The 144,179-nt window shown below is 42.9% G+C and overlaps 1 protein-coding gene across 1 annotated transcript; it reads left to right on the top strand.

The window, feature by feature from the left end:
• Window positions 1–45,135: 45,135 nt before the first annotated feature.
• LOC126183577 (PAT complex subunit Asterix) lies at window positions 45,136–122,041 on the top strand. The gene is made up of 4 exons (XM_049925674.1): window positions 45,136–45,337; window positions 73,692–73,800; window positions 102,892–102,989; window positions 121,705–122,041. Exons 1-4 carry the CDS (start codon window positions 45,294–45,296, stop codon window positions 121,784–121,786), a joined length of 333 nt encoding a protein of 110 aa, XP_049781631.1. The 5' UTR covers window positions 45,136–45,293; the 3' UTR covers window positions 121,787–122,041.
• Window positions 122,042–144,179: the final 22,138 nt, after the last annotated feature.

Genomic DNA, 144,179 nt, shown 5'->3' with positions numbered 1-144,179 from the left:
GAAGGTATTGTCTAGTACGCAATATGGCAGCTCTGCTATTCTAGTGCGGTCCTAAAACAACGGTTTTACGTGGGAGCTATTGAGGATACTCAAAAGCTGTCTTCCCACTTCATTTTCAATTAACAGTCTAATATTATAATCGCTACAAAATAATAATTTAACTGTATTGCCGTAAAATTTGTTTAACGCACCATTATGATGGGAATTTTGCAAAATCTCATCACCACTTACCGAATGTTATTTCTGCCGTAAACGTCAAACTTATTCTCTGGGTAACCTCTATAACCCAGCCCCAAACGCTCGAATTTATACTCAAGTTGTCCCTCACGTAACTGCAAACTTGCATGATCATGAATAGTGTAATTTTGAGCAAGTTTCCGGACTGCTCACCTTGCCTGGGGCTTGATCGATTTTCAGATACGCAAGCATGTGAACGTACACATGCTCAAACCTCAGTTGTGAGACGATCATCGGAGCAGTACTGCGTCTAGCAATGTGAAACAGATCAATTTAAAATAGCCGAGAAAGTTTGTTTGAGCGTCTGAAAGTCATCCTTGCTTCACAAGCATTAAATCCATAGACTATCACGATAAGACAAAGTAGAATGTTGCGTACGTTATACTTCTAAAATAATCAAAGCAATTGACCCTGTTTGTACAGACATTTCATTAGTTATAAATTCTCAAAAATGGCTCTGAGCACTATGGGACTCAACTACTGTGGTCATAAGTCCCCTAGAACTTAGAACTACTTAAACCTAACTAACCTAAGGACATCACACACACCCATGCCCGAGGCAGGATTCGAACCTGCGACCGTAGCGGTCGTGCGGTTCCAGACTGTAGCGCCTTTAACCGCTCGGCCACTCCAGCCGGCCAATATAAATTCTCCAAGTACCAACTACAGGAGACAAAAAAATGAATGGTATTTATTAGTATGGATCAGGAAGAGGTGATGTATATGAGTCAATGGTATTTATTAGTATGGATCAGGAAGAGATAATGTACACTCCTGGAAATTGAAATAAGAACACCGTGAATTCATTGTCCCAGAAGGGGAAACTTTATTGACACATTCCTGGGGTCAGATACATCACATGATCACACTGACAGAACCACAGGCACATAGACACAGGCAACAGAGCATGCACAATGTCGGCACTAGTACAGTGTATATCCACCTTTCGCAGCAATGCAGGCTGCTATTCTCCCATGGTGACGATCGTAGAGATGCTGGATGTAGTCCTGTGGAACGGCTTGCCATGCCATTTCCACCTGGCGCCTCAGTTGGACCAGCGTTCGTGCTGGACGTGCAGACCGCGTGAGACGACGCTTCATCCAGTCCCAAACATGCTCAATGGGGGACAGATCCGGAGATCTTGCTGGCCAGGGTAGTTGACTTACACCTTCTAGAGCACGTTGGGTGGCACGGGATACATGCGGATGTGCATTGTCCTGTTGGAACAGCAAGTTCCCTTGCCGGTCTAGGAATGGTAGAACGATGGGTTCGATGACGGTTTGGATGTACCGTGCACTATTCAGTGTCCCCTCGACGATCACCAGTGGTGTACGGCCAGTGTAGGAGATCGCTCCCCACACCATGATGCCGGGTGTTGGCCCTGTGTGCCTCGGTCGTATGCAGTCCTGATTGTGGCGCTCACCTGCACGGCGCCAAACACGCATACGACCATCATTGGCACCAAGGCAGAAGCGACTCTCATCGCTGAAGACGACACGTCTCCATTCGTCCCTCCATTCACGCCTGTCGCGACACCACTGGAGGCGGGCTGCACGATGTTGGGGCGTGAGCGGAAGACGGCCTAACGGTGTGCGGGACCGTAGCCCAGCTTCATGGAGACGGTTGCGAATGGTCCTCGCCGATACCCCAGGAGCAACAGTGTCCCTAATTTGCTGGGAAGTGGCGGTGCGGTCCCCTACGGCACTGCGTAGGATCCTACGGTCTTGGCGTGCATCCGTGCGTCGCTGTGGTCCGGTCCCAGGTCGACGGGCACGTGCACCTTCCGCCGACCACTGGCGACAACATCGATGTACTGTGGAGACCTCACGCCCCACGTGTTGAGCAATTCGGCGGTACGTCCACCCGGCCTCCCGCATGCCCACTATACGCCCTCGCTCAAAGTCCGTCAACTGCACATACGGTTCACGTCCACGCTGTCGCGGCATGCTACCAGTGTTAAAGACTGCGATGGAGCTCCGTATGCCACGGCAAACCGGCTGACACTGACGGCGGCGGTGCACAAACGCTGCGCAGCTAGCGCCATTCGACGGCCAACACCGCGGTTCCTGGTGTGTCCGCTGTGCCGTGCGTGTGATCATTGCTTGTACAGCCCTCTCGCAGTGTCCGGAGCAAGTATGGTGGGTCTGACACACCGGTGTCAATGTGTTCTTTTTTCCATTTCCAGGAGTGTATATGAGTCAACACTTCCGTATTGTCTATGTGTACAGATGAATATTTAAGGTTTCATAACCCGTCAACTAGCGAGGATTCATAATATTACTTTTAGCATTTCCTGTCGTTTTATAGTGTCTTTCATAGTTGTACCCTGCTTTTCGATCAGTTAGGTTACAAGAGATAGAGGTTAATATGTTTCTCCATTCGCCTTGATATATTTATACCAACCATATGGATAAGTCTTCAACTCAGAAAACGAATTAATGTGAGATTAAATTTTTAGTTTCATTAACTAGTCTTTAAATCGCACATCAAGTTTCATCTTTTGCCTTTTATGCCACATCTTAATGTCAAAACCGATCAAACGAGCAAATACTCGTTGTACAACCATGCATGTACTTTGTAGTGGCGAAAGGGATTTGTGCCTACTTGCATATTCATGTTCCTCAAGTTTACAATTACGGCTGTAGCTGCATTTTAGGCATTATTCCGCGCTAGTACAAAACGGTTGCCGCTATATTTCGAAACCAAACGTTAACAAGCAATGCAACAATCGCTGTGGGGGGTAATAACCACCTACCTAAGGCATTTTTCGTAACGCGCATTACCAATGGGAAGGGGGGAGGGTACTTTAAGTCCACTCAAAAAAATTAATATATATATTAACAAAATACTTTTTAAAGAGGTACTGATGTGCAAGTAGGTTCCAGAACCTGAAGGTACCTTTTAGCATACTTTAGGAACATCAACACGCTTTCTATAACATGTACTATTGGCTTCGTCGCCACCACAAAAAAATTTAAAAACTCAGATTTCTTTCACTGTTGATGGCTTTTATCCTCAACATACATTTTAAAGAGATACTGATGTGTAAGTAAGGATTCGAACCTGGAAATACTGTGTACGAGATTCACTCTGAGGAGCAACATTGGCTACTGAGACTTAAGCTATTGGCTGAAGTTAAACTAAAAAATTTGAAACAGATATGGAATAGGGTATAATAATTCGTTAAAAACAATAAATATTATTTTCAAAATTTTAAAATATGAAGTAACTGAATAAATTACAATACTTTCAAAAGAAGAACAGAGTGCCCCCACCCCCTTGAATTGTGTGGGTTAAATGTATTACTTCTGTGTTACTAACTGTATTCGTAATAAATTTCGCACACAGTACCCATATATGTAGCAAAATGCACGTACAAAAGTATATCGTGGTACGACACACAGCTCAGGAGATATGACCTCATCAACACTTCAAATGCATGAAAAACTGCCGCATCACACTTGACATTTAAATTTATTACTCCTTTGCTACTAACTCTGTTCGAAACACACACTAATGGCATTAATTCTGGACACTTCGTTGAAATGTTCATTTTAGCATCACGAGATGAGAGTAAGTTTCGGTATACTGAATTAATAATATATCACGCTTTTATTTTTTGCTTGTGGTATGTCCTGCTGAATAGTTATCATTTTTAGAGAATGTGATGTTATGTTTTTTTTTTTTAATGAATAAGTAGACGTAACTGACAACGATTTAAAAGCTTCACTGTTTTATCTGCTTGTGCAGCTGTTTGTAATTTGTTCTGTTCTGACAAACAAATCAATGGAAGCGTATTATTATTGCTTTAACCAGTGAGAAAAAGCACTCTGGTAATTGTTGTGATTCCACTAGTAGCAATTCATTGTTGTTGATGAAGTATAAGGTTGCTTTAGTGTGAGCTGAGTTCAGACAGATGACAGATTGAAAACGATGTCTCCTGTAGCAAAATGTGCTGATTGGTCACCAAGTAACCAGAGTAAGGCAGTAACACGCCGTGGAGAAGGTTAAATGTGTGCAAAAATAGCAAAAAGTTTGAGTGGAGAGGCTACAAAGTCGGTTGTAAGGAGAGTTTCCAGCCAGTATGGAAAAACTGTTTCAATCAAAGCTGCTCCAAGAACCGGCAGAAAACCAATATTGAGTAATCAAGAATGTCGTAGAATCTGCCGTCTTTCTGTAAAAGATCGTCGGCGTAAGGCAAAATATATAAATGCCATCTTGAAGACTTCATGGGTTGAAATTTCTGATCGAATGGTCAGACAGAACCTTTGAGAGAAAAGTCTGCATGCGAGGACTCCGAGGAAGATCCCTCACCTGAACAAAATGCAGAGGCAGAAACATGTGCAGTGGACATTTGCACACAGGAAACGGACGCGAGCAGACTGGGCTAGAGTCGTTTGGAGTGACGAGACTAAGATCAGTAACTTTGTAAGTGATTATTGAGCTAAGTTCTTTCGTCACTGACCAGGAGAAGACTTATTGCCTCAGTGCACCACTGCAACTTCGAAGCATCCCATCAGTGGAGGAGGAGGAGGAGGAGATTAGTGTTTAACGTCCCGTCGACAACGAGGTCATTCGAGACGGAGCGCAAGCTCGGGTGAGGGAAGGATGGGGAAGGAAATCGGCCGTGCCCTTTTTTAAAGGAACCATCCCGGCATTTGCCTGAAGCGATTTAGGGAAATCACGGAAAACCTAAATCAGGATGGCCGGAGACGGGATTGAACCGTCGTCCTCCCGAATGCGAGTCCAGTGTGCTAACCACTGCGCCACCTCTCTCGGTGTCCCATCAGTGTCATGGTGTGGGGCTGCATGGCAAGTCAGAAAATTGAGGTCTGGCAGTGATACAAGGCAAAATTACCGCCACAAAAAAGCACCAAGACGAAGTCTTAGTGTTGAAATTACTGCCGTCTATCCGCAATTTGTTTCACTGTAATAACCATCAGTGCATCTTTCAGCTAGACAGTGCGTCATGTCATACTGCTACAATCAGTAAGGAATGGTTTGATGAACTTCAGTGTGCTGCCTTGGAACGGCAACAGTCACGACCTCAACCCAACTGAGAATTCGCGGTCAAAGTTTAAAATCATTGTTTCATGACAGAATCTCAGTAACAAGAGGGAGCTGCTACAGGCCATCGTCAGTTCATGGTTGAGAGTGATCAGACCAGAAAATCTCCGACATTTGGTTGACTACATGCTGTGCAGAGTCGAGGCAGTGATTAAATCAAAAGGACCTCTCACAAAATTCTAAGAAATATTGCATTAACTTTTGTGCCAAGTTATTTGTAACTTTCTGAAATTGGTGGGCTCTAAGTATTTTGTTAGATTTTATAAAAATCTTAATTAAAGTTTTATGTTTGTACCTTAATTTTCAAATAGTGGACAGCAAGGCATGTTTTCTGAAAATTTATAGTGGATTATTTCGAGTATTTGAACTAAAATAAACTCCTTAATGTAGTATTCAATGAATCTCTACAAACTGTCCAGAAGTAATGCCACGACAGTATTTCGCAGACAGCATCCACATATGCCACTGAATGTACCTACACAAATACATCATTGTAAGACACATATTTCAAGAGATATGATGTCATAAACACTGACATGCACACAAAAGTGCCACATCTTGCATAAAGTTTCAATAGCTTTATTCTTTACCTCTACGACACTCGTACCGTCGGGTCGAATAAATGACACTCCTTACATCTGGCAGGGCTTTTGACAGCTTTCAGCTGCGAAGCACACATGGTTGTAGGCGAAAACAGAAACTGTCTACAGAGCTATGAAGAGGTGTCTCCATAGCCGCTTACAAAATCGCACTGTAGACACAGAAAGCACACAAACCAGATGTGTCCAGCATACAGAAACTGACCGAGAACATGTTTCTTAATTTGGATGGTGTACTTATACATTATGAATATTTCTTTAAACGACTGTTTCATAATTTCGAAGGTATTTTCATAAATACATGGAAGTGATATGACACAGTTAATTTCTTTTCTTTTTTTTTGTTTCTAGTTGGCAAAATGAATATGCAGGTGATGCTGAGTTTGTCAGATAGTTATACATAAAAAGGAAGAATATATTCGAGGCAAACCATGTGTCTAAGAGTTTAAGTACACGACTATTGCAGACAAAACCGACTGTGAAAAAATTAATAACACCGGACATTTTTTGCAGCACAGCAACACACGTCACATTTTTCTTTCTCACAGTCAGTTTTAATAGAAAATCTGCAAACTGTTATTTTAAAAAATATATAGCATATGTCAATACTAAATTTTATTACAGCAGAACTGAAGTAAATCGATCAATGATTTTCAAAATTTTTGCTAAAAGCACTTCCACTTTATATATTACATATACCGGGTGATCAAAAAGTCAGTATAAATCTGAAAACTGAATAAATCACGAAATAATGTAGATAGAGAGGTACATATTGACACACATGCCTGGAATGACATGGGGTTGTATTAGAACCAACAAAATACAAACGTTCAAAAAATGTCCGACAGATGGCGCTTCATCTGATCAGAATAGCAATAATTAGCATAAAAAAGTAAGACAAAGCAAAGATGATATTCTTTACTGGAAATGCTCAATATGTCCACCATCATTCCTCAACAATAGCTGTAGTCGAGGAATAATGTTGTGAACAGCACTGTAAAGTATGTCCGGAGTTATGGTGAGGAATTGGTGCCGGATGTTATCTTTCAGCATCCCTAGAAATATCGGTCGATCACGATACACTTGCGACTTCAGGTAACCCCAAAGCCAATAATCGCACGGACTGAGATCTGGGGACCTGGGAGGCCAAGCATGACGAAAGTGGCGGTTGAGCACACGATCATCACCAAACGACGCGCGCAAGAGATCTTTCACGCGTCTAGCAATATCGGGTGGAGCTCCATACTGCATAAACATCGTACGTTCCAGCAGGAGTTTATCAGCCAGGCTGGGGATGATGCGATTCTGTAACATATCGGTGTACCTCTCACCCGTCACGGTAGCAGTTTTGCTGTCCAGCGCCATCTGTCGGACATTTTGTAAACTTTTTTTGTTCTAATAAAACCCCATGTCATTCCAAGCATGTGTGTCAGTTTTTACCTCTCTATCTACATAATTCCGTGGTTTATTAAGTTTTCAAATTTATACTGACTTTTTGATCACCCTGTATTTATACAGGGTGGTCTATTGATCGTGACCGGGACAAATATCTCACGAAATATGCGTCAAACGAAAAAACTACAAAGAACGAAACTTGTCCAGCTTGAAGGGGGAAACCAGATGGCGCTGTGGATGGCCCACTAGATGGCGCTGTCATAGGCCAAACGGATATCAACTGCTTTTTTTTAAATAGGAACCCCCATTTTTTATTACATATTTGTGTAGTACGTAAAGAAATATGAATGTTTTAGTTGGACCACTTTTTTCGCTTTGTGATAGATGGCGCTGTAATAGAGCTCACAGTTTTAGACGAACAGTTGGCAACAGGTAGGTTTCTTAAATTAAAATACAGAACGTAGGTACGTTTGAACATTTTATTTCGGTTGTTCCAGTGTGATACATGGACCTTTGTGAACCTATCATTTCTGAGAACGCATGCTGTTACAGCGTGATTACTTGTAAACACCACAATAATGCAATAAATGCTCAAAATGATGTCCGTCAACCTCAATGCATTTGGCAATACGTGTAACGACATTCCTCTTAACAGCGAGTAGTTCGCCTTCCGTAATGTTCGCACATGCATTGACAATGCGCTGACGCGTGTTGTCAGGCGTTGTCGGTGGATCACGATAGCAAATATCCTCCAATCTTCCCCACAGAAAGAAATCCCGGGACGTCAGATCCGGTGAAGGTGCGGGCCATGGTATGGTGCTTCGTCGACCAATCCACCTGTCATGAAATATGCTATTCAATACCGCTTCAACATCACGCAAGCTATGTGCCGGACATCCATCATGTTGGAAGTACATCGCCATTCTGTCATGCAGTGAAACATCTTGTAGTAACATCGGTAGAACATTACGTAGGATATCAGCATACATTGCATCATTTAGATTGCCATCGATAAAATGGGGGGGGGGGGCAATTATCCTTCCTCCCATAATGCCGCACCATACATTAACCCGCCAAGGTCGCTGATGTTCCACCTGTCGCAGCCATCGTGGATTTTACGTTGCCTAATATTGCATATTATGCCGGTTTACGTTACCGCTGTTGGTGAATGACGCGTGCAAGAACTCTGTCATCGTCCCGTAATTTCTCTTGTGCCCAGTGGCAGAACTGTACACGACATTCAAAGTCGTAGCCAGGCAGTTCCTGGTGCATAGAAATATGGTACGGGTGCAATCGATGTTGATGTAGCATTCTCAACACCGACGTTTTTGAGATTCCCGATTCCCGCACAATTTGTCTGCTACTGATGTGCGGATTAGTCGCGACAGCAGCTACGTGGGCATCATCATTTGTTGCAGGTCGCGGTTGACGTTTCACATGTGGCTGAACACTTCCTGTTTCCTTAAATAACACAACTATCCGGCGAACGGTCCGGACACTTGGATGATGTCGTCCAGGATACCGAGCAGCATACATAGCACACGCTCGTTGGGCATTTTGATCACAATAGCCATACATCAACACGATATCGACCTTTTCCGCAATTGGTAAACGGTCCATTTTAACAAGGGTAATGTATCACGAAGCAAATACCGTTCGCACTGGCGGAATGGTACGTGATACCACGTACTTATAAGTTTGTGACTATTACAGCACCATCTATCACAAAGCGAAAAAAGTGGTCCAACTAAAACATTCATATTTCTTTACGTGCTACACGAATATGTAATAAAAAATGGGATTCCTATTAAAAAAAAACGCAGTTGATATCCGTTTGACCTATGGCAGCACCATCTAGCGGGCCAGCCATAGCGTCATCTGGTTTCCCCCTTCAAGCTAGGCGATTTTCGTTCTTTGTAGTTTTTTCGTTTGATTCTTATTTCGTGAGATATTTGGCCCGGTCACTTTCGATGGACCACACTGTATAATATATGTCTGAAAAATAATAGCTTACGTCAAGCCAAATATTTATTAGAGTATCATGTAAAAACTTGAAGTAAATCAGTCAATAACAATTCGAGATTTGTGCTATGTTCACCCGTTATATATTTTATATATAATTTTATATAGGATATATATTAAAGTAATGTGTAGCTTTTGTCTGTCCAAGCTTTAATTAGAGTATCACGCAAATATTTTAAGTACATGGGTCTTCAATTTCTCAAAATTTTTACTAACAAAGCTTGTTTATATATTGTCACGTAGAAGAAGGTGTAATTAGATGAATGACAAACACTAGCTTCACTAACAAAGGTTCCAGCACTTGCACATCCAAGAGCGCGGAGCGAACTGCCTGCAGCCAGAACACATACGGTATATGCCGGTACAATGGTTCTTGACATTTGTACATACTTCTAGAATCTACTCGAACCGAATATAGAAATTAAAATCGTACATCCCAGGAGAATTTTGAACTCACAACCCTCCATGCAACAGTTTAGTATTATAACCACTACACTACAGAGCTACTCAGCTACTTCTGTAACCGCCTCTTTCCTTACGACGTCCTAGTCCGGGAACGAGACATCGGTCCTGCATACTCCGACTCCCGATAACTGATGCTCGTCATGGCGGTGATCTTCTTAGAACTTCTTTTGCCGCCACGCTCTTTGTCACCTTTCCTCTTATTGCCTGTCACTGTAGCTTCGAATTTGCCCTGGGTGGCAGGATCCTTGTAGGGCTTCATTCGAAGGACGTGGACCGTATCTTCGATCTTTCGTCGTCTTGTGTCGGGGTAGAAATCTTCAACTTCATAAGTAACATCAGACAACTGTGTTACAACCATATAAGGTCCAAAGTAGAGCCTGAGAAGCTTCTCAGAGAGACCATCCTTCCGATCAGGAGTGAAGTTCCAGACGAGGTCACCAGCCTGGTTGGCTCGCGTCATACCTTCGGCAATCGTTTTCTTGAGCCTGCAGAGTGCGGTGTCGAGCTAACTGCCGTACTTCCTCAGCTCTGGTTAACACCTGGCCGATGTAGTGGTCGTCTACGTCATCAGGATGTAACGGAAATACAGTCTCCATTGTCGTAGCCGCCTCACCCCCATGCACCAGGAAAAATTGCGTAAATCCTGTGGTGTCTTGTTTGGTGGTGTTGTAGGCAAACGTCACGAAAGGTAGCACCTCATCCCAGTTACTCTGCTCAACATTGACGAACATTGAAAGCATGTCGGTCAAGGTCTTATTAAAGGGTTCAGTAAGTCCGTTAGTTTGGAGATGGTAGGCAGTCGTTATGTGATAAGTAATGTTGCACCGACAGTTTATCTCTGTCACAAGATTCGACTGAAAAACTTCCCCCGATCCGTAATTAACGACCTTGGGGCACCGTGTTTTAATACGCTGTCTTCCACGATGAATTTGTCTACGTCAGATGCTTCGGCTGTTTTCACGGCTTTTGAAATGGCATAGCGTGTCAGACAATCAGTGCAAACAATAATCCATCTATTGCTACTAGCAGACGTTGGAAATCGTCCAAGGAAGCTGGTTGGTTGGTTGTTTCGGGGAAGGAGACCAGACAGCGAGGTCATCGGTCTAATCGGATTAGGGAAGGACGGGGAAGGAAGTCGGCCATGCCCTTTGAAAGGAACCATCCCGGCATTTGCCTGGAGCGATTTAGGGAAATCACAGAAAACCTAAATCAGGATGGCCGGACGCGGGATTGAAACGTCGTCCTCCCAAGGAAGTCAGTTCCAACACGCTGGAAAGGCGTTTCGGCTGGTGGAATTAGTATGAATAGACCAGGTGGTTTCTGAGGAACTGCCTTTCTCCTCTGGCACTCTCTACAGTGCGACACATAGTGACAGACATTCCTTAATAAACCTGGCCAGAAGAATCTCTTGCGGATTCTATCATATGTCTCAATAAATCCTAAACGTCCGGCCTCAGGTGTGTCATGGAATTTCTGTAGAACATCTAAGCGCATGTGTTTAGGAATCACTGGTAACCACCTCTTTCCAATAAAAGAGTTTTTCTTGCAAAGTAATCCATTAACTACCTTAAATTGTCCTTTCGCATCCTCTGACCGATTTAAGGCAAGCATAATTTGATATATCTTAGCGTCCTCCTTCTGCTCAGCAGAGAGATCCTGGAGTGCAGCGAGACAGTCACTACCTTCATCGAAGTCTTACGGTCTTGCACAGGGTATCTTTAGAGACAGTCGGCATCTTGGCGTTTTCTCCCACTTTTGTGCACTATGGTAATGTCGTACTCTTGAAGATGTAGTGCCCACCTGGCAAGTCGTCCTGTTGCATCCTTAAGACCTGTCAGCCAACGAATTGAATGATGATCTGAAACAACTGTGAATGGCCCTCCATAGAGATACTGTCGAAATTTGCACATGGCCCAGATCACATCAAGACATTCTCTTTCTGTAGTTGAGTAGTTTCTCTTGGCTTTTGTAAGTGTCCTAGAAGCATAGGCTATAAACTTTTCTTTTGCATCCGAAATTTGCACCAGAACAGCACCGATCCCACACCCACTTGCATGTGTTTGTAGTTCTGTAGGTGATCTCTCAACATACAGACCAAGTACAGGGTCAGTCGTCAGAGCTTTTCGCAGCACATCGAAAGAATCTTGTTCAGCACCACCCCAGATAAATTTAGCATCAGCTTTTAACATCTCTTGGAGTAGCCTGGCTTTGATACAAAAGTCTTTGATAAAAGGACGGTAATAAGAACATAATCCAAGGAAGCTTCTTACATCTCTAATAGTTTTAGGAATAGGAAATTCCGTTATAGATCTCACCTTTTCTGGGTCTGGCCGCACAGCTTCGTTTGACACAAGGTGTCGAAGTATTTTAATTTTTTTTGCTCCAAAGCAACACTTTCTTGGATTAAGTTTCAGTCCGCCTTGTTGGAGACACTTAAGAACGGCCTTCAGTCTTTTTATATGTTCATTAAATGTCTCTGAGAACACTATAATGTCATCTAATAACAAAGACACATAGTGCACTTCAGGTGCCTTAGAAGATTATCCATCATCTGTTCAAAAATTGCTGGTGCATTAAACAAACCAAACGGCATTACCTTAAACTCACACAGGCCTTCAGGGGTGATGAATGCAGTTTTCTCACGATCAGCCTCATCTACTTCGATTTACCAGTATCCCGAGTACATGTCCATGGTTGAGAAAAACTTAGCCCCGTTCAGACAATCAAGTGCATCGTCCATTCGTGGAAGAGGTTAAACGTTCTTTTTAGTTATCTTATTAAGCTTCCTGTAATCAACACAAAAGCGCCAAGTGCCATCCTTCTACCTGGTGACAACCATGGGCTATGCGAAGGCTGAATGATGTCATTCTTCATCACTTTCTCTACCTCGTTGCAAATTATTCGACGTTCCATTGCTGACACACGGTATGCTCTCTGGCTTATTGGTTGATGGTCTCCAATGCTAATCCAGTGCTTCACCGTCGATTTGTCTAATTTGCTCTTCACCTGTGAATTGAAGCATTCAGAGAACTCTTGAAGAATGACAAAGTAGTTTCTTCTGTTGTTCCCTGGTGAGATCTGGTGATAGTCGAGCTACAAGATCTTGTCTCGTAGTGGTAGCGCTAATTTCGCCAACAGACTCGGCGTGGGAGGTTTCTATGACGCTCACCTGTTCTTCAGTTAACGGCTCAGTGTTTGCTATGCACAAGCATCTTGGAAGGATCTGCGGTTCTTGGCGACAGTTAACTATCCACAATTCACCAAATCCGTACTCAAACGAGCGAAACAGGTTGGGATGACCGTTATTCTTTGGTGGTATGTTTCTCTTACATTCCACAACAAGATCCATCGGTTGACACATGGCATGACACACGACAGTTACCTTTCTAGCGTTGACTGCAGGAATGATACTTCATCCAGCACACATACTCTCCACACACTCGGATGCGGATCTTCCTGTCCACAGTATCTCATTTCGTCTAGCATAATCTTTGAGCGACCACAATCTATAATTGCCTAAGAAGCTTTCAAAAAGTCCCATCCGAGAATGACGTCATGAATGGACTCTTGTAAGACGGTGAATTCTAAGGGCTATGATTGGCCACTTCTACCCACATGAATGGTACATCTTTGACTGAATATGATGCTCCAGAGCCCACAAGAGCTTGGGCTGGTCGGCCATCCATGAGGATATCGACGTGGTTTCCTATCATTTTTGTAGTAATCGACGGCGGAGGATTTTTCTCTTCGGTGGCCTCACTTCCAAGGAAGGTTGCACTCTTTAGTTTTCCAGGTTGCGGAGGCTAGGTGATCGGCTGAAGCTTCAAAACGGCGATGGAGACCTTGATTGGCGTGCTGGGGCGCCTCCTCTCCAGCGGCTAGCTTGCGGCGATGGTGATCTACGTCGTCCTGCACCCACAACGTCTTGTTTATCTTCGTCGTTCCGGAGTTGGCGTCTACTAAGGTCGGTCTGCTGTCTTCTGACGTGGGCGTCATCAAATATCCGCCGCCTTTCTCGACAATTACACACAACATCTCCTGGTCGTCCGCAGTGGAAACATAGTGGTTGGTTATCTTGGGTCCTCCAGATGTCAGTCTTCCTTGGTGCCCAAACAGGTTCCTCATGCGGCGTTGTAGGAATGTAACTTCGCCTCGGTCTCGACTTTTTTTCCGTTTTGAAGGAAATGAAGGACGAGAGATTGGGTTCAATGTCTGTTCCACTTCCTCCCTTATGACCTCTTGAAGCGTCTCGGTTTTTTACTCGTCGTTCAATCCAAGTGCCTTCTGAACTTCCTCTCTCACTATCTGATGAAGAACACTTGTGAAATCAGTTTCTTCCTCCATCACAGACATCGATACGACATTTGGAAGCCGTTCAAACTTCTTGCCTGTAATTCTTTTTTGATGCATTGTCTCGATATACTGGCACCATTTTATGAAGTCGTCTGCTGTCGAAACCTCCTTCAGGAGGATGGCTTGATACATGTTCTCAGCAACAACCTTCATGAGACATGCAACCTTATCTTCCTCCTTAATTCTAGGATCCACTATTTTACACAGCTCCAAGACGTCTTGAATGTAGGATGCTGTAGTTTCTCCTGGACGCTGTGCCCTGCACTTTAATTTACCTTCAGCCTTGCACTTCTGTCGTTGTGTGTAGCCGAAATACTTGCGCAGTTCCGCCTGGAATACTTTCCAGCTTTTGAACTTCTCTTCGTTGTTCTCATATCATTGCTTGGCAGTACCCTCCAAGTAGAAAAATCCGTTAGCCAAACACAGCGTCATCCCATTTGTAAATTTGGCTATACGCTCATATACCTTCAGCCACTTGTTTGGATCTTGGCCATCATCACCAGAGAACGCGGAAGGATGTCTCACCTGGTGGCACACAGTTGCTGTCATCGTAACGTCCTCTTCTTCTTCTGTCCCCGATAGATTGCGATCTGATGAATATAGCTCGAACTCGGGTTTCTCGCCATGTAAACGGCGGCTCCGTTGTAGTCTGTTGGGAGCCACTGTGTCGTCGATAATGTGTGGTATCACAAGTTCCTATACCCAGCGTCTCGACCAGAATAATGTCACATAGAAGAGGGTGTAAGTAGATGAATGACAAACACTACCTTCACTTAACGAAGGTTTGTTCAGCACTTGCATATACAAGAGCGGGGAGCAAACTGCCTCTGGCCAGAACACATACGGTATATATACAGCTACAGGATATTCCAGTATAATGATTCTTGCCATTTGTGGATATTTCTGTACTCAACCAAGTATAGAAATTAAAATCTTACAGTTTAGGAAAGTTTTGAACTCACTATCCCCCACGCAACACTCTAGTATCATAACCACTACACTGCAGCGACTGTGCTGCTCAGCTTCTTCTTCGACATTATTTTTGGTTTTCTTACAGCATGCAATATTTATGCAATAGATTAGAGATGAACAGAAAGTTTCCCAGTGTTTAACCATGGATTTTGCTATAACATTATTACTGTTATCGTACATTCTGGCTTGTACAAAACTGGTAAATAAGAAGTGTGTAAAGAAGTGTATGCTGGAGCTAAATATAAGTACAGGCAGGAAATCAATCATGCAATGAAACTACATGATATATTAAACATTGAGAAATCCAAAAACAAATGGTAAGAAGCCTGGAGTGTAATGAACTTTATTGCCTAAACTAAACAAACAGGTGATATTGCCATAACTACACAAGGATGCAATAAATTTTGTATCTAATCCAGTGAAGAAATTAGTAGTTCAATAAACAAACTTCCTGAAACTGCACTTAGTATCAGGGACAACTGCTTTGAAAAGTCTTTTCCAAGCACTTTCATAGAAATGAGTCCGAATACTATCTTGAAAGTAATGAAAAATTTCAAACCTTCAGGTACTGGTGATTACTATGATTTGTCATGTAATTTGTTGCAAGATGTTATTGACTGTGTATTTTATCCTTCATATTTTGTGTAAATAAATATCTAGCTGAAAGTAAGTTCCCTGAGAAACTAAAAATTTCTAGAGTTGTGCCTATACATGAAAAAGGTGAAAAGAACCTTCCCACTAGCTGTAGGCCCCTGTTTTTTCTAAAAATTTTTGAACAATAATTTATAAAAAAGTTAGTGTTTATTCAAATATAATCAGTGAAAAACAATTTGGATTTACGAAAGGTAAATCCACAACTAATGCAATGGAGTCCATAGTAAAATTTGTCCTAGATGTGTTCGAGGCTAGGTGTTGTGTCCAGTCTGCGTTTTGTGACCTAAGCAAAACGTTTGATTGTGTGGAGCACAATATTTTCTTGAATAAGCTACTCTATTCTGGTTTTGATGGCAACAGTATAAAGATGTTTAAATCTTCCCTAGATCTTCGGTAGAGAGAAGTCAAATTTGGTTTATATTAGGCCTGGAGTTCCACAAGCGTCAGTGCTCGGACCTTTATTGTTTCTGTTAACGATTAATGGTTTACCCTTATTCACAAATTCTCACACAATATTGTATGCCAGTGATACAACTTTTCTAAATAAAAGCTCAGATCTAGCTACACTGAAAATATTGTCTGAAAATACCCTTGCTCAATCTTCATTATGGTTCAGAGTGAATGATTTCTTGCTAAACGAAAGTAAAACCCAAGAACTTTACATTAGCTTGAAGTACATCCCTGACCATCATGAACTATGAACTTAAAATTGTATGTGTTATTATTGACAACAAATTGACCTGGGAACCACACATCAAAAATATATCATGTAGACTTTCAAGAGTTATTTATTTAATTAGAAATTTAAAAAGATATGCTCCAGATAACTATGTAAGATCGGCATGTTTTGCTTTTTTCCAAAGCATATATTATCACATGAAATTTTATTGTGGGGTAGTAGTTGTCATATAAATAACATTTTACTTTTGCAGAAGAAAGTATTAAGAATTATTATTGATTCTAGTAAATCAGAACACTGTAAAACTCTGTTTGTGAAATTGCAATGTGTGACAGTAGTAAACCTATTGATTTAATTGTTCTGTTGTACATTAGAAAAATGTTTCAAAATTTGTATTCAGAAGTGATATTCACAGCCATAATACTAGAAATAGAACACGTGTAGACATACCACATCATAAACTATGTAAATCACAGAGCTACCGCCTAGTCCTTGGACTAAGCATCTTTAACAGACTAAGCAAAGATTTTAAAGAATGGCCTGTAAATATTTTAAAAGCTAAATTGTATAAGCTACTAGTAAACAATCCGTTTTACACTGCTGATGAATTTTTCTAAGATGAAAGTATTGCTTTGTAACATGTGGGTTCTACGTTTACCCATTTCATGGAAACTAAGGTGCATTGAGAAAGGTATGCTCTTGACTTTGTCTATTGCTGTAACGAACTGAACGACAATAAAGTTTTACTTTTATTATTACTGCTCCATTTTTCTGAGATAAATGTAACATCTTTAGTTTTTTAAATCTCTGTCACATCCATAAATGTAACTGCATTGTGTTTTAATTTGTAGATTATTTATATAAACAGCTTTCAATGGTCTGAAATTAATATTTAATACCTGAAATTTTCTGTATAGACTGATGACATGATTTATCAGTGTTGCTAATGGTGGAACAGCAGCATACTGTATAGCATTTTTTCCTAAATTTGGGTTGTGACTTCTGATTAGATCATATAAGTCCATTGAAAGAGAACTGCCTTCTAGTGTTTTTATATTATCACCTACTACTGTTATGTAAGTCAATTCTCTGGTATCCTTTTTTAGTAGTACACACAGTTACTTGAGAAAACGTCTTACCTGGCAACTTGTGGTACAGTCCTAGTATTAAGCTCCTCTTCCTTCCTCTGCTGCTTCAGGACAATTTCTCTATATTTCTGTCTGTCCACAAAGTGGTAACCTTTACCTTTTTGTTTAAATATATTGCAACTCTGCCTCCCTTATGTCCCTGTACACTGAAACATGCAAGTCCCTTGTATCCAAAATGTGGCAAGAATATTTACGCTGTTTTTGTGTATTATATAAGTTATGTCTTTGTTTGTCTCAATCTATGACATCAACACCATCTGGAGCCAAGTCCTCCAGTCTGTGATCTTCTGTTTGGCATACGAAGTCCCCAAATAATAACTTTTCTTTCAAATCTTGTCTAAAGGCAATTGCATGTGAGATGGTATGTTTTTCTTGTATTGGTCACTTATAATCGTCTTCCTAAGCATATTGTAAATACTTGTACCCAGTATGTATTTCTATTCCTGATGTTACCTCAACCTCATAATTATTGTGTGTTAGGTTTTCTAATTTGTCTTTGTGTAAATTTTGCCACAATGATCTGATGATGATGACTCGAAACCCATCATATGTAAAGTTTTTAGCAATCAAGACATTTCCATGAAATTAGTACATGCAAAGCCTGAATGGTCACATACCTTACAAATGGAAGACTTCATATTTCAAATGGTAATTTTGTTGTAAATCTTGATTACATTTTCTTCTACTCCATGTTCACACATTATGGTCTCTGGTGTATCAGAATCAATTAGTACTTCTGTTGTTCTCAATTTCCAAGCAGCATACTGTACATTTTGGTGTAAAATTCTTACATTTGAAGCATATCAGGTTGAAAAATACGTGTAGTTAAAAAAATGAACGAAGGAAGAAAGTGACCAGTGTACCAAAAGCAAAGTCAACTTTCACTCTGAAAAAAATGCTCTAAAACTCCAAAAACAGGAATGAGGTGCTCTCATCAGTGAAGTGTGATAAAAAAAACAGATGAAAAGCAACTTTACTGTGAGTACAGTTACCTCAGCTCAGCCACATATATAAACATGAGTGTGACACATTTATAAATATATAAACATCAGACACATTCTTTAAAAAATCACTGACAACTTGTAGTAAAGAATACCTAGTGAAAGCAAGTGCACAGTTAAGATCCAGTAAAATAGAAATACCTTTGTGCAGCAATGATGAAATTATTCTCCACATTAATGTCAAGTCTCCTAAAGGCCAACTTAATGAACTGCTGTACCAACTAGAAAGAATCAGTTGCAGCCTCTTCCGTATCAGTAAAATTTGGGTGAAAGACTCCAAAATAGTTTACTGTTCTCCTCTTTGCTACCTACTAGTTGGTAAATTCTAGCCAACCAAGCATTGCACAATATCAATCTACGTAAAAATTCCTATTCTGAAAGATGAACCTCAAAAAGTGCTGAAGACAAGGAATGGTATATAAATTTAGAAGTATAATAACTAGCTGCAAGGCACATGACACTGTAAACTCTAAAAATAATTCTAAAGCACGATAGAACGATACTAAAAAACTAATGATTAATTATAGTAAAGAAAACAGTGTCCCATTTTTCTTTACAATTCTCAATATTATGTAAATCGTACTAACTGCACCAGCCTGCTCAGTAATTACACCTTAGATGCAGAAACCTTGTTTCCTCAGATTAAAAAATGTGTGAAATTCATTACCACAATTATCCTTTGTCAATAATTACTATAGGAATTTTTTCAGGAAGTTGTAACATTCAGAGCCATTAAATAAATATAAGGGAGCAATAGATACTTAGCTTAAGTGCACTGAATTTTATTCTGTTGAACTCTTAGTGATGACTGAAATGTGTTTCAGAAATGAAAAAATCTTTTAATTGTTATGCAAGCATTTTTATTTTGCGTTTTGCAGTATATCATGACAACAGACTTTGGGCCATCATATGAAAAGCGTCTTCCAATTCATGCCAAACATACTCCTCTGCAGACACATCTAAATTTTCTCCACTAGTTACATAGCAATTCATTTTACTGTAATCAAGTATTTCAAAAAAATGGCTCTGAGCACTATGGGACTTAACTTCTGAGGTCATCAGTCCCCTAGAACTTAGAACTACTTAAACCTAACTAACCTAAGGACATCACACACATCCATGGCCGAGGCAGGATTCGAACCTGCGACCATAGCAGTTGTGCGGTTCTGGACTACAGTGCCTAGAACCGCATGGCCACCGCAGCCGGCCAAGTATTTCAAATAAGGGTTTTAATTACACATGTATATAAAATTATAAAATTTTCAATTGAAGGACAACATTCCAAAAAAAAATTTATTTTCTTTATTAATATGGCTTGGGTTTCTGCTTCACCAACTGGGGTACCAAGCACAATGCATTACTCTTTGTCTTACATGGCGGGTTTCTCCAGTAGGTCTACAAACCATGTACACAGAAGCACACACAACTAAAAGTTAGTGCCGACAGTAATTATGGTCATAGTCAATGTAAACATTTAATATTTCACTTTCAGGCTGCCTCAGTGCTGAAATAATATTTGCTTTTTCAGCAAGGGTTCATTTCTTCAAACTGCCCTTTGGCTGTTTGTTACATATACCAGGTCTTCGCTGCACTTTTACCCTCTCTTTGCTGGGGCATCATGCAGCTTCCCTGCAGTCTGACTAAAATAGTGACACTGATGAGCTGCATCTCTCTGTAGTGATTTCAGGATTTCTGTGGACACTAACTGAACTGACACGGTTAATCAAAACTTGGTACATGGATACTAGTTCTCAGACCAGAGATGTGTTCTCATGATGATCAGTATTTGTTTTAAGTGGACACAAAATGGCAGAAGCGTGTTGCTTCAGTTGGTGTAAATGTGGCACTGGAATGTAATTCATACATCATTGACACAGCATGAATTTATTTGCATTTGTTCAAATGAATTAAACTGTCTGCACAATAACAACTGAAAGCATGTATACATATATTACAAATGGAACATGTCAACTTACACGCCAATCTACATTCAATATTATTTAAAATCACAGTGTGTTTGTGATTTCACGCCAAACTTTGTGCCATCAGTATTGGCTGTTATGTCACTCTCCTTAACATTATATGAAGCTTTGTGATGAGCTTCAGTAACGTGGAGCCTATATGAATGGCCACCCTTACACAGTTTAACCTCTGGAGCACACAGTTTGTCACCCACTAATTTCATCAACACAACAAGTAGTTTGTCAAGTCTGCCAGCCGGTGTGGCCGTGTGGTTCTAGGCACCTCAGTCTGGAACCGCGTGACTGCTACGGTCGCAGGTTCGAATCTTGCCTCGGGCATGGATGTGTGTGATGTCCTTAGGTTATTTAGATTTAAGTAGTTGTATGTTCTAGGGGACTGATGACCACAGATGTTAAGTCCCATAGTGCTCAGAGCCATTTGAACCATTGGCCAAGTCTATTGTTAATGTTCCATCTAAATAACAATATGTTAAGACTCAATGCTTTGGTTCAAGGTGTATATTTGTGTTTATACCCGGATTGCGATGGTGACAGTATGCCCACTGGTGAGGCCGGAATAAATACTTTGATTGGAGATATACACTAAAGTTTCTTGTAACTTCATCTGCTTGAAGCTACCCGACAAACGACTCCAACAGCTCGTTAAAATTCTCTATGTCCGCTTCTTCAAGCAATGTATGAAGAGCATTATATACAAGTGCTTTCTTTCTCTTCATTGCCATGGACTTTCTTCAAATTATTCCACCAGCTGCAGTGTATGTGTCAAGCACACAGCAGGTTATTTTCTGTGGGTATCATGAATCAAGTCCACACACAGCAGAAAGTATTTGTGTCATCAGACACAAATACAGACACTTTTATGATGACATCTCTCTCTTTCACAGCACTAAAGAAATGAGTCATTATGGAAGTAGTCTCCTGATTTGAAACACAGAATGCTACAGGCATACCTGAACCACAATCGCATTCCACTAACAATGTGGTCACAAACTTGTAGACATTTGTACAATGTGTGGAGTCTACACATACGATATTTTGTCCAAATCTCAGTAATAACTGTTTCTGGAAGTCAGTCGACTTCGTCAATGCTATGCTGCTGATCATTACCAATGGTGGAAGGTCATGTCGAGTCAAGAGATGCAGCCTCTCCACTTCGCTGGAATGAATTGAGTCCCGCACATCATCCAGAATTCTCTGGAGAGTGACCTCCTTAGTAATTTAACCTGCAACATTTCAAAATTACTCCAACTACAAACAGGGCATTTCTGAGTATGTACATCCGCACAATATGCAGAAAGAACACTGCAGTTAATCACCCTCAATAAAATAAATTCATGAAATATAAAAGTTGCTGTAAGTATGTATAAGCTGGATAGTTTAAGAAATGGCTTAACAGTATATTCGGCTTAACAGTATATTCAGCATATCCTTCCAACATAGCTGAAGACGTCATTAATACACTGAGGACAGAAGAATAAACTGAGACCAGATTTCAGCACCAGTTGCAATGTATTATTTCCCTGTTTCAACTACCAAGGCCACTTTCAACTGGTTATGATGTCTGCAAGTACATGCCAGAGCATTGTAACTGGTGCTTTAATCTAACTCAAGTCCATTATTGCAGTTGCAGATGTCCTGATCCACCACGTTTAACGCACCGGACAAGAAAAAATAGTATATCCAGATGCAGTAATTATCTATTCTTGTAAAATAGATTACTATGATACATACAATAACACAAGGCAATATGTAAGTATTTCAGAACTTCCTTCCACACTTGCATTACTGTAATGCATTACACCTGCCCTCACCCACCCAAGTACATGGAATTACAATCACTACTATGGTGGTCAGTATGGATCACAACAGTCTGGTCTTTTACAACCGCACTCATGCTACCGTCACAAATTGCATTCATATGAACTGCCAATCAATGTATTTACATCTTTTGCTCCAGAACACATATCCATAACAATAGTCATTTCTCAACAGTAAAAAACAATGTTCCTGCACCGTAAAAAAAGTAAAAGTCAACTACATGTAACTAAAAGCATGCCTGATAACGGATTCTCAAACTTTCATGCTATATTTTAATCAGAAGTTTGACTCACATACTAGGAGATCTCTGAAAGAGCAGCAGCATTCTACAATTAAGGTAATACTCACCAGTGATGGCTTCTCTATCAGAACTACTGAGATGCAGGAAAGCAATGTTCTGTTCTGTGGTAAATGACAGTACAAATTCCACTTTCTTCTTCGTGAAGCTCTTATGGCAGCAACACAATGGTTCACCATCTTGCTAGTACCCTGGGACTTCACAACCTTTTTCTATCTGACTTGGATGAAAATGTGCCACTTCTGTGGCATACAAAGGTGGTTTTTGCAGTGCCATCCTTTAAATGCTTAGTGCCATAACGAGACACAAAACTACTTTTTGTTTTTCTCTCCTCCTCAGACTTCCACTTCAGATAGTCTAAAATAGAAACCATCGATGAAAAACAATTATATTCAGATTCAACAAGTACAATGTAAACAGAAGGAGTAAAACATAAATTGCACTGTTAGATATCCTCACGAATTACTGACACCATACTGTTACTGGTGTGATTTTAATCATTTAAATTTGTGTGTACAGGGCTTAGGTGCAACAATTTAACCTATACTGAATGTAGCCGGCTGGAGTAGCCGTGCGTTTCTGGGCGCTACAGTCTGGAGCCGAGCGACCGCAATGGTCGCAGGTTCGAATCCTGCCTCGAGCATGGATGTGTGTGATGTCCTTAGGTTAGTTAGGTTTAATTAGTTCTAAGTTCTAGGCGACTGATGACCTCAGAAGTTAAGTCGCATAGTGCTCAGAGCCATTTTACTGAATGTAGCATACAGTAAGGATACAATTTATGTGAAATGGGTCTTTTTTAGGCTTTCAAATAAGTACATATTCTATTGATAAAAAAGTGCTACTGGCCACAGGTCAGGCAACAATTAACAATGGACGATATTAATTTAAATAGGCAATGTACACTTAACTTACCATCCTTCTATTGGAATTCACTAATTTCTTTTACCATCTCAACTATGCGCTTCTGTTCCACATGTAGTCGCAACTTAACCAAAAAAAAAAATTTAAAGCTGCAGCCACTTTTTGAGCACTTTATCATATTCTATCCCTCTGACTGTATTTTATGCACATTTGTCAACTGAGCGTTCAAACGCTTTCTCGCTGAATACTCTCTATCACACACACTTAACACGCAACAGAACCAGCCATTTCGACGAAATAACTCACGGTCCACAACATGCAAAGATATTCGCTCTAATTGAGTGTGAATACGAGAGTGAGTGTAGCAGAGATGTTGCATTCGCTCCAATTTTAGCCACGCTTCTGGTTGGTTAATGTGTATGACGTCATGAATCTAACTCCCTGCCAATCAGCATCGCGAACAGCGTCTCGCGAGACGCAAGTATATTGTCTACATTTAGTGCAAGGGTGGCCAACCTTTCTGGCAGGCTGGCCAAATTATTGAGATGAAATATCCCCGTGGGCTGCATTATCAATTTTTGTTTTGCAAACCTAATCAAGCAAGAAATATTATTTCTTTTTTTAAATGAAATATAACAAATCTGAGGAAGGAATATTTCTTATGCAATTTAATGAAATACAATGTTAGTGGGATGTGTGGCTTTCTTTGACCAAAGTAAGTGAATCAATGTTGATGTCAACTGAACTTTTCCAGATGAACATCAGGAATTCGTGTTCTCATTTTTGATTTGGTGTAATTCATCTGACTAAAAAGCTGTTCACTCACATGTTTCCAAATAATGAAATAGTTTTTAAATCATATTGTAAAACGCTGGATGTTTCTTCTTGTTTAAATATGCTTTATAGAACTATTCCAAACCAACCTGATTAAATTTCTCTTTTAAGTGTGCATCACATTGCATTTCGCAGCATTCCATTTCTAAATGTCCTGGCAGTGAACTCATGCCTACGGAGAATGGCGTAGCAAATACAGAAAAAACAGGCAATGTTTATTTAAACCTTTAAATCGGTTTTCGTATTCATATTTCAAGTCAGATATCAAAGAAGCATATTTAATCGCTGCCGCTTGTGTAACGTCCGTTTGCTTTGACAGTGTAGGAAAATGGATGAAAATTTTTGTTTGTAACTGTTGGCTCCAAGGCCCAAGTTTTATTTGAAATGCGGAGATAAGATCAGCATGACATTAAATAGCTGTTCTTTTCCTTGCAGTCGATTGTTAACATAATTTACCTGGCTAATTATATCGACCAAGAACCCAAAATTGGAAAGACCTTCTTTATCTTCGAACTCTGGGAATATCTTTGATTTGCTTTCAAAGAATGATTGTATTTCTTGCTTCAAATCGAACACTCTTTTCAACATTTTCGCACGGATTAGCCATCTAACTTTTGTGTAATACGAGATTTTATAATGCTCGGAATCCAAAGACTTAAGAAATTCTTGGAGCAGATGGTGTTTCAATTCTTTCGAATGAATAACGTTCACTGTTTTGACAGTTATCTTCACATCATGCTCCATTCTGAGGGACTTAGCACATACATTCTCTTGATGGATTATGCAATGAAAGTTTTGCATCGACGTATTGCCAACATTGCAGGCCTCGTTTTCAACCAAGTGAACTAAATCTTCTTGTTTCCCAGCCATTGCTGGAGCACCATCCGTTTCCAGCCCCAACAGATTGATAACTTTTAACGAAAATTGTCTTAATGTCGATATAACTGTTTTCAATATATCTCGTGACTTCGTGGTATCCTTAACTGGATACAATGCCACTAATTCTTCTGTTTTGTTAAAGTGGTCATCAACACCTCTGACATAAATCGTTACTTGGGCGGTATCCGCTATATCTGTGCGTTTATCCAAAGCTAGAGAATAAAACATAAACTCAGATGCACGATTCTTAAATTATCTTCAGTTTGTCTTCCAATGTCGTCCACAAATCTAGTAATAGTCTGACGAGACAGGTATATTTTTGAAAAATCCTTTTTCTGTCCTGGTCACGCAATTTCAACGACTGTCTCTAAGCATTCCTTAATATGGCTTTGATTTTTTTGGCAGTATCAGATGTAGTGCATATCTCGCTTTCACATAGCATGTTGACTCCAAAGTCGTCCTTGTAAATATCTGCTGTTGAGCAGAAAGTTTCCTGTTTAAATCGTTTACCTGGTCTTGTAGAAATTTTCCTTTGTACTTATCAAATATAACTGCATATTTAGTCTCCTGTGTCATAGTTTTGTTTTATATTCCACAAAAAATATAGTTTACAGTCCACTAGGCTTGAAAAGATCACAACTCCCCTGTAACATTCCTCTTCTTAGATCCCGTTGGTTTACTAGTTGACGCTATGCATAATTTACGTCTTGGACTGAAACAGATTTATTTTTATTCTTTTGTCAGAAACTGACAAAGGTACCACATGGTAATCAGAGTTTCGTAATTTTTTTATATGTATGGTATTTCAAGCTTAGAATCAAATATCAGTTGCAGTATCTAAAGTAGTTCGATGCAACTTTCAAAAATTCCCTAGAAAATATACTTTGAAGTTCCCCGAAGTTGTTTAACACTGTAAAGCAAGTTGACTGTTTTGATGGGCTGTGTGTCTGTGTGGTAGGATGCCTAACTTCCACATAGGTGGGGAATGATTGTTGGCCTTGCAAAAATGTTTAATGATATACATAAACTATGCTGAAAAGTGGAATCGAATCCTGGCCCTCCACATGAAAGACTAGAATCGTACCACAGTGCTCGTCAAGTTACCAGTATTTCATTTGAGTATTATACTCACTTGGGAAAAATGGCTCTGAGCACTATGAGACTTAATATCTGTGGTCATCAGTCCCCTAGAACTTAGAACTACTTAAACCTAACTAACCAAAGGACATCACACACATCCATGCCCAAGGCAGGATTCTAACCTGCGACTGGAGCGGTCATGCGGTTCCAGACTGAAGCGCCTAGAACTGCACGGCCACACCGGCCGGCTCACTTGGGAAACTTTGTAGTCTGTTCTTTCGAGAATTTTTGAGAGTGGTATTCAACTGCTTTAGAAAATTAATATTTTAGTTCTGAGCATGAAGTATCATAAATATAAAATATTACAAATGCTGCACTTAACCTAGGAGCCTTACTTTAAAACTTTGACCCACATTACGACTTCTTTGTTATGATTGTTTCTTAAAACTATTCTACCTTTCAAGTCGATAACATTATAAGTTTCTGCAAATAAGAAAGAAAGAAAGAAAGGTGAATGAAGTTTCACTGGGAAGGTCTCTTTCCTACCTTTGTAATGCAGAATCCATAAACGTCAATAGTAAAAACACATTATTACAATTAAGTATTTATTCATTTTGTACCACTAAAATTAAAAGAAGGTACTGAGGCAGAAACAGTTGCTAATATCGAGTGGTGTACCTACTCGCCATAACTGAATACATCAAATAAATGTAAGCCTACTGAAATGAAAGGCAAGCATCACAGACTAATTGAAAAAGATAAAATCTGGCTTTACTTACCTGAAGTGATTATAGATATATGGCAATCGAGTGTGCACCACATACACATGTGAAGGACCGTACTTTATGCCTGAGGGTGTTTTTAGTTTGCAGTAAAATCAAATGAGGAACATGTTGGCAATGTCTGCCACTTGTGACACTCGCTCAGTGCAACAAACATATCCTGTTGTGCAATCCATACTACTGATGACTGGTTGCATATCACCAAGGCGAGCTACATTTTCTTCAAGATGGCGTGCGGCTTTTCAAAATAAATATATTGGAGGGACTTTTCTTTCAAACAGGAATACAGACAAAAATCTAATGGTAGTCGAATCAATGAACTGAGTTATTTCTATTGTAATTAGATATACGAAAGGCACTTGATGGAATGCTCTCTTGGGGGTTTTACATGAAATAAAAGTTAAATTTTTTATCATATGAAAGAGCTCTGTGGGCCAAAAATTAGTGCTATTGGCCAAAAAAATTCAACCTTTCGAACCAAGTTGTTACACGCCAGCCACTTGGAGCACTAGCAATGCTTCAGCTGCCAGAAGTTTTGAGAGGTGAAGTGATTCCAGTGCTCTAAGCGACTTGTGCTTAGTAACAGAAGTATGGAAAAGTATAAATGAAAACTTGCTTTACTTCCATATTTCTCAGTCACTAAACGTAGGAGTGACGTTTTGACACAATAAAGAAAATGTAATTAAAGTATTATCCCATCTTCTGTTAATGTCAACATGTAATAATGAAATCTCAGTGGAAAGTAATATATACAGTTCACACCAGCACAGTCATAATCACATAATCGAACATCGATTGAGACAAGAAATAAATTGTGACCTGATGTGTTTAAGTTCAAAAGAAAATTATTACAAATGTATGTGCATGCCTGGCATGTATTTTATGAAATCTGATGCTTTGCACCAAGTGTACTTAGTTTCACCAATTTCTTTGCGAATTTCAGACCAATTTGAATACATTCCAAACCAAGCAAGTTTTTTTTTTTAGAATCTTGGAGATATTTTTTATTGCTCCTACAATTTATGTGGCACAATTAACTTCATTTGTATTTTGAATGTGCTTCCACACTTGGTACTTGCAATATACAATTGTTTTGCAGGGGTGTTTTTACTTGTTAGCTGTATGGCAGCGCTGCAGTAGCAGTTTCAAGAAAACCGTGGAGATTTCCATAGACAAGATATTTCTGCTCTATGGGAGTTTCACAGCTGTTTTTCATAAACTGTGCTTAAACGTCCATGGTTTATACATACTTCTTCACAGAGATCTTTCATGTGATACCTTATGTCACAGATAATAATGGGAAGCACTGCTTTTCAATCAGACATTTTAGTTGCTGGGTCACCCAGAGTGGTCTGTAACAGCTCTGGCATTATTCTCCTATTGCTGCTACCTAGAAATAAGATATTTTTGTTTTTCTTCATAGATTCTAAGACAAAAGAAGAAAGTCATGTACTACAAAGGAATTATCCGAATGTGACGGAAATCGGTAGATAAGATGTACATGCACAGATAAACAAATGATAACAGTTTCAGAAAAACTGGATGATCTGTTCAAGAGAAACAGCTTCACTAACTGAGCAGATCAGTAACGTGTTGGGCCATCTCTGTCCCTTATGCAAGCAGTTATTCATCTTGCTATTGGCGGATAGAATTGTTGGAGGTCCTCCTGAGGTATATTGTGCCAAATTCTGTCCAGTTGGCACCTTAGATCGTCAAAATCCCGAGATGGATGGAGGGTCCTACTCACAAAGCTCCAGACATTCCCTATTGGGGAGAGAACCAGCAACCTTGCTGGCCGAGGTAGATTTTGGCAAGCACGTAGACAAGTAGTAGAAACTCTTTTTTTAGATTAGATTAGATTTACTTTCATTCCAATTGATCCGTAGTGAGGAGGTCCTCCAGGATGTGGAACATGTCAGAAAAACAACAATACATGACAAATATTTACAACTAAAACAAATAAGCTAATGTACCATTCCACAGGTCCCAAGTGGAATGATCGTCATATTTTAATGAACACTAAAAGTCATTTTACAAATACTAATGCACTGAATTTAAAATAAAAAAGTTTTTTATTTATTTATAAGGTAATAAACATGTAATACAACTACTGAAATACTTATTTACAATGAACACATTACTGCACTGAAATGGTGCAGAAGTTAGATTATGCTTACACACAACCACACACACACACACAGACACACAAATTTTCAGTGAACACATTACTGCACTGAAATTGTGCAGAAGTTATGTTGTACTTATATACAAATCAGTTGGTTTTACTAAGAAATTCATCAATGGAGTAGAAGGAGTTGGCCACCAATAAATCCTTTAGGCTTCTCTTAAACTGAATTTCATTGGTTGTTAAGCTTTTTATGGCTGCTGGCAAGTTATTGAAAATGTGTGTTCCTGAATAATGCACACCTTTTTGTACAAGACTAAGTGACTTTAAATCCTTGTGAAGATTATTCTTATTTCTAGTATTGATTCCATGAATTGAGCTGTTGGTTTGAAAAAGTGATATATTTTTAATGACAAATTTCATTAAGGAATAAATATATTGGGAAGCTGTAGTTAGTATCCCTAGTTCCTTAAACAGGCTTCTGCAGGATGTTCTTGAGTTCACACCACATATAATTCTTACTGCACGTTTTTGTGCCCGGAAAACTTTAGCTTGGCTTGATGAATTACCCCAAAAAATAATCCCATATGACATTATGGAATGAAAGTAAGCATAGTATGCCAGCTTTTTCATTTTTATATCCCCTATGTCTGACAAAATTCGCATTGCAAACAGAGATTTGTTAAGACGCTTCAGCAGTTCTGTGGTGTGCTCCTCCCAGTTGAATTTATTATCAAGCTGTAATCCCAAGAATTTAACACTGTCCACTTCTTCTATCTTCTTGTCATCATATGTTAGACATATACTCTTGGGACACCCCTTACAAGTTCTGAACTGCATGTAGTGTGTTTTTTCAAAGTTTAGTGACAAAGAATTGGCTAGGAACCAGTGATTAATGTCCACAAATATTTTATTGGCTGATCTTTCTAAGACTACACTTGATTTGCTATTTATTGCAATGTTTGTATCATCGGCAAACAAAACAAACTTGGCATCTGGTAATGTTACTGATGAAAGGTCATTGATATACACAAGGAAAAGTAAGGGCCCCAAAATGGAACCTTGTGGGACCCCACATGTAATTAACTCCCAGTTGGATGATGCCTGATAGCTTGATACATGTCTCTTTCCTAATAACACCCTTTGTTTCCTGCCAGAGATATAAGATTTGAACCATTTTGCAGTATTTCCTGTTACACTATAATATTCTAGTTTACTTAAAAGGATATTGTGATTTACACAGTCAAATGCCTTTGACAGATCACAAAATATACCAGTTGCCTGCAATTTTTTGTCTAATGAATTAAGTACATTTTCACTGTAAGTGTAGATAGCCTTCTCAATATCAGAACCTTTTAGAAATCCAAACTGTGACTTTGACAGTATGTTATTTGAGATAAGATGGTTATAAAGACGACTGTACATTACTTTTTCGAAAATTTTTGAGAATGCTGGCAACAGTGAAATTGGACCGAAATTTGATGCTATTTCTTTATCTCCCTTCTTAAACAGTGGCTTAACTTCAGCATATTTCAGCCATTCAGGAAATATTCCACTGATAAACGACTGGTTACACAGATAGCTTAATATGTTACTTAGCTCAGAATCACATTCTTTAATTAACTTTGTTGATATTTCATCATACCCACTAGATGTTTTTGCTTTTAAAGATTTTATGATGGACATTATTTCGGTTGGGGTAGTGAGGGTCAAATTCATATTATGGAAGTTACTTGAAATGTCTGGTCTAAGGTAATCCATAGCAGCATCTACCGAACCTGACAACCCCATCTTTTCAGTAACAGTTATAAAATGTTTGTTAAAAAGTTCTGCAACACTATACACATCTGTCACCAATGCATCATTTACTCTTAATGCTATTTGTTCCTCTTCATGTCTGGTTCTACCGGTCTCCTCCTTCACTATATCCCATATTGTCTTTATTTTGTTATCTGATATGACTATCTTTTCCTTGTAATATATTTGCTTTGACATCCGTATTACAGTCTTTAATATTTTGCAGTATTTCTTATAATGTGCTATAGCATCAACATTGGAAATGTTTCGGATTGACAGATACAGTTTTCTTTTTGTTTTACAAGATACCCCTATTCCTCGAGTAATCCATGGCTTCTTTGTAGACTTTGCTCTAACCTTGGTAAGTTTTGGGGGAAAGCAGTGTTCGAATAAGGTAAGACTTTATTAGCAAAAATGTTATATTTTTCATTCATGCCATGAGCACTGTAAACATCAGTCCAGTGAATGTCTCTGAGGAGTGTCCTAAAATAATCAATTTTTGGCTTACTGATCACCCTTTTGAGCTCAGATTTAACAGATTTTATATCCTGTTCAGTATTAACATTTAACAGAAGGAACTGCATGTCATGGTCTGAGAGGCCATTGACTATTGGTTTTGTAATATAATTTTGTTCATTTGACTTTTCTATAAAGATATTATCAATGGCTGTTTGTGAGCAAGTGGCTATCCTAGTGGGGAACTTTACTGTGGGAATTAAGTTGAATGATAGTGTTACTAACTCAAATAAGTTCTTATTGGGAGAGTCTTTAAGGAAATCTACATTGAAATCACCAGCAACCACTATTTCTTTGTTTTTGGTTGTTAAATGGGCCAGTACAGCTTCAAGGTGGTTTACAAACAGATTAAAGTTACCTGCAGGTGCTCGATATACACTTAATATTATGAAAGATTTTTTGTGAAAATCTAATTCTGTTGCACATGCTTCCATATGCTGTTCTAGGCAAAATTTATGAATGTCTATGTTCTTAAATTTATGACAGTTCCTGATGAATGTGGCAACTCCTCCTTTCTCCATTTCTGATCTACAAAAGTGAGATGCTAACCTAAACCCTGTAACACTTAAAAGTTCTATACCAGTGGTCACAAGATGTTCGGAGAGGCAGATTATGTCAGCTGGGTTTGAAGACTCTAATTCATCTATGCAGATAGTTAATTCATTAATTTTATTTCTCAGTGCTCGAATATTTTGATGCAATAAAGATAGCTGACATTTCACATTGACTGAGTTAAAATTGGGTGGAGTTAAAATATCTGCTGACAGTTGAAAATTCTTAACCAATGGCTGTTTATGTTGATGTAATAAGCTGGAATTATGTTTTTTGATTTCTTTCTCAAACTGACGGTTTGTCTCAGTTCTAACCTCTCTTAAAATTTGTTTTCTTTCTGTCCTCCCTACCCTAAAAAAGGATCTTTTGTGAATCCTATAACCACTGGTATTTTACCACTCATGACAGTGCCTCCCCCCTTTAACTTTCCTGCTATTTCCCCAGCCAATTTACCCTTCCCCTTCCTGTTGAGGTGAAGGCCATGCCTAGTATAATCCCACCTACTGATAGAATCAACATGAACCACACCAATGTGTGACCCCGCACCCGACATGAGCAGCCGTTCCAGCTCCAAATTAACTCTCTTGACAGAAGAGTTCAAATGAGGTCGGTCATGGCGCCCAAGAACAGATACAAACTCAACACTGGTATGCTTCGATGCTGATGCAATCTTCGCCAGGTCACACTCTATGCTGTACCCAGGATCTCTGTCAATACTGTTACCTGCCCCACCCACTATAACCATGGTGTCTTCCTTAGTGAAATCTTTGCAAAGTGATCCTAAATCCTCTGTCACCTGCTCCAGACCAGCACTAGGTTTAAAAAAATTGGTGACCTGGTATTCTGATCCTAGTTCATCCTGCAAGAGTTGGCCAACACCTCTTCCATGGGAACTACCTAACAACAACACTTTCTTTCTCTTTACTGATTTCCCTACATTCTTACTTTTCAATTTGCTGCTGAAAGTTTGTTGTGCCCTGTCTACACCTGTAACTGCTTGAGGCTCACCAGCTTCTAACTGAAGCAACAGGTCAAATCTATTTTCCACATTCACCATAAAGCTGTCAGACAAAGTTCTAGGCCTGTTCCTCCTGTTGCCTGTTGCCACTTCCCACCTCTCTTTACCCTTCTCCCTCCTTAACCTGTCAAGATCTCCCCTGGCCTTGTCTAACTCAGCCTGAAGGGCAGCAATTTTCCCCTCCTGTTCCAGTATCTTCCTATCTCTACTACAAATCCTACAAAACCACTGATGAGTCTCATTTACTTCCCCTATTCCCACGCCACTACAGTCACCCACATGGAAAAAACTACAGCACCCATCACACCAAAGCCCCGACCTAACTATTCTACGGCAAGTCAAGCACTTTTCACTCATGATAAACGTAATAATTTATTAAGAATAAGTCAGTTAAATTACAGATAAACACGAAAATATGGTTACACAAATTTGGCCTATACGCAACTGTGTGTAAACAAAAACAAAAGTGCAAAGTTTCTGAAACAACAAGTTAATGTTTACGCTACTTTCCGGAAATGCTAGTTAAATAATGAAGAGGTACGCTAAGTTAAATTTCTGGAGAGAGCAAGGAACAACTAAACGGAATTCTATAGATTTGCTGCAGCAGAACGTAAACAGAAAATACGACTGTACGGTCTTTTCGGGTTTTCTGCTATATTACGTAAAGAAAATTGAAACCTTTAATGGTACACTTAAACGGCACACCAATACACTTATTTACCACGTAATCAGTACTAATCTATATGTTTTATAATCTAAAATAACTTATCTTTACGAGAACACCAAACCTCGCGCTAGTCGCCTGGCTGCAGGGCTGCCAACCTCTGCAGGCAGGCAGGCATTATCTTACTGATGGTTTGCCATAAGGGCAAAAAAACGGGGTGTAGAATACCGTCGACGTAGCAATGTACTGTAAGGGTGCTGCAGACAACAGTTAAAGGGGTCTTGCAGTGAAAAGAAATGCCACCCCAGACTATCACTCAGGGCTGTCGTGGCATATGACGGGCGACAGTCAGGCTTGTATCTGGGGCGTCTCCAGACACGTCTTTGCGGGTCATAGGATCTCAATTCGAAGTAGGATTTGTCACTGAAGACAATTCTACTCCAGTTAATGGCTGAAGACTTGCATAAGGGCCAGAGGTGGACCTACAAATTATTCACTTGCTCAGTTTGAGAAGCATTCTCTTTTGAACGTGTTATCCAGTTTTTCTGAGATTGCAATTACTTGTTTGTCTATAGTTGTTCATTACATCTACTGATTTCCGTTCCATTTGGATAATCCTTTCATGGTGCGTGTCTTTTTGTCTTACAGTGTATTTTAATTAGCTTTTGTGAAATGCTGCAATTGTAGTGATCACTCCAAAGATATAAATTTAATGCCCCCTGTTCACTGTTAAATAGCCATGGTAATAATTACTGCATGATTAAAAACATATTTTTCAAGAAGGTTATGGGAACATAATATGGGAAAAAATGTTGTGTTCAATGAAAAGAACGATTATTTTGTATCAAAGCTGGTTATATGCCAACGTAGTTCGGGAATCAGTTATTTGACAACAACAGTGACTGCATTCCTCCATTATGGGATGAATAATGTGTTGTTTGCTAGTTTATGGATATGAGTGAGGCAATAGCTAATTTCTACCCATAAATGAATGCTATTTTCATATTGTTTAGGTAGCCTTTTGGTAGTGGTAGAGATTTGGCTGGCAGAAAATATCCCAGCTAGCGAGTGGTAAAATAATTCAGATGTATGAGCTACTAGAAACCATTATTTTTATTTATTTATTTATTTCTTGTTCTGGTGACCCATGTTGTGACAATATCACAGGCTATGCAACATATCAGAAATCTATGGTAGCACATAAAAACAAAACGAAATGATTTCAAATTACAGTAAACAGTAACTTAGGTTCTACTACAAAAAATCAGTTTTGAGAGATAAATAAATATTACAAAATAATAAGTGTTACAGAAAATAAATATTGCAAAATATGTGTTTGTAATAAATAATAGTCAGGATTACAAATGTAGATTTGGGAATATATTTGCAGTTAACAATACAAGAAATGCTAGACACTATAGTTCACGAACTCTTCTCTCATATGAAATGAACCTTGTAATAGGAACTGTCTTAAAGTTTTCTTTAAGCAAGAGTTCATCTTCTACCAAACAATTCTTAAGGGAAGGGCGTTAAAAATCTCACAGCCAGTGAAATGGACTCCTTTCTGTACCAGACTTAGATTGACCTGTTCATAGTGGATATTTTTATTTATTTTATTTTATTTATTTCGTATTCCATTAATCCGTATTGTGATAAATCACAAGGATGTGGAATGAGTCATGATTACATACAACAGATATAATACACATATATAAAATGACAAAAATGTACCATAAGATTATGAATAAGTTTGTAGGTTAAAATCAAATCAAAGGTATAGCTCAAGTAATATAAAACAATACCTAAAAAGGAAATATAGTACATTTTCCAAATTAAACAAATAATACACATATATAAAATGACAAAAATGTACCATAAGATTATGAATAAGTTTGTAGGCTAAAATCAAATCAAAGGTATAGCTCAAGTAATATAAAACAATACCTAAAAAGGAAATATAGTACATTTTCCAAATTAAACAGTTAATGTGATCTATAGCAAACAAATTTTTATCAGTATAAAAAATCATTGCTTTATCTGTAGATACTCATCAAGAGAATAGAAGGAATTTACCATTAGGTATTCTCTCAATTTACATTTAAAAGTAGGTAAGACATTAATGTGATCTTTAATACCTGATGGAAGGGAGTTGAAAATTTTTGTGGCTGAATAATGAACACCTTTCTGAACAAGACTTAAATGTTTCAGATCCCTGTGTAGATCATTTTTAGACCTAGTATTATGATCATGACATTCACTATTAGTTTTAAAAAGAGATAGGTTGTTAGAAACAAAAATCATCAAAGAAAATATGAATTGAGAGGTAAGTGTTAATATTTGTAACTTATGAAACAGACTTCTGCAAGAATATCTTGGATGAACACCACTCATGATTCTAACAGCTCTCTTCTGTGCAGTAAATATTTTTTTGGCTAAAGGCTTGTTGCCCCAAAATATTATGCCATACGACATGATAGAATGAAAATAACCAAAGTAGGCAGCTTTAGTAGCGTCCTCATCACCAATGGGGGTGATTACACGCAGAGCATAAGTTGCCACACTGAGCCTTCTATGTAGGTCTAAGATATGCTCAGACCAGTTCAGCTTGCCATCAATTAGAATGCCCAAGAACTTAGATGATTCACAGTGTAGTATATTTTGGTTACCACAGTTTAAGTGGCATACTTCATTTTCTTGTTGAGATGTGTGAAATTGCATATAATGAGTTTTCTGAGTGTTTAGAGTTAGTCCGTTGCACTTAAACCAGTGTAGGATGTCAACGAGTACAGCATTACATTTATTTTCTAGGTCACTGTTAGTTCGACTTTCAAGCAGAATAGTGGTGTCATCGGCAAAAAGAGTAAATTTACACTCGGTGTCTGTGCAAAGTGGGAGATCATTGATGAAGATAAGGAAAAGCAAAGGTCCTATGAGGCACACCACACTTTAATGTGCCCCAATCAGAAGAAATGGGACTATCATTGGCACCATTAATTATCACCTTCTGTTTTCTGTTTTGCAGATATGATTCTATCCATCTACCAATGCTACCTCGCAAGCCATAAAAATTAGCCTTATGTAAGAGAATGTTGTGGTCCACACAGTCAAAGGCCTTAGACAAGTCACAAAAAATTCCAATAGGTGACATTTTATTATTTATTGACTCTAAAATTTCATTTGTGAGAGAAAAAATAGCCTGCTCAGTTGATCTACCTTTTTGGAAACCAAACTGGTTTCTGTTGAGTATGTTGTGGCTGTTAAGATGTTCTACAATTCTTGTATACATTAGTTTCTCTAATACTTTTGAGAAACTACTTAGTAGTGATATTGGACGGTAGTTAGATAAATTAGTTTTGTCACCCTTCTTGAAAAGTGGTTTCACAACGGCAAGCTTTAATCTCTCTGGGACAACACCTTGCTGGATAGACTCATTAAAAATGTGACACAGGACTTGACATATGTGGTCACTACAATGCTTCAGTATTTTTGGTGAAATGTTGTCAATACCAGTGGAATTTTTATTTTTTAAGGCCTTGATGGTATTTTTAACTTCAGTAATAGTAACTGGGGCAATACAAATTGGGTCATACGTGTTAGGGTTAGCTCTGTGTAATAATTGCGTAGCAGCATTTAAGGAACCGTTACAACCTACTTGTTCTGCTGCAGTTATGAAGTGATTGTTGAATATGTTGGAAACTGTTACAGGATTATGAATAACCTCATCCTTATAGCTTATCTCTGTGGTAATAACATTCTTGTTACTCTTGCCACACTCTCTCTTTATAACATTCCAAACTGCTTTTATTTTGTTCTCAGATTTATCAGTTTCAGACTTAATATACAGGCTCTTGGATTTGTTTATCACCCTTTTTAAAATTTTACAATATAACTTAAAATGAGACCTTTCAAGGGGATCATTTGATACTCTTAGTGAGGCATGTAACTCCCTCTTATTCCTGCAAGAAATTTTTATACCTCCAGTAATCCATGGTTTACTGGAAGAAACCTCATTGTTCTTTCTGACAGTTTTTTTTTGGGAAAGCCATTTCAAATACAGATATAAATTCATTTAAAAAAATGTTAAATTTATCATTAACATCTGATGTGCTGTACACTGGCTCCCAATCTATCTGTGACAAATAGTCGTTAAAGGCAGACACAGTTTCAGTGTTTATACATCTATAGGACCTATAGGTGTGGGAGATTTTATTGCACAAACTGATGTTATTTACTTTCAGAAGTTGTCCATCATGGTCAGACAGGCCATAAATTACTTTGCTCACACTAGCACTGTTGACTCTATTCTTGTCAATGAAAATATTATCTAGAAGGCTCTTGCAATTTTCTGTAACTCTAGTGGGCCAGGTAACCATCGCAGCCAAGTTGTAAGAATTCATTAAGTGGTCCAGGTCAGTTTTGAGGTTGTTATCAGTTAAGAAGTTGACATTAAAGTCACCTACAATTATTAAATTTCTAGTTTTAGAGAACAATTTGGTCAAAAGAGATTCTAACTTATTCATAAAGATGCAAAACTTCCCTGCTGGAGCTCTGTAAATTGCAAGCACAGTAAGTAACATGTCCTTTGCAGAAATTTCAGTCCCGCAAACTTCAAAATGTTGATCTACACAATACTTACTTAGATCTAAAGAGTTATAAATGATTTTACTGTCTATATAAATTACAGCACCACCTTTCTCCTTATTTGTTCTGCAGTAATGAGTAGCTAGATCATACCCATCAAGCTGCAGCCCATCAATTCCAACTGTTACATGATGCTCAGTAAGGCATAAAGCATGAGGACGGTCAACAGTGTCCATGTCCCCTAAATTTACAGATAAAAACTCTAATTTACTTTTGAGACTTCTGATATTTTGATGAAGAATAATAAGATTCTTATAGCTACCTCTACTGTCCTTCTGCTGGTCTGCTTGTCCATTAACACCGTTAGTCCCCGTTGCACTCAAAACTGTGTTGGATACATTAAGACCTATGTCGCAGCTGGAGATTTGTTCACTAGATGTCGTTGGTGAGGTCGGGTGGGTGCTGGCCATAGAAAATCACTGTTTCTTTTTGGAATTCTTCTTTCTCTCGTAGAAAATCGGGGATTACCTTTTATCCTTGGAGATACTGCATCGGAATTATTTTCCAGTCCTTGAGGTTCTTTGGGTGGAACTTCATCATATGGTATTAATATGTCATTGGCAGTGACAGGGTGAGACACAGCTATACATCTGTTTCTTGTATTCACATTGGTTCCCTGTCTATCTTGGCATGAATTGGTTTCTACAGTACCGGTACAAAATCTGACCTTTCTTGCAGAGCTGGTTGTAAGTGTTTTTACTACATCACACCGTTTCCATGGGTTTGATACTGATGAAGCAATGTTCCTGCACAGTCTGAGCTTTCCTGTTTTGTTCAGGTGTAGTCCATGATTAGTGTAATCAGGCCTTTGCAAGAATAAATTGACATCAATTACTTTCACATTAACAAAATTAGATGACAAATTCATTATATATTCATTAAATCTGTACACTGTTTCGTTGACTTCTGGCTTGTCATAACAGTAGGGAACGGTACATAACAATAGCTTTGTATGATCAAGTGCTGCAGTCAACTTTTCTAAGTCTGGAATAAAGTTGTTTTTCTTACGAATGTCATTTATTCCTGCAAGGATAATAACTGCATCGTCCAAATTGAAATCACTAGTAAGATCTGATGCCCCTTCAACTACACCACTGAGGCATGCATTTGGTTTAACAACAGATGATGTGTAGTACTTGGGTTTCAAAAATTCATTTAGCAATGATGCACAGTTTCGCCCATGACTGTCCGATAGTAATAAAATCTTATTCGTTGGCTGACTCTCAATTGGTCTTTTTGTCGAATTTTTAGGAACATTGTCTCGTCCTACCACCTGAGTAGATTCCTCTGTTTCATCAATTTTATCACTTAAGGCACTAAAACGGTTGCTTGTATTCAGATGATATAACTGCTGAGAAACGAGATGTTTTGGTATCTTCTTGGGCTGGTGACAATTTGTGCTCTCGTCTTGGGATTCACTTTTGTTCTGTTGACTTCTGGCAGACAATGTGACATTTTCAGCTTTCAGTCTTTGCAGTTCTTCTAACAACACGGAAATTATTTCTTCCTTGCTGTCTATAGTGCCCACTTTTACGCAATTATCACATTTCCATATCTCTTGTTTTGAGTCCACCTTTGCACAGTTATAATGATAAACAATTTTACACTTAAAGCACATAATACCTGTAACGACTTTCTTTCTGCATGAGCATAGTTTGCTGTTTGTTATTTCTTGAAGCGCAATTTCGTGGCTGTATGATGAAGTTGATGCTAAGCAAACACTGAGTTTCTCATTTTTTACTACCACCTTCATAATTAAATAACAAGAGATGCACTTCCCATCACTAAATACGTCGAACTTCTTACACTTCACACAGACTTCGGATTGTTTGCTTTTATTTGCGGAACTCATGCTGTTCTGTTTACCGATCGTCAACATGGTTTCTTTTTCACAGTTTATAGATGCATCACAGTTTTTTTCAGATACTTTTAACACAATATAACACGTAATACATAACTGGTCACAATACCAACCGACATTTCTGCAAAATGCACACTTTTCTTCATTAAATTTACATTTATTACTGGAACTAACACACTCGCGAATTTCATTCGGCGCCATCTTGCATACGAACAGTAAATTTCTTATATGAATGTGCGTTTCATCTCGTCTCATGACCATGATGCTCAATATTCAGTTTAGAAATTGATTTTTCTTTCCTTATGAATCACATCAAAGAGAATATATATTGTGCAGTGGATGTAAGGATTCCAAGTTTCTTAAAAAGATTTCTACGTGTGGCTCTAAGGTGGACTCCACACATGATCCTTATGGCCCTTTCTTGTGCACACAGTACTTTCTCAGCCAGTGACTGATTTCCCCAAAATATAATTCTATATGTCATAATGGTGTGTGAATAACCATAATAGGCTGACTTAATGGTTTCCATACTTCTACAAGAAGAAACAATGCGTAATGCGTAAGTTACTGAACTCAATCTTTTGCATGGATCGAGGATGTGGTTTGACCAGTTCAGTTTGCTGTCAATATGCAAGCCTAGGTATTTTGAGGTATCCACCCTGGTTACCACATACTCACCTATTTTTACTACCATTTCTTCATCTTTAAATGTTGTGTGGAACTGAACGTAATTTGTTTTAGTGTAATTTAAAGAAAGTCCATTACTGTTAAACCAGTTCACTGCTTCACTAAACACCTTATTTGCTGTTTCCTCAAGTTTATCTACTGAATTATCAGTAAGTAACGTAGTGTCATCAGCAAAAATAGTGAATCTACAGTACTCTGTACAGAGAGGCAGATGATTCATAAAGATAATAAAAAGTAGGGACCCCAGAACTGATCCTTGGTGCCTCCACATGTGATGATACCCATTCTGAAGATAATGGGACTCCATTTTGACTATCCACCCACAACTTTCTGTTTCCTGTTTAACAGGTATGAGTCAAGCCGTTTCCCTGATGAACCACTTATAGTGAGATATGCAGCTGTTTGTAAAAGAATCTGGTGACTGACACAGTCAAACGCTTTTGTTAGGTCACAGAAATACCAACCACCTTGAGTTTTTTGTTGATAAATTCCAAAACTTTGCCAGCAAATGCAAATATTGCATCTTTTGTTGACAAATCTTTCTAAAATCCAAACTGACTTTCGCTGAAGATATTTTGATTCCTGAGATGCTTAACTATCCTTGCATGCATTAGTTTCTCTAAAAGCTTTGAAAAACTTGTCAGTTGTGATATTGGCCAATAGTTAGCAGCATCTGTCTTATCTCCCTTCGTATACAGCGGTTTTATAACTGCATACTTAAGCCTATCTGGAACTATTCCTTGCTTAAGTGATGTATCAAAAATGTGGTAAAGGACTCTACTTACATGGCTGCAGCAGTATTTTAATATATTTTTTAGAAATATTGTCAGTTCCAATAGAGTTTTTACTTTTCAGGGATTTAATGAGTTTTTCAATTTCTTGAACAGTGACTGCTGTTACCTTCATTTGTTGTAATGAGCTAGGTACTTTGGCTTTCAAAAGATTGGTGGCTTTGTTCATGGAGCCTTGTGAATCTATTTTTCTGATACTATTAAAAATGTTTGTTTAATGTGTCTGCAACTATTTTTGGATTGCTAACAAGATGACCCTCAGTTTTTATTTGGATATTTTCACTACAAACTGCATTTTTGCTTGTTTCCTTCTTTACAAAATTCCAAATAGCTTTTACTTTATTGCTCAAGTAATCAATTTCTGCCTTCAATAGCATGTTCTTTGCTGCTTGTATGGTCTTATTCAGAACTTTATTGTAGAGTTTATAGTGCATACTCCTACTGGATCATTTGATCTCTTGGCTACTGCATATAGTACTCCTCTTGTTTTACAAGAAATTTTGATGCCTTTAGTAATCCAAGGCTTGTTTCCAGATTTTAACAGGTTTTCTCTCATTTCCCATTGTTGGAAAGGTTTCTTCAAGAAGACTTGTAACTTCACTGATAAATATATTAAATTTTGAGTTTACATCAATTGCAGCATACACATGAGACCAGTCCACTAGCAGTAATGGCTGACTAAAGATTTCAATGGTGTGTTCGTTTATAATCCTATTTTTTTTCCAAATGAAATTTTCTTTCCTTCGTACATTTATTTGGTTTAGAGCGAGGTATTGCCCTTCATGATCAGAGAGACAATTTATAATATTTTTCACAGTTAGATTATTGTAAATATCCTTATCTACAGATACGTTATGTATTAAAGTGCTAGAACTGGCTGTCACTCTAGTTGGAGTGCCCATCGATGCTACTAAGTTGTAACAGTAGATCAGGTGTTCGATGTCCTTTTGTTTCTGTTTACTTTTTAAAAGTCGACTTTGAAGTCACCCATAACAATGCTTGATTTATTTTTCCTACACAGGTGGGACAGAAGTGATTCTATTTGTCTCAGGAACACATTCAGATTTCCAGCAGGTGCCCTGTAAATAGCCAGTTCGATATCTGTTGCACTGCCTGCTGTTAACTCGATGACACACGCCTCATATTGCTGTTAATCACAGTATTTGCTTAAATATACAGATTTATACACTATATTGTTTTTTTACAAATATTGCAACTCCAGCTTTTCTCATAATAGATCTGTAGTAATATGCAGCAAAACTAAAGTTTTCAATTTGCAGTATGTGGATTCCACTAATAACATCATGTTCTGAGAATCACAGTATATCAGGCTCTCTTTCACACTCGTATTTTAAATTTATTAGCAACTGTCCATTTTATTCTTGAGACTACATATATTTTGGTGGAATAAAGACAAGGCTTGACTTTTGCTCACCCTTGCGTGTGCATGATGTTTGTTAGAACTGGCTTTTCCCAGAACACTAGTTGATAGTATTGCTTGGGGTGTGGAAGACTCATATTGAACACATGAGAGAGCTGTTTCACGCAACTTGGGATCCTTTTCCCCTGTGTTGCTTACCATAAAAAACGCTGGGTTTGCTTTCTGTTTCGTGTAGGACCGGCAACAGTTTCTGCTGCACGTGTTGATGTTTCAGCCGTTGGTCCTGCCACTGATGATTCTGCTGCTTTTGATGATGATGCTTTTTCTGCTGCTGAGACTGGTCCCCTACCAGTACATGGAATTTTGCTGTTCGCTCTCTCTCTGTTCGCAATGATTTCATTTATCATTTTACACTTTAAATTTTTTCTTTCGTAATTTAGATGAATTCCGTGTTGGGTATGCTTCCATTCTGTCCAATTTGATACGCTACATTTTACAAACAACGAACACATTTGTTTTCTTTTAATGTTAGTGTTTCGAATTTCTTTGTTGACACATAAGTGATACCTTACTTCGTATCTGTGTGGTAAATTTGTAACCATTGTACTTCGTAGTTTATTGCGTTTCAGGGACGTTTTTAGTACCATTATGCAGTTATTTACTTCGTTTTTTGCAATATCATTTGCGCCCGCTACACACATGACATAGTCATTTTTTTCCCGACATATTATCGTGTAAGTCGACACGAATAGTGTTTTTCGTTTTTGCTCCTGGCTTCACAACACCCGTTGCGTCGTATCTTTTGATTTGTTTTGAAAGTCTCGTCATGTTTTTGTCGTTAGTGTCCGTTAAAAACAATACACTACTTTCGTGTTTGTACTGTTGTACGTTTTTGTTGGTATTGTCTTTCTCATTCGTCCCATTACTACGTGCAATAGATGGCATTCTCAATTTCTCACCGTCACTTTTTGCCTTAATGCTGCTCAGTTTCTCACCGTTACTATTTGCCTTAATGCTGAACTTAGAGCCTGTATCACCATTCTGTTGATAAGGTTTGTTCAAAAGTTCATGTTCCCTTATCGATGTTAGGCCTAAATCCGCCTCTTCACTCACGGAAAGAACATGAAATTGGTGTTGAACCACCAACTGTTGGGCGTTTTCACTCCCCGGCAATGTTTTCGTATTTACATCTCTGTTTTTATATGGTATTTTCGTCCACTCGTTAGAGTTTTTTTGCTGAAGAGAAATGGATTTTTGTTTGACTAATGGCTCAGTTATTACTTTTCGAAGTTTAGATATCTTACTACTCAATACACTGATGATTTTGCTGAAGGCTAGAAATACGCCCATTTAGCTCTACAATTTCGTCCCTACAATTTTCACACACTGTATTTTTACCGACATTATTTTCGTTTTTCGCAAGAATACTACTCACTTGTTCACACAACGTCTCCGCCATCTGTCTATTGTAGGGCAGAATGAAAACTGATTAGAAATATATATTAAAATAGGTACTAGGCAGGGCTGAATCTTCTTTCAGAGTCGCAACAAAGTTACCTCCATAGAGGCAAACTAGCCTCGTTTTACCACGAGTTTAAAACAAATTAAAGTACAACATGTTCGTGGAAATCCCGTGCAAAACGCATACACCGAGCGCGGTTGCGCAGTGGTATGAGATTGGACTCATATTCGAGAAAAAGGCGGTTCGGATTCCCGTCTGGCCATGCAGATTCAGATGTCGGTTTTCTGTGGAACGCATAAGGCTAATGCTGTATTGGTTCCTTCGTTATGGCATGGCTGGATTCCTTCTCCATCCGTCCCACGGATTTACTTCATCACTAATGGTCTTGCCATCGACGGGATGTTAACTTCTAATATACTTTTTGTAGGATGAAGGCGGTATGTTTGTATGACCTTTCGACTGTAATTATTCGATTGCTATCATATTCCACTGCTGGTAGAAGACGCTGTGTTTTTCCTCTTTTCTCGAAGTGTTGGGAATGGTTGCTGTTGACGTCAGTAATGTAGGTCATGGTCTGTGTGTGAGATATAAAAAGCATACGGAAATAAAGCCTATTCGATTCCTTAGTGCAGTTTTGTGTTGTATATCGAAGTTAATGCTATATCTAGTGCAATGAACAATCACTTAGATCCCCGAAGACCTGATAAAGAAGTCAGGTTAGTTACTAAAGTGTCTGTTTCTACAGTGCGATCTATCACATGGTTACGTTCGTTTACCTTGATGTTACGTTTTTAAAAGGATTGTTGATCTTTTGTGGCATTTCAAAAAGCTGTAGATTCACACGTTTCGGAGATTCACGCGTTTCTTTCTTTTAGTTTGCTAGTAATAATTTGTTGCGCGGTCATTTTAAAACTATGTTTCAAATGACAGCATTATACATATGTTCTAAAGGCACAACCGTAAAATGCTGTTTTCTTATTACTGTAGTTCTAGTTTCGCCATAGATACAACACATAAACATGACTTAGGTTCTACAACTTTACCAGTACCCAATTACTTACGCAATGGAAGGAAGGCTGTTTATCAACACCAATTGGGTTTTAAATGCACAAGTACAGTTGGGCAAAGATGGGACAGCGAATCAACTGAGTGCTTGCTTATGGTAGTGCCTTATACCTACGTGAGAATAACTAGGGGAACAGTTGAAAGCTTATGTGAGAATTAACTCGTGGATTTACGAGCCCTCCTCTCAAATATGGAGCTGTCTTTATCACTGCATCATGTTGTTGATGCAGACGTCCACACACCTGTAAATAAGTTCCCATGTAAAACTAGAAATTAGCCATACATTACAGTAAGGGTAAAATGTATGCAGCATGATAATGTGTTTACAATCACTCATTTGAACATACTGGGTCATTCCTTCACTTATTGTACCAAATTTATGGTTCGTCACATTCATATGAGTAAAAGCAGTGCTTTAGAAAGGAAGCTGGCAAAATTGCACTTCATACTAACACTTGGTAAAGAAACTTCCCCCACCCCATACATACATACAGAACCAAGTAGATGTCTACATCTAAATCTGTACTCTTCAAACCACTGTGAGGTGCATGCCAGAGGGTACATGCCTTTTGATAAGCTTATATATGAATTTGAATTTCACAGTTTCCACCCATCATCACTTTACACACTCTCCTTGGAACATTCCACCTCAATGTTGACATTAAATGTTTAGTGATGTACAACACATGATGCTCTTGTGCTAAACTACCCCATGATGAGATATGCTGTTCATATTTGGTTTTTCTCACCTCTAATTCCTGCACTCAACCTCTGTAAAGATGGTCCCAGACACATTAGCATTACTGAAGAATTGGTCAAACAAGCATTTAGTAAAGCACCTTTCTGTTGAATGAATGGCATGTTAAGGGACGAAAATGGCTTTGGGTATCATTAAGTTCAACTGACCCATAGTTGGAACACTTATGAAGACAGCAATATTTTTTAATTGGTTTGGACACATTGATACTCCAATGACCTACTTTGAATTGCTACTAAAAGGGGGGGGGGGGAGGTATATCATAAGATCCAGTTATTTTCACTCTGTTGTAGTTGATTTTGTACTGTGGGAAAACTTATTTTAGTATCATTCATTTGAATGTCTGTGAAGTGACAAATGAGGAGTCATAGTACAATCTCTCCAAATGAAACAAGACTGAAAGACTGCTATGTATGTGCACTATGGTACATTTATGTGTTGGTCAGCTGCCAGCCCTTGAAAAAAGTGCTAGACTTTTGCAGGTCTTCATGAATTTTATTGAAATTTGCAGGTGTTGCAACGCTCTTATTTCCAAAAGCACCATCTTCAGATGGTCTCGTGAAGTTTTTGATGTTATCCCTGTTGTCACTGATGTGTGTTGTGAACATTAATGCTGCTCATACACTGTCATGCAATACACTGAAATTACTTTCATATCTCTGTTTCTCCCTACTAAGACTGACATGCCGATATCTATTTGTGAGGAAATCCTCAACTGTCACAAAAATGGGGTCGACAGAAGCGTCCGATCCCAAGAGTCGGCTTTAACCCGTGACGTAAGGGTGTTGTCGTGTGTGACGTCATGACAGCGCGGAGTTTGTTTTGTGAGTGTGGCGTGTTTGTAGATGTCGTTGTGTTGTGGTTTTTTGTGCTCTCTGGTGGTATGTCCAGGGTTTTCGTTTGTGTGGTGTGATGGGCCAGTTTGCTTTTGCTCATTATCCAGAATTGTTAGAGTGTCGGCTGTGTTTGTAGTGGAATTCGTTTCAGTGAGTTAACGATTTTGTGTGAAGCTTAATTTAGTGTTGTTCGCTGTACGACGTGTGGTAATTTTAGTAAAATTAATCGGTTGTTGTTTTTGTTCAGGAATGGATATGACGGATAAAATTAAGAGTGCGCAGGTCAAGGGAAGTGTTGGATTCCAATGTGCGGCTGTGTATGTTGGTATTGGGAGATGTTTTTGAGCTATATAGGGCAAGGGAAGTGTCCGATTTGTGTTTAGTGATATTTGGGGTGTTTTGTGATGTCGGCTTTTTTCGTCGTTTTATGTGGTTTTATATGGGGGTGGGTGTCTAAATTTGTTTATATTTAGTTTGCCCCCACCCAAAAACACCTCATTTCCCGCGCTTGTCCCGTTAGTATCATTAGGCTTTTTGTGGAAAGTGTGTGTTTTTCGATGTATTTTCGTCCTCATAATGTGTACGTAACGACTTTATATGCGCCATATTGGAATCGTGGTTTATGCTCGTTTCCGCCATATTTGTGACGTCATAGGTCAAAGCAGACGCGCGGGATCGGACGCTTCCGTATTTCCCAAAAAGGACAAATTTCCAGGAACTCTTATTTCTTTCACTAGGCGATAATCCAGAGCTGTTTTGAATGCTTTATGCCCGTCAAAGAACACAGTTAAACTTGGTGCTGCTGTCTGTGGTTAAAGTTATGGACTCCCTCCTGAAATCATGGTTGTGGCAACAGATTGAACTTTTAGTGCTTCCTGAGGTGTAGGTTAGGTTGGAAGGTGACAGTTTGGTTGCGAGTTGGTGAAGCCAACTAATGTGAAGGTACAAAATCTGGTTGTGATAACATATTGACTGGTAGTGAATCTTGAAAAATACAAAGGGAGTCTAATACATAACTTTTACCCTATTTACTGCAGTCCGATTCTCATGAACAAGCATAGAATGTGATCCATAATTCTACTGCTCTAAAAGTCTAGTTATGAGTACATTTGGTTTTGGGTTAACTGAAGTGTTCAATTCCACTTTGACCAGTCATCTTTCAACCTAATCTAGTTATCAGGCTATGCTACAGTTCAGTATGTCATCACAGCTAAGATTTTGTATTCAGATTCATTTACTTCTCTAACTCTCAATCAAATTGTCTCCTTCAAACCTAACCTAGATTTCAAGCTATGCTACAGATCAGTTGGGCTCCATAACCAACATTTCAGAAACAGGTAGAGGAGGAATACCAGCTGTTGACTTTGAGTGATGCAGGTGTCAAACAACATGACGTCTTTCTTTCTTTCTTTCTTTCATTCATTCATTTTCTCCCCTTTCATGGGGGCTAAGTGACAGATAAGTCTGTCACAACCACCACATAATTTGCGTCCACATTCAGTAGCTTTGCCAACTAACAACAAAACAGAAAATGTACACCAAAAGATGATGTCACAGCAGCTATTAACTTTGTTACTAGTCAATGCCAACAACTGGTAGAGAATATTCCTCTTGACTCCCGAAAATATTAAGGTGAGGTAGTGGACTCAAGACACACCCTCCGCTCTCCTGACCACGGTAACAGAGTGATCTATATCATAGCCGAAGGTCGAGAGTATGTTGGAAGGTGATAATTTAGTTATGAGTTGACAAAGGGAATGTGACTGTGTAATAAAGATTTTGATAATAGGGTGATCTGTAGTGTAGCCAGATGTCTAGTGTAGCCAGATGTCTACATTTGTGCCGTATTTAACACATCATATCTAACACAGATTTTGCTATACAAACTAAAATTGGAAAGTTCAGAATACCTTTATTAGAGAATGAAAAAGCCTCCAACTAGTATTTTGATGCACATTATGAACATATATTGTACATAAACTATCAGAAATAGAAGGGGGTTCACCATGTTAAGTTTGCCCAAAAACTAAGACAGATGCAAAAGAAATGTATTCAGTGTTCTGTTCTCTTTATGTTTTGAGCACATATGATGTCATGTCACATCATCATTATGTTACGGGACAAAGGAGAAATCTGGTATCATTAGGTTCAATTGACCCATTGTTTGAACATTTATGAAAACAGTAATGGTCTGCAGTGTTTTCCAGTTTAGGAGACAAGGATTCTTCAGTGACCAACTGTAAGCTTGCCTTTTTGGAAACTTATTTCAGTACCAATCATTAGGACTTGTGTGTGATGAACCACAGTACAATCTTCCCAAATGAGACAAGTGTGGAAGATGGATTGCAGTATTTTGGTCTTCTGCCATTCACCATTTCAGTGCTAGTATGGGCATATGGCTTTTACCTGTTTCTGGATTTTCAGTAAAATCAAAATGTTTAAGAATTTTTCATTAGATTGGTCAAAAGAATATTGCTTTCAAATCTCTGAAGTATATTGTACAATAGGCCTTGCTTTTTTTTAAAAAAACCATTTATACTCCTTTGTTCAGCTCCAGAGGTGAATATTAGATTTTGATTGTGCAGGTAGTCTGCAATCTGTTTCCTGCACATTTGCGAAGCTGAAATTTGTTCCTAGTTTTCTTAATGTTTGTTTTAATGGAGCTATGACAACCCCATGGCCACCAATTCACTTCTGCATGTTAATTGAATTGAAAAGCTCAGGTCTGTCCTGCTTCATCGGGCGATTCTATAATTTCTCAATGTAATTTTTGAACAAGACATTTAGAACAAGTCATGTCCCATATAGATGACTTTTTTACTTCTAATGTTGAAATAATCGTTAATGAATACAGAATCTCAGTTTGATGCACCTGATCTGTAGTGTAGCCCAAATGTAGCTTAGCTTGGAAGATATGTTTGGCTCTGAGATGTCAAAGGCAACAAATGTGCCACAGCCCATGACACAGCCCCAGGCCCTGCTTCAGTTCGCAATCAGATGATCCAACACCTGAATGTTCCCCAAAGCCAACACAGTCTTCAACCGTCTTTGGCTCCCAGGTGCCTTCTCCCCCCCCCCCCCCCCCCCATGATGAATTTAGTATAGTTGTGCCAACACTTAAGCCAGGCAACAGGCTAGTGTCTCTCAATAGTTATCTGCTCATTAGCCACACAAATGTACTTCACAAGTTGCTTGAAAGAATGGTTGCCTGCAGGTTCTCAAATCTCGGGGCTTTTTGTCTCTGTATCAGTGTTGTTTCTGGGAAGGACAATCCACAATCGACCATCTGCTTAGGTTGGAAACAGTAATCCCATGGACTTTTTGTAAACTCCAACACCCTGTCTTTTTTTTTTCCTCCCCCTCATTGCCATTAATGAGTTTGTGGTGACCTCTGTTGGGTCACCCCTCAGGGGCTCAGCATTCATTTGATGGGTACGGCAGGCTTGATGACCCTTTGGTTCCTGAGCTGGGAACTGGTAAGTGCCACCAGTGTTCTGTCACCGTAAGCTCTGGTCATACTTCAACGACCACCATGTGGCGCAGCGGTGGAATGTTGTGTGTTTCGGAGAATGGGGGTCTTGGCTTCACCGCCTGGACCACGAGGATGGTACACACCTCTACAAAAAAACCCTCAAGGTGTGCTACGTGCTGAGGAGTTGACTGGCTGTTGATGTAAAACAGTAAAACAGTCTTTAGTGGGCAACCTCTGGGGCACCTGTCTCCCCCCCACCCACCCCCCCACCCCCAGTTGTATCAGGCTTGCTCAGGCGTGAAGGGCTCTGTGTGGGTCGGGAACTGTCTCATGAAACTACTACTCCTGATGGGACAGGTGTACCGTCAGGCAGCACCTACACCCATTCCTCAAAGAGAGCTTGGTTGGTCAGTAGTCCTGAAAAGAAGCCTCAGAGTAATAGTAACAGGGCATTAGTATGTCAACACTTTCATTGTAATCAAGTGAAATGGGGACAACTTTGAGAAGATATCCCCTTTCTATATTCACAAGGCATTGGAAGGTATTGCTGGGTCTCTGAAAAGTGTCAAATGACTTTGTAATGGAACGCTTTTAGTTGAAACTGCTAATTCCAACCAAATATCTAAGCTTCTGGAATGTAAGGCCCAGTCGAGGCTGAATTGCATAACACTCTTAACTATAGTAAGGGCATGGTTACCTGCTCCGATATAATGAAAGTGAACCCCGCGGAGTTATGTGAAGGGTGGAAGAATGTGGGCATCACAGAGGTGCAGAATTATATGAGGAGAGTCAATGGCAAATTGGAAAAATCTGCAACATTTATTCTAACATTTAGTATTCCTTAATTACCAGAAGATGTCCTAGCAGGCTATATCCGTCTTAAGGTTTGCCTGTTTGTTCCTAACCCCGTCAAAGATTGGGCCATACCACTATGGGATGTAACGGGAAAACTACGTCTGGCAATTGTGGAGGCTCTGCTCAAGAGTCAGGGACTTCTTATACACTTCTTCCGAAATGTTTTAACTGCTCTGGGGATCACCCAGTGTGGGGTTTACAATGAGGAAAAGAAAACTCAAGAGTTGAAAGTAAAGAGACGCTTACCCTATGGTGAAGCTAAAAAGATGACAACCAGTTTTTGCTACTTCTTTTGCATCAACCGTTAAGACACCAATAGCTAAGTGTGATGCGTCCACACAAACTCAGACCACAGATTCCAGTACGAGCACTTGCATTTGTCGATGTACCTGTGGGGGAAATGCTCCACTTGCAACCGATGTTGTTCGGAAGCCCTCAGCAGTAGGCTACCACCTAAGCCACATACCACTGCCCAACTTTAGAAGCCAACTAAGCCATCCCACAACCCAGGCAGACACCGCCTCCTGTCCCCCCCAGGGGGTCCACAACTCTTTTGTGGATACGTGCGTAGCGAGCACGGGACCCCGAGCTAATGTGGCCTTCCTTCCTTTCTGGGCTGCATACCTTCCCTTTCCGCATCCTTCCCCATCCCTATCTTCGCCCCCTCCTCCCCTCACCTCTGGCTCTTTCCTTCCCTTTCTCCCCATCTGGGAGTATGGTTTGTGCCTACGTCCGGAGACGGACGCTCGTAAATGTACTGCATTCTTCGCCTTCCCTGCTTTTATGTCTTCTTCCTTCCTTTGTCCTTCTCTTTTCCTTACCTCTTCTCTTTCCCCTTTCTCCGCTGCGGCGTTTGAGACCTCTCTTCTTTCCTTTCCCTTTCTCTTTCTTCCTCCCTGTGCGTGTCTGAAGGCCGACCCATGCCTTTTGTGCGTAGCCGGTGACGGGGTAACGCGTAATTCCCCGCCCCGGGTAGACAGGTAGGACACGTACGTACCCCCTGGTAACGGCCAGGCCCAGGGAGGGGTGATTACCCAAGCTGATACCTTCCGAAAGTGGCGATTGGTCCCTCCGTCCGTTTGTCGGGAGGTGTGACCTGAGGTGTGAACAATCACCTAAGGCGGGAGTGCCCTCAGAGAGGGCCCCCACAAGGGAGGAGCGCGCAATCGGAGACGCCTGTAATCATGGGGGATTCTTCCACAATGGTTTCCTCACCTTCCACTATGTCTGCTCACAAACGTAAGTATACTGAGTCTCAGCCACAGACGATTCTTCCATCATTGCCACAGTTCCTTGTTGTTTCTCGGTCTGATGAAGGTCACGACTTCTCCACGGTCAACCCTTTCATTATTCAGAAAGGTGTCAACGCAATTGCAGGTCCTGTAAAGTCTTGTTCCAGATTACGGAATGGCACCCTGTTGTTAGAAACACACAGTGCCCTCCAGGCACAAAAATTGCTGCGTACTTCTCTGCTCCACACCTTCCCTGTCCGTGTGGAACCGCACCGTACCTTAAATTCCTCGCGTGGAGTCGTTTATACACACTCCCTCGATGATTGTCTGATGAAGAAATTGAGCACTACCTGTCTGACCAGGGCGTAACGGCTGTTCATAGAGTTATGAAACGGGTTGACACGAACATCATTCCAACCCGCACTGTCTTCTTGACATTTGACAAAGTTCAACTCCCATCGAAAATCAAAGCAGGCTATGAGATAATTTCCGTTCGCCCTTACGTCCCAAACCCTACGCGTTGCTATCAATGTCAGCGGTTCAATCACACCAGCCAGTCCTGTTCCAATCCGGCCAAATGTGTTACGTGTGACAAGGATGCCCATGAGGGGGCTTGTCCACCTCCATCCCCTCGCTGCATCAACTGTATGGGTGACCACCCCGCTTCCTCTCGAGATTGCCCCGTTTTTAAGGACGAAAAGCTCATCCAGGAAATAAGAGTGAAGGAAAAGGTGTTGACCTTTGCTGCTCGAAAATTATTCGCCAGTCGACAGCCCACTGTGCCCCAGACAGGAAAATACAGCACTGTCCTTGCTTCTCCTTGGCCAACAAAGGAGGCGGCCACGCAGACTTGCGACCTCACCTTTAGTACCACGGTCGTCAGATCGGCCAGCGCAAAGATCGCCCGTTCAACCTCACCACTTTTGCCTGCCCACTCTATGGCTCACCCTTCGTCGGGTTCTGCTAAATCTCGAGCCCAAAAGTCAGACGCCAAGTCTTCGAAAAAAGAGCATACTCGTGAAGAGTTTTTACGTACCGCAACTTCACAACCATCGGTTCCTCCTTCAGCTAAACATCATACTTCCAAGAAGGCTACAAAGAAACCCAGTTCCTCTCCTTCTCCGCCAAGGCGTGTCCCATCTACAGCACCACCTGGCGGAAATCGCCCTCGGCCGTCTTCTGTGTCGCCAAGGCGCACTGCTGGTGGCGGGTCAACCGGTCGATCGCTGGTGGCAGGGGCTGCTCCTGACCAACCTATGGATCAGGATCTTCTGCCTTCGGCTGAATGCCATTCCATGCTGTCGGTCACAAGCTCTGAGCAGTTGTTGAGTTGACACCACCCTTGGTCACATTCCTCCATTTGCTGTTCACCCTATGTCCATTATCCACTGGAATATCCACGGCATTCGAGCCAATCGGGATGAATTGTCGGTCCTCTTACGATCCTACTCGCCGGTCATCTGCTGTCTTCAGGAAACAAAGCTGCGTCCCCATGACCGCTTTGTTCTCCCTCATTTTCAGTCCATCCAATATGACCTCCCCTCTGTTGAAGGCACTACAGCCCATGGAGGACTCATGATTCTTCTCCATGATACTCTCCATTATCACCCAATCCCCTTAAACAGTTCCTTCCAAGCTGTCGCCGTCCGTCTTTCCCTTTCTGGATACACGTTCTCTCTTTGTACTGTATACATTCCATCGTCCACACCAATGGCACGAGCTGATCTCCTTCATCTTCTTGGTCAGCTTCCACCCCCCTATTTGCTGGTTGGGGACTTCAATGCCCACCACCAGCTTTGGGGATCTCCACATCCTTGTCCACGTGGCTCTCTCTTGCTAGACGTCTTCCACCAAGCGGATCTAGTTTGCCTCAACACTGGGGTCCCCACATTTTTGTCTGCCTCCACGACAAATTTATCTCATTTGGACCTTGCGGTCGGTACTGTTCCGCTAGCTCGGCGCTTCGAATGGTTCGCCCTTGATGATACACACTCGAGTGACCACTTTCCATGTGTCCTTAGACTGCAGCCTCCACTGCCATATATGCGCTCGCGACGCTGGAAATTTGTCCAAGCCGATTGGACACTTTTCTCGTCTCTAGCGACATTCGATGACCGTCGCTTTCCCAGCATCGACGATGAGGTCACACATATTACTGACGTTATTCTTACAGCTGCGGAACGTTCAATACCACGCACCTCCGAATTGCCCCGGCGCCCCCCAGTTCCTTGGTGGAACGAGGCATGCCATGACGCAATACGTGAGCGGCGACATGCTCTTCGCATTTTCCGTCACCATCCTACTTTGGCCAACTGTATCCGCTATAAGCAGCTCCGTGCGAGATGCCGTCGCGTCATCCGCGATAGCAAGAAGGCAAGCTGGAAATTCTTTATTAGCTCATTTAACACCTTCACTCCCTCCTCGGAAGTTTGGAGTCGGCTTCGACTTTTCTCAGGCGCGCCTAGTTTCTCCCCGGTCTCTGGGCTCACTGTCGCGCATGATACCTTAGTGGACCCCGTCGCAATTTCTAACTCGTTGGGTCAGCACTTTGCTGAGATTTCGAGCTCTTCAAATTACCCGCCAGCGTTTCTCCCGAAGAAACGTGCAGCGGAAGTGCGACCTCTAGCTTTCTCCTCTCAAAAGAGCGAAAGCTATAATACTGTTTCCTCCATGCGGGAGCTCCAACATGCTCTCTCTTCTTCTCGCTCCTCCGCCCCAGGACCGGATGGTATCCATATCCAAATGTTGCTGCATTTATCAACCCATAGTCTGCATTACCTCCTTCGCCTTTATAATCGAATTTGGACCGACAGTACCTTTCCCAGACGGTGGCGGGAAGCTGTTGTCGTTCCCGTTCCGAAACCTGGAAAGGACAAACATCTCCCCTCTAGCTATCGCCCCATTTCTCTCACGAGTAGTGTGTGTAAGGTTTTGGAGCGTATGGTGAATTACCGTTTAGCTTGGTGGCTGGAATCCCGCAGTCTTTTAACACCAGCCCAATGCGGATTTCGGAAGCATCGTTCTGCAGTTGACCATCTTGTTGCTCTCTCCACTTATATCATGAACAATTTTCTCTGGAAACGCCAAACAGTAGCAATATTTTTCGATCTGGAGAGAGCATACGATACCTGTTGGAGGACAGGCATCCTGCGCACACTGTTCTCTTGGGGCTTTCGAGGTCGGCTGCCCCTGTTTCTTCGCAAATTTATGGCAGAGCGCACTTTTAGGGTGCGGTTGAACACTACTCTCTCCAGTACTTTCTCCCAAGAAAACGGGGTACCCCAGGGATCTGTGCTGAGTGTTGTACTGTTTGCCATCACCATAAATCCAATTATGGATTGTCTCCTTCCTGATGTCTCGGGCTCCCTCTTTGTGGACGATTTTGCGATCTACTACAGCTCTCAACGGACCAGCCTTCTTGAACGACGTCTTCAAGGATGTCTCGATCGCCTCCACTCGTGGAGCATCGAAACCGGCTTCAGTTTCTCACCCAGTAAGACCGTTTGTGTCAATTTTTGGCGACGTAAGGAGTTTCTTCCGCCCTCCTTACATCTAGGTCCTGTCAACCTTCCGTTTTCAGACGTCGCTAAATTCTTGGGTCTTATGTTTGACAGAAAACTGTGCTGGTCCTCCCACGTTTCCTATCTTTCGGCTCGCTGTCTGCGATCGCTTAACACCCTCCGTGTCCTAAATGGTACCTCCTGGGGAGCAGATCGAGTGGTCCTTCTCCGCCTCTATCGCGCCTTAGTGCGCTCGAAATTGGATTATGGAAGCATAGTCTACTCCTCTGCTCGGCCGTCTATTCTTCGGCGTCTCGACTCTATCCACCACCGTGTTTTTACACTAGCCCTGTGGAAAGCCTTTATGCTGAGACTGCTGAACCTCCGCTGTCCAATCGGCGAGCAGTCCTGCTGAGTCGTTATGCTAGCCATCTGTCTTCCATGCCTGCTAATCCAGCCCATGACCTTTTTTTCGACGCCTCCTTTGATGTAGGGTATGCAGGCTGCTCCTCCTCCCTACTACCCCCGGGAGTCCGCTTCCGTCAACTGCTCCATTCTCTTTCCTTCCGCTTTCCTAAAACCTTCTTGACAACTTGGGGTACAGCACTGCCTTGGCTCCGTCCCCGGATCTGCCTGCTCCGTGACCTTTGTCAGTTTCCCAAGGATGGTACCCCTACACTTGTTTATCGTCGGGCATTTGCTGCTCTATGTGCACAAATGACGGACGCCACATTTATTTACACCGACGGCTCAAAAACATCGTTAGGTGTAGGGAGTGCCTATATTGTTGACGACACTCCAAATCGCTTTCGCCTTCCCGACCAGTGTTCGGTTTATACTGCGGAGCTTTACGCTGTTCTCCAGGCTGTTCACTACATCCGCCGCCATCAGCGGATACAGTACATTATCTGCTCAGATTCTCTCAGCTCTCTCCTCAGTCTCCAAGCTCCTTACCCTGTGCACCCTCTGGTCCACCGGATTCAGGACTGTCTGCGCTTGCTCCACCTGGGGGGCGTCTCGGTGGCGTTCCTCTGGCTCCCGGGACACGCTGGTATCTGTGGGAATGAGGCGGCCGATATAGCGGCCAAGGCTGCAGTCTCTCTTCCTCGGCCAGCTATTCAGTCGCTTCCCTTCACCGATCTACGGAGCGGTTTATGTCGCAAAGTTGCTCATTTATGGCATGCGCATTGGTCAACACTTCCCCGTAATAAATTGCGGGAAGTGAAAGCCCTTCCTTGCGCTTGGACCTCTTCCTCCCGAACGCGTCGTCGGGAGGAGGTAATTTTAGCTAGACTCCGGATAGGGTACTGTCTTTTTAGCCATCGACATCTTTTAAGCGGTGATCCTCCCCCACTCTGTCCCCACTGCTCTCAGCTGTGGACAGTAAGACACCTTTTAATTGAATGCCCCTATTTTAATCCGTTACGCTCCCGTCTACAGTTATCGCCTGATCTATCGTCGATTTTAGCAGATGACACGCGCTCAGCCGACCGCGTTCTCCAGTTTATTAGTGACAGTGAAATTACGTCAGTTATTTGAAGCTTTTTTTGGGGACAACCACCCCCTTTCTGTAGTGGATTTTTAAGCATTCCTTCTACTTTTAGTTTCTCCAATTTTATGACTTTGTTCCCATTGCTGCTGGTTTTCAATTTCGGTTTTTTACTGTCTTAAGTCTCGGACTGGGTGCTAATGACCATAGAAGTTTTGCGCCCTAAAACCACAAACAAAAAAAAAAAAAAAAAAAAAAAAAAACCGCCTCCTGTCAGTAAAGAAAAATGTCCTTCGGATAGTAGTTCTAAGCCCAAGAAAGCGGTAGGTAAACCTTTGGATTGACAAGCTCTCTTACTTCCTCATGACTATGCTCTTGAGGATATGGACTTCCAATTGGAGGAACCAGAGAGCACGGAACGGGCTAACGTTCCCCCTGACCTCCCGGGTAAATCACCGCCTCTGAGGGAGATAGAAAAGAGACACCAGCGCTAACCAATGTTGTCTTCCATAGGGACTTCTGTGTTAAAGTGGAATTTGAATGGATATCGCTCACATTTGGAAGAATTCCAGCTGCTGGTCCAGGATAAACCTATCTGCATGTGCTTACAAGAGACACAGCTTATATATATATAAAAAAAAAAAAAAAAAAAAACACACACACACCTGCGCTATGGATCTACCACATATACAGGAAGGACGATACTACTGGAGACAGGGCTAAAGGTGGAGTGGCTATTTTTCTTGATGACAGATCCAATCCTCTCCTGTCCCTCTTACCATGACTATGCAAGCAGTTGCTGTGAAAGCTCTCTCACCCTTTACTATCACAGTGTGTTCTTTGTACCTGCCCCCCCATGAAACTTTGTATGCGGACGCACTGGCAGACCTCTTCCTGGCACTCCCACGCCCATTCCTTCTGGTGGGGGACTTCAATGCCCACAATGTGCTGTGGAGCTCGGCTACTACTTGCTCCAGGGGTTGGATGATCGAGCAACTCGTCCCTCGTCTGTTGTGAGAATATCTGCCTCCTGAATGGGGGTCAGATGACTCACTTTTCCACAGCTACAGAAGGGAATTCATGACTTCCAATAATCGGTCCACTTCCGCTGCACATGTTTGGAAATCAATAAGATGGATTTCAGGCAAGGGTAGTCGACATCCCCTTATGGCCTTGTCAAATGATGGGGTCTTGGACACGCCAGAAGACATGGCTCACGTTTCAGCTGAACACTTCTTTACTATTAAGTCATCCAGACAAGCTCCTGCTGTTCATGTATTCCGTCAGACTGCAGAGATGAGGAAGCTCAATTTCTTCTCGCGTAATGAGGAAGTCTACAACCTTCCATTCTCCATGTGGGAACTGGAATCTGCTTTATCTGCAGCCAGATACACTTTTCCAGGACCTGATGAGATCCATTATGCCATGCTTAGTCATCTGTGCCCTGAAGCAAAAGGTCAGCTCCTCTCTTGTTTCAATCAGATCTGGTTTGATGGAGAGCACCCCATGACTTGGAAGGAGCCAATATTAATTCCATTCTGGAAACCAGGCAAGGACCGTAACGCCACTAACAGTTATCGGATTGTCGCCCTTACTAGTTGTATGGGTAAGACTCTTGAATGCCTGGTCAACCACCGCCTTGCCTGGCTGCTAGAGTTCAGAGGTCACCTGAGCCACTCCCAGTGTGGTTTCATGTGCTACCGTTCCACTCTTGAAAACTTAATTCTACTGGAGGCGGTGATACAGGAGTCCTCCTTACGCTGAAACCATTTAGTTTTTGTGTTTTTGACCTCAAAAAAGCATATCACACTACTTTGAGGTACAACATCCTTCGCCAGCTTCATGAATGGCAACTACGTGGACGCCTGCCGCTTCTGATCCAATCCTTTCTCAAGGACCAGAGTTTTAGTTACCACATTGGCAATGCCATGTCTGATTGCTTTGTTCAGGAGAATGGTGCGCCCCAGGGCAGTGTCACATTGTTTGCCATCGCTATCAATGGCATTTCCTCCTCAGTCAGGAGCCCTGTCAAATGCTCTTTGTTTGTGTGTGACTTTGCTATGTTCTACTCTTCCTCTGATCTTACGAAGACGATGAGTCAGCTACAGCTGACCATTAGGAGGCTGGAAACCAGGGCCCAGACAACTGGTTTTAGGTTCTCACCTGAGAAGACTGTGTGTCAATTTTAATTGTGCTTGTTGGAGTTTTAACCAACCAGAGCTTACAATGGAGAACCATATTTTAAGTTTTCAAGACACTGTGCACTTTTTGGGTTTATTATTTGACTAGAAATTAACATGGCTCCCACACCTGAAAGACCTACGAACAAAGGGCTTCCGGTTGTTGAACATTTTGAAATGCTTTGGCGGAAAAACATGGGGAACTGACAGGTCCCGGCTCCTGCAGTTTTATAGGGCATTTGTTCGATCACGCTTAGACTATGGCAGTGTGGTTTGCGGATTGGCCTGTTCTTCCTACTTCCGGATGTTAGATGCTGTCCACCATGAGGGCATTCGGATATCGACTGCAGCCTTTCGGACCAGCCCAGTTCAGAGTCTATGTGCAGAGACTGGTGAACCACCCCTCTGGATTCGGCGACGTATCCTTTTGGCTTGACAGGTGCTGAAAACCTTGGCCTCACCTCAGTCATTGGCATTTAGTTCAGTGATCCAATCCACCTTCAAACGACTGTTCAGTAACCAGCCCCAAACGACCCAGCCATTTGGTATACTGCTGCGGACTGTCTCAAGGATCTGGATCTCTCAGGCATGAAAATACACACCCAGGGAGGGAATGCACTGCCGCCTTGGTGTCTTCAGAGGCCCAAAGTGATTTTAAGCTTGACACAGTACACGAAAATTTGTACTCCAGATGTGGTTTTACAACTTTGTTTTCGTCTATTTTAAGTATGTACCATAGTTTTATCGTTATTTATACAGATGGAACCCAGCAGGGGAATGTTCTCGGTTGTTCTGTGGTTTTCCCTGATACGGGTTTTAAAATGCATCTTCCAGAACAATGTACAAATTATGATGTGGAGTTATGTGGCATTCTGGTGGCACTGGAGAGGGTTCACAGACATCACCGTACCAGTTTCCTTGTCTGTTCCAACTCTCTTAGTGCACTGCAAGCACTCCACCAAATGTATCCGGTAGACCCGCTGATTCAGCTCATCCATGACTCCTTACAGCAGCTCCAACGCTGTGGCAAGGAGGTGATCTTTTGCTGGGTACCTGGCCATGTTGGGACACAGGGTAACAACGTGACTGACAAAGCTGCCAAGGAAGCATGTTGGGATGGTGCTGTCCATCAATGCACACCATTATCTCATTTTCTGACAGATGCATCATGCGTCAGTGGGAGACTGAATGGTTGCAGGTGTCAGACAACGAACTGCGGTCACTCAAATCGACCACAAAGGCTTGGCGGACTTCGTGTCAGCCTCGCTGCTGGAAGGAGGTTTTGCTTACCAGTCTGCGCATTGGGCTTCCTCCTCCGGCGTTAGGATCCACCATTCTGTGAAGTTTGTGGCGTGTCACTTTCAGCTCAGCATATTGTGGCTACATGTGTCCTGTATACTGATATTAGGGCAGCCCTTAGTCTCGCTGGAGATCTTTCCACCATCCTCACAGATACAGATACCAGTGTTAAGAGTGGTGAAATTTTGTGGACTGTCAGGCCTCATCCCTAAACTGATAGGGAAGGGTGGAAGATTTTAGTACATTATAAACTGCTCCACATGTGGGGACAGACTTCATCCCCATCTATGAGACTGACTTTGTCAGGGCGCTGACCACCATGATGTCGAGTGCCACCTCAACTAAATCACCATCTCTGTTGGGCCACTGGTCACCCTGCTTTGCATGTCAACGATTTTTGCATTAGGGTAATTTCATGTCAGTTCTGGGTAGGGGATTTTTTTATGCATGGGGACTGGGTGCTTGTCACCACCATCATTATCAGCACCATCATTGTTAGCACCACCATCATCATCATTCATGACAGTGGCTAGATTGGATTGTGTAAAAACTGGGACTTTGTACAGGCGCTGATGACTGCGCAGTTGAGTGCCCCACAAACCAAAAATCATCATGTCAGTTCAGCATATAAAAGTAGCATTTTCAATCCGACCAGCTCATTTCTTCCAAACTTGTCACATCCAGTGATCCAGATAAGAGCTGAGAAACTACCAATTTGCAGAGGTATGACAGTTGTGAAGATAGTCACAGGTCTGCAAAGTTTGGAAATTGTGTTAAATTTACATGTGTCTGTCTCAACTTAAATGACAATAATTTTGGTTCTCATCCAGATACAGCAATGAAACTTGTATCATTACAAAACTAATGAGTAGAGCTTTACATCGATATGCAGCACGGTGGGATTCAAAGAATTTTCACTATAAAGGTCATTGACCTTTACCTTTGACCTTGAATATCTCAAAATGCCCCACCTACAATTCTTTTTAAATTAAATATTGTATTGCTTCAGCACGCTACAGTAAAGATGGTAAATATCAAGATGATATACCAAAGGAATCATGCTCCAAAATTTTTGTCATTGTCAGTACAGTATTTAAATGCAGAAGATAACACATGAATATGAAACACAAATTATTAAAAAAATACAATTCATGAGTAATGTTGTATAAAAATATGGTTTATATTGTTGCAGTGGTACAATGAATGATTTAAAGTGTAGCTTCAATGAAAAGGCAATAGAAAGTGGTTACATCTCATTTCATAAGTCTCCAATTAAATTGTTAATGTTCACCAGATCTGATGCAGTGACATCCTTCCACTTGGTGTCACTGGATCCAGTCTTGTGAGAATGTCACATTTTCTGATGACAAGAAAGTCTGGTTTGGCAGGAAACATAAATGATGGATATGGTCCATGTGGATGCAAGTAGTTGGCCTGTAGTTCTCTATTTCTTTATGAGTTTCTAAGACATATGCAATCCACCAATGACTGTCACAATACAGGCAACAAATCCATGTATATCTCTTAACAGCAATCCATTCACCATAGTGATCACTGACTCTCCTCTGCTCACAAAAGAAGCAGAACATGTACTTGTTTTTACTATACATTTCCTAATGCATATTACACCATGTGGCTTACGGGCACCTGTAACTTAACTTGTATTCTTGAAATGTTGGCTCAGCTTGGCAATGTCTTAATCATGATGGAAAACTGATGTATAGTCAAAGACACATGGCGGAATATTTTCTTTGCACCACTGAAACATACTGACACGGAATTCTACTTACTTACCCAGCACCTGGCTGTTGTAGCACAATCCTGTTTCTTCAAGCTCTTTTCTTATAAGAAGCTGCCCCATATTTGTCACCTGGAGTCTAGCTATTTGCAGAAGCTCAACACCCTCATCTTGGTGTGTGGATCATGCTATTCTTATCTGTATATCCCAAATGATTTACTGTTGCCAAGTTGGTGAGTTTTAGACTCCTTCAGCTTTAAAACTATTAGACACAGTCCCCCCATTGTGGTATGCATCTGGCCACTGGTTTCATTTGGAGTAGTCCCGTAGACATACTCCTTGCCGGAGCAGGAATCTTCCCCTTCAGATTAGACAGTACCAGCTCTTGGTCTCGTATGCAGTTGCCATTTGACAGTTCATTGCTCATCCATCCACAGCTTGTGGTATAGTGGCTAATGTTGCTACCTCTGGATCAGGGGGTCCTGGGTTCGATTCCTGGCTGGGTCGGGGATTTTCTCTGCCCGGGGACTCGGTGTTTGTGTTGTCCTCAAAATCTCATCATCATTTGGGAAGTGGTGACTTGGAACTGGAAAGATTGGGAACTTGTACGGGTGCTGATGACCTCGATGTTGAGTGCCCCACAAACCATCATCATCATCATCGATCATCCTATGTATTCCATTCTCTTTACATCCGAGTGGTGTTGTCATCCTGATACTTACCTTTGGGTGAGACTACCACTTGGATGGTGCCTTGTTTCCCTCTTCCAAGATCTCCAGCCCACACACCCCCTCCCGCCCCCCTCCCTTGAGTGCTCCCCATGTTTTCTCATGCCCTCCCCCTTGGACCAGTCTTATCCCAGGTCCTAAAGTCTGTTGCCCCTAAGACCTTTATGCTCTAAAGCTAAGGAACACAGGAGATATACTTTCACATCTTGTGCTGGTAGGGAACACCATTTGCTATCAGGAACGTGTAGTGTGTTTATGGCAGAGCTGGTAGGTGTTAGCAGAGCCCTCCAATTTATTAAATGGACCTCCTTTGACCATGTTTTAATATGTACTAACCCAATGAGCAGTCTCCAGGCTATTGGCCAGTGCTATTCTTGCCACACTTTGGTCTCTCTAATTTGTGACCTTGCTGACTTTAGTCACGTGGCCTGCTCAGTTGTCTTTCTCTGGGTCTCAAGTCATATGGGTATCCCTGGGAATGAACTGGCTGACCATTTGGCTTGGAGAACTTACTCACTCCCAGTTCATTTTGTCGACCCCAGGTGCAGATTTGTGGGTGCAAATGAGATACCCGTTCACTCATAAATGGAACTACATCTGGTGGGCTACTGTCCCATGTAATAAACTCCTCACAACCGAGGAGACTACTGCAGCATGGCACTCTTTACTTTGCTTCTCCCAGAAGAAATCCAGTCCTACGTTGTCTCCACATTGGTCATACCAGGTTAACCAACAGTTCGCTTTTGTGTAACGATCTATCCCCGCATTGTGGTTGTGGAGCCTTGCAGATAGTAGTTCATTTCTTGGTGGTGCCCCAAGCTATTGCAGCCCCTTCTCTCTCAGGCTGCATTCTGTTCCCCATATCCACTACTCCCCATCCTAGCTCCTCCTCCTCCTCCTCCTCCTCCTCCTCCTCCTCCTCCTCCTCCTGACCTGATCCCCTTCTTTCACCCTCAGTGTTTCCCTTTGATGACCCGGCCATTCCCTAAGTTCATCTATTCCCTTTTGGTCTTGTGTCTCATGTTTCCACTCTCCTTTTTTTCCCTCTGGCTTTTTCTGGTGCCACTTGTAATTTGACCTCCCATTCTAAATTGTTTCCATAGTGTGAACCATGTGGTAAAGAACTTCCTCCTTAGCATCTCCAATGTGGATTCCTCTCCTTCCGTCCACAGCTCATGGTCTCGCAGTCGCGTTCTCACTTCCCGAGCACGGGATCCCAGTTTCAATTCCCGGCGGGGTCAGGGATTTTCACCTGCCTCAAGATGACTGGGTGTTTGTGTTGTCCTCATCATTTATGCAAGTGAAAGATTGGACTGAGAAAAGGTTGGGAATTTGTACAGGCACTGATAACCACGAAGTTGAACGTCCCACAATCCAATAATCCTCCTCTTCCCCGCTTCCTTCCCCACTTTAGCTCCTCACCGTCCCCCCCCCCCCTCCCCAGGTCACCAGCACATGTAGCCAGTCTGTGTGGTTTCGCTGTTATGTACCCATCTGGCTGAGCCCCTGGCAAGACAGGGATCACAAGTCTGGTACTTTAGCTGTCACCATCTCATGTAAGCCTAGTAGTGATTGCTCACTTTTTGGGGAATTGGAACTCCCGGCAACAACCAGTGGGCCAGATGGCACTTGCTGTGGCTGGATGCAGGTGGTGCCCATGAGGAGAGTCCCTGATCAGAGTGTGTGGTGCCAGGGTGGATGTTCTGCACATGAAGCATTCTAAGCTCCGTGCTTCTCGCTGCTCATCAACAGCCATCTTTCTCTTCGGACAGGAAGAGCTCTTCTCTGCTCCTATCTTTGATTCGTCAGCCTTCCCCTCCCACGCCACTCCATGTGAGGGCCAGGGCCACTGGCTTGGGGCGAAATCCTTTCCCCATTACTTGGTTTGTTCCAGGACAGGCGGGGAGACTTCTGCTGCTACCAAACTGCTCTTTACGTAGATCATATTGAAGTTTGGTGAAGTTGACTCAGTAAGGTGCGATCTGGTTCCCTACTGATTGAAACCTCTGCTGCCAGTCAGTCGGCTTCCCTTTGTGATTGTAAGCACTTGGGAGGCATCCAGATGAGTATCACTCTTCACTAGTCCTCAAATATGATCCATGGCATTATCTTCCCCAGGTACCCCTTCTTTTAGTCTTACAGGAAATCAGGACTAATCTGGCATGGTGCAGCATTCATTTTGTCCGATGAGTCCAGATAGCTCATACGGACTACTGAATTGATACTGGCACTTTCGTCCTGGCCTTTGAGGGGAATACTCACCAGGAAAAAGGTCTTGAGTTACGGTTTACGATTGTGACGTGCACCCTATATCCCATATTCCGTGTTCTGTTCCTTGTGTCTCTGTTTTGGTCACATATCTTCATGATGTGAAAAAAATCTTAATTGTGAAAACTGCACCCACCCTCTCTATGTGGAGAGTCAAAATGCACCAACTGTTATGGCCCAAATTCTCCTCACTCACTGGACTGCCCAATCTATAAAAAGAAAGGAAAGGAAGATTCAGGAATTCAAATCTCTCAACACCATCCTACTCTGAGGCTCGACAGAAATTTAACCATCTCCACCCAGTATCTCTAACATATGCCGCTGCTTGTGTTGCGTCCTTTCCTCCTCCCTCCTCCTGACCTCCACCCTGTCCCACTTCACGTTCCTCCTTCCTGGCAGTTCCAGAGATGAGAGTATCTTCCCTGGCACCCACCATCTCCAGGACAAGTAACCTGTTATGTAGAGCTCGATGAGGCAACAGTGGTCTGTGGGCCTCAAGGCAACTTGTTCTCTTTCATCCTGACATTTCTGTGACTTGCTCTTTTCCCATCATCATGCAGGGTGGTTTATACATGCTCGCTCGACAGATTGTCCAATGAGGAAATTCAAAACTTCCTCTCTGACCAGGGCGTAATGGCTGTACATAGTCATGAAAAGGGTTGACAAGGACTTGGTACCAAACCGTACGCTCTTCTTGACATTTGACAGAGTTAAACTTCTATCAAACATTAAAGCGGGCTATGAGATAATTTCAGTTCGCCCTTACATCCCCAACCCTAAGCATTACTATCGGTGTCAGCAGTTTAATCATACCAGCCAGTCGTGTTCTAATTCAGCCAAGTGTGTTACATGTGGCAGGGATGTCCACGAGGGTGCTTGTCCACCTCCACCCCCTCAGTGCACCAATTGTATGGGCGACCATGCTGCATCCTCTAGAGATTGCCCCATTTTCAAAGATGGAAAAGGTGTCTACATTTGCTGCTCATAAGTTGTGCACAAGTTGAAAGCCCACTGTGCCCCCAGCAGGTAAATAAAGCACTGTTGTTACATCTCCTTGGCCTACCAAGTAGGCAGCGATGCAGACTTGCAATCTCGCCTTTAGTGCCACGGTTGTTAGCTTGGTCAGCACAACTATCGCCCATTCAACCTCCCCACTTACACCTGCTCACTCTACAGCTCACCCTTCATCAGCTGCTGTTAAATCACGAGCCCCAAAATTGGATGCCCAGACTTCCAAAAAAAGAGCCTGCTCACAAAGATTTTTTACATACCCCAACTTCACAACCCTTGATTCCTCCCTCATCTCAATGTCCTGTTTCCAAGAAGGCTCATAAGAAACAAAGTTCCTCTCCTCTGCCTTGGAGTGTCTCATCTACAGATGCGGCTGTCTTCCATGTCGCCAAGGCACACCGTTGGCGGCCGATCAACTGGCCGGTCGCTGGTGGCAGGAGCTGCCCCCGAACAACCTATGGATCAGGATCTTCTGCCTTTGGCTGAATGCTGTTCCATGCTGTCGGCCATTGCCTCTCAGCAGTCGTTGAGTTGACAGCAACCGTGGTAAAATTCTTCCTTTTTCTGTCCACCCTATGCCAATTATCCATTGGAATATCCGCGGCATTCGAGCCAATCGGAATGAATTGTTGATCCTCTTACAATCCTACTCCCCGGTCATCTTCTGTCTTCAGGAAACAAAGCTGCGTCCCCACGATCGCTTTGTTTTCCCTCATTTCCAGTCAGTCCGGTTTGATCTCCCCTCTGTTGATGGCACTCTGACACACGGGGAACTTATGATTCTTCTCAATGATACTGTCCATTATTACCCAGTACCCTTAAACAGTTCCTTCCAAGATGTCACTGTCAGTCTTTCCCTTTCTGGATACACCTCTCTTTGTACCGTATACATTCCATCGTCCACGCCGATGGCAAGAGCTGATCTCCTTTATCTCCTTGGTCAGCTCCTGCCCCCCTATTTGCTGGTTGGGGACTTCAATGCCCACCACCTGCTTTGGGGATCTCCGCATCCTTGTCCGCAAGGCTCTCTATTGATTGACTTCTTCCACTAAGTGGATCTTGTTTGCCTCAACACCAGGGAACCTACATTTTTGTCTGCCTCCAAGACAAATTTCTCTCATTTGGACCTTTCAGTCGGTACTGTTAGCTAGCGTGGCGCTTTGAGTGGTTCGCTCTTTCTGATACACTCTAGAGTGACCATTTTCCGTGTCTCCTGCGATTACAGCAATTGCCACCTATGCGCTCGAGACACTGGAAGTTTGCCCAAGCTGATTGGACACTTGTCTCCTCTCTAGTGACATTTGATGACTATCACTTTCCTAGCATCGACGATCAGGTCACTCATGCTACAGAAGTTATTCTTACAGCAGCGGAATGTTCAATACCTCACACCTCTGATTTGCCCCGGCACCCCCCAGTTCCTTGGTGGAACGAGGTGTGCCGTGACACAATATGCGAGCGGAGATGTGCTCTTCGCGTTTTCCGCCACCATCCTACTTTGGCCAACTGTATCCGCTATAAGCAGTTGTGTGTGCAATGCCATTGCGTCATCCGCGATAGCAAGAAGGCAAGCTGGGACTTCTTTACTAGCTCCTTTAACACCTTCACTACTTACTTTAATAGTTTGGAGTTGAATTAAACATTTATGTGGCACATCTAGTTTCTCCCCGATCTCTGGGCTCACTGTCGTGCATGATACCTTAGTGGACCCAGTCACAATTTATCTCTCATTGGGTCAACACTTTGCTGGGATTTCGAGCTCTTCAAAGTACCTGCCAGCCTTTTTCCTGAAGAAATGTGCAGTGGAAGTCTGACCTCTTGCTTTCTCCTCTCAAAAGAGCGAAAGCTATAATACTGTTTTCTTTATGTGGGAACACCAACACGCACTCTCTTCTTCTCGCTCTTCCGCCCCAGGACCAGATGGCGTTCATGTCCAAATGTTGCTGCATTTATCATACCATAGTCTGTGTTACCTCCTTTGCTTTTATAATCTGATTTGGACCAACACTACCTTTCCCAGAAGATGGCGGGAAGCTATCGTTGTTCCTGTTCCGAAATCTGGAAAGGGCAAACATCTCCTCGATGCTAAGTGTTGTACTGTTTGCCATTGCCATAAATCCAATTATGGATTGTCTCCTTCCCGATGTCTCAGGCTCCCTCTTTGTCGGCGATTTTGCAATCGTCTACAGCTCTCAACAGACCAGCCTTCTTGAACGACATCTTCAAGGATGTCTCGATCACCTCCACTCTTGGAGCATAGAAACCAGCTTCCGCTTTTCTCCCAGAAAGACCGTCTGTGTAAATTTTTTGCTACGGAGTTTCCTCCACCTTCCCTACATCTAGGCGCTGTTGACCTTCTGTTTGCGGACATTGCTAAATTCTTGGGACTTAAGTTTGACAGAAAACTGTGCTGGCCCTCCCATGTTTCATATCTTTCGGCTCACTGTCTGCGATCTGCTAACACCCTCCGTGTTCTGAATGGTACCTGCTGGTGAGCAGACAGAATGGTCCTTCTCCACCTATTTTGTGCCTTAGTCCGCTCAAAATTGGACTATAATAGCATAGTTTACTCCTCTGCATGGCTGTCCACCGTGGATTGCGTTTAGCGTCTGGAGCTTTCTACACCAGCCCCGTGGAAAGCCTTTATGCTGAGACTGCTGAACCTCCGCTGTCCAATCGGCGAGCTGTCATTCTGAGTCATTAGGCTAGTCATCTGTCTTCCATGCCTGCTCATCTGGCCCATGCCCTTTTTTTCGACGCCTTCTCAGATGTATGGTATGTGGGGCGCTTTTCCTCTCTGCTACCACTGGGAGTCTGCTTCTGTCAACTGCTATGTTCTCTTTCCTTTGGCTATCATAAAACTTTCTTGACAATTGGGGGTACGGCACCACCTTGGCTTCACCCCTGGACCTGCCTGCTCCATGACCTTTGTCATCTTCCCAAGGATGGTACCCCTCATCTCGTTTATCATCGAGCATTTGCTGCTCTATGCACACAAATGGAGGATGCCACATTTATTTACACTGACGGCTGAAACACAACATATGGTGTTGGGAGTGCCTGTATTGTTGGCGACACCCCTAATAGATTTCAGCTTCCCGACCAGTATTCGGTTTTTACTACGGAGCTTTACGCTGTTCTGCAGGCTGTCCAATACATCCGTAGCCATAAGCGGATCCAGCATGTTATATGCTCGGATTTTCTCAGTCTCCAAGCTCTTTATCCTGCCCACACTCTGGTCCACCAGATTCAGGACTGCCTCCACTTGCTCCAGTTGGGGGGCATCTCTGTGTCATTCCTCTGGATCCTAGGGTGCATTGGTATGTGTGGAAATGAGGCAGCCAATATAGCGACCACAGCTGCAGTCTTTCTTCCTTGGCCCGCTGTTTGCATGGTTCCCTTTGCCGATCTACAGGGTGTTTTGTGTCGTTGTGTTGCTCTTTTATGGCACACACATTGGTCTACACTTCCCAATAATAAATTGCTGGATGTGAAACCTCTTTCCTGTGCTGGGACCTCTTTCTCCCGATTTTGTCGTTGGGAAGAGGTAATTTTAACTAGATTCTGGATAGGGCCACTGTCTTTTTAGCCATCAAAATCTTTCAAGTGGTGATCCTCCCCCGCTTTGTCCCCTCTGCTCTCAACCATGGATGGTAAGACACCTTTTGCTTCAGTGCCCCTATTTTAATCCGTTACGTGCCCATTTACAGCTGTCACCTGACATATTCTCCCTTTTAGTAGATGACACGCGCTCAGCCAGTCACGTCCATGAGTTTGTGTCAGTGAGACGACATTGGTCATTTGAAGCTCTTCTCAGGCAAAACAACCCCCCCCCCCCCCCCCTTAATAAGAGTGTTTCCTAAGATTTCCTTCCATTTGTAGTTTCCCACCTCCTTTAGTTTTGCTCCCATTGCTGCTGATTTAAATTTCAGTTTTTTACCCTTCACTGGAGCCACAGAATGGACGCTTATGAACATAGCAGTTTTGCCCCCTAAAAAAAATTCATCTGTGAATAGCCTTAAAGAGCATCAAACATTCTCTACTAGATCATTTATGTATATTGTCGACAGCAACGGTCCTATCACACTTCCCTGTGGTACTCCGAATATTACCTTTACATCTCTCAATTTAGTTCAGTTGTGAGTGGCGTGTTGAGTTCTATCTGCAAGTCTGCTCTGATACTCCGTAAGCTCGTATCTCCATTAGACGGCAATGCCTTGCTGTGATGGCAAGGAACACAGGATCAACCTGAGCACTGTTTTCCGCTGAGCTGTGAATCTCGTGAAGGAACAGAGCGAGCTGAGTTTCACAGCATCTCTGTTTGCAGAATCCAAGTTGCTTTTTGATCCATCTTTTCCTAAAGTAGATCTGAAAATTCACCAAGCTCTCAAAAACTCGTGTAACTGTTCCAACTGTCAACAATTAATTAAATATTCAAAACAGCTGAAAATGCATACATACATCAGGAACATGTATACCAACAAGATGAGAAGTTTTGAAAATTTGATGTGTAAAGGCTGCAAAATTAAATTCCCATTACTTTTTTTATCACACCTCATATGTCTAAGCCAATGTGGTAATTTAAATGCCAAAATTTTGGGAACATCACCATGCAATACAAGGGAAGACATTGTGCAGCAGGTGTGTTTTTGCTGTAAATGATAGAAATATTCCATGTATGGCTCAATCCACATGTCTGAATTGCTTCCAAAAAGAAGTATGGAGCAGAGAATGTTGGTTATCTATAGAGGAGAAGAAATTACAGGAACCCAAGGTTACCCAATGTATTTCATATTCTGTGGCAAACAAGACATTTAGGTCCAGCCAGCTGCCTACATTCATGAAGCCATTCATCTCGGCAGTGAAGCAACCTGTATGGAAGACTAGTGTTGGCACCCAGAAAATATAGCTGATGAAAGCACAATAACTTGAAAATGTAGCTACAAACCTGTGCTAGAGTCAGCAAGCACATGCAGAAGAGACAGCAGTGGCAGCAGAATATTTCGTTCAGGATAATGAACCCTCATGGTAGTCAGAAGACAATAAGGAAATGAATGGTTCTGGTATAACAAAGTTACTTGTGTGCTTAAAATCGAAGGTAGGGACCAAGAGCAACGAGTGAAAAGGTACAGCAAAAAAGTCTACAATAAGCCACACTTTAAACTTTGACTCCTCTGTGCTACATGGTTATAGCAGTCATGAAAAGGACAAAATTATTTGGGAGAATGGTAAAGGGGGAGTGGCAGTTACTGTAAGCAATACATAGTCCTTCTCATTTATCCCCTTTAGTACTAGCTTACAAGCGGTCACTGTAAAAGTGCATGTGCATCTTGGATTAACATTATATTTCCTCCACCTGCCCCCAAATGAAATTGTAGACAAAGAGACTCTCCTCCCGCCCCCCGGTCTCCTCCTGTCGGTCTCTGTCTCTTTGCCCCCCATTGAAAGCCTAATTTCAGTAATAAGTACACTGTGATCAAAAGTATCTGGACACCCCCAAAAATACATGTTTTCAAATTAGGTGCAATGTGCTGCCACCTACTGCCAGGTACTCCTTATCAGTGACCTCAGTAGTCATTAGACATTGTGAGAAGGTCAGTCAGCTGCAGATAACCTAAAAGTCTTGGAGTGATAAGGGTGAAACGTCACTGAATTGTTAGGGAGAGCAAGTAGACTATGCCAGCTTTTCCTGAACGTCATAAATTGACCCACTAAAAGTATGATTGTATGGAAGACTATTAGGAGGATTTCTTGAAGAGATGGGATATGTCAAGTTGCAGCTGTAATGTGAAACTGGAGTTGATAGAGCAATGCACAGACATAACCCAGACAACGGTGGAAGCTTTTGCTGGAGTTACTTCCACTACCAGTCTGGATCTAGCTTTCTGATACCACACAGTGATTTGTTACCACTGTCAAGACACAATGGATAAACTTAGGAAAAAAACTTGGGATTGACAAAAATATTGCAACATTCAGTCATCCATAAACAACTAATACTAGCCAGGATGTCTTACTGTTAGAAATATTTTAATTCCACTAGATTTCTTGTGTACATACTCCTGGATTTCAATGACTTATTTACTATGAAAGACAGCATCAGCATTATCATACTCTAGTTTGGAAGGCCTCCTTTTGTCCATCTGTTCTTGGTGGAAAGCACTCAGAAGTTCTTACAGCAGCATGTAAAATGGGTTGCAGAAAAACTGCTGTGTGTCTAGTTTTCATTGTCTGCATTTGCAAAATCACACGTCACACTGAACCTCATGATTGCAGAGTACACTTAACACCAAGTGTACTATAATGTTATGTCATGTGGTTTGAGAAATCATTTGCACTTGTGTGTGTTACTTTGAGTTGTGTGTATTGCATGTGTGAGTTTTAAAAATAATTTATGTTCAGTGACATTTGTGGTTGAAGTGCCTCTTTAAAATTATGGTGCTCAATATTTTTATAGACCTAATGATATGATGAGATTTAGTACAAATAATGTAACTTTCTTTGCTTGAGAACCACACACATTTTTCTACCCCATCTAATTGAATGAATGAGTCAGTTACAGTAACAGGAGTTATCAGTTGGCAATAATTTTAATTCATAATTTCAATAGATACTGTATCAAATATTTTTCTGTTTACAGGTACAAACCTCCAGTACAGAACTCTCAAAATGGCCAGGGGGAAGACCTGACCCCTGATTATATGAATATACTGGGAATGATCTTCAGCATGTGTGGACTGATGATGAGAGTAAGTTTACAGAAGGTCCAACAAATTGCTCAGATATCATTAATTTCATTTTATGAGAATCAATTTTTATGGAGAAATGAACAGTCTTGTGGAAATAACAATACTAAGTTTTCTTGCTGCCCCGAATAGGCTCTAAAGCCCTTGTACTTAAAGCTTAGTGGGTGTGGAAGACAGCTTGCATGTCATTAACTTCACAATCTTGATTCCCTTGTGATGCAGAGAAACCTCTGAAAACAAGCTACTCAGATCATCATCATCATCATCATCATCTGGATAACAGGACAGTTTCCTGATGCATTCAGATATGCTAATGCAATGTCTGCTGAAACCCAAAGAGGACTGCATGCCAGAGCACTTAACTCAGTGTTGCCTTCACCAGATATGTAGGTAAGATATTGAAGGGAACAGTCAACTACCACTTTGTTTGGAATTTAGAATTCAGACAACACCTATGTCACTTTCAGCGGGGGATCAGGAAATAACACACTACCATGTACAACCTGACCCTGCAGGAGCTGGCAGTACAACAGACCTTTGCAAATGTCACTTAGTAAGTACTTTCTTTGAATTAAAAGAAAAAAAAAAAACATCCTCAGAAAGCTCTAGAAATGCAGTTTCCAAAGACATCTGCACATCTCCATAAGGTATTTCTCCCGCCCCTGCCCCCTCACCCTGTTGCCATCCGTGTTGCTCCTTCCATTTTAAATACTGAGGAGGTGCTGTTCTAACTGCCTAAGTAGCACATGGCTCAAATAGCATTCTGTGACTGGTGTACTTTGTGACCGGAAGATTCCAAACTGCCTCAAGTCAAAAGTATACTGATTTGTAATCCATTCAGTTGCACTTTATGCTACTGAATGCTGGCCTTTAAAAAAAAGAAGTGGAAGGACGACTTGCTGTCATGGAAATGAAGATGCTCAGGTGGACATCTGTATTAACACTGCACGATTGTGTCACAAATGATGACAGTCATAAGCTATACGGAGTACCATCAATAGTAGACAAGATGAGGGGAAAGCCATCAACAATGGTATGGGCATGTTCTTAGAACGGACACAACAGGAATGGCAAAGGTGAGTTTTAATTTGAAAGTAAATGATAAATGGCAGTAGGATGACAGTGACAGCGAAGGCTTGACACCCTGCATGAAGACCTCATGCCTACACCCTGATCAGGCACATGATCACATAAAACTGTAACAGCCAACCAAAATGGGACCCTGCAAGCATGCGGGACAAATGCTAAGGAAGAGGAGGAGAAGAAGAAGAAGAAGTAGTTCAGTCTTTGTTGTTGACAAGTCCACCAGTTTTAATGCTCGTCCAGCCTTGTCACAAAAAAAAAATCTGATAGCTGCAACTGACAAGTGAGTGAACTAATGAAAAATGGAAAAGAAACTCTGCAATCAGGCCCTGAAGACAATTTGATGTTGACCACCTGCCTTGTAATCATCTGCAATGTGGCGTCACGTAGATGGAGTACGGAGGGGGCACAGTTTCAGCACACCACTCTCCAACCTGCTGTTGACGTTTACACCTGAGAGCCGCTACCTCTGTTGAGTAGCTCCTGAGTTGGAGGCTGATTGCACCCTTGGTAGCTTTGGAACTCGAACCTGGGTCACCACATTGCAGGCATCTACACTGACCACTCAGCTACAGAGGCAGACAGGTGGAGGAATGGATGGAGAAAATGCTTTTAAATTATCATTTGTCAAATCTAGTTGCCCTTGTAACTGCTTGTATTCTGTTTTTCTAAGGTCATGACGAGGGCCACTGTTCTATTCCTGTCTGATGTGAAAGTGTAAACTGTATGCAAAGTAATAATTTTTGTAAGCTGCACACTGAATGTATACCAATAGTGAAACCAAGACATTTCATAAACTGAGCAGGGTGGTTGTTGTTGCTTCAGTACACTAAGACGGAGTACCTCATACAACACAGCACAATAGAATACTGGCCGCTAGCTGCCCTAGCTTTGTGCAAGAGATGCAGCCCACGTGACTCATTATTTCAGCCCCTTGTAGCCAACAGCAGAAGCAGTTGTAGGGACGTGTAGCGCCTATGAATTGTTATCGAAACCCACTTTAGGTAGTGATACTAAATCCCTTCTCTCTGAAATTGCCAAATGGAGCCGGCAATGGCCAGGTTTTGCCATTGCAGGCATGGAAGAGTGGAAGGTGTGTCTGAGATCCCCACCAAGTGATAGTGGCCCGATCTCATCTGGACTGGCCAACTCAAATGGTCTAACTGAGCACTTAGGGGATGTTGGAGTTGGCAGCACATCAGAGGCAGTGCTGCTCTGATGCAGCTGGACTAGAAGAGGCTTGGGCAGTTGGAGTGGCTTAGCATTCATGAACTGTCACACACTGGCCTACTGAGTTGCTCACCTACGATCGGGGTAGTGGGGTTGCAGGTTGTACCAGTGAAATGGCAGCACAGGGTTATGGCTAGTGGCATGGTAGGTTGTTACTAGGGTGCTAGGTCCCTGGATCAGAGGTGGCAATGGGGGCAGGAGTACTGACTAAGAGTACAGTCATTGCTGGAGCTGGTTTCGGTGGTGGGTTAGGAACACATGACAGGATATGATGTCGAACAGCTGACATGCTCTGTGGTCTACGATGACCCCTACCCCAGGGGACTCGCAGATCTTTCGTGGGTAATAAGTATGGCACGCATGGAGCCCCAAGCCATTGCAGCCTTTCTTCTCTCCCAGGCTGATTTCTCTTCCCCATATCCACTCCTTCCCACCCTAGCTCCTCCCCCCCCCCCCTCCCCCATCTCAGTCTCTTTCCCTTCATGATGATGACCCAGTTATTCCCTTGGTTCCACTATTTCTTTTTGCTCTTGTCTTGTGTTTCTTTCTGGTTCCCCTTGGGATTTGACCTCCTTTCCGAAATTGTTTCTGTAGTGTGCCATCTGGGAACGAATTTCCTCCCTAACACCTCCAGTGTGGATTCCTCTCCCCCAGTCCTTCCCCCTTCCTTCCCCGCTGTAGCTGCCCCCCCCCCTCCTCCCCACTTCTCTTCAGCAGGTCACCAGCACGTGTAACCAGTCTGTATGGTGTTGTTGTTATGGACTCATTTGGCAGAGCCCCATGACAACACAGGGATCGCACTTCTGATACTTGAGCTGTCACTGCCTCGTGTATGCCTAGGAATGGTTTGCTTGTCTTTTTGGGGCATCAGAACTCTCACAGCAACGACCCTTGTTGCAGCTGGGTGGTGCCCTTAGGGTCAGCCCCTGATTGAAGTGGGTGGTACCAAAGCAGATGCTCTGCTTCTGGCTGCTCATACAAGGCCATCTCTTCGTACAGGAACGGTTCTCTCTCTGTTCCTGATTTTGCTTCCTAGGTCTGGGGAGGAGGGCCAGGCCTGCCGGCTTTAGGCAAAACCCTTTTACCTTCACTTGGTTTGTTCCAGGACTGACAGGAAGACTTTCACCACTACCAAGCTGCTGTTATTTGGAGAACATATCACAGATAATATGGTGAAGTTCACTCAAACGGTAAGATGCAGTTTGGTTTCCTACTGAATAAAATGAATTCTGCCAGTCAGTCAGATTTCCTTTGTGCCTGTGAGCGGTTAGGAGAAATCCTGGTGAGAATCACTCCTCAATAGTCCTTACACATGACCTAGGGCATTACCATCCACAGGGACCTCCTCCCTCAATCTGACAAGGAACTTAGAGGACTAACCTGACATGGCATGGCATAGCATTCATTTCATCAGCGAGTCCAAATAGGTCCTAAGGGCAATTCTGTTGATAATCAGCACTTTCATCCTGGCTTTTAGAGTGATACCATTCCAGAAAAAGTCAATTATGGTTTACTGCTGTGACATGAAGCCTTATATGCCATCTACCATGTGCTGTTCATGGTGTCTCCATTTTGATCTCATGTCTTAACGATGTGAGGCGAATCTTATTTACGGCAATGGGGGCCACCATCTCTGTATGGGGAGTTCTTGCACCCCACTGCCAAAGTGCATGAACTGTTCCTGCCCACATTCTCCTCGCTCACCAGATTGCCCAATATAGAAAAAGAAATGGAAGATTAAGAAGTTCAAAACTCTTTGACAGTCTATCCTACTCTGAGGCCCAACAGAAATGTGACCATCTTTATTTTTAATGTCTATCTTTGCTTCTCGTCAGTCCTTTTTTTCTTCTTCTTCTTCTCCTCCTCCCTCCTTTTTTTCTGTCCTACCCTCCTTCGCATTCCTCCTTCCTGGCAGTTCCCATTCCCTTCCCTCATGGAACCATTCCTTCTCCGTGGTTAGAGAAGCAATCGTCTCCTCTGGCACTAGCCAGGGATGGGGCTGCCTCTAGGAACCGCCCTCCCCAGTGCCTCCAGTGCAAGAAATCTGTAAGTTCAGACACAGGACCCATGCACTGTGGGTCTCAAGACCACTCATCCTCTTTCAGATCGTGATATCGCTGCAACTTATCAACTTCTCTTGCCCTGGAGGAGGAGGAGGAGGAGGAGGAGCAGGAGTGTAAGTGTAGGGGCATGACTCCCTGCCCCCACACGCCTGCCCTCAATACCCCATGGAGTGTCGCCTCCTCCCTCTCAATCAGGATCTAATCTTACATTCAAGGATATCACTCTGCACTCTGTCCTTACCAGAGATGGACACTGAATGGGAACAATGACTAATTCTGGCCCATTCAACAGCCATCCTGCCTCTTTTACTACTCTCCTACAATGGAACAGTAATACTTATTATTATCACCTTCAGGAATTGGAATCTCTTCTTCCTCCTTACTCTGTAGCGTGTGTTGTACTGCATGAATATCATTTTGTGGATACTCATTTGCTGACTCTTCGTGGTTTCCAAGCCTTCTGCCAGAACTGAGTTGGCCCTTTGCGTCCCTCCGGTGGTGTCTGTACATTGGTCCACACGAAAATGGTTAGTTTCTGCATTCTTCTTCATAGTGTGCTGGAAGCGATGTCCGTTCAGTTCCATTTAGACTGTGGTAACGATATGCAATATTTACTCCCCCCCCCCCCCCCCCCCCCCCCCTGGACCAGCCTCCTATGGTTCTTGCTATTCTTGCCCTCTTTAGACAGCTCAGTCCCCTCCTTTCTTCTAGTGAATTTTAATGCCCATAACCCTCTATGGAGTGGTACTGCAACCACTTACCAGGACTCCACCAGGAGGCTCGCCACTCTTTGGCGGGTTCGTGTTTGGCTACCATGGGGCCCCAGCTTTCGCAGCATCTCTTCCCTTCCGTGCTGCATGTCTATCCGCTTGCTATTCTTTTTCCCCTCCCTTTGGGAACACATGGGGTGTTATTGGGAATGTTCCGCATTGTCTGTCACTGACATAAGAACAGTCACCACTCTTTTTCATTCCCTTTTCCTTTCTCTTTTTCCCTTCTCTGCTTCGGCGTTTGAGATTCCTCTTTTTCTTCTTCCTCCCTGTGCACTCCTGAAGGCCGGTCAACGTGCCTGATGCATAATAGGTGACTGGGTAACGCACAATTCCCAGCCCCAGGTCGACAGGCAGGGTTTGCATTTACCCACTGGGACAGCCCAAACCCAGGGAGGGGTGATTGCCTGAGCTGCAACCTTCCCAAATTGCCAATTAGTCCCTCCATCAGGTGTTCAGGAGGTGTGACCTGAGATGTGAACAATCACCTAGGGCGGGTGTGCCCGCTTGTGAAGGAAACTCCCAGTTGGAAGGAGTGCGCCATCGGAGATGGTGGCAATCGTGGGGGATTTTCTTGCAATGAGCCAATGTTCACAATCAAGGTCTACAAAATGTAAATAGAATGAGGCTAACTACTCAAAGACCACTCCAGCTGCACCATGGTTGCTTGTGGTCTCACATACTGAAGACGGCCAGTCCTTCGCCACGGTAAATCCATTCATTATTCAGAAAGGTGTTGGTACCATTGCCGGCCCTGTGAAACCCTGCTCTCATTTACAGAATGGCACTTTCCTTTTGGAGACTACGTCTAATTCTCAAGCTCAACTGCCTGCCGCTTCACTTCACTCTTACCCTGTCCGTGTCTAGGCCCATAGAACTCTGAATTCTTCCTGTGGTGTTACACTAAGCTGCTCGATGGTCTGACCAAGATCGAAATGCAGTCTTGCCTCTCTGATCAGGGTGTCACTTCCATCCATTGGGTGATGAAAAAGGTAGATTCCTCCTTAGTGCCCATCCACGCTCTTTTTCTCAGCATTGATATAGTGGTGCTTCCGTCCAGACTGAAGCAGGCTATGAAATTATCACAGTCCGACCACACATTGCGAACCCGATGTGCTGTTACCAGTGTCATCATTTCAACCACACTAGCATGTGTTGTCGACACCCAGCTAAATGTGTAACCTGTGGTAACGATGCACATGAGGGCGATTGTCATCCGCCTCCTTGCCGCCGTATCAACTGCAATGGCAGCCATGCCACCTCGTTTTAGGATTGTACCTGATATTTTGATGAGTGGGCTGTCTAAGAGATGCAGGTAAAGGAAAAAGTGCCTTACCCAGTCACTCGCAAGTTATTGGTTAGGCGCAAACCCTGCTTTCTCCCGTCTGGCGCCTATAATTCTGTTTTTGTTACCACTCGCTCCATGAAGAACATGGCCACGCAGACATGCGAACTCAAATTCAGCTCTGAGGTTGTGAAATCACCCAGTGTCAAGGTAGCCTTGGCATTCCCCCGTCCAGCTGTGCAACAAGACGACAAACTCTCACCTCAAGGGGCGGAGCCACACAACCAGTAGGCCGGAAAGTACAGAAGGAGCACTCCCGTGAAGACTTCTTATGTCCCTCCAGCCAAACAGCACCCGAGTCTTCCTCTGCTAATCGGAAAGGCTCAAAGAAGTCATCCAAAGGCAAATGTTCTTCTCCTTTGCCAACTCAAAGATCCTCTTCGACGGTGTTGCCATGTGATACCTTAGCCTGGCCGGCCTCCGTATCGCCAGTGTGCACCACTGACTGTTTTTCTGCATTGAACTCGACAGACCAGCAGGATCCTCCTGCTTCTGTTGCCTGTAGCAGTGACTTATTGCAGGCTGTCACTCGGCAGCCACTGAGGTGACACCCTTTCGCCCTGAGGTTGGCATCCCATCTCATGGGGGTGTCATGCTGCTCATATGGGCTGATGTTCATAGTCAACCCATCTCCCTGACTACCCTTCTTGAAGTTGTTGCGGTTCGCCTTTTCTTCATCACCTGACTTTGTCCCTCTGTACCATTTATGTCCCTCCATTATTCGATGTCACCAGGGCAGACATCCTTCAGCTTATTGGGCAGCTAAGTTCCCCATTTCTACTACTTGGTGACTTTAATCTGCATCATCCCCTTTCATGTTCCCCCAGAATCTGTCTGAGGTGTGCCCTCTTGGCTGATCATCTTAATCAACTCTACCTCTTCTGCCTTAACACTGAAGCACCCACCCACATTCCTTTCCGACTCCGCACACACCTATTCTCATTTGGACATATCTTTCTGCATTGCCCAGCTTGCTCATCATCATGAGTGGTTCATTCTTTCTGACACCTATTCGAGCGACCATTTCCCATGTGCTATCTGATTGCTGACTCCTACCCCACCTGCGTGCACACCCAAATGGCAGCTTATTAAAGCTGACTGGCAGCTTTTCTCCTCCCTGATGACCTCCGAAGAACAAGATTTCCCCTGTTGTGATGACCAGGTGGAATATCTCAAAAATGTTATCCTTCCTGCTGCAGAATGTTCCATTCCTCTCACTTCCTCTGTACCACACCGCGTCTCAGTCCTTTGTTGGAGTGAGGCATGCCACGATGCAAATCATGCACTGAGATGTGCTCTCCGCGTTTTTAACTATCATCTTATGATGGCAGACTGCATTCCTTATAAACAGAGGCATGCAAAGTGTCGTCGGGATAGCAAAAAAGCTAGCTGGATTTCATTCACTAGTTCTTTCAGCATTTCCACCCTTTCCTCTGTTGTGTGGACCAACTTCCGACGGCTCTCTGGGATGGAGATCCATTCGCCAATTTTTGGCCTTAAAGTAGCAGACGATGTTATTGTGAACCCTATTGCTATCTCCAACACCTTGGGCCTCCATTTTGTGGAAATTTTGAGCTCTTGCTACTGTCGCCCTACCTCCCTCCATCGAAAATGAGCAGAGGCGGCTCGGGCGATACCCTTCTCTTCTCAGAATTATGAGTGCTACAATGCTGTAATTACTATGAGGGAGCTAGCTTATGCTCTCAGTTCATCTCGATCCTCTGCCCCAGGGCCAGACGCTATCCACATTCAGATGCTGCAGCAGCACTTTTTTCTTGCGGGCAAGCACTTTCTGCTTAATACATACACCCGCATCTGGGCAGAGGGCACATTTCCCAGACAATAGAGTGAGTCATACCCATACCTAAGCCCGGTAAGGACGTAAACCTTTCTTCTAGCTACCACCCCATCTCTCTCACCAGCTGCGCTTGCAAGGTGACGGAATGTATGATTCATGCACGGTTGGTATAGTGGCTCAAGTCTCACAATTTACTAATGACTGCACAGTGTTGATTTTGGGTGCGGTGTTGTGCAGTTGACCGCCTCGTTACTTTGTCTACCTGTATCATAAGGGTTTTCTGCAGAAATCCCAGACTGGCCACATTTTTCGATTTGGAGAAGGCCTACAACACATGCTGGAGAACTGGTATCCTCCATACTCTTTACTCGTGTGGCTTCCGTGGCCACCTGCCCTGTTCCCTTCAGGAATTTTTAAAAGACTGAGTTTTCAAGGTGCGTGTGGGTTCTGCCTTGTTGGACACCTTTATCCAGGAAAACAGAGTGCCTCAGGGTTACGTCCTGAGTGTCGTCCTCTTTGCTATCGCCATTAACACTATAATGGCCTGTCTCCTGCCAGGCATCCCCGGCTCCCTTTTTGTTGATGATTTTGCCATCTATTGCAGTTCTCCATGGACCTATTTAACTAAGCGGTGTCTTGATCATCCTTACTCCTGGAGCATTGACAATGGCTTTTGTTTTTCCACTGACGAAACTGCCTGTATGAATTTCTGGTGATGCAAATGGTTTCTCCCACCACCTTTACATCTTGGGCCTATTGCCCTTCCATTCGCTGAATCAGCAAAATTCCTGGGGCTCATGCTTGACAGGAAACTCTCTTCATCCTCCCATGTCTTACCTGGCAGCCCGCAGTACACGGTCCCTCGATGTCCTACACGCACTCAATGGTACTTCCTGAGGTGCCGATCGAACCACCCTGCTCCGTTTATACTGGTCTCTAGTCCATTCGAAACTAGACTATGGATGTTTTGTTTATGTGTCTGCACATCCGTCGCGCTTACGCTTTATCAATACTACACCATTGTGGCATCTGCTTGGCCACTGGTGCCTTTTACACTAGCCCAGTTGAGATTCTGTATGCCGAAGCTGCTGAACTACTACTGTCATACTGCTGTGACTTCCTGCTCACTGCCATGCGTGACTACCCATCCTATGCCTCCTTCTTTGATGATTCCTTTGATTGCGAGTATGGGGTGAGTCCCTCTTCCCTGTTGCATCCTGGAGTCAGCTTTCAGCACTTGCTTCAGCATCTTAACTTCACACTACCAGCAACTTTCCTGGTGGGTGTTGAACCATTCACAACCTTTGCTTCGTGAAGTGGCCCGTGTTAACCTTGGCCTTCATTCTCTTCCTAAGGACACTACTCCAGCCTCGCTGTATCGCCTTCAGTTTCACAACCTTCATGTGGAATTTCGCAAAAGTACCTTTGTGTACACTGATGGCTCTCTGACCATGGTGTCAGGTGTGCCTTCGTCATTGGTGCCCATATTTTTAGATATCAGCTTCTGGCACACTGCTCAGTATTTCCAGCCAAGCTCATCGCCCTGTATCAGGCCACAGCTACATCCGGCAACACAGACTTTTCAGTTGTGTCCTCTGCTCAGACATTCTCAGTGCCCTTCAAAGTCTGTGCGCTGTACACTGTCCATCCTGGACTACCTCCTCTCTGCCCTCCCACCGGGAGAAGGTCATTTTAACTAGGTTGCATTTTGGGCTCTGCCTTTTTTAGCCATCATAATTCGTCATTTGATAAGTGGCGTTCCCCCACCACTTTGTAAACATTGTGCCTGGGGATTGACGACCACAGATGTTAAGTCCCATAGTGCTTAGAGCCATTTTAAGCATTGCACCCAAGTTTTAACTGTCTGCCACTTGCTGCTGGAATGTCCATTTTTTAACTGTTTATGTTACTGCACGGACTTGCTGTCGGAGTTATCGGCCGTTGTAGCAAATGACACATGGGCTGTTGACCACGTTTTGCTTTTTATCCGTCAAAGCAATATGGTGAAAGCCATTTAATTTTTAGTTTTGGACCTCCATTTCTGTATGATGTCTTTAGTAGCCCATTCTCCAGATCCCTGTTTTTAGCTGTCCTCTCGTATGTCATTTGGGATTGACATATAGTCGTTTTTTAACTCCTCTCTGTTTTCATGTTCTATAATTTTGATGTGGGCAAATATGACCTGAGTTGTGTTTGCACCCTAAAACAAAACAAAACAACAAAAATTACCAGGACATGGTTGTTGAAGACCTGCTGGCAGAGCTAGATCTTTGCCTCCTCAACACGGGAGCCACAACACTTTAGTGTGGCACTGGGCACTTGCCTGGCCATTTATCTTTCCATCTGTAATGCTGGATTTCTCCTCTCAATTCAGTGGGAGTTAATGATTTGTGCAACAGCGATCATTTCTTGATAATGTTCTCTTTCCTCCAGCATCACTTGGCTGGATGCCCTCCCAGGTGGGCCTTTACTTATGTGGAATGGGATGCCTTTTCCTTGGCTGTCATCCCAACTACTCTACCAAACAATGGCACTGATGAGGCCGTACAGAGTTTGACTGACACTAACCTTTTGGCAGCCAGTTGACTATTCCTTCTTCAGGTTTTCCATGATGGAAGATGTCCCATGGTAGACCCTCAAATTTTCTGCAGCTATTAAAGACTGCCATTGTGCCCTCCTGTGCTACAAATGGCATCCATCTCTCAACCACCACATCACCTTTAAACAGCTTCGTGTCCTGGCCCATTATATTCTTAAATGCCTGAAATGGATTTGTTGGGAATGACATGTTGCTGCCATTGGGCCACATACTCCCTCCTCGCAGGTATGGGCAATGATCAGGCACATATTTTGCAGGTGTCCCGGGAATTTTCCTGAGTGTTGTTATCCTCACCACCCCGGACACATTCACTGAGCATTTTGCTTGCATTCGCCAAGGCCTCAGCATGGGCCATCATCAAAAAACTCTCTCTGGAATTACTCCCTTTATCTTTCATCTCCCCCCCCCCCCCCTCCATGAACCATGGACCTTGCCGTTGGTCCCACAACGGACGGGTATCTGTTGAGAGGCCAGACAAACATGTGGTTCCTGAAGAGGGTAAGCAGCTGTTTCAGTAGTTGCAAGGGCAACAGTCTGGATGATTGACTGATCTGGCCTTGTAACACTAACCAAAATGGCCTTGCTGTGCTGGTACTGCGAACGGCTGAAAGCGAGGGGAAACTACGGCCGTAATTTTTTCCCGAGGGCATGCAGCTTTACTGTATGGTTAAATGATGATGGCGTCCTCTTGGGTAAAATATTCCGGAGGTAAAATAGTCCCCCATTCGGATCTCCAGGCGGGGACTATTCAAGAGGATGTCGTTATCAGGAGAAAGAAAACTGGCATTCTACGGATCGGAGCGTGGAATGCCCGATCCCTTAATCGGGCAGGTAGGTTAGAAAATTTAAAAAGGGAAATGGATAGGTTAAAGTTAGATATAGTGGGAATTAGTGAAGTTCGGTGGAAGGAGGAACAAGATTTCTGGTCAGGTGACTACAGGGTTATAAACACAAAATCAAATAGGGGTAATGCAGGAGTAGGTTTAATAATGAATAGGAAAATAAGAATGCAGGTAAGCTACTACAAACAGCATAGTGAGCGCATTATTGTGGCCAAGATAGATACGAAGCCCACGCCTACTACAGTAGTACAAGTTTATATGCCAACTAGCTCTGTAGATGACGAAGAAATTGAAGAAATGTATGATGAAATAAAAGAAATTATTCAGATTGTGTAGGGAGACGAAAATTTAATAGTCATGGGTGACTGGAATTCGGCAGTAGGAAAAGGGAGAGAAGGAAACTTAGTAGGTGAATATGGATTGGGGATAAGAAATGAAAGAGGAAGCCGCCTGAAGAATTTTGCACAGAGCACAACTTAATCATAGCTAATACCTGTTTCAAGATAGATTATATAATGGTAAGACAGAGATTTAGGAACCAGGTTTTAAATTGTAAGACATTTCCAGGGGCTGATGTGGATTCTGACCATAATCTATTGGTTATGACCTGTAGATTAAAACTGAAGAAACTGCAAAAAGGTGGGAATTTAAGGAGATTGGACCTGGATAAACTGGCTAAACCAGAGGTTGTACAGAGTTTCAGGTAGAGCATAAGGGAACAATTGACAGGAATGGGGGAAACAAATACAGTAGAAGAAGAATGGGTAGCTTTGAGGGATGAAGTAGTGAAGGCAGCAGAGGATCAAGTAGGTAAAAAGACGAGGGCTAGTAGAAATCCTTGGGTGACAGAAGAAATACTGAATTTAATTGATGAAAGGAGAAAATGTAAAAATGCAGTAAATGAAGCAGGCAAAAAGGAATACAAACGCCTCAAAAATGAGATTGACAGGAAGTGCAAAATGGCTAAGCAGGGATGGCTAGAGGACAAATGTAAGGATGTAGAGGCTTATCTCACTAGGGGTAAGATAGATACTGCGTATAGGAAAATTAGAGACACCTTTGGAGAAAAGAGAGCCACTTGCATAAATATCAAGAGCTCAGATGGAAACCCAGTTCTAAGCAAAGAAGGGAAAGCAGAAAGGTGGAAGGAGTATATAGAGAGTCTATACAAGGGCGATGTACTTGAAGACAATATTATGGAAATGGAAGAGGATGTAGATGAAGATGAAATGGGAGATATGATACTGCGTGAAGAGTTTGACACAGCACTGAAAGACCTAAGTCGAAACAAGGCCCCGGGAGTTGACAACATTTCGTTAGAACTACTGACGGCCTTGGCTAGCCAGTCCTGGCAAAACTCTACCAGCTGGTGAGCAAGATATATGAGACAGGCGAAATACCCTCAGACTTCAAGAAGAATATAATCATTCCAATCCCAAAGAAAGCAGGTGTTAACAGATGTGAAAATTAACGAACTATCAGTTTAATAAGTCACGGCTGCAAAATACTAACGTGGATTCTTTAGAGATGAATGGAAAAATTAGTAGAAGCCAACCTCGGGGAAGATCAGTTTGGATTCCGTAGAAATGTTGGGACACGTGAGGCAATACTGACCCTACGACTTATCTTAGAAGCTAGATTAAGGAAAGGCAAACCTACGTTTCTAGCATTTGTAGACTTAGAGAAAGCTTTTGACAATGTTGACTGGAATATGCTCTTTCAAATTCTGAAGGTGGCAGGGGTAAAATACAGGGAGTGAAAGGCTATTTACAATTTGTACAGAAACCAGACGGCAGTCATACAGAAACCAGACGGCAGTCATAAGAGTGGAGGGGCATGAAAGGGAAGCAGTGGTTGGGAAGGGAGTGAGGCAGGGTTGTAGCCTCTCCCCGATGTTATTCAATCTGTATATTGAGCAAGCAGTGAAGGAAACAAAAGAAAAATTCGGAGTAGGTATTAAAATCCACGGAGAAGAAATAAAAACTTTGAGGTTCGCCGATGACATTTTAATTCTGTCAGAGACAGCAAAGGACTTGGAAGAGCAGTTGAATGGAATGGATAGTGTCTTGAAAGGAGGGTATAAGATGAACATCAACAAAAGCAAAACAAGGATAATGGAATGCAGTCGAATTAAGTCGGGTGATGCTGAGGGAATTAGATTAGGAAATGAGATGCCTAAAGTAGTAAAGGAATTTTGCTATTTGGGGAGCAAAATAACTGATGTTGGTCGAAGTAGAGAGAGTATCACATGTAGACTGGCAATGGCATGGAAAGTGTTTCTGAAGAAGAGAAATTTGTTAACATCGAGAATAGATTTAAGTGTCAGGAAGTCATTTCTGAAAGTATTTGTATGGAGTGTAGCCATGCATGGAAGTGAAACATGGACGATAAATAGTTTGGACAAGAAGAGAATAGAAGCTTTCAAAATGTGGTGCTACAGAAGAATGCTGAAGATTAGATGGGTAGATCATATAACTAATGAGAAAGGTATTGAATAGGATTGGGGAGAAGAGAAGTTTGTGGCACAACTTGACTAGAAGAAGGGATCGGTTGGTAGGACATGTGTTGAGGCATCAAGGGATCACAAATTTAGTATTTGAGGGCAGCGTGGAGGGTAAAAACCGTTGAGGGAGACAAAGAGATGAATACACTAGGCAGATTCAGAAGGATGTAGGTTGCAGTAGGTACTGAGAGATGAAGAAGCTTGCACAGGATAGAGTAGCATGGAGAGCTGCGTCAAACCAGTCTCAGGACTGAAGACCACAACAACAACAATCTTTCATCTCCTGCTGCGTGGATCATTACAGTGCCCCATTTAGTGAGTGGGAACTCACCAGCACCCTCTGTCTCTGCCCCGGCACAGCTTTCGGACCAGACCCAGTGCACAACGAAATGCTTCAACACTTATTGGTGGCTAGCCAGCATCATATACTTGCTCTTCTTAACCGTCTCTTGAGTGAGGGAAATTCAGTTCCCAGTGGTGAGAAAGTTTCATTACTCCAGTTTGGAAATCGAGGAAACTGTTCATCTTCATATGGACAGTTATTGTCCAATGAGTGTAACAAATATCCTCTGCAAGGCACTTGAACGTATGGTGATTTGATCCTTGAATCTCAGGACCTTTTAGCTTCATACGAAGCTGGTTTACACTGTGGCTGTTTTGCTGTAGGTGATACAGTCCATCTGAAGCCTGCTATCGGAACAGCTTTTGCCTGGCATCAACACCTTGTTGTCTGCTTCCATCTGTATAAAGCTTAGCATGTGGTGCCACCACATCCTTGCCACATTGCATGAGTGGGGCCTCCATGGCCTACTCCAAATTTTTATCTGTAACTTTATTTCATGTTGCACTTGGCAGGCCTTCCGTGACACCTCCCATTTGCAGGAGAATGGTGTTCTGCAGGGTTTTGTTTTAAGGGACCCTCACTTTGTAAGGGCTATCAGTGGTTTGGTGGTGGCTGTGGGGCTTCCAGTGTCACTCTGTTTGCATGCTGTAGATGTTTACATTTATTTTTGTTCAGCCATGATGGGCATTGATGAATGCAGACTGCTGGGAACACTATGCCGAGCACAGTCGTGGGCTCTCACTGATGGCTTCCATTTCTCAGCTGCCAAGACCTGCGATGAGAATTTCTGTCCTCACTATACAGTCCATCTCCATCCATATCTGTTCCTGAGTGACCAGTGCCTCAATGTGGCGGGCTCTCATTATGTTTTGGGACTTACCTTTGCTGCTTAGTTGACATGGTTGTCCCCCCCCCCAATATTCAACTAAAGCGGACATGTTGGTCACTGCTCAGTCCTCTTCAATGCCTCAGTACCAACCGGAGCACAGACCACTCTTCTCTGATACATCTCTATGCAACATTGGTCCAGTCCCACCTAGTTATGGGAGTCTCGCATATGGCTCATTATCACCTTCAACATTACAGATTCTGGGCCTGATACAATGTTGTTGGGCACAACTTGCAACTGCTGCCTTTTGGACTACCCCTGTAATCAGCCTCCTAGCAGAGGCAGGGGTTCTACTACGGTGGGTTTTGCGCCAACAACAGTTGATCACTCGCGCATTACACATTCTGTGCTTCCCGGAGTACCAGAAATAATGTGTCCTCTTTCCAGACACAGAGATCCACCTCCTGCAACAGTGTACAACGTCTGGGGTTATGATCCAGATCTGCATTTGGTCCTTTCTTTCTATACTCAGTTTTTCCCACTACCACCACTTCTCCAGGCCTGTTCACGTACACCTCCATTGTGCATCCCCCATCCACAGCTCTGTCTTGACCTATTACGAGGACTCGTTTACTCCTGAGGCCCTCTATCACCAAATTCTTCACCATTCTCGGAGCATTTCATAGTTCAAAAGTAGTCTACACTGATGGCTTGATGGTTGCCAGTCATGCTGGCTTTGCTTACATTAATGCGGGATGTAACGAATTCCACTCCGTAGCTGATGGCTGCAGTGTTTTCACTGTGGATTTGGTAGCCATCTCTCGTGTTCTTGAGCATACGTTCCTGCACCAGTTAGTCCTTTGTAGTGATTCTGAGCAGTTTACGGGCTCTTGTCCTTGCCATCCATTGATTCGGACTATCTAGGATTTCCTTTCTGCACTCGAACAATGTGGGTGCTCGGTCTCTTCGGGATTGCAGGAAATGAACTCTGCGACAGGCTGGTCAAACTCTCTAACAGCAAGGTGCCGCTTGAGATCAGTATTCTGGATTCGGATCTTCAATTGATATTACACCTTCAAGTTCTAAGGATTTGGAATATGGAATGGCATACTCTGACTTTGCCGAACACTGGTGATAAAGGAGACCACGAATTTATGTAGGTCCTCCAGGCCAACCTCCCACAAGGACACCATCTTCCTTTCGTGGCTCTGCATCAGCCATACGTGGCTAACTCAGTCATCTCCTCCATCACTAGAATCCACCCCACTGTTGCTGTGGTGCCAGTCTGGTGATGGTCCACACTTTGCTGGACTGTCCCTATCCTAGCCTAGCCACCCTGTTGCAGACTCTTAATCCTCCGGACTTGCTTCCCCTGGTGTGAGCAGATGACACCTTAGCACTTGACCTGGTTTTACGGTTTATTCGTGAATGGAGTTTTCGCCATTCTCTCTAAGGGAGGGCGTCTTAGCCTTGGGTTGGCAGGACACTCTGTTACCACCTCTGTCCTGCATGGTCAGCTGTTGTCTGGGCTTGGTGGTGCACCACAGCCATTTACATACCTGCTCTTATGCTCTTCTTCCCCTCCTTGCATGTAGTAGGTACTGTTGACCTTCAGTAGACCTTTGGGGTTTTCTTTCCTTTGGTTTCGTGCACTGGGTCATTCTTTGGTGTGTAGTTGGATTGACTTGCCTGTTCCAGGTAGGAGGGATTGATGGCCCATAGTTTGATCCCTTTAATCATTAAACTAACCAACCTCAATTGCAAAGATTGTAGAGAGGGCCCGGAGGGTTGTATGGCTGGTCATTGGCAACATCAGAGCCACAGGGGGGGAAGCTGGTGAGCTTATCCACCACCAGCAGCCACATATTTCCCTGAAATGAAATGGTGTGGCCAAATCAGTGTGTACCCATTCCCATGGGTAGTCTAGGGGTAGCCATGGAGAGAAATGCTGTTCTAGGGTCTCTACACCAGACCAAAGCTAACATCTTCAGATGTGTCATCACACAATGCAAGGCTGGAAGATATGTGGCCAGAGCGGGACTTGAGTTATGATTCAACATTCAGATTTGTCAGTGGCCAACAGCAAGACACTCTTTGTAGCGTTGAGCCTGTGCTGTGTTGGAAAAAGCTGGGTCTGCTTGTTTTGGCAAGTTCTGTAGTCGCCCCAACTGCACCACTGACAAAACTTTGTGCACGACTGATTCACTGTGGCTATCTCCTGTATTGTCAGTGGGAAGTTGTCCGGGGTTTGTTGCAGGTGCTGATCGAGTGAAAAACACTGTGTCTTGGCAGGCAATCGAACTTCCTTTCGGGGCCAATGGAAAGGTGGGATAGGACATCTAGTTTCGACCTATGCCCAAAAATTGATGTGAAGGGTTTTTGGTCAGTTAACAGGAGGAATCTTCTGCCAAACAAATCTGCATTAAACTTCTTAACACCAAAAACTACTGCTAAAGCCTCCTCCTCAACTTGGGAACAGTTTTAAGTGCATTTTATGGAGATGTAGGTGATTGGTCTTTTGAAGCCATCTAACAGTTTATGGGATCAAACTGCCACAATGCTGTACTAGGATATATCTGGCGTGAGCATTAACTGCAGGCATTGGGTGTTGTGCTGTTTTGAGACAATACTTTAGGGATTGAAAAGCCTGTTAATAGAAAGCCGACTACACACATCTGACTCCCTTTTTGTGCATCTGAGAAATAAACTTCACATAGTGAGCGATCTTACCAAGAAGAGACTTCTTGCTACTGAAGATATGGCCCAAGTGTTTAATGCTGTGGGCAAAAACACAACACTTGTCTGACAACATAAGCTGTTTACCAAGATCTGCTTGAAACGAGATTTCAGGTTCCTGCAGTATATGCATGTTTCTGTGCTGTTACAGTGATATAATCTAAATAGTCCTTGCACTGTGGATCATCCTGAATCAATTGCTCTAAGCATTTTTGTAGAAGGTGGGGGCAATAGCAACTCTAAATGATAAAAAATTATACCTTTCAAGCTGAATGGCATATTTAAGACCAGCAACTGTTTAGATTCGCTGTCCAATGGAAGTTGTGGATAAACATCCTTATTTTTGAAATATATTGGCTCTGGACTACTTTCATTAACAAATTCTCTGAACGAGGCGTAGGATAAAGATCAGCATTGGACTGACTGATGATAGTTACCTTGGAATGGCCACAAATGCGTAAAGACCCATTAGGTGTTTTATGATGATTGTAGGCATCGTTCATTAATTGGTTGACACCAGTTACATGACATCTAGGTCCTTAACTTGTATAAGTTTGATCCAAGCAGCATTTCTAGCAACAACTGATAATGAGTGAGCTCTACAAAATCGGGCTCCAATAATGATTTCATAGATTTTCTGCAGTAAAATTTGTTGCACAGCTTAGCAATTGTTTGAAAACTGTGTATGTATTGCGAAGAGAACCTAGATCAGAAAATGGCACTGCTCTGATGATAAATTTATGTGGTCCACTATTTTGAAATCAATGTTATTAAAGCGGCCCTCAGGAGCTCAGCATTCATTTGCTGAGTACGGACTTGCTGACCCTGAAGTTCTTGAGTTAGGGACTGGTAAGTGCTGCCGGTCTCCTTATACCGTAAGCTCTGGGCACACTTAAACAACCACTGTATGGCACAGCAGTGGAACGTTGTGTGTCGCAGGGACCGCCCAGATCACGAGGATGGTAAAAATCTCTACAAAAAAAAACCTCAATCTCAATGTGTGCTGCACGCTGATGAGATGCATGGCTGTTGAGAGAAGCAGTTGTTAGCGGGCAACCTCTGGGGAACCTGCCGCACCTCATTTGTATAAGGTTTACTCAGGCACGAGGGGCTCTGTCCGAGTGGACCGTTGTTTCCTTAGCTGCTCGTGGGACCAAGATGGAACTCTCAAACTCATCTTCTTCTCCTCCCAGTGGGAAGGGTGTTAATGCCTGGGAGTAGTCACACCCAATCCTCCAAATGAAGAAGGGAGGCTGGCCCTCCTGGTAATCTGCATCAGTTGAATTATATAGTAATGGGGCTCAGTTGAATTATATAGTAATGGGGCTCAAGGAGACTCAAATCAAAATGTGTTTTTGCTCATTAAGAGGAAGGGGGGATGTTTGAAAAAGTGTCCCCCTTCTATATCCATAAAGACTTGGACGGACTTGCTGGAAGCCTGAAGTCTATTAAGCGGCTGTGGAGTGGTTGCCTACTGGTCAAGACTAGTGGAGCAAAGCAGATGGAACTATTTATGAAGACTGAAAAATTGGGTGAATATGATGTAACTGTTGAACTGCATGATTCCCTTAACTCTAGCAAGGGTGTGGTCACGTGCCATGGCATTATGGATATCGACATAGCCAAATTTAAACAGGAATGGGCATTACAAGGGATAGTGGACGTAGAGAAAAGGATGTGTAGGAATAATGGAGAAATTGAGATCACCACCTTCATTGTGACCTTTAATTGTCCAGCATTGTTTGACCACATCATGGCAGGTTTCCTCCGACTTAGGGTTAGGCCTTATGTACCTAGCCCTATGCGGTGCTACAAATGCCAGTGTTTTGGTCTCACAGTGCTGAGTTGTGGGGGGTGAAGTGACCGATGGGAAATGTGGAAAGGCAGCCCATGAAGCTGGGACTGACAGGCAGTCTCTAGCAGTCTGTGTTAACTGCCACCCAGTCTGGAGCCAAGGCTGCCCTGTTTTTGCAGAGGAATGAAAGATTCAGGAACTAAGTCACCAAGCGGATCCCCTATGCTGAAGCCAAAAAGGAATACAAGGTGATGAAATCTCCCGTCTCTACCAATTCTTATGCTTTCATGGTACAGAAACCTGTTCCTAAGGTCAATGCCTTGATGCAGACATTGTCCAGTATACAACCATCCACCACCAGCACCTGTACTTGTAGGTGTACATGCCAAGGCAAAATGAGTAAGGACAAACCAACAACCAGAGTGCCTCTCAAAACCCCCCTCCCCCTCATCCTCGAAGAGAACAGGGTGCAGGGAAAGAAAGGTTCACGGCGTTTGGGTCAAAAGCTGTCCCAAGTGCCATCAGATGTCATTCTTTCACATCTGGCTGATGAGGACAATATGGAGTTAGGTGCCTTGGATCAAGGCAACCCCTCCACTCCCCCTCACCTTAAAAGTGCTTCACGTCTGCAGTGCAAAGATAGGGGTAAATTAAAACTACATTGATGAAATGGCTCCCATCCTACAGTCGAACTTGCAGGGGTTGAGGATGCATGTGGAGGAACTCCGTCTCTTATCTCAGGGTAGAACACTATGTCTGTATCTCCAGAGACTCATTTCCACCAATTGTACACCCCTGAGCTACGAGGCTATGTTGTCCACAAAAAGGACAACCTGAGTGGAGAGAGAGCTAGAGGAAGAGTAGGTATTTTCATCAGTACCAATTACCACTCCTTGCCTCTCTCACATAAGATGACTTAACAAGCAGTTGCTGTATCAGTGCACGTGTGCCGTCTGTTGACAATATGCACATAGTGCACTTGATGAAGAAGCCCTAACTAACCTTATTACTCAGCTCCCCTGCCCCTTCATCCTCTGTGGTGGTTTTAATGCACACAATGTACTTTGGGGCTCTGCAGCTACCTGCCCCAGGGGTAGAGCAATTGAGACGCTTCTCGCCTCGTCATGCGCATACTTGCTAAATGTGGGACAGAGCACTCACATCTGCACAGCAACTGGGTCGTTCTGTACCATTGATCTCTTGCTTTGCTCTCCAGCTCTTGCACAGACTGCTCAGTGGGAAGTGGACGATGACTTGCATGGAAGTGATCACTTCCTGATTTGGAAACCATCGTGATGGGTGCTTGGTAGAGCTGACTGAACACTTTATAGCCAGTTGGCCCAGTTCGAACATTGTGGGAATGTCGAGACATGGGTGGATCATATTACGAAAGTTATCCACCACACTGCTGCAGCATCCATTTCACAGTCCAAGGGCAATGTTCGAACTGGGCCAACTGGCTATAAAGTGTCCAGTCGGCTCTACCAAGCATCCATCACAGTGATTTCCAGATCAGGAAGTGATGACTTCCATGCAAGTCATCACTTGGTGGAGTGCCAACTGCTGCTCTGCAATCAGGATCAGGCATGCAGCTCTGCATAGGTTCAAGTGTTGTACAAATGCAGAGAAACTTGAAGTGTCACCAAATTATTCAAGAGAGCAAGAAGAGGTCATGGCAACAGTTCCTGAACACCATTAATCATTCCAGCAAAAGTTCCGTTGTGTGGGAGACCATCAGGAGAATTTCTGGGAGAAGAGGCAGGTGCCCGATCGCTATTGTAATGGGGAACGTTACTCTCCAAATCAATCTATGTGACATTGTCCAGACTATGGCACCATATTTTGCCACAGTTACTGCAACAGCCAGTCAGGATCCAGGTTTCCAGCACAATAAAGTGGTTGTCGAGAGGTGTAGTTTGGACTTCCGGTCCAACTCCGAAGATTACAACTGCCCATTTTCCATGTGGGAGCTGGATTCTGCATTGTCGGTGGCTCGTGACACATTCCCTGGTCATGACAAGATCCATTACAGTATACTGCGACACCTCACAAGGCGGAACAAAGATATCCTTCTCCCACTTTTTGATGCCATTTGGGCATCAGATCACTTTCCCGACTTGTGGCGTGAGGCGATTTTACTCTCTCTTTTAAAAACTGGGAAAGACTATACATGCCCAAGTAGTTACCATAGTTTTGCCCTCACTAGCTGCATGAGGACTTCTTAGTCGCTTTCAGTGTGGGTTCAGGAGGTATCGCTACACCTTCAATAACTTTGTCCTCCTGGAGACGGTTATACATCAGGCTTTCTTATGCCAGCATTGCCTTCTAGGCATATTTTTTGACATCGAGAAGGCCTACGATACTATTTGGAGACATCTTATCCTGGAGCAGCTTCATGAATGTGGTTTTTGTGGTTGTCTTCCAATTTTTATTCAGTCCTTTCTCTCACCACAATATTTTAGGTACAAAGTCAGTGACATCCTGTCTGATAGCTTTGAGGAGAACAGTGTCCCTCAAGGTAGCATTTAAAGTGTGACTGTCCCTGCCATAGCTATTAATAGCATTATGTCCATAGTGAAAAGTCCTGTTCAGTGTTCTTTGTTTGTGGACGACTTCTCAGTATTTTGCTCTTAAAGTCTCGCAACAACATTATGGGTGCGTGGTGTATGGATCTGTGAGACCCTCTTATTTAAAGATGTTAGACACGGTGCACCATGAAGGGATTCGGTTGGTCACTGGAGCATTCAGACAAGCCTCATACCAAGCTTCGATACAGAGGCTGGTGAACTGCCACTTCACGTCAGGCGACGGCTACTTACAGTGCACCACACACACCCACCTACCATACCGTTGCTCAGCCTCCACTGGAATGGCTTTTTCGTAACAGGCAATAAGGCCCTATAGGATTCATGAACGAGACTGCCATCTAAATGGGTGTGGCCAGTCTTCATGTTTTACATCACGGTGGGAGTAGATTTCTACCTTGGCTTCGCCAGAGGCCCAGACTTGTTTTATACTTCATGAATTTTAAGAAAGATTGTACGTCAGATTTTACGTTTCAATCTCTGTTTTTTAACATTTTAGATATGCATCGCAGTTTCACAGCAATGTACACTGATGACTTCAAACAAGGGAATTCCCTTGGCTGCTCTGTTATGTTCCCCGACCCTATCAACAGGATTCGCCTTTTTGACAAGTATACCATTTTCTCAGCGGAGCTCCATGCGATGTTAAGGCACTGGAGCAGATGCATCATATTTAGGGCAAACGGTTTCTCATGTGCTCTGATTCCCTTAGTGCCTTACAGTCGTTACAGAATGAGGAGTTGGTCCGGCTGATATATGACCAACTGTACATGCTCCAACAGCAGGGTAAGCTGGTGTCATTCTGCTGGGTGCCAGGTCATGTAGGGACATGGGGAAATGAACAGGCCAATCAGGCTGCCAAGGAGGTCTGCAGAAGACATGATGTGGCACAGTGTCATATTCCCTTGTAGGCCTGCACTACACAGGAAGTGCATGCAGTTCTGGGATGAGGAATGGCTGGCGGTGACTGCCAATAAGCTGTGATTGGTGAGGTCAACAACCTGGCCGTGGCATTACTCCTGCCAGTTGTTCGGGCAGGATGAGGTGACCCTCGTGCGTCTTAGAATTGGGCACTGTACTACAGGGAAAGGATCCCCCATTTTGTCATGCTTGTGGCATGCGCATCTCTATCCACCATATTTTATCGGAGTGCATTTTATATTGTGATGCAATGGCAGAAGCAGATATTGGTGGGGATCTACCCTCTATTTTAGCTGATGATGAGATGAGTGTGACTAAGCTTTTAAAGTTTTGTGATGTGTCTGGACTCTGGCTTACACTTTCAGGTTGGAGGTTTTAGGGTTACATAGTGACTGGCTTCTCCTTTTTTATTCTTGTGGTTAGCCAGCCATGTCCGTCTGCTATATTGTTTTATCTCCTTATACCACTTTCTTCCTATGTCGGTAATGTTTTACTAAAGACAGAATATTTCGTTCAGTGGTTCTGTGCAGGTCACATAGTTTTCAAACTTTTGTTACCTGTCTTATTTTCCTGTTTTGTATATTTTACTGACACCTTTCCAATCTGTTTTTTCGTGGGCTCTAAAGACCTTGCTGTCGTATGCCCATACAAAACTGTCCATGTCTGTAAGAGCATATAAGCCAAGAATATTAAAAGCTGTAAGTGGCTTCACTATTAAAAATGTTAGTATGCACTGGGGGGTGTTTCCAGAATGAGATTTTCACTCTGCAACAGTGTGTGCGCTGATATGAAATCTGCCAGGATGTTTCATATCAGCGCACACTCCGTTGCAGAGTGAAAATCTCATTCTGGAAACATCCCCCAGGCTGTGGCTAAGCCATGTCTCCGCAGTATCCTTTCTTTCAGGAGTGCTAGTTCTGCTAGGTTCGCAGGAGAGCTTCTGTAAAGTTTGGAAGGTAGGAGACGAGATACTGGCAGAAGTAAAGCTGTGAGGACCGGGCGTGAGTCATGCTTCGGTAGCTCAGATGGTAGAGCACTTGCCCGCGAAAGGCAAAGGTCCCAAGTTCGAGTCTTGGTCGGGCACACAGTTTTAATCTGCCAGGAAGTTTCACATGTCCTTACTGATTAACAATGCAACAGCTCCGTTGTTCAGCTGGAGCTCCTTTGACAGGCTGAAATAGCAAGAGGCAACTTCAGCTTCTGCAGTGCTGGCAGAGCTGCCTGATTAACTGTCGTAGCTGTTTGGAGTGATGTACTATCACCAGGCTGCGTGGGTATGCAATGCTAGTGAGCAGCTTGGTGACAGGTCGCCAGGTACCTTTGCTCGACACATTCCCAATACTGTGTGGCACATTGAGGGGAACAGCTTCATGGATGGCACTTGCCACAGTCCAGCCATGACTAGAGCGGCATCTGATTACATGAGTAATCATGTAGTATTAAAAAACAGTTTACTTGATGCTGAATGGGGATCATTAAGATCAATGTACTTGTTTCTCAAAAGATGCCTTCTATCTGATCTGGATGACAATGAACTAGGGTGAGACTTGGTGGTGGTGGTGGTGGTGGTGGTGGTGGTGAATCAGAATAGTCAACTGGCATCCAATATCATCCTGCAGTCACTCAGAGCCAGATGTCTCCCTTCTTCGGTACCTGCCGGTGATGGGGCTCCCTCCCAGGGAATTTCTCTCACTGGTGTCTTCCAGGCCGGAGGCCTGCCGCACAGTTGGGCCACAGGACCCGCAGTCCATGTGCCCCAAGGCCACCTGCTCTCTCTCTCTCTCTCTCTCTCTCTCTCTGTGTGTGTGTGTGTGTGTGTGTGTGTGTGTGTGTGTGTGTGTGTGTGTTTTTTTTTTTTTTTTTTTTTTTTTTTTTTTTTTTTTTTTTTTTTTTTTTTTTTTTTTTTTGGTAGTGTAGGGGAATTGGCGGTGTGATTGGCTCCAACCTGTTCAGCTCCCTTTTGGATCCCTTTTCCTTGCTTATTCAACGGAACTGTAATGGATACTACCATCACTTACCGGAGTTGCAATCCTCAATTCTTTTTATTCGGCAGCTTGTGTTTTTCTCTAGGAATATCATTTTACTGATGCACACTCACCAAGCCTTTGTGGGTTCCATGCTTTGTTGGAACCAGGTCGGCCCTTTGACACCTTCCGGTGCTGTTTGCTCATTGGTACATATGGATGTTATTAGTACATGGATCCCCCTTCATACCACATGGGAAGTAGCTGCTGTCTGGGTCCACTTGGACTTTGCAGTCATGGTTTGCAATCTGTATCTCCCTCCTGACAGGCAACCTGCACCCACTGCTCTAACTGCCCTCCTTCAGCAACTCCCCCCCTCCCTCCCTTCCTCCTATGGGATTTTAATGCCCATCACCCTTTGGGCGGGGGGTGGGGGGCAGTGCTTTTTCGTCTAGTCAGGGGCTCCTCATTGACAAATTTCTTGCAGACCACAACCTGTATCTTCTTAATGATAGTTCCCCTACTCATATCAGTGTCATCTATGGCATTCTCTTTGCTGTTGTTTTGCTCACTACACCTCTCCTCCTTCCTTCTTTACACTGGCCCCCACATGATGACCTTTGCGACAGTGGCCACTTCCCATTGATTCTCTCATTCCCTCCCCACCTCTTGATGCCCAGGTTAACCCTCTGGGCTTTCCATTGTGTTGAAGGGTTTATATGTATATCTCCCAGATTATGTTTACACCTTCTTCGTCAGGATGTATTGATAGTCACGAAGACCTTGGTCTTACCTCCTCACTGGCCATGTTGTCCCCTCCTTTTCCATATGTTTCGTCTGGTTTTTCATGCTATTTTGTTTCCTCTTGTTCCGCTGTTGTTGTCCCCATTGTCAGGATCATAGTATACTGTACTGTACTGTACTGTACTGTACTGTACTGTACTATACTATGGCATGGGCCTGGGAGGTGACAGCAGTGTTGGTGCCCCAACATTTGTAGCTACTTTGGAGCACCCCTGCTCCCACAGTTTCCTCCCCCCACCCCCACCGTCCTCCTGTTCTTTACTCTTGTTGCTTCCCAGACGTTCGCTTTAGCTCTCTGTTTGCCCGTTCTCACTTCCCCTTGACTGGGCTGTGCTGTTCGTACCTTTGTTTCTGCCAACTTGAATCATGGAACCGATGACCTGACTGTTTGCCCCCCCCCCCCTCCCCTCCCCACCCCAAAATCAACCAACCAACCAACCAACCATCACAGAAGTGAAGCTTTCGAAATCAATACTGATTTGTGGAGAAAAGCTTCTCACTCTCAAGAAAATTTATTGTACTCAGAATTGGTATATGCTCAAGAATTCTGGAAAAACAGATGTTCATTTTGCAGTTCTATTCTTTTATGCTTATTATGTATGATAACCACCAGCGCTTTTTTCCAGTTGCTTGGATATTTCTGCTGGGCAAGAGATTCACAATAAATGCAAGCTAAGTATGGGGCCAATTACGATGGGAACTCTTCTAGAAAACAGAATTAGTATTCTATCTGGATGTGGCGATTTGTTTTCAACTTTTTCAGCTGCTTTTCAACCCTAGGGATACCTGTTTTTGTGCTCTCTGTTTTCGAGTTTTTGTGGTCGAACAACAGTAGGTCTGTCTGATACCACAGTGTAAATGATTCTTTAAAAGTAAAATGTAAAACTTCAGCCTTTTTTGCTGGCTTTTTTTTTTCCACACCAGGCTGGTCTATGAGTGACTGTATAGAAGCCTTGAGCTCGCCTGTGATTTTATCTAGGACCAGAATTTTCTAGGATTCTCAGCAAGATGTTTCAATAATGTATGACTGGAAGTTGTTGTATGCTTCACACATTGAAGTTGTTATAGACACTTGAATTTCTACTAAATTTTTCCTGTCGACAGTTCTGCGTTCTTTTATGAAGAAAGAGTGCAACAATTTGTTACCTCGGCATATTCCGGATTTTGTTGTTAAACTGTGATTCATGTTCATCGTTAATCCATTTACTCAGCATATATTCTCCAGTGTGCGGCTTACAGTCAGTTTAAACTTTGCCCATAATTCCTCTATGTCCATCATAGTGGAATGAAATGACATCCATTCATTGTCCTAGTAGAATGCTAACAACGCTTATCTGCTTTTTCCAGCATAAATACTCTGCTGGGCTTTGTGATGGATTTCTTATTTTAGTAACTGTCCCAGTGATGATGATGATGATGATGATGATGATGATGATGATGATGTGATTTCTAATCCCTGTCTGTCTGTTGATACTGTTGAAAAGGTCAGGCCTATCTGTAGCTACATGGTCTAAAGTATTCCATTGGGTGTGGGTTGTCGCACTTGTTACTGTACTTAGTGCAACAGAATGAAGTGACAACACCATTTAGTCTGGCCAGGGGTTTGGAGTTCCCCTGGGTGTACGGGGAATACTGGAGCTGTCCATCCCCTCTAAATTAATTTCCAGTTTGTGGCAAACACCTCAGCTTTGTACAACCTGTCATAAAAATAAAAATCTGAACAGAATAAATGTATAACCTAGTAGCTGAGGAGCACATTTTATATTATGACAAGAAGGCATAATTAACTTTTGTGGTGACCTGCCTTTTAGTTTAACTGACAGGGAAACTAGTGTGGTAAAACTTACAAACTTTTGTGTAGTGTGTGTAGTCCATCTCAATCTAAGAGGCTAAACATGTTAGTATGTTAGAGGGTAATAGGCTCATCCTTTTGGACTCCAGTAATCAGCCAGGCAGCCACATTTGTCTCCTGTCAGTTTTAAATGTTCCACAGTTTAATTTCTCTTTTTTATTGAAGTGTGTGTGTTTTAAGGAAGTTTTCTGTATTAAGCCTTGTGAAATTTTTAAAACAACTTTCAGCTGTGCTTCTATCATGGAATTAATGTGCAGATGCTAAGCTCCCAAATATCATATTAATTTATTGATGTTGTAATATAAAGCAAAAACTTGTTGCCCAGTTATTGGCTTTTTATATTGCCCCAGAGGGAGCAGTGGGAATTTATTAGCAGAAAAAGCAACTGTGTTACCTCATGCTTTATTAAGTAAATAAACTTGTTGTGGATAGGTGCCACAACAGTATGATTGAATCTGTTTTGTATGTGATACAAGGGATGTCATTGGGATGTTACTTAGTGCAAGTCAGAATCAGTTACCAACTCTTCACACTGTACTTTCTACATACATTGTATTTTGTCTAAAGAAAATGTGGAGATAGGCAAGTAGTTGTGAGAAACCACTTCTGAAAAATCTAAGAAAGATTAATTTCATGTTATTTAAGCAGCATTACTTATCTTCTCCCAGTCATGTGTTCTCTTATTTGTCGTTGACTACAGGTCCCTAGTCTCGAAACTTGTCCTGTCAAAAGGATGCAGCTGTTACAAATTAAACATTTCTCAGTTGTATTATATTGCAAGAATAAAATAAGATCTCAAAAGCTTGAAGTCTCTTGTCTACATTCTGGTTATCTTTTCACTACCTCACATGTAAAATAAATAATTTCTTTGTTGGTTTTGCCTTTGTTATACACTGTTTTCTGTGATAAAATTCTCAAAGGACAATTTAACATATTTTGAGCCTAACAATATTACATTCACAAGTAATCACAGTACATACTATGTAATTGTGTGACTTTGTGTATTATTTAACATGAATGTGTGGTTTTCAGTTGAAATGGTGTGCCTGGGTTGCCTTATATTGCTCCTGTATTAGCTTCGCAAGTTCACGCGTGAGTGATGATACGAAACAAATACTTAGCAGTTTCATGTAAGTATGTTAAAATGTAATGTGTTGTTACTTGTATGTTCTGTAAATATTTTAGTGAAGTGACTTTGTGTAAACTTGGCCTTGCAGTAAAAGTGTGATTTGTTTTTCTGAACTGGTACTTTGATTTCAGTAGTTTTACCAAGTCTTGGTCACAAACAAATAACATTGATTGCCTTTTGAAATTAATTATAAAGTTGTCTAATTGTTGCAGCACTTATATTCCTGATATTTTACTGTGATACACATTTCTGTGTAGGGAATGATCTTAAGATGATATTAAGATCGGTAATCAAGGTTATTGTTTCGTTACATTCTGGATACCTATTACTATTTTGCAGTATTTTGGTTCATTGTCAAACTAAATTAATTTGTGTCTTTAGACTGAAAGTTTTGTAGAAAAAAAGAGACTGTGTAGCTATTAAACAAGGAAGATATCAGAAATTTTCAGGTGGTCACATAAGTGAAGCTTTTTCAGAACTATGTAGCAGCTCCAACATTGCAAGCATCAAATTTCAGTTTTGATAAATTGGAATTATTTCTCAGAACACATGTTCAAGATAAAGCTAATAAAAAATGGAGTGGATGTAGCAAACATTTTTATGTAGACCCAAAACTAAACTAAACTGAAACCCCTTATATAAATTTTCTTTGATTTCACATTGAATATGTCCTTGCTAATATGCATCAAGATTCTGTTGTGCAGCCATCAGGAAAAGAACATATTACTTCTGCTTATAAAAAGAGTAAACGGCTGGGTGCACAGACTTGCAGACCAATATCACTAACATCTGCTCTTTTGAAAGAATCAAGATCATATTCTAATAAGCTCATACATGGACATTCCAGGAAGAAGAGAAGCTGCTCTTGAAGAATCGGTGTGGAACACTGAAAATCTGCTTGCTTTATTCAAAAACAATGCCAGGCAAATGATAGATGTAGGTGAACACAGATATACCATCTACCAAGTTTCTGAAATAAATTAGACTCTGTAAATCATAATCTATGAGAGGTATTTGAGAGTGGAAAGGGGGGAGGGGGAGAGAGAGAGAGAGAGAGAGAGAGAGAGAGAGAGAGAGAGAGAGAGAGAGCACTGGAGGCCGGTAAACAGGAATGTCTACCTTTTTTTTCAAAAGTAGTTCCCAGCACTGTTGAGGCACTTGCCCCACTGCAACATATGGTGGTGAATGGCTCTCGTAAAACTTCTTGGTGTGCATTGTGAACCAATTCCAAACACACCAGTTGATATCCTTGCAAGAGGCAAACTTTTTGCCTCTGAGCCTTCTTTAGGTCACCAAAATGTCATAATTGCTGGGAGACAGGTCTAGACTGTATGGAGTGTGACTGAGGACCTCTCATTGTGTATGGGGGCCTCAAATTGTCATAGAGCAAAATGATGCCTTGGGTGACCTGCCCTGATAGTTTCAATCCGATTGCATTGCAAAGGGCAGTCAAGGTTCATGAGTATCACTGCACATGCACTGTTGTCCCATTCTGCTGGAAGGAGATAAGAAGGGGGTCCTTTACGTCAGAAGAAGGTGAGCCTAACCTGTCCCACACTTGTGTGGACGGTCCAGTATTTTTTTGTGGCAACAACCGTGTATGCTTAGAGTCTTCATCATTTAGTGTCTGGTTCAGAGTGATGACACAATGTTTCATCATCAGTGACCAGTTGACAGGAACTCATTGCCTCTCTTGGCACAGTGCAGCAGGCGTTCAGGATAGTCCCATTTGACATACTTCCTGTGCTGGTTAAAGATTGAGAAGCACCCATTGAGGTGCACACTTTGCAAGACTAACATACAGCCTTAATGAATGCACCAGTCTTGAATAATCTCCTGGACAATGGCATTGGTTGTACAATAGCATTGGTAATGAGGTATGGCATTCCATCCCTGAATTGCTCATGCCCCATCTTCACACTTGTAACGGACATGATGTACTCTCATACACTAGTACCATTCTTCGAAGCATTTCTGTTCCCCACACTCCTACTTGATAGCTACACACTACACCCCTGTGCTTTTCTTTTGAAACCTCCATTTCACTCTTTTCAGCAGACTAAGTGCAGTGGATGTTTGACATGTGTGCACGTGCTTGCTCTGTTGTCTCATGGGTATGCACCCATGTCCCTCTAGTGGTGCATTTCGGACCGTAGTGCTCTAATAGGGTGTGCACCATCTTCCGCGGCCAATGACATTACAATCCTTTCAGTAGTTTTCATACACCCTCTGGCTTGTTTCTTTTTGAATACACTTTATAATAGCCAAGGTACAGTGTTTTCACAGATATACAGTTTTGTTGAATAATGCTCGAAAAATAGAACCAAGTATGTTACACTGGATGGCAAATATTAAAAAGAAATGAAAGGTGGGATTGAGTGAGACTAAAGAGGCATAGTAGAACCTCTAATGTTGCCAGTAAAAATAAATCGTATGATCAGATGAGATCAGCAGCACTATCAGATTGTTCATCAACAATGTTGCTGTCTACAGGGAAGTATCGCTACTGAACAGTTGCAAGAAAGTGCAGAAATACTTTGACAAAATTAACATTTGGAGCGTATCATCTCCCATGGATTACTGTTGTGGTCTCCAGTCCAAAGACTGCTTTGATGAAAATCTCCGTGCAACTCTATCCTCTTCTCTATGTAACTACTGCAACCTGCATCAGTATTTGAACCTACTTACTGTACTCCCCGCTCACTGCACACTTCACTCCATTACAAAACTAACAATACCTTCCTGCTTCAGGATGTGTTCTATGGACTGATCTCTGCTTCTAGTCAACCTGTACCATACTTTCCTTTTTTCCACTGTTCATTTAAGCACCTCATAAGTTACTCGATCTACCCATCTAATCTTGAGCGCCATGTCAAGAAAGCTTCTGTTCTCTTGTTGTGTGAACTGTTTATCATCTACATTTCACTTCCATTCAAGGTTATACACCAGACAAATACCTCATAAGACTTCCTAACACTTAAATTTGTATTTGTTGTCAACAAATTCATCTTTTTCAAAAATGCTGCTATTTATGTTATAGCAAGTCTGCATTTTACATCCTTTCTACTTCAGCCCAAATAGAAAATACTCATCTACTACTTTTATTTCCTAATCAAATTCCTTCAGTGTCACCTGATTTGCTTACATTTCATTACTCATGTTTTACTTTTGTTGATGATGTTCACGTTACAATTCTTTTTTTCCATGTTATAACCCACTTCAAAGACTCAATGCATTCCATTCAATTGCTCTTCCAAGTCTTTCGGTGTCCCTGACAGAATTACCCTCCTAGAAATTGAAATAAGAACACCGTGAATTCATTGTCCTAGGAAGGGGAAACTTTATTGACACATTCCTGGGGTCAGATACATCACATGATCACACAGACAGAACCACAGGCACATAGACACAGGCAACAGAGCATGCACAATGTCGGCACTAGTACAGTGTATATCCACCTTTCGCAGCAATGCAGGCTGCTATTCTCACATGGAGACGATCGTAGAGATGCTGGATGTAGTCCTGTGGAACGGCTTGCCATGCCATTTCCACCTGGCGCCTCAGTTGGACCAGCGTTCATGCTGGACGTGCAGACCGCGTGAGACGACGCTTCATCCAGTCCCAAACATGCTCAATGGGGGACAGATCCGGAGATCTTGCTGGCCAGGGTAGTTGACTTACACCTTCTAGAGCACGTTGGGTGGCACGGGATACATGCGGACGTGCATTGTCCTGTTGGAACAGCAAGTTCCCTTGCCGGTCTAGGAATGGTAGAACGATGGGTTCGATGACGGTTTGGATGTACCGTGCACTATTCAGTGTCCCTTCGACGATCACCAGTGGTGTACGGCCAGTGTAGGAGATCGCTCCCCACACCATGATTCCGGGTGTTGGCCCTGTGTGCCTCGGTCGTATGCAGTCCTGATTGTGGCGCTCACCTGCACGGCGCCAAACACGCATACGACCATCATTGGCACCAAGGCAGAAGCGACTCTCATCGCTGAAGACGACACGTCTCCATTCATCCCTCCATTCACGCCTGTCGCGACACCACTGGAGGCGGGCTGCACGATGTTGGGGCGTGAGCGGAAGACGGCCTAACGGTGTGCGGGACCGTAGCCCAGCTTCATGGAGACGGTTGCGAATGGTCCTCGCCGATACCCCAGGAGCAACAGTGTCCCTAATTTGCTGGGAAGTGGCGGTGCGGTCCCCTACGGCACTGCGTAGGATCCTACGGTCTTGGCGTGCATCCGTGCGTCGCTGCGGTCCGGTCCCAGGTCGACGGGCACGTGCACCTTCCGCCGACCACTGGCGACAACATTGATGTACTGTGGAGACCTCACGCCCCACGTGTTGAGCAATTCGGCGGTACGTCCACCCGGCCTCCCGCATGCCCACTATACGCCCTCGCTCAAAGTCCGTCAACTGCACATACGGTTCACGTCCACGCTGTCGCGGCATGCTACCAGTGTTAAAGACTGCGATGGAGCTCCGTATGCCACGGCAAACTGGCTGACACTGACGGCGGCGGTGCACAAATGCTGCGCAGCTAGCGCCATTCGACGGCCAACACCGCGGTTCCTGGTGTGTCCGCTGTGCCGTGCGTGTGATCATTGCTTGTACAGCCCTCTCGCAGTGTCCGGAGCAAGTATGGCGGGTCTGACACACCGGTGTCAATGTGTTCTTTTTTCCATTTCCAGGAGTGTATAATGACATTGGCAACATAACCTCAGACTTTTTATTTCCTCTCCCTGAACTACCTACACGAAAGCTCCAAATTTTTCTTTGGTTTCATTTCTTACTTGCTCAGTGTACAGATTGCAGGGATACGCTACAACCTTGTCTCATTCCCATCTCAACCACCGCTTCCCTTTCATGCCCCTTGACTTTTATAACTGTTGTCTGCTTTCTGTAAAAGTTGCAGATAACCTTTCGCTCCTTATATTTTACCCCCACTATATTCAGAATTTTGGAAGATGCATTCAAGTCAACAGTGTCAAAAGCTTTCTGTAAATCTACAAACGCTATAAACGTGGGCTTGCCTTTGTGGAACTTACCTTCTAAGATAAGTTGAAGGGTCAGTATTGCATCACATGTACCTAGATTTACCTAGAGCTCAAACTGACTTCCATCAGGTTGGCTTCTACCAGATTTTCCTTTCCTCTGTAAATAATTACTGTCATTATTTAGCAAGCATTACTTACTAAACTGATAGTTAAGTAATATTCACACCTGTCAGGACCTGCTTTCTCTGCAATTGGAATTATTACATTCTTCTTGAAGTCTGAGAGTGTTTTCCCGTCTTCCACATTGTGCACACCAGCTGGAATAGTTTAATCATGCTGGTTTTCCCAAGCATCTGAATAATTCTGAAGGAACATTGTCTGCTTCCGGGGCCTTGTTTCGACTTGGGTCTTTCAGTGGTCTGGCATATTCTTCTTGCAGTATCTTATCTCCCAGCTTATCCTCATCTACTTCCTCTTCCCTTTCTATAATGTTGTCTTCAAGTTCATTTCCTTTGTAGAGGCCCTTTGTCTATTTCTTCCAGCATTCAGCTTTCCCTTCTTTGCCCCTGGTTGGCCATCTGAACTCTTGATATTTATACAGCCACTTCTTTCGTTCGGTCTCTGTAACTTTTCTGTAGGTGGCGTCCATCTTTTCCTGTAGTTACATGTGCTTCTACGTCTATACATTTATTGTGCAGCCAGTTCTGGTTTACAATTTTGCACTTTGGCACTCATTTTTTAAACGATTGTATTCCCTTTTGTCTGCTTGATGTGCTGCATCTTTATATTTCACCAATAAGCTTGCGTATCTCATGTGTTTGAGGATTTCTGCTGGGCTTTTTCTTTTTGCCTATTTGATCCTCTGCTTCCTTCACGGTTTCATCTCGAGGCTATCCATTTGTTTTGTACTTCTTACACCTGTTCATCAATTTGGCCAAATGCTCCCACTGAAATTCTAAACAGTCTCCAGTTTGTTCAACTTATCCAGGCCTCCTCTCCTCTCCTCGATTTCCTACCTTTATGCAGTTTCATTTTAATTCTGCAGTTTCTAAGCAATAAATTATGGTCAGGGCACACGTCTGCCCCTAGAAATGTTTTGCAGTTTTAAAATGTTGTTTCAAAATGGTCTGTTCTACCATTACGTAATCTGTTTGAAACCTTCTGGTGTCTCCAGGTATCTTCCACGAATATAATCTTCTTTCATGATTCTTAAACCAAGTGTTAGTGATGATTAAATTAGGTTTTGTGTAAAATTCCTCTTCATTCCTCTCCCCTAGTCAAAGTTCTCCTGCTATATTTCCTTCTCTTTGTTTTCCTATTATCAAATTCCAGTCCCCCATCACAAATTTTCATGTCCCTTAACTATCCAAATAATTTCTTGTATCTTATCATGCTAGATGGCATATAAACTCGTATTATTGTGGTGGTGTTGGCTTTGCGTCTTTCTTGGCTATGATAATGCCTTCACTGTGTCATTTATAGTAACTTACCCCTATTTTTATTTTATTATTCATTATTGGACTTAATCGTGCATTGCCCATTTGATTTTGTATTATGACCCTGTACTCACCAGACGAGCAGTCCTTTTCTTCCTGCCATCACATTTCATTAATTCCCATGGTATCAAACTTGAAGCTTTCCATTTACTTTTTAAATTCTCTAGCCTGCCTACTCTGTTAAGGCATGTAACTTTCCATGCTCCAACCCGTAGAATGCCAGGTGTGTTTTTCCTGATGACATTCTCCTGGGTAGTCCTTGCTGTAGATCCTAATGGGGGATTATTTTACCTCCAGAGTATTTTACCAAAGAGGATGTTGTCATTATTTAACCATATAGTAGAGGTGCAGGCTGTCAGGAAAAATATCTGTAGTTTCCCCTTGATTTCAGCTGTTCACAGTACTAGCATACCTAGGGCATGTTGGTGTAATGTTACAGGGACATATTATTCGTTCATTTGGACTGCTGCCTCAGCAACTACTGGAAAGGCTGATATCCCTCTTCATGTGCCACTGGATAGTCTGGCTTCTACACAGTTAAACCTCTGTTTTGGTTGGTTGGTTGGATGAATAAAGGGACCAAACTACTAGGTCACCAGTCCCTTTTTCCTTGAATGGATAGGTCTAGATGACTGTATGTCAGAGACAGCCTACCACACAAAAACAAGAAGAAGAAACTTGAAGGTCAGCAAAGCTGAAATAAGGGACAAAAAGAAGAAAGGGAGACACAATAAGAATGGCAAGTGATGTGCCCCACCTAGGGAGCAGCCGGAAGCCCCTGAAAGCAGAGTCCAATGAGGGGATATACATTCCCCACCCGCCACTTACCAGAGGTACTCCACTCAGCGATTGCCTTCTAGGGACTAGCAAGGGAAGCACAGCGGGAGAAATGGTGAAAAAGTCTAATGGACCATTGGGGGGGGGGGGGGGGGGGGGAGTAAAAGAGCAGGTAGGATGAGGACTAGGGTGTACCACCAAGCACCAACCACCACAGCCTGGTCTGGGCAGAGGGGGCAACAGTATTCTGCCAACCTGTAAATGGGCCAATAAGATTAAGCGCCTCTACTGTAAAGAGAGTGGTAAAAGTGCTCTTCACAAATAGAACGTAAAGCTAAATCCAGGGGTAGCGAATCGGGGAGATAGTCCGTTCCAGGGCGGTTAGGTTGGAACAGACCTGCAAAAATGTGGACCACCATCAAACAGGAGCTACGATGACAGTAGGGGGAGTCCTCGCTCCAGAGGAGACAACTATGAGTCGGCAAAGTATGGCCAATACAGAGCCGGCTAAAGATGGTAGGGTCCTTGTGAGAGGCCTGCATAGAGGACCTCTGCAGATTTATAGTATCTTTTATCACTAGTAGTTTGTTTGGTGAAGTCAGAGTGAGTCATTCCATATTCCAGGCACCTAAAACTTGATGGCATAATACAGATCAGAGGTCTGTTTCCAGAATACCGAATTCAAGAGTTGGATTATTGGCTAACAGAGTTCATTCCCTGGGACCCTGGCGTGGCCTGGGGCCTAGGTGAAGGTCATTGAGTGTCTGCACTCTTAAAGGACATGTAGGGAATCTTGGACACCAATGACCAAGGGATGGCAAGGGTAGCACTGGTTGAAAGCATGAAAACTGCTCAAGTAGTTGCTGTAGATGAGAAAGGACCCACCAGTGCAGGAACGGATATGCTTAAAGAGCACGAGAGATGGCTACTAACTCCACAGTGAAAACACTACAGCTGTCCAGCAAGGAATGCAGTTCAGTACGTCCCATGTGAGTATAAGCAAAGCATATGTGACCATCAAGCCATCAGTGCAGACTTCATGTGAACCCCAGGATGTACAAAGGATGGAGAAAAATTGGCAGCGGAGGGCCTCGGCATGAACAGTCTTTCCAACCTTGTGATAGGTCAAGATGAAGCTTTGGCTGAGTGATGTACCAAGGAGGTGTATGTGAGTGGGTCCAGAGGAAAAACTGAAGTTCAGAGAGGATAGACCGGATGCGGATTGCAATCATAATCCCAGATCTGGGCCTGGACCCTTGTTGCGGGAGATGAACTACCATGTTTGGAAGAAGGAGATGGTAGTTTGGATGCTTAGTGGAGCTGCAAACGTGTATAGCATAATTGACAAGCTGCTGTTGGTGCCTGATCTGCAATGGGGAGACCCCAGCCATCACGAGTAAGCTGTTCACAGGGCTTGTTTGAAAGGCTACTGTTGCAAGTCGAACCCCGCAGTGGTGTATCAGATCCAGTATCAATAATGTTAAGGGTGATGCCAAACCAAATGCCAGACTTCCATAATGAAGGTGGGATTGTATCAGGGCTGTGTAAAGCTGCAGACGGGTAGTGCGATCTGCATCCCAGCTGGTGTTATTCAGGCAGTTGTGTGTGTTAAGGTACAACTAGTACTTTCGCTTAAAGCTGGTGAAGATGGGGAATCAAAGTTGACCAACAACATAAAACCAGTCCTAAGAAGTGGTAAGTCTCCACCACATTGAGTAGTTTGTCATCTAGATAAAGTTCTGATTGTGGGTGAATGGTAAGACATTGACAGAAGTGCATGACCCAAGTCTCGGCAGCTGAAAATTGAAGCCATAGGTGAGGGCCCATGCCTGCACATTTTGTATGGTGCCTTCCAATTGACATTCACGCCCACATTAGAGGAGCAATAGTAGAGGCAAAACTAGTCAGCATACAAGGAGGGTGATTCTGGGGACCCCACAACCATTGATTGCTACTGGAAAGAGAGGAACATTCAGTACAGTTCCGTGTGGGACCCCATTCTCTTGGATATGGTGGGTACTGTAAGAAGCACCAGCTCAAACCTGAAACATATGGTGTGACAGGAAGTTCTGGATGAAAATCAGGAGTGAATCCTGGAGACCCCACTCATGTAAGGTAACAAGATGTGGGGTCATACGCCTTTTGCATGAAGAAGGAGATGGCTGTAAGGAGTTGATGTTGCGAAAAAGCCGTTCAGATGACAAGAGCCCAGGTAAACTTACAGATTATTAGTAGTGGAACAGCCTTGGCAAAACCCACCCTGGGTCAAAGCTAGAAGACTCCAACCCAGATGCCGGCATTCAAGCAACTTACAGAGAACACTGGTGAGACTAATTTGGCAATAACTGATCATCTTGAGAGGGTGCTTCTCTGGTTTCAGTACTGTGACAATAATGTTTTCTTGCCACTGTGGTGGGAAATAGCTCTTGCTCCAGATGCAGTTAAAGATGACAACGATAGGATGCTGACAGTTCACCAGTAGGTGCTTGATCGTTTAGTTGTGGATGTGGTCCAGCCCTGGGGCTGTATCAGGGCAGTGGGCTAAGACGCTGACAAATACCCACTCACCGAATGGAACATTATATGGCTCCAGGTGGTGTGTAGTAATAGGTAATTGCTTTTGCTCAACCCACTTTTTAGAAGAGGGAAGGCAGGCTGATAATTCTTAGATGCTTAGGCTTGAGCGTAGACCAGAGCAAATTGTTTGGCGATGGCATCTGAATCAGTGTAGACAGTGCGATTCAAGGTAATACCAGGTACACCAGGCACAAGGAGCATCAGCATGTAGCGCTCTTCCACAATCTCGACAGATTGGGCTAGCATTGCAATGAATTTCAGGTACTTGAAGCACCACACAGGGAGGGGGAGTACGTATGGTTCCGCATCATATTGGTATACCATCACATTGACATTTTCAGGCAATGAATCACTCTCAAAGGCCAAGAGGAAGGCGCCAATAGTGTCCCTTTTGTCATTTGGCCCCCTATGTACACTTCGCTCCAAGTTGGTGCGTAGCTAATCATCATATTGTAAGAGCAGGTATCTGTGGTAAATGATGCCCTGAATAAAATTTAGACTTTTGTGGGGAATGACAGTCACTGGTATGTCACCCAGCTTGTTACTAGCAAGTAGTGCCCGTGACTGGGCAGGGGATGCCATTTCGATCAAAATTGACCCACTTTACATTTTAGAGATGGGTGCCACTATCCCAAACTTGTCTTCTAAGTTCTCCACAAAGAATAAGGGCTTTGTGGCCAAGAAGGAATTGCCAACAGTCCATGTACAAACCAAGTATTGTGGGGATTTTTACTCTGCTTGCCACTTAGCCCTACATCCCTCACACAGCGTAAACAGGGAAGGAAACATGGGACGTATCTATCTGCATTGAAATATGACTGTCCTTTCACAGAGACTGCTGGGGTTGCTTTATTTGTGGCTCATCCACCATGGTGCCACCCACTCTAAACAGGGGCTCTCCCCACAGTTACCACGCACCCCCAGCAACAGCTACCTTCTAGGGGGCTCACCACACTTTGACGGGTTCGTGCTTGGCCAACACGGGGCCTGAGCCTTTGCAGCACTTTTTCCCTTCTGTGCTGCATGTCTATCCTCTTGCTGTTCTTCTTTCCCTCCCTTGTGAATCATGTCTGGAGTATTCTTTGGAATGTTTGGCATTCTGTCGCTGACGTGCGAACAGTCTCCCGTTTGTTATTTGCTCCCTTTTCCTTTCTCCTCTCGTTCCTCCGCTTCGGCATTTCAGAATCCTCTTTTCCTCCCTGTCCACTCCTGAAGTCTGGCCCACACGTCTGATGTGTAACGGGTGACTGGGTAACATACCCTTGGTACAGGCCAGGCCCAGGGAGGGGTGAATGCCTGAGCTGTAACCTTTCCAAATTGCCGATTGGACTCTCCGTCAGGTGTTCGGGAGGTGGGAACAATCACCTAAGGCATCTTGTGAAGGGGCCCCCAGTTGGAAGGAGCGTGCCATCGGAGACGCTGGCAATTGTGGGGTATTTCCTCGTGATGAGTCAATCGTCTTCCCACTCCACTTGTATAAAATGTAAATGCAACGATGCTAATGATTCAAAGATCCTTCTCGCTGCATTGCGGTTCCTCATGGTCTCACGTACTGAAGACAGTCAATCCTTTGCCAAGGTAAATCCGTTTATTATTCATAAAGGTGTAGATGCAATTACTGGCCCTGTGAAATCCTGATCTCATTTAAGGAATGGCACTTAGCTTTTGGAGACCACTTCTGATTCTCAAGCACAACTACTGCTTGCTGTCTTGCTTCTCCACGGTTACCTTGTTCGTATCGAGGCCCACACAACTTTGAATTTTTCCCGTGGTGTAATTTACACCAAGCTGCTCAATGGTCTAACTGAGGCTGAAATACAATCTTACCCCTCTGATCAGGGTGTCATTGCCGTTCATTGTGTAATGAAAAAGGTAGATTCCTCCTTAGTGCCCACCTCCACTCTTTCTCACCTTTGATAGAGTGGTGCTTCCAGCCAAGCTCAAAGCTGGCTATGAAATTATCACTGTCCGGCCATACATTCTGAACTCGATGCGCTGCTACCAGTGTCATTGTTTTAACCACACTAGAATGTCTTGTCGACACCCAGTCGAGTGTCACCTGCTGTAGAGATGCGAACGAGGGCAACTGTCCACCTCCTTCTCCCCTCTATATCAACTGCAAAGGTGGCTCTTGGGATTGTCCAGTGTATCTTGATGAGCAGGCTGTACAAGAGATTCGGGTAAAAGAAAAGGTGCCTTATCCACTTTCTCGCAAGTTACTGCCTCGTCGCAAACCCTGCGTGCTCCTATCTGGTACCTATAGTCCTGTTCTTGTTACCCCTCGCTCCACGAAGGACATGGCCACGCAAACATGTGCCCTCCAATTCAGCTTTGAGGTTGTGAAATCGCCCAGTGTCAAGGTAGCATTGCCATTCCCCCCCCCCCCCCCCCCTCCCCCCCCCCCCCCATCCAGCTGTGTAACAAGTCGGCAAACTTTTGCCTCAAGGTGCGAAACCACCAGCTACACAACTGGGCGACCGGAAAGGTCAGAAGGAGTACTCCCGTGAAGGCTTCCTTCATCCCTCCAGCCAAACAACACTAGAGTCTTCATCCAACCGGAAAGGCTTGAAGAAGTCATCCAAAGGCAAACGGTCTTCTCCTTCACCAACTCAAAAGATCCTCTTTGACGGTGTTGCCATATGATACCTTAGTCCAGCCACCCTCCATGTCACCGGTGCACACCAACAACCGTTTTTTGGCATATTACTCAACAGACCGACAGCACAAGCAAGCTGATGTTTCCGTGGACCCCATGAAGCAGGATCCCCCAGCTTCGGTGCCCTGTAGTAGCACCACTTCCCCAGTTGTCACTCTTCAGCTGCCGAGGCGACACCCCCATGTCTCTTCATCATGACTCTTTTCCAATAGAACGTTTGTGGCCTTCGGTCCCAGAAAGATGATTTACAGCTGCTTTTAGCATTGCAGCGTCCCCTTGTACTCTGCCTTTAGGAAACTAAATTGCGCCCTCACGACCGCTTTGAACTTTCTCATTTCTTACCGATTCGTTCTGACCTTCCCCGTGAGGTCGACATTCCCTCTCATAGGGGCGTCATGCTGCTCATACGGGATAACATTCATAATCAACCCATCTCACTAACTACCAATCTTCAAGCTGTGGCAGTTCACCTTTTCCTTCCCCACCTGACTTTCCGTCTGTACTATATATGTCCCTCCATCATTTGCTGTCACCAGGGTAGACTTCCTTCAACTTATTGAGCAGCTACCTCTCCCATTTTTTGCTACTTGGTGACTTTAATGCGCATGATACCCTTTGGGGTTCCCCCAGGACCTGTCGGAGAGGTGCCTTCTTGGCTGACCTTCTTAACCAACTTAACCTCTTCTGCCTTAACACTGGAGCACCCACATTCCTTTCTGGCTTCTCGCACACCTATTCCCATTTGGGCATATCCTTTTGCGCTGCCCAGCTTGCGCATCATCTTGAGTGGTCCGTTTTTTTCCAATACCTACTCGACCAACCATTTCCTGTGTGCTGTCCGTTTGCTGACCCCTACCCCATCTGCGTGCACGCCTAAACGGCACCTTCCTAGGGTTGACTGGCAGCTATACTCCTCCTTGGCGACCTTCAAGAACAAGATTTCCCCAGTTGTGATGACCAGGTTGAATATCTGAGAATCATTATCTTTACTGCTGCAGAATGTTCCATACCCCACACTTCCTCTCTACCACGTCGTCTCCCAGTCCCTTGGTGGACTGAGGCATGCCCCAAAGCAATTCACGCACGTAGACACACACTCCGCGTTTTTACTGCCACCCTACACTAGCAAACTGCATTCATTATAAACAGATGTATGCAAAGTGTCATTGTGTTCTTCAGGATAGCAAAAGAGCTAGATGGATTTCAACACTAGTTCTTTTAACAGTTCCACACCTTCCCCTGTCATGTGGGCCAACCACCGATGGATCTCTAGAACCAAGATCCATTCTCCAATTTATGGCCTGACAGTCGCTGACAATGTCATCGTGGACCCTATTGCTATCTCCAACACCTTGGGCTGCCATTTTGTGGAAGTTTGGAACTCTTCCCACTCTCCCCCTGCCATCCTCCTTTGGAAACGAGCAGAGGCGGCTCAGGCGATCCTTTATTTTCTCCAAATTGTGAGTGCTACAGTGCTGTTATTGCTATGAGGGAACTAGATCATACTCTCAGTTCATCTCGATCCTCCACCCGAGGGCTAGACGCTGTCCACATTCAGATGTTGCAGCACTTTTCTCTTGTGGGCAAGCAATTTCTGCTTAACACGTACAACCGCGTCTGGGCAGAGGGCACATTTCCTGGACGCTGGTGTGAAGCCACCGTCATACCCATACCTAAGCCCGGTAGGGACAAAAACCTTCCTTCTAGCTACTGCCCCATCTCTCTTATCAGCTGCATTTGCAAGATGATGAAACGCTTGATTCATGCCTGGCTGGTGTGGTGGCTTGAGTCTCAACATTTACTAATGACTGCGCAGGGTGGATTTTGAGCGCAGCATTCTGCAGCTCACCATCTCGTTGCTTTGTCCACCCATGTCATGAATGGTTTTCTGTGGAATTCTCAGACTGTGGCTGTGTTTTTCGATTTGGAGCAGGCCTAAGACACCTGCTGGAGAACGTATATCCTCCATACTCTTTACACATGGGGCTTTCGTGGCTGCCTGCCCTGTTTTCTTCGGGCATTTTCACAAGACTGGGTTTTCAAGATGTGTGTGGGTTCTGTCTTGCAGATACCTTTGTCAGGAAAATGGTGTGCTTCAGGGTTTCGTCCTGAGCACCGTCCTCTTTGCTATCGCCACTAACCCTATAATGGCATGTCTCCAGCCGGGCATATCCGGCTCTTTTTGTTGACTATTTTGCCATCTATTGCAGTTCCCCATGGACCTATCTCACTGAGTGGCATCTTCAGCACTGTCTTGATCATCTTTACTCCTGGAGCATTGACAATGGCTTTCGCTTTTCCCCTGACAAAACAGTCTGTATGAATTTCTGGTGGCGCAAATGGTTTCTCCCACCATCTCAACATCTTGGGCCTGTTGCCCTTCCATTCGTTGAAACTAAGAAATTTCTGGGGCTCATGCTCAATAGGAAACTCTCTAGGTCCTCTAAAGTGTCTTACTTGGCCGCCCGCTGTACGCGGTCCCTCAGTCTCCTACATGTCCTCAATGGTACTTCCTGGGGTGCCAATCGAACCACCCTCCTCCATTTGTACCGGTCCCTTGTCCATTTGAAACTCAACTATGGGTGCTTCCTTTATGCGTCTACATGCTCATCCCTCTTACGCCATCTCAACACTATCCACTATCATGGCTTATGTTCGGCCATGGGCACCTTTTAGAGCAGCCCGGTTGAGAGTCTGTATACCAAAGCTGCTGAACTACCACTGTCCTACAGCTGTGACTCTCCTCAGCAGGTGTGCATGCCGTTTGCGTGCCATGGGTGGCCACCCAGCCTATGCCTCCTTCTTTGATGATTCCTTTGATCATCAGTATGGGGCTTGTCCCTCTTCTGTTACCTCCTGGAGTTTGCTTTCCCCACTTGTTACAGCAGCTTAGCTTCACACTACCTGCAACTTTCCCGGTGGGTGTAAACCCTTCACCACCTTGGCTTTGTGAAGCAGTCCATGTTAACCTTGGCCTTCATTCACTTCCTAAGGACACTACTCCAGCCTCAGTCTATCACCTCAAGTTTTACAACCTTTGCATGGAACCTTTCGCTAGTACCTCTATATACACTAATGGCTCTCGGGCTGTGTGCCTACGTCATTGGCACCCGTGTCTTTTTATATCTGTTTCCGGCACACTCCTAAGTATTTTCAGCCGAGCTCTTCACCTTGTATCAGGCCATGGAGTACATCCAGCGACACAGCCTTCCCAGTTGTGTCCTCTGCTTGGACTCACTCAGTGCCCTCCAATATCTATGTGCACTGTACACTGCTCATCCCTTAGTGCAGCGGTCCCAGGAAAATTGTCGCTTGCTCACTCTTCGTGAAGTGAGTTTGATGTTTCTGTGGGTCCCTGGTCATGTCGGTCTGCCAGAAAACGAGGCTGCTGACGCTGCTGCCAAGGGTGCCATCCTAATACCTCAGCCTGCGGGTACCTATATTCCCTCCAATGATCTCTGTGTTGCTGTCTGTCAGGAGATGGTGTCCCTTTGGCATCACCAATGGTCCTCCCTTCATGAGAATAAAATCTGGCTTATTAAGCCTCTCATAGGGCTTTGGATGACCTCTTGTCGGCCCTCCCGCCGGGAGATTTCAACTCAGCTACGTATTGGGCACTGGCTTTTTAGCCATCATTTACTAAGTGGCACTACCCCACCACTTTGCACACATTGCCCCCAAATTTTAACTGTCTGACACTTTCTGCTGGAATGCCCTTTTTTTAAAATATACATTCCATCCTGGCTTTGCCTTCTGATTTATCAGCCTTTTTTAGTGAATGATGCATGGGCTGTTGACCGTGTTTTGCTTTTTATCCACCGAAGCAATATGGTGAAGGCCATTTAATTTTTAGTGTTGGACCTCCATTTCTGTATGGTGTTGTATTTCCACATGTCTGTTTTTAGCTGTCTCCTATTCTGTCTATTGGGACTCACGTATAGTCGTGTAACTCTTCTCTGTGTTCGTGTTCTGTAGTTTTGACTTAGGCACATATGACCCCCCAGTTGTTTTTTGTGCCCTAAAGAAAGCAAAACAAAACCAAAACCAATCAGTAACAGCTGCCTGGCAAGTAAGCCATTGCTCAGAGTCCCTGTGCCCCAGTCATGATGAGCACATACTCCTTAGCATACATGGGGAGTTTCCAGCTAAGGCACCAACAATGTGATCCCTGTGTGGTCAGGGGGCTACCACCGTGCAGGTATTTGACAACACCCCGACAACCCCCCACCTCCACCCCCACCCCCACCCCTACCCCTTACAACAGGATGGCTACTGTGTTGGGTTTTGTGTGTATTGCCTTATTAAAGGGAAGGGTGCAGAGAAAGAAAGGCACAAAGATGGAGCATACACACTGCATTGGGCAAAATTCCCTGCATGATCCACACATCTGGAGAATTTTGAAAATTGGTGGCACGTCAAACCCAACACTAGGGATCACGTTTTTATTTAATGAAAAGTTGTAGAATATGCCACAAGTGGAAACTTGAGACTCAGTTGTAAACCAGGTCCAAGCAGGGTCAGCACCAAGAAAACCATCTGATGGATAGGCAGAGTGGGAAAGGGATAGTGGAAGTATAAGCTTACAGCACGGAAAGGAAATAATGCTGCAAAGGCTGGAGGCCCCGTGGTAGCCAAGCACATACTCAAAAAAAGAGTTGTGAACCCCCTGAGCGTGCTCTGTTTTGGTTGCACCTACACTATGGCTATTAATATTGTTGAGACACGTGAGCCACCCTACCTTGACAAGGTCCATAGTTCATGAGCAGCTCACGTAGTTTATTGAGGGGCAATATTAAGAAGTGGTATGAAACAAGATGAACACCTGAAGTCAGTATTAAGGAATCAAATGAAAGGCTTAGATTTGGAGGAAGAAATCCAGATAGTGCGGTGCATCTGTAAAGGCACTAGTGCAACCAATCAGAAGTACTGTCCTAGCGTTTGGAGTCCTTATCGAGTAAACATGATTGCAGAAATCGAATAAATTAAGATATTCTTCGTGAGGATCATAGGTGGTCAGTATTGACCAATACCAAAGTGTAATGAAAGGAGGGGAGGGGGGGGGGGGGGTGAGTTAAACGGGAATGTTTGGAAGAAAGGAGATGTTCTCCCAAAACTTTGTTGAGTAAATTTACGGAACCAGTATATGAGGGTCTGTGCGAAACCACCATTGTACATCTTGTGTAGCAGTCATAAATGTACGATAAGAGAGATTAGATCGTGTAAAAGGCATATAGACTGTATGGGAAGGATTTAATTCACTTGAGCATCCACACTATACAGGGGCTTGTGGAGTATGTATGCAGATCTACTTCACCTGTTTAAAAAAAGCAGAGTAAGGCTCAAATCCCTGTCTGGCAATAAAGACACTCTAATATTTACCAACTCACTTAAGGTGAATTGCATTGATGGTTCATTCGAAAAGGCCAGTCAATTTTCTGGCCATTCACTTTGCACAGGTTTTAATGTCATTTAGCCCTAGTCTTCTTTCCTTCTGTTAGTACAGGTTCGGTATGTGTTGAATTTCCCTGTTTTTCAGCAGGCTATTACTATAGACATAAGATATTGTGAAGAGATAACAAATTTGTAATGCTGGTGTTTTTTTTCTGTTTACAAGTGACCACAGTCCTGCAAGATTTCAGAAATTACATTTTCCAGTTGGATCGTTATTAAAAGTATTTATTAACAGTTGTGATTTCAGCCTATTGTGCCATTCTCAAGTGAAAGCTCTAACGTCAACTGCTTAGTCTTCTTAATATCTTTAAGTAATTTATGTTGTTACAGATGTCGCTTGAGAACATTATAATAGGTCAAAATTGCAATGATTTAATAGGTTTAGTAACAGTCTAGGTAGAAAAACTGGCAACTTAGCTATTGGAAGGAAGAGGCTGTACATAATACTAACACCACATGTGCTAATTGAAATTTAGGATTATTATATTCTTCTTTTAGGACAGTCATTTTCCCTATAATTAATGTTTCATGGCATTACCATTATTTTTAGGCAGAGAATTCTCTGTCCATGTGACAACTTCCTTGAATGTAAAAATAGACCCCATTCCCATCATTTGTTATTTTCATCTAAGTAAGACATAATTTAATTTGTGAATAGCTTTTGTAGCAGCAGTAGTTATAAGAATTGTTATTCTGTGTTATTTCTGTATGTTACCCATGTATAAATACTTACCTTTTGTTTGTGTTTTCCAGGTTGTCAATATCGGCTGTAGTCATGTCGTATTTGCAAAATCCACAACCAATGACACCACCTTGGACAACAGTTTTACCATGATGGTTGTTAACATAGGAACTTCAGAAGGAAAATTCTGCTGTAGTGTGATCAAAGAATTGTGCAGTGCTATGCACACCTGTAAAAATGTTTTATATAACAGAAGTTGGTATTTGATAAATGCCATGGTTACAACAAAGTACAATTAAGACTCAAAATAATGACTATAATAAGACAACGATCATTGCATTGTAAATAATAACACTGTTGACAATGTTTCATTGTAATTGTTGATATATATGGATTTAAAAACAGAAATATGTTGTTTACATTTTTAGAATGAGTCCTAACCATAAGAAGCTAATTTGGCAAGGAATGTAAAATGACCAATTTCCTTTTGGCAGTCATAAAATGGTTTTGAATGTCAGATTGTAAAATAGTGATTTCATATTTTAGTAGAGTATGTGAAAACCACACAGAAGAAGAAAATAGGATGCATATAATTAGCATCCCGTAAAAGACTGAAGCTTTTCAAATCACAAAAACAGATGTAAGATTTTTCTATATCTAAAAATCTAAAGATGCTGTTACCTGTCACATAGCATACCAAGAACGTTTAGTGTTCTGGTTGGAGTTTCTGTGCTAAGTAATCAGGAGACAAGGTCAGCAACCATCACAGATATAAACAACAAAGGCCACTGCCTTGTAAACAAAACAAAATGTTGATTCTTCAACAAATAAATTATGCATTAAACTGATGTTTGAAGAGCTGCAGAAATACTGATACTACAAAAACATGAATCCTAAGTGAAAATATCACTGACTCAGTAAACATCTTTAAGAAGTTTGATGTTTATCAATCAAAAGTTTCACAAGCAAAATGGTCCCATGAGAATGTGTCAGTTATCCTCCATCAGCAATCTGTAACATGAAATCTGTGTCTGGCTTTGAGTTTCTTGAATTTCCCTGGCAGATTGAATATTTGATCACCTTTCAGGTGTGGTTTTCACAACTGCTATAAAACAATGTTGTTGAAAGTATACACTCATTACCAATTAAACTGAACACACACACACACCTAGTAGAGTGAAGCACTTCTTTCCATGCTGATGGTGGTAACGTATTGTAGCATAGGCTCAGTTTATGTTCATAAATGATGAAAAGTGTCTGCTATAAAGCTGCCCCAGCCATCTTACAAATTTTTGTGAGACATGTCCAGGGTCTGTACATCTCACTTAAGTCACAGATGGGCTCAATAAGAATAAAATTAGGTATTCTAGGAACTGTTAAAGTACCCTCTGGTCTATGAAGTGCTCTTCAAACATTTGACAGTTCAACAACAGTGGGGTAGGGCACTGTTATGTGGAAGGTACAGGTGACCTGTGCGGTGCTGTTGAAAAATGGGTGGATATGATCTGACTGTAGGTTCCTGTATCATCTGCTTCTGAGAGCTGATGGCAGAGGTATCAGATCTGTCTTGATCGCCTGTGCGAAAGTAGTAGTTCAACGTTTACTCGTCTTGTACATATTTCTGGAGGGAAATAGAATTCTCTTTCTCTTAGGAAGTGCATGTAGTAGCGTTAATATTCACTGTAAGACTAGGTGATGCATAAAGAAGTTACATCATAACTCTCGTGTAAACGTCTTCATGAAGTTGCTTGCATGTAACAGTCAATGTTGGTGCTTTAGTATGTCATGTTCGACCATGAAGTGTCAGCATTAAAGCTGAGATAAGCACAGCTTACATTAGCAGCAGCAGTAGTCTCTGACACACTGTTTGTCTTCCACCGTCGATGGCTTTGACGGTGACATGTTCAGTGGCAAGTCGGACAGACTGGACATCTCTCACTGTGAGTCGCCATGTTAACTTAAAATTGTTTTACTATAGTTATCTAGGAACTAGGCAAATCAGAAGATACAATCAATCATAACCAGAGCAGAGAAGGCAGACCTGTTCTTAGATAAAATAAAATTATAGACAATGAAATCCAATCTAAAATGATAAGTGTAGGATAAGCATTTGAACTTAAGAGGAAAATAATGTGATGGTAATTAAACAATGTAACTTAACAGAACAAACTGAAGATTTAGAAAAACGAGACCAGGAGGCTGACAGTGAGTGGCAAAACTAGAAAATCACAGGCTTAGAGAAGAAAATATTAGTGTGGCTGCCTCAGCTGCACATCCACAGAAGGTTGCAACAGGTACGATAATACCAAACTCACACCAAAGAAGGGTGCATTTGGTTTATTCATCATAGCAACAACAATGGGGATGAAAGACACTGTGCAGAAATTTACAGACAGACTCAGTCCCATAAAAGAAAAAAAAAGTACAAACAGCGAACAATGCTTTGATCATAGAAACAGAATTGGAAGCTCACAGTAAAAAATTTGGGCCGCCAAGAAAATGTAGGCTTTTAATAATGGTAATCAATATCCTGTCACAAAGGACAGTGGAAGAACTGAAGTGCTTTATAACCATAATCTAGAGTGAAAAATAAACTAAAATTATTTCACAAATGATACTAGGTGTCATTTCAGGATTGCAACCAAAGAAAGGAATACATGCACAGTGCATGTCAGTTAACCTGAATGAAAGGACATAAAAGGGTAAATATAGTATTCAGGTTGACGAATGTGAAAAACTACTTACTGTTTGCTAGGATTGTGGTCTTAACACCAAATTCTGCAAAACAGGAAAAGTGGTCCACTTGTACTGTGGCTAGGGGAGCCATGGGGGAAAAAAAAAAAGTTTGTAATAAGCTCTAATAGCTACCTGTCTTGGGATCCATGTGCAAAAAGGAAGACACAGTGCACTCAGGAGGGCAAAGATCGTCTGGGGTATCAACTTTTATTGGAGCAACAGATTTTAAAACAATGTGAACTGAAGGAAATTAAGTGCTTCTGAGCAAAAGAAAATAACTTAAAATGGCTATGTATATAAAACTAAAACAACGGGAACATTGTCAGACAGGCTCAGCTAAGAAAATAGAAATTACATCAGATTCAGCGTAACAGATAGAATTCCAAATAATCTGCACCATGTACAGAAAGCACAAGAAAACTTCAAATAAAAGAATTGATGCAGCCTGAGTCAGAATTTCTCACGAAATTTTGGTCACCAGCTTTCTCCTCTGGGTGTGAAAGGCAGTAGGAGTAATCCACTAAATTACAGGACCATATCATTAACGTCGATATGCAGCAGGATTTTGGAACGTATACTGTATCTGAACACTATGAATTACCTTGAAGGGAATCAACAAGGATTTAGAAAACATTGTTCATGTGAGAAACACAACTATCTCTTTACTCACACAAAGTACTAAGTGCTGTTGACAAGAGATTTCAAATTGATTCTGTATGTCTAGATTTCCAGAAGGCTTTTGACGCTGTATCACACAAGCGGCTTGCAGTAAAACTGTGTGCTTATGGAATATCATCTCATACATGTGACTGGATTCTTGATTTCCTGTCAGAGAGGTCTCAGTTCATATTAACTGATGTACATCATTGAGTAAAACAGAAGTGATTTCTGGTGTTCCCCAAGGGAGTGTTATAGGACACCTGCTGTTCCTTACCTATATAAAAAATTCAGGAGACAATCTGAGCAGCTGCTTTAGGTTATTTGCAGATGATTTTGTCATTTATCATATAGTGAAGTCATCAGAAGATTAAAAAAAAATGGAGAATGATTTAGAAAAGATATCTTTATGGTGCGAAACTTGGCAATTGACTCAAAATAATGAAAAATGTGAGGTCATCCACATGAGTGCTAAAAGGAATCTGTTAAACATTGGTTATGCGATAAAGCAGTCAAATCTAAAAGCCATAAATTCAACTAAATACCTAGGAATTACAATCGTGAACAACTTAAATCGGAAATAACATGCAGAAAATGTTGTGGAGAAGGCAAACCAAAGACACTTAGAAAATGAAACAGATCTACTAAAGAGACTGCCTACACTATGCTTGTCCGTCATCTTTTGCATCTCTGCTGCATGGTCTGGGATCCTTACCATATATAATTAATGGAGTGCATTGAGAAAGTTCAAAGAGCAGCAGCTCGTTTTGTATTATCACGAAATAAGGTAGTGTGTGTCACTGAAATGGTACAGGATTTTGGGTGGCTATCATTAAAACAAAGGCATCTTTTGTTGCGTTGGAATCTTATCACGAAATTTCGGTCACCAGCTTTCTCTTCTGGGTGTGAAAATATTTTGTGGACACCTACATAGGCAGAAATGATCATCAGAATAAAATAAGAGATATCGAAGCTCACATGGAAAGATTTAGGTGTTCATTTTTCTGTGTGCTGTTAGAAAGTGGAATAATAGAGATTTATTGTGATGGTGGTTCGATGAACACACTGCCAGGCCCTTAACTGATTTGTGGAGTACCTATGTAGATGTAGAACTGATAAGGAATTTTCATTCACCTGCAGAATAAATTACATTTCCAGTTCGAGAAGTAGTGGACAAAATTCAGCTGAAGATGATGAATGTGCCATCTGAAATACCTTAACTGCAAATCTTGCTCAGCATACTATTCAAAAAATAGAAGAGATACAGATGTTGATGACCTGTCCAGACAGTTGGTAGTGACTTTTGGCCACTCCCAAGGCTAGCAATACAAGCACACCAAAACCTAGTACTTTTTGCCAGCAGTGATGCTCAGTGCAAATGCACACAACAGCTGCCTGTTAAATTTTCTAAGAGTTTGGAGATTAGTTTGCTGGGGCAGGGGGGGGGGGGGGGGGGTTCTATATTCCATTGTTGCAATGAACCACGTTTCTTTGGACTGTGCTAAATTTCAACTGCACACTGGGTACACAGCATACTCAAGTCAGTTCACAATGCCTACTACAATGTTATATTGCTATGACATGTCTTGTTTCCTGCTTAAGGCTGGGAATGAGTGGAAACAATCCATATCTTCCTGGAGTCATCTGACTTCCACAGGTACCTCTGCCCATAGAAAAGTGCCGAGTTGTATTGTGCATATAATCCCAGGAGTTATAAGTAAAGTGAAGCTACTCACAGAGGTCAGTTGTGGCCTGTAATTATTGTATGGCAGCGAAACATGATAGATATGCAAATGCATTAATGCAGAACCTATTTATACCAGGTAAAAAAATAGATTCCAATTTTTGCCACCAGGTGCAAATATGGTGCTGTTTTGTATGGTGGTGTGACATCCACACTGTCATTAGATGAGCCATAATGTTAGTGGACAGTATGGCTATTGAGAAGAGAGTGTGCGCTGTTAGTAAGACTGTTTTCTGTGAATAGCAGCAATTGCAGGTGTGCTTTGAGTGAGTATCGCTGACTGAATGGTCCGAGGAGAAGCTCAGTGTCATTCAGTGGTTTAAAGATGATGATAATGGAATTGAAAAACATGGGTGAGCTTGATGTGGTACATGGAATAGGAAGGCGTCCTAACCCTGTGGAAGTTATTGACAAGGCTGCTGTTGCTGTAACTGACGATGCACAATGTTCCCTGGGTAGAGATCGTGCGTATGGAGTGTCAAGAGAATTGTCTGTCCCATGGCAAACAGTAGACAAAATTTTGCAATCCGTATTACAGTGGTACCTGTACAAGATTCAGAGGGTGCAGCAATTAAAACCTAGTGTTCCACAGCTACGTTCTGAATTTACTCTTCGGTTTCTGGCATGGATCAAAGTTAATGACATGTGGCCGGGAAATATTCTATGGAGTGATGAGGCACATTCAGAGTGCAGTGAATGCACAGAACAGCCAATTTTGGGGTACCATTAAACCGCATGTTGTGCACAAAGGTCCTCTGCATTCGCCGTATGTGGCTGTGTGGTGTGGATTCACAAGCAACTCTATTCTTGAACCTCTTCTGTGGATAAAATAGAGAAAATATACCCAGAGGGTCTGTCAGGGGTACAGTGATGTCTGCACGTTATCGAGAACTCTCTGTACAGCATGTGAGTCTTGCTTTGGAAGATTGCAACTTTGTGGGAACCACTATTTCCATAAGAGGGGGCAACACCTCGTATCACTTGGCCCATGAAAGATCTGCTTAATGCAACCTTCCACATGTTATCTCCACAGGTTTTCCAGATTCATGGACAGCAAAATTACCTGATCTGAATCCAAGTGACTTTTGGCTCTGTGGATATCTGAAAGAATGCATTTACCAGAGACTCATTTGGTCTCTACCTTACCTGAAGGCCAGTAAAAAACAGCCTCCCCAACAGCGCCCCCACACCCCCCACCCCCCTGCCGCCCAGAGGGCTTGCCAGTCTGTGGTGGGTTTTTACTTGGGTATCACAGGTCCCCAGTTTTTTGCAGCATTGTTTTCCTTCCGTACTGCATGTCTATCCTGTTACTATTCTTTTCCCCCTCTCGTGGAGAACATGTCTGGGATGTTTCGAAAATGTGTTCTGCATATTCAGTAGGTGATACCAGAACAGCCTCTTCACTGTTTTCCGTTCCTTTTTTTCTTTCTTCATTCCCCTTCTCCTATCCTTCCACTACTTCAGTGTGTCAGGTTCCTCTTTCCGTGCTTCCTCCGTGTGTGTGCTCCTGAAGGTCAGCCCACGCATCTGATGCATAACAGATGACTGGGTAATGTGTAATTCCCAGCCCTGGGTTGGCAGGTAGGGTTCGCACATGCCTTCTGGTATAGGCCAGTCTCAGGGAAGGGTGATGCTTAAGCAGTTACCTTCCCAAATTGCAGATTGGTTCCTCTGACAGGTGTTCGGGAGGTGTGTACAATCACCTAAGGTGGATGTGCCCCCTTCTGAGGGGGGGGGGGGGGGGTCCCCAGTTGGAAGGAGTGCCATGGGAGACACTGGCAATCATGAGGGATTTTCTCGCAATGAGCCAATCATCTTCGTCCCAGTCAATTCCTACCAAACGTAAACAGAATGAAGCTAAAATTCAGAGACCCTCCCAGCTGCACCATGGTTCCTCATGATTTCACATACCAAAGATGGCCAGTCCTTTGCTATGGTAAATCTGTTTATTATTCAGAAAGGTGTTGGTGCAATTGCTGGCCCTGTGAAATCGTTTTCTCATTTATGAAATTGCAATTTGCTTTTGGAGACTACTTCTGATTCTCAAGCACAACAACTGCTTGCAACTTCACTCCTCCACGGCTATCTTGTTATCACAGGCGAAACATGCATTCCACACCCAATTCACTGCTACCAGTGTCATCATTACAACCCCTCTCAAATGTCCTGTCAACACCCAGCCAAATGTGTAACGTGTACTAGGGATGTCGACGAGGGCAATTGTCTGCCTCCTCCTCCCCGCTGTATTAGCTGCAAGGCCTCCCGAGATTGTCCCATGTATCTCAATGAGCAGGCTGCCAGGAGATTTGGATGAAGGAAAAAGTGCCTTACCCAGTCACTTGCAAGTTGTTGGCTTAGTTGGAAGCCCTTCATTCTACCACCTGGCACTTTACTGTACTTGCTACATCTCCTCCACGATGAACATGGAAACGCAGACAGAAGACTTCAGATTCGGCTGTGAAAGCACCCAGTGTCATGGTAGCATCCCTGTCTCCACCTCCAGCTGTGCAACAAGCCACCAAACTTTCGCCTCACTGGCCGGAGTCATCTGCAACATGACGGACGGGCCGGGAAGGACAGAAGGAAAACTCCCTCAAAGACTTCCTATGTCTGTTCAGCCAACAAACATCTGAGTCTTCCTCTGCCAACGGGAAAGTCTCCAAGAAGTCAAACAAAGGCAAACGGTCTCCTTCACCAACTCAGAGATCCTCTTCGATGGTGTTGCCATGTGATACACTCACCTGGCTGACCTCCATGTCAACGGTGCCCACCATCAACCATTTGTCTGCCCTGGACTCCACAGATCAAGAGAGAATGCCGGCACCTCTGTAGATCTCATGGGGCAGTGTCCTCCAGTCTCTGTGTCCTGTAGTAATGAGGCTTTAAAGGCTTGCACTTGGCAGCTGTCGAGGTGATACCCCTTCACTTTTGCCCCCCTCCTCTTCCCTCGTTAAGACTCTCCTCCAAGGGAACATTCGTGGCATTCAGTCCCACAAAGAGAATTTACAGCTGCTCTTAGAATCACAGTGTCCACTTGTTCTGTGCCTCCAGGAAATAAAATTGTGTCCTCACAACTGCTGTGAGCGCTCTCATTTCTTCCCAGTTCGCTTTCACGTTCCCCTCGAGGACAGCATCCCATCTCATGGGGGAGTCATGCTGCTCATCTGAGATGACATTCGTAGACAACCCATCTCCTTGACTACTCAGCTTCAAGCTGTTGCAGACTGCATTATCCTTCCCCAGTTGACCTTTTCCCTTTGTACCATTTACGTCCCCCCCCCCCCCCATATCTTTCAGCATCACCCCCCGGTGGTTAGAATAGGCTTGAGGTGTTCCTGCCAGTTTTAAGAGGTGACTAAAAGGAGTCTCTCACCTTTTGGCCTTTATGTGATGGTCCTCTGTAGGTTTTTGACCTCCATGTTTCAAAATTGTCCCGAAGAGCGAGCCAATTGGGGAAGGGCGCCTTACATGGTGCATCGTGTTCATCGTCTGAGATCTTTAGCCTACTTTCTCCTCGAGGCATTACAGTCCCGCTCATCCTCCATCTCTTGGGCAAGGACACCTTCCTGGCTGCATTTTCCTCCACCCACTATGCAGTGTCGTTTCCTGCACCGACAATGACCCTGGATTTCTTTGCACCTCATATCCAGCATGGTAGCTAGTCCGCTGTGGTGGGACCATCATGTACCCTGTTGGTTGTAGCCTCCTGACTACACAGTGATCGCTCTGCTGATGCCTGTGCCATTAACTCCCCACATATACAAAGGAGTAGATGCCTGTCACCCTGGGGCATAAGGACTCCTGGCAAAGGCCATCCTGCCAGGTGGCCTTTGTTGTGGCTAGGTGGCGCCCATGAGGAGGGCCCCTGGTCAGAGTGTGTGGCATCAGGGTGGATTACACATCATCACTTGCTGGTGATCAAACGCCAGCAGCCTCTACATGTTCCAATTCTCAGTATGATCCTAAATCATTCCCCTCCCTGGCCACACAATGGGAGGAACACAAGGCTAAGGATAGCATCGAACTTTATTCTCCCCGGTACCTCGTATATACGAGAGCTGATTGGGACTCCTTTGTCTCGATGAAGCCTCAGTTTTTTGTAGAGCATTTAGAGGACAAGTTTGGGGAGGTGGAGGGCTTGTCCAAAATGCGGTCAGGGTCAGTCTTGATAAAAACGGCATCCTCTGCCCAGTCATTGGCATTACTTGTTTCTGACATGCTGGGGATGTTTCTGTTACCATCACGCCTCATAAGAGCTTAAATATGGTCCAGGATATTATATTCCACACAGACTTTCTTTTGCAGTCCGACGATGACCTGCACACAAACTTAGAACGACGAGGGGTTCATTTTGTCCGGTATGTCAATCAGGGTCCGAGGGATAATCAGGTTGCCACCGGTGCCTTCATCTTGGCCTTCGAGGGTGACACATTACCCGAGAAGGTAAAGTTGACAGTCTACTGCTGTGATGTCAAGCCATATATCCCTCCCCCAATGCAGTGCTTTAAGTGCTGGAAGTTCGGCCATATGTCTTCCTGTTGTAATTCCAGCATCACATGTCGAGATTGTGGACATCCATCCCATCCCAATACTCCATGTGCCCTGCCTCCCATCTGTGTCAACTGTGGAGAGCATCATTCCCCTTGCTCACCAGACTGTAGGATTTTACAGTGAGAAAGGAAAATTGTGGAATACAAGACCCTGGACCGACTGACCTACACTGAGGCTAAGAGGAAATTTGAGTGCCTACATCCTGTGGCTATGACCTCCTCTTACACCACCACTAAGAGAACAGTTGTAGCCCCACCAGTTCCGCGAATCCAGTCAGTTCTCAGAGCTAGAAGACTACACCTGCCCCCTTGATGGCGAGGCCACTTCCCTCCCTGTTGCTCCTGCACCACCTACCTCAGGAGGACTGTGCCCCCAACCATTGGGGACACCTCTCCCCCTTCTCAGCCAGAGAAGTGTAAGTCTTCTTCAGCTCCTCTGGCTAGGAAGGTGTCCCTTGGGTCACTCCCCAGGTTTCTGCTAGTGGGAAAGAAGACACCCGCCAGTGGCTGAAGTGCCCAAAAGCAGCTGGTTGTAGGGCTTCACAATCATCCTCCATCCCACAGCCTTTTCCAGGTACCAACACCTTGTTGCCGTCTTTTTTGATCCACGCAAAGTGTATGACACCACCTGGCGACATCATATCCTTGCCACATAGTATGAGAAACATCCTGTCGCTCCATACTTTCCGTGTCCAAGTTGGTGCCTCCCATAGTTCCCCCCATATTCAAGAGAATGGCGTTGAGTGTCTCTCTATTTTTAGTGGCTATTAATGGTCTAACAGCAGCTGTAGGGCTGTCAGTCTCCCCTTCTCTGTATGTGAATGACTTCTGCATTTCGTATTGCTCTTCTAGTACTGGTCTTGCTGAGCAGCACCTACAGGGAGCCATTCCGCCAGTCCTGGGCTCTAGCCCACGACTTCCAGTTCTCAGTCGCAAAGTCGTGTGTCATGCACTTCTGTCGGCATTGTACCATTCATCTGGGACCAGAACTTTACCTTAATGATGAACCACTCATTGTTGTGGAGGCATATCAATTCTTAGGACTGGTTTTCGACGCCCAATTGACTTGGCTACCTCACCTTCGTCAGCTTAAGCGGGAGTGCTGGCAGCACCTCAATGCTCTCCGCTGCCTGAGCAACACCAACTGAGGTGCAGATCGCTCAACGCTGCTGCAGCTCTACAGAGCCCTTGTTCAATCCCGCCTTGACTATGGGAGCCTGGTTTATGGTTCAGCGGCGCCCTCAGTGTTACTCGACCCAGTGCACCACTGTGGCATTCGCCTAGCGATGGGAGTTTTTAGAATGAGTCTGGTGACCAGTGTTCTTGTGGAGGCCAGAGTTCCTCCATTGCGGATCCGATGTGCGCAGCTGCTTGCCAGTTATGCTGCACACAATCATAGTTCTGAGCATCTGAATTACCGTCTCCTTCCCCCCCCCCCCTCCCCCCCTCCCGCGGCATTCATCTCCTGCATCGGTGACCCAGGTCAGGGCTCACAACTGCAGTTCACGTATGATCCCTTCTTCCTGAACTGGAGTCCTTTCCTTTACAACCTCTCTTTGAGGTCGATTCACACACACCTCCATGGTGTACACCTCAGCCAAAGCTTTGTCTGGACCTTCTGCATGGCCCTAAGTACTCCATTAACCCTGCTGCTCTGCGCTGTCACTTCCTCTCGATTCTTGACGTGTTCTGGGGCTCTGAAGTTGTTTACACTGATGGCTCGACGGTTGATCATAATGTTGCCTTTGCCTATGTGCACAGAGACCATATTGGCCAGCATTCCTTGTCCACTTGCTGCAGTGTATTCACTGCAGAGCTTTCGGCCATATCTCGTGCACTTCAGTACATCCGTTCCTGTTCTAGTGAGTCGTTTCTTCTCTGTTCTGACTCAGTGAGCAGCTTACAAGCTATCGACCAGTGCTACCCTTGCCATCCTTTGGTAGTGAACATCCAGGGGTCCATCTATGCCTTGGAATGGTCCAATCACTCAGTGGTGTTTGTGTGGACCCCAGGACACATCAGAATCACAGCCAATGAACTTTCTGACAGGCTGGCCAAACAGTCTATGCAGAAACTGCTCCTGGAGATGGGCATCTCTGAAACTGACCTACATTCTGTCGTATGCCGCAAGGTTTTTTGGCTTTGGAAGACAGAGTGGCGTAACAGTATGCACAACAAATTGCATGTCATTAAGGGGACTGGGAATGTGTGGAAGTCTTCCCTGCGGGCTTCTCACAGAGAATCAGTTGTCCTTCGTCGGCTCCACACTGGCCTTATGTAGCTCACACAGGGTTACCTCCTCCATTGCAAGAACCCACCTCAGTGTCGCTGTTGCTCCCAAATGACAGTCGTCCACCTCTTACTGGATTGCCCACTTTTAGCCACTCTGTGGTGGACTTTAAACTTTACAAGCACCCTACCTTCAGTGTTGGCTGACAATGCCTCAACAGCATCTTTAGTTTTACGTATTATTCGTAAGGGTGGGTTTTATCATTTGATCTGAGTTTTAGTGCATTTCCTGTGTCCTCCACCCTAGGACTTTTCGGGTGGAAGTGTTAATGTGTTGCAGAGTGGCTGAATTTTCTGTTTTTATTCTCATGGTTAGTCAGCCATCATAATCTGCTTTCTTGTTTTTAATCTCTTCTCCCTGTTTCTTGCGTCTCTCTGTGGTTGTCTTGTCCTGTTTGGTCCATTGTAGTGTTTGTTGTCCTTCTGTCATTCTTCTGGTTCTTCCTTTCTCCTGTTATTTTGCCGTACATCTTCTTTGTTTTCTTATTTCCCTTGGGTAATTGTTCTACTGGGAACAAGGGACCGATGACCTCACAATTTGGTTCCTTTTCCCTCATTTAAACCAACCAACCAACTTTCGGTGTCACCAGGGCAGACTTCATCCAGCTTATTGGGCAACTCCCTCACCCCTTTCTGCTCCTCAGTGACTTTGATGTGCAATATCTCCTTTGGAACTCACCCAGGACCTGTCAGAGGTGCCCTCTTGACTGACCTTTTCAATCACCTTAACCTCATCTGTCTTAACACAAGCACCCACATTCCTTTCAAACTCCACTCACACTTATTCCCATTTGGACCTCTCCTTCTGCACTGCCGAGCTTGCCCTTCATCGTGAGTGCTCCATTCTCTGACATGTGCTTGAGCGACCCTTCCCAGTGTGATATCAGATTGCTGACTCCTACCCCACCTATGTACACACCCATATGGCAGCTTTCTAAGGCTGACTGGAGGCTTTACTCCTCCCTGGCGACCTTCCCCAGTTGTAATGAACAGGTAGAATATCTTACAAACCTTATTCTTACCGCCGCAGAACATCCCATTCCTTGCATTTCCTCTTTGCCTCATCATGTCCCCGTCCCTCGGTGGACTGGGGTGTGCAGTGATGCAATTTGCGTGCAAAGATGTGCTCTCTGCATTTTTAACTGTCATTCTATGATGGCCAACTGCATTCCTTACAAGCAGTAGGGTGCACAGTGTCGTTGCATTCTTCGGGATAGCAGTAAAGCTAGCTGGATTTCCTTCACTAATTCTTCTAACAGTTCCACACAGTCTTCTGTTGTATGGGCCAACCTCTGATGGCTGTCTGGGACCGAGGTCCATTCCCCAATTTCTAGCTGTAGATGATGATGTCATAGTGGACACTACTGCTATCTCCAACACCTTGGGCCACTACTTTGTGGAGATTTTCAGCTACACCCACCATCACCATACCTTCCTTCATCAGAAATGAGTGGAGGAGACTCAGGCAATACCCTTCTCTTCTCATAAAAATGAGTGCTACAATGCTGGCTTTACTATGAGAGAGCTAGATCATGCTCTCACTTCATCTTGATCCTCCGCCTCAGGGCTGGACAATGTTCACATTCAGGTGATGTAGAACCTTTCTCTTGAGGGCAAGCACTTTCTCCTTCATACGTACAATCACATTTGGGCAGATGGCATGTCTCCCAGACACTAATATGATGAAGCCACTGTCATACCAATACCTGTACCTAAGCCCAGCAAGGAAAAACACCTTCCTTCTAGTTATCACCTCATTTCTCTCACCAGCTTTGTTTGCAAGGTGATGGAACATACGATTCGTGGCCAGCCGGTACAGTGACTTGAGTCTCGCAATTTACTAACCACTACTCAGTGTGGAATTTGGGCATGCTGTTCTGTAGTTGACCATCTTGTCACTTTGTCAACCCATTTTGTGAATGGTTTTCTGTAGAAATGCCAGTCTGTGGCTGTGTTTTTTCGATTTGGAGAAAGCCTAAGACACCTGCTGGAGGACTGGTATAGTGCATACTCTCTTCACATGGGGCTTCCATGGGTGCATACCCTGCTTCCTTCAGGAATTCTTAAAAGGCCAAGTTTTCAAGGGATGTGTGTGTTCTGCCTTGTCAGATACCTTTATTCAAGAAAACGTTGTGCCTCAGGGTTTCATGAGTGTCATCCTCTTTCCTATCACCATTAACCCTATTATGGCCTGCCCCCTACCGGGCATCTCCAACTCCCTTTTTGTTGATGATTTTCCCATCTGTTGCAGCTTTCTGCAGATTTGTTTCCTTGAGTGGCATCTTCAGTGATGTCATGATCATCTTTACTCATGGAGCATCGACAATGGCTTTCACTTTTCCAAACCGTTTGTGTTAATTTCTGGAAGCACAATTGGTTTCTTCCACCGTCTTTTCATCTTGGGCCTGTTGCTCTTGTGTATGTTGAAACTACGAAATTCCTGGGGCTCATGCTTGATAGGTGGTCCTCCTCTGTGACTTACCTAGCTGCCTGCTGTACATGGTCCCTCAGTGTCCTACGTGTCCTCAGCGGTTCTTTCTGGGGAGCTGATTGGGCCACCCTCCTCCATTTGTCTCCGTCCCTTGTCCATTTGAAAATAGACTATGGGTGTTTCGTTTATGCATCTGCACATCTGTCCCTCTTATTCTGTCTCAATTCTGTCCACCATTGTGGCATACGTTTGCCCACTGGTGCCTTTTACACTAGCCTGGTTGAGAGTCTGTATGCTGAAGCAGCCAATTTACCACTGTTATACCACCGTGACTTCCTCTTCGTCAGACGCACATGCCGTTTGTCTGCCATGCTTGACCACCCATCCTACGTCTCCTTTGATGACTCCTTTGATCACCAGTGTGGGCGTGTCCCACCTCTGTTACCTCCCGGAGTTCACTTTTGGCTCTTGCTCCAACAGGTTATCTTCACGCTATCTGCCTCATTTCCAATGTGTGTAAAACTTCACCACCTTGGCTGTGTGCAGCAACCCATGTTCATCATGGCCTTCATTCGCTTCCTAAGGACACTGCTCCAGCCTCGCTCTATCACCGTAAGTTTCACAACCTTCATGATAGTACCTTTGTGTACATTGATGGCTCTTGGACTGACCATGGTGTTGGGTGTGCCTCATCATTGGCAACGATGTTTTTTGGTATCGGCTTCTGGAACATTGCTCGGTATATTCAGCAGAGCTTGTAGCCCCGTATCAAGGCTCACAGTATGTGCAGCGACACAAGCTTTTCAATTGTGTCATCTGCTCCAACTCTCTCAGTGCACTTCAGAGGCTCACTGTGCTGTATACTGACCATCCCTTAGTGCAGTGGCCACAGGAAAGCTGTCACTTGCTCAATCTTGATGGAGCCACTGTGATGTTTATGTGAATTCCTGGTCACAGCAGTCTGATGGGAAATGAGGCTGCTGGCGTTGCTACCAAGGCTGCAGTCCTCATACCTCAAGCTGTTAGTTCTTCCATCCTCTCTGATGATTTCTGTGTTGCCATTTGTCAGCAGGTGGTGTCACTTTGGCATCACCAGTGGTCCTCCCTTCATGGAAACAAACTCCAAGGATATAAGCCTCTCCTATCAGCTCGGATGACCTGCTCTAAGCCCTCTATTCTCAAGGAGATCATTTTAACTAGGTTGCGTATTGGTCACTGTCTTTCTAGCCATTGCCATTTCTTAAGTGGTGCTCCCCCACCACTATGTGCTCATTGCCATCAACCTCTGACAGTTCACAATTTCCTCATGGAATGCCCGTTTGTTTACCACTCACATTCTCCTGTATGTTAGCCATCTGACTTACTGGTCATTTTAACAAATGACACATGGGCTGCTGACTGTGTTTTACTTTTTTCAATTGTAACAATATGCAAAGGACATTTAATCTTTACTTCAGGACCTCCGTTTCTCTATGGCGCATTTTATGGTCCCTGTATTTAGCTGTCATTCCTTCCATCAATTGTGCTTAACGAGTAGTCATTTTTAACTCCTCGTGTTTTAACTCTTCGTGTTCTATAGTTCTGACCTGGGCACATATGACCATAGTTGTTTTTGTGCCCTAAAACAAAACAATGCAGTATCCAGGAACATATTGCTCAGATTCGACTGGAACTGCTGCAAGCAACTGTTGATCACATCATTTTATTGATGCAGCGCCTTGTCAATGGCTACGGTGCACATATTGAACAAACTGTGTAAACAGCAGTTAATAATAAAATGAACTTTACACATTTCTCACTTTTTTGACCTTTTCTGCCCATGTCCCATACCTGGTCCATCATATATGAAAACTGTTACATACATCTTTCTTGCACAGTCAGTCCCAGATCTGTACCCAGGCCAAAATTAGATCTCATTTTTTCCCTGTGTACATCAGTTCTGCATTAACACTTCAGCATATCTACTAAGTTTCACTGCCATACAATAATTACATTCTGAAAAGTACCTGAGTAAGTAGCTGCAGCTAAATTATGACCACCTGGTACCGAAAGTGGGACCCCCTCCTCCACACCTGCCCCTCCCACTTTCCCTGTTTATACTAAAACATAATGTCCCACAGCCAACCCACCCTCACACACCACCTTGATTACATTTCTCCCATGTGGGCCAAAAAATAAAATATAACAAAAAACATTTTAAAAATTAAAGAAAAAATAAAAATTATTTTTCAACACTTGGAGGCAGCTATTGCACATAACAAATACTGCAGACTGTACAATTTAAATTTTAATGAAATACAAATTCAGATCTGTATATAACTAGTAAGATAACTGCCTTATATTCATAATAAAAACTTTTAAAATTAATTAGAACACAGAGTGATGCCTGAAAATTTAAGTAATATAAAATACTTGCTGTAAGAGCATTAGGCAACAACTGACAAGAACAGAGGAAAGGAATACAGTAGAAGATGAATGGATAGTTTTGAGAAATAAAATAGTGAAGGCAGCAGGTGATCAAATGGGTAAAAAGACAAGGCCTAGTAGAAATCCTTGGGTAACTCAGGAATACTGAATTTAATTGATGATAGGAAAAAATTTAAAAATGCAGCAAATGAAGAAGGCAAAAGGGAAGTGTAAAATGGTAATCAGGAGTGTCCAGGGTCAAATGTAAGGATTTAGAAGCATATTTCAGTAGGCAAAAGACATATATCGCCAACAGGAGTCCTTTGGAGAAAAGAGAAGTAGCTGTATGAATACAAGAGCGCAGATGGAAAACCAGTACTGAGCAAAGAAGGGAGAGGTTGAAGGATTATACAAAGGGTCTATACAACACATATCAACTTGAAGGCAGTATTATAGAAAGGGAAGAGAACACAGATGAAAGTGACATGGGAGATATGATACTGCAAGAATAATACAGCAGAGCACTGAAAGACCCCAGTCAAAACAAGGCCCCAGGAGTAGACAACATTCCCTCAGAATTGTTGCGATTCTTGGGAGAGCTAGCAATGGCAAAACTATTCCAATTGCTGTGCAAGATGTGGGAGACAGGAAAACACGCTCAGATTTCAAGAACAACATAGTAATTCCAATTACAGAGAAAACAGGTCCTGACAGGTGTGAATATTAATGAACTATCAGAAGAATGCTTGCTAAATACTGGCACTAATTATTTACAGAAGAATGGAAAATCTGATAGGAGCCAACCTCACAGAAGTCTGTTTGAGCTCCAGGTAAATGTAGGAACATACTATGCAATACTGACCCTTCAACTTATCTTAGAAGGTATGTTTATCAAAGGTAAACCTACGTTCATAGCATTTGTAGATTTACAGAAAGCTTTTGACAATGTTGACTGGAATACACCTTTTGAAATTCTGAATGTAGCAGGGGTAAAATATAGGGAGCAAACAGTTATTTACAGCTTGTACAGAATGCAGACAGCAGCTGTAAGATTTGAGGGGCATGAAAGGGAAGCAGTGGTTGAGAAGGGAATGAGATGAGGTGGTAAGAGAAGTTATATGGAATGGACAATGTCTTTACAGGAGGATATAAGATGAACATCAACAAAAGCAAAACAAGGAAAATGGAATGTGGTCGAATTAAATCCGGTGATTCTGAGGGAATCAGATTAGGAAATGATATTCTTAAAATAATAGATGAATTTTGATATTTGGGCACCAAAATAACTAATGAGGGCTGAAGTAGAGAGGATATAAAATGTAGACATAACATGGCAACAAAAAAGTTTTGGAAGCAGAGAATTTGTTAGCATTGAATATAGATTTAAGTGTTAGGAAATCTTTTTTGAAGGTATTTGTATGAAGTATAGTTATGTATGGAAGTGAAACATGGATGATAAACAGGTTAGGCAAGAAAGAAGAGACACTTTTTAAATGTAGTGCTACAGTAGAATGCTAAATATTAGATGCGTAAATCGCATAACTAATGAGTAGGTACTGAATATAATTGAGGAGAAAAGAAATTCATGGCACAACCTGATTAGAAGAAGGGATTAGTTGATAGGACACATTCTGAGACATCAAGGAATCACCCTTTATGGAGTAAACATCATAGAGACAGACCAAGAAATGAATACAATATACACATTCAGAAAGATATAGGTGCAGTTATTATTCAGAGATGAAGAGGCTTGCACAGGATAGAATAGCATCGTAAGCTGCATCAACCAGTCTTCAGACAGAAAACCACAACCACAACAACAACAACAACAAATGTCTGGGTACTTTTGATGATCAGTGTACTTAAGGTATAATTTCATAACCATTTTCACAATATTTATTTTGCACCATAAAATCAATAAATTCAAATACACTTGGGCAAAAAAAAAAGTCCCTGCTCTTTTTTTATCAATAATATGGAGTTTGGGTACTTTTAAAAGACTGCTGCTTGTGGTAATGAGAGATTTTTGAGCGTTGTTTGACATGCAATACATTAGGTCAATTTACCTACAGAATCAACATTTCAATGTTTAGTGTACTTTCCCCACAGGCTTCTTTGAGAGACTGAATTCTTCTCAGCACTGAATAAGTTTGTTGGCCTCTACTGTCTCTGGAAACCTGTGATTCACACCTTGCTGTACAACCCTTGATCAATGGGAACTGGCATTGTAATCTTGAAAAACAAGTGACCCAAGGTTTGCACCACTGAAATGGTCCCTAACTGTTCATTACTCCCTTTGCAACAATTTTACAGTACACCATATCATTGACTGTATCTGTACATATGTTTATCCTTCCAGTTCCTATGAAACAAAAGGAACCCCACACCATAACACTTCCAGAGCACTTTTTGGTTTGGATAACACACTCATCGTTCAATACCTGTCCTGTGACAATCTAGACTTGAGTTCACTGCCAAAAAAATTCAACTTCTTTAATTGCCCTGGACAACTCTTCCATTGTCCAATCTTCATAAATGTTTACAAAATGAACCCTGTCTATGATGTGATTCTTAGCATACATTTCTTCTTGGGATTCTTCTTTGAAAGTCAGCTAAGCACTGTTTTAAGTGAAATACTCTTAAAATCTTGTTCGATTTTGGAACCAGTCTTCCACAAACTCATTTTCCTTTCTTTCTTCGCTAGTATTTTTACTGACTTCCAAGTCAGAGACTTGTTTCCTTCTTATAATCACATTTGTGTTGCAACCTCGTTATCCCAATATCTCTCTGCTTTTTTACAGAATGTTTCCCACTATTTTGTGGTCGCCAGATAGTTTCCTTGCAATTTATGTATTTCAGTCTCTTGCATTTTTCATGGCTAACACCATTCTTAGTTTCCTCAGGGAAATATTCTTTTGTCCCATAATTTGGACCTTACCCAAACATGCCTCATTGCTAGACCTAAACTTCCACATGTCGTCAACCATGTGTCTACAACCTGTACTCATAAATCCATAATGTATATTCCAATACAGGGGAGACATTTTACTTTAAAGTCACTTGCCCAGTGTCGGCAGATAAATACAATATTGCAATACCTGTGTTATTCTGAATTATGATGTAATGCTCCTTCAGATATTATGCAGTCCTATTCATAAAACAGTTTAATGGAGTATTACCAGGACACTGGGAAGACGTGGAAAATTGGCTGTGTCACAAACAGAATGGAAAAGGATGCTGTGCCTTGCCAAATGGGAGCCAGAGATTCTTGCCAGTCATATGAAGAATTTATCAAAACATTCCTAGATAAATATTAGTCAAATGGTAGTGTACAATACAGCATTTTTCATAGGAGCAATTTTTCAAGTAGCAGATACAACTTTTTCCAGAGCTTTTGCAAAAATAATTTATATCTGGATCATCCATATAGTGAGGAAGACCTTGTTTCAGTGGTACCGATCAAACTATGGACACATGTAGATGAAAAATTTCCAGGGATTAAAAAAAAAAAAAAAAAAAAAAAAAAAAAAAACACTTTTGCAAGCACTGTATCAATTGGAGGCCTTATCAGGAATATTTGGAGGGGTGTAAACTGCAGATCCACACAATATGAAAATAAGAACTGCCATAATGTGAATAACAATGCAGAAAACGGAAATGAAAGACAGAATAATGGATTCTAATAGGTGAGGAAGAGGAGGTTGTAACCGAAGAGGTTCGAATGTTTATGCTAAAAGATGAAGTGAGGACCATGATGAATGAAATAACGATAGGAGGGCTGAGAGAGATTTCGAGAGAGATTGTGCTGAACAGGAAAACTGGGAGGGAGTTCATGCATGGTCTGTACACAAACTGAGGGGTGTGATGGATCAATAGGAATTAAGCAGATGATGAGGGAAGATGTTGGAAATGTAAGAGATGCCCTTTTCAAAGAAATGGAAGTTGAAATTAAAGAGGAGTGTCAAGCTATAGTAGATTTTGAGATTAATGGTATTGAGGCAGTTGTGGTCATTGACATGGGTGCAAATTATGTACCATTACAGAGGGAATTCACAAGCAAATAATAATAAAACGAGAAGCAGCAGTATTACTGGCGCAGGGAGGTCATAGGAGCAAAATAATAATCAGGTGTTATAGGAAGTGAGAATTCAGGAAACAATGTTGAAGGTTAGTGCCATGGTGATACTAACTTTTTGTATTGGACTTAGAATGGGATCATATCTGTTGGTATACCGTACAGCTGTTACAGATTGTGAAAAAGGCAATATGACTATTATGGTAAATGATACAAAGAATGAGATAAGATTTTGTAATAGTGTTAGTCCTCGAGAGAAAGCACAAGGTAGGTGCTACTTACAGGTGAAGTGCGAGTGTTTTCAGTGGGAAATGAATAAAAATGAAATTATTTTACAAATGAGGAGAAATAAACAAAACAACATTGAAACAGAAGTGTCAGATGATGAAATAAGGGCTAAGGTAAAGGGAATTAAAGTAATTAACCAAGCTGGCAAATGGGAGTTAGACTTCGGCTGTGGAGTATACAATAACATTTATAACAAACCAGGACTAACAACAGGCAAGCCTTTTGAATTCAAAGTCAAACCATACCAACTATTTAAATTAAAATTCTGTTCAATACCATTAGCAGAAAGAGATACAGTGGGGAAGGAAATTCAAAGAATGTTGGACTTGCAAGCCAATGAAAGACAGACGAGTCAGTACTGCAAACCATTTGTGCATGTAATGAAAAAGGATGGTTCAGTGACAGTGACATTAGATGCTAGAGTTATAAATAAAATAATTGACAGTCATGACCATGGAGCCAGTTTCACCACACATGATGCCACCTGGATTCTTCCCCCAGACACCAGTTTCTCAGAACACCGCAAATTGGAACTAGTGGTACATGTTCTTGGTTCTTGCTACTCACCTGGCTTAATTTATGTTAATTCCTTCCATCTCAGAATTTATTCACAGTAATGACTCCTTTCTGCACTCCATTTTAGTTTTCTACATTTTTCATTTTCTGACTTGTCTATTTTTCACTGTCCCCTCTACCACCTCTGTTACATACAATGCAATTAGCTTTACACTCTTATTAACTTGTGCATGACTTTTAGTAGTAATCTCTGTCTTGCATATTACCCTGTCTTCCACTTTTAATCTCAAAGGCTTTCAAATCTCATCTGGTGCGATCTCCAACAATCTGCCTTTCCTACTCATCTCATCCAGTAAGTCTCCCCTGACAGGGATTCTGGGTGACTTTTCTGAACAGTATCCCTTTCCCTAAACCTCTCCAGTCCTTTTCCTTCAACCCTCTTCCTTCCCCTTCAACTCTTCTGCTGGAAGAAGGAGCCACTGGCTCCGAAAGCTTGTAAAGGTTAAATCCTTTGGTGTCTATGTTTCCCTGCTGCCGGAAGATTTTTTTTGTGTATCCATTTACATTATAATAGAAACTCTGAATGACAGGCCAGAAGCTTTTAAAAAGTTACTTCAAAAATCTGAAGGAGCTAGTATGTTATCCAATCTCAACTTAACATCAACTATTGGCAAGTTCCATTACCAGAAAGTAGTAGGCAATACACAGATTTCGTTTACAGAGGCAGGTGTTTCCAGTTTAAGATACCACCATTTGGAATAAACTTCTGTGTGTCTGTACTCATACAAATGCTGGATTCCACATTGGGGGAGAGCTGTTAACTAAGATTACAGTTTATGTTGTGGACATTTTAA

Source organism: Schistocerca cancellata, chromosome 4, assembly GCF_023864275.1.
Source record: "Schistocerca cancellata isolate TAMUIC-IGC-003103 chromosome 4, iqSchCanc2.1, whole genome shotgun sequence".
In the NCBI taxonomy this organism is placed as follows: domain Eukaryota; kingdom Metazoa; phylum Arthropoda; class Insecta; order Orthoptera; family Acrididae; genus Schistocerca; species Schistocerca cancellata.
This window is presented reverse-complemented; position numbering and strand designations above follow the sequence as displayed.

Bases quoted from the DNA above. Each gene is read 5' to 3' on its own strand.
- LOC126183577 (XM_049925674.1), top strand. From the start codon at position 45,294: ATGAACAATCACTTAGATCCCCGAAGACCTGATAAAGAAGTCAG. The intron at 45,338-73,691 runs GTTAGTTACTAA...TTCTGTTTACAG, and splicing joins AGACCTGATAAAGAAGTCAG to GTACAAACCTCCAGTACAGA. The intron at 102,990-121,704 runs GTAAGTATGTTA...TGTGTTTTCCAG, and splicing joins CAAATACTTAGCAGTTTCAT to GTTGTCAATATCGGCTGTAG.